Source organism: Lynx rufus, unplaced genomic scaffold (assembly GCF_022079265.1).
Source record: "Lynx rufus isolate CCGP_SWC_20201006 ecotype Redwood Valley unplaced genomic scaffold, mLynRuf1.p SCAF_2, whole genome shotgun sequence".
Classification (NCBI taxonomy): Eukaryota; Metazoa; Chordata; class Mammalia; order Carnivora; family Felidae; genus Lynx; species Lynx rufus.
The window spans coordinates 15,511,265-15,655,443 of NW_025814834.1; the positions used below are offsets into that span (position 1 = coordinate 15,511,265).

Here is a 144,179-nt window from a genome sequence, read left to right on the forward strand (position 1 = left end):
AAGCAGGCTCCAGGCTCCAAGCTGTCAGCACAGAGCCCGACGCGGGGCTCGAACTCACAAACCGTGAGATCATGACCTGAGCCGAAGTCGGTCTCTCAACTGACTGAGCCACCCAGGCGCCCCAAAGATTCTTTTTAGTATCAAGGAGTCAGAGGAGGGTGTGTGAGCTTGTGCGCCTACCACTTCCTGCTAATCACATCTACGGCCGCCGTGACACTCCCCAACATCTGCACTACGACAGCAACAGAGAATTCTATAGCCTGCCATTTATTTTTGTCACCTCTTTTCAACTCCGGTCCAATGAACCCTGAAAGGTCTAGCAGGAAAAAAAAAAAAAATCCAAGGGAGCACAACCCTAGCTTTTGAAACATGTAACAAGAAGTCATAAGCAAACCAAAAATGATTTTATTTTAAAAAGAATAAATTTACATACACTACATGAGCAAGACATCTGAAACCTTCCAAAATAGAAACCCGGAGCATATGGCCCCGAAACACCACATGCTTTGATTACACTCAAGAAGCCCAAGTTGCCGACGCGGACTAGAAAATCCCATGTTACCAGTGCGACCATCAGGCCTGTTGTAGAGTGATTTCGGCCACGGCCATTCACGGGTTTTGAGTTCAGGGTCCCTTCTGTGTTTCCTTCTGCATAATGCCGTGGGGCAGGTCTGAGCAAAATCAGCATGGAGTGACAGCTGTTTAGGATGACGGTACAGGTTGGAGGTCCCGGCCCGGAATGGTAGTGGGCTGGGGGCAGGCTGAGGACGGTTAGAAAGAAGACATGTTCTGCTTGCCTCCCAGAGGTGCCAGGAGTCCTGAGGACTCTGGCGTCACCGTTTCCAAAGGCAGGGTTGGCCCGACCACAGGTCCTAAGCCTATGTTGGATACATCACGATGAGCTTGACTTTTAAATTCTTAATCCCCAAATCGCCTGAAGGAGAGGTGCTCTGGGCCACCGCTGAGGCGATTCCAGCAGGGGGCAGTCTTTCCCCAGAGAGAAAATCCAAATGTCTCCAAGGAGCCATAGGGCCTGCTCTTTGAAGGGGCACGCGTGGGGTGTGTGAGACAGCCGCCTGGGAGGGTGTCAGATGAGTGACGAAGGCCAGCAAGAGGAGGAAGCAGGTAGTGACTTTTCCAATCCGTTTCTGCTGGATTCCAGGCCACAGAGCAGAAGAGCTCAAAAACTAAAATTGGCTTCACCAATATACATACTTTTTAAGAAAATTTTTTATTAAATGTCTTTATTTTTGAGAGACAGAGAGAGACAGACCATGAGCAGGGGAGGGGCAGAGAGAGAGGGAGACAGAATCTGAAGCGGGCTCCAGGCTCCGAGCTGTCAGCACAGAGCCCGACGTGGGGCTCGAACTCACAGCCCGTGAGATCATGACCTGAGCCGAAGTCGGACGCCCAACTGACTGAGCCACCCAGGCGCCCCAGCATACTTTTTATTCTCCAGCTGCAAAACAAGATACTTCAAAAAGTGACCAACCGTGACAAGCCCTTGGGTCATTATTTAATGGGCTACAGCCACCGTATTCATCCTCAATAATTGTGTAAATACAGCCTCAAATGCATTAATACGGCGGATTGCTGTCCTATTGTTGGGACTTAAAAGGACAGCATTAAAAATTACACGTACACACTTGAGTGAAGTGTCAGCACCCACTGCCGCGACAACCATTATGGCCTCTCCTTTCAAAAGATACAAGTGCAAAGACCTGATCCTTTTGCTGACTGGCTCCAGAACAATCAACTAAAATCATTTGGCATAAGTATTATCCAGGGCTGCAGGGACTTGCCTCCTCCACTGCACTGGTGGGGCTGGCCCGTAAGCTGGGGCCCCCCTTTCCTTTCCCATTTCCCCCCCATCATGGTACCACGAATACTGGTCAGAGTTTGCTGTAAGAACAAACGGCAGGTCATTTCGAACCCCGCCTTCTAACTATGGAAAATGTCAGGAGAATTTCAAGGAGAAGCCAAACGTTTTCCTAAAAAAAAGTCCTTCTTAATAGACAGGAGCACTAAGCCAGACAGCAAAGGTCATCCCAACGGAAAGGCCAGGGGAGATGTTGGCAATCGGGACAAATGGGGCTTGAGGTTTTCGCACTGGGGGCAGAGGTTAAGAGCCTAACGTTCAAGGCAGGCTAACTGTCCCCCAAAGAACGTGTATGGAGATGGCATGTTGGGATCACAAGTCATTGATTTCAGTGGTTTGGGTACCATAGTGAGAAAGATACTTCCTTAGCTATGCATCTACGCTAACTTTTCAGGAAATTGTGGATGCTTGTTCCTTATTCTTTAAAATTTTTTTTTTAATGTTTATTTCCTTTTTGAGACAGAGAGAGACAGGGTGTGAGCTGGGGAAGGGGCAGGGAGGGAGGGAGACACAGAATCCGAGGCAGGCTCCAGGCTCCGAGCTGTGAGCACAGAGCCCAACACGGGGCTCGAACTCACCAACTGCGAGATCGTGACCTGAGCCAAAGTCGGATGCTTAACCGACTGAGCCACCAGGCACCCCTGCTTATTCCTACTTCTTAAGAACCGAAAAGAAGCCTGCAGAGAGAAGCTGCCGGTGTTTGCATAAGATCCCCGCCTAAGTCTAATGAGGACACGCACAGGCTTAAAGGGTATGTTGCGTTCGGTCATGTTGTTTTCCCAAGAAAGGCCGACCCTGTTCCTGCCTTAACTACCCTTAAAAACTGCCGAGAGACAAGAGGTGGGAAGATGGAGAGGGAGCCCCGATTCTACTTAGTAGGTGAGAAAATAGGTTTACGCCAAGTAGATGAGAAATGGAGGAGTGATGTCCCCGGAGGCCCAGTCCCCCCTTGTCAGGCCCCAGGAGGGATTAAGTTCATCTGTTCTAGTGATCCACTTTCACAGGCAGCTGACAGGGCCTCCCCAGTTGGTAAGGAAGCCAAAAAAAAACCCACCTACAGATGGGCAGAGTGCTGGTCCCAAGTCCCTGGGAAGCAGGAGAGAGCGGGACACTCTGAGAAGCCCAGATGAAGTGAGGTGGGATCCAGGTTTCCTGGATCCGAAGAGTGTAGAAATGCTACCTGGAATTCTGCAAAACGCATGGATGAGGAGGAGCGATGCTGTTTGAATACGTGCACCCACAGAGAGCGGGACTCAGGAGGAACACAGGCTCTCACCCACCATCTCCCAGCGTTGCCCCCACCTCTTTATCGCTCCACAGGGAGGTCCGCAGCGCCCTTGCCACCCAAGCGGGCCCAGTCTACCGTGATCACAACAGCAAAGTCACCCTGTCCCAGGAATGCGGTCCTACACGGTGACACCCCTTCTCTGGGCCGACCAAGTTTGGACCCGAGACTCAGTGATGGGCAAGGTCATAACTGAAGAGAGACGCCTGACCTCCAGCCTCTCCGATCACGCCTGTCTCTTTCGGATCTCCCAAGCCAGGCCACGATTCCTGCCAGCCTACGACTAGGTCCAGGGTCCCTGGGGTGGGGGGACCCTTAAAGAACGGACCATGGGTTTAGCCTGGCTTCACCTGCAGCAGCGATATTTATCTCAGACATCAGCAAAAGAAACATGGGACTCGGGATTTTTTTTTTTTTTTTTTTTTAAGAAAAACGTATGCTCGAAACTTGCCCACCCAACTACTCTCCTGTTTTGGCTCTCCTGCCCAGTGGGCTACTTCCCAACCATTTGAGGTTCAGAGCAATCCCAAAAACCTGTGCAGCATTGGCACAAAGGTTGTGGCGCAGATGCCCACAGATGTGTAGGTGACGAACTTGTAAGGCACTTCGATCTCTAGTCTCCGCCTGGCCTCCTTGTTCCTGGTGACCACCCTGAACCACGAGTACAGCACTTGCAGCGAGAGATTCTGTACGAGCTGGCGGACCAGAAGGATCAGCACGATTCCCACGACGAATTTGGTCAGACCCAAAACTACCATGTCGGTGGTGAGCGGCGGGATGTTCTGAATGACAGGGAGGGACTCGGCGGGCGCGGACACGAGCTGGAAGAAGTGGTTGATCCAGAACCCTAAGGTCACGCCCGCCCCCGCGGCCAGGATGGTTGTGGTGTCCGCTCGGGTTGGGCTGTAGCAGTCGGACACGGGGTAGTTGTAACACAGGAAGAACGGCACCACGATGACACAGACGGGGAAGAGGGGGCTGGCCGAGTCCAGGCGATCGATAAGGGTCCAGGCGGGGTAGGTGAGGACAATGAGGACCGCGGTGACCAGGATGCCACCCAGCACATCCTGTGGGGAGGAGAGAAAAGAAGGGTGTAAGCCAGCGAGTGCTTCCCTGTGGACAGGTGTCCCTCGAGTCCAATCGGGTCCCTTTGACGCCCAAAGGACAATTTGCACATTGCTTTCCCTTACACTGCTGTAAAAAATGGCAAGTTGTACAAATCTGACCACAGGAAAAACCACGGCGCTATTCACGTTACGTATTTCCCAGTTTTTCTGTCCTTTGGAAAAGATGCTACGTGTTTTCTTAACGAACAGCCCGGACCACTTTTTTCCTAGATCTTCTATTATTTGCATTTAATATTCTATCACAAGTATTGCCTTAAACCTCACGGGGGGGGGGGGCGTCCTCCTTTCCTGACAGCCTGGGGCTGGGGCTGCGGCTGGAGGAGGAAGTTAGGTGCTGGGGAGGCCCCTGCACACAGCAAGCTGCCCTTTGTCACCTCTAAGGTACATTTACGGCGGGTGGTTTGAGAAGAGACTTTGCACGTGCTCCGTCTTCTGAGACGGAATTTCCAACAGCGTGCAGACAACCTCAGCCAGTGGACGTTCCATGCTGCTCTTAACCAATCCTTCCTTTTGGGACATACTAGACTATGGTCTTCTTTCTTTCTTCTGTTCCTCTCTTTCCCCTTCCTTATTATTATTTTTTCCCCCTCTCTCAGTCCCTCCTTTCCTTCCCTCCTTAAATGCTTATTTAAAATACTTTAAGGGGCGCCTGGGTGGCTCAGTCGATTATGTGTCCAACTTCAGCTCAGGTCACGATCTTGCCTCCTGTGAGTTCGACTCTGCTCATGCCTCTCTCTCTCTCTCTTTCTCTCAAAAGTGAAATAAAAACATAAAAAAAAAATGTTAAATACTTTAACCCCTCAATGTCACCCATTGTCTCCTTCCCTTCGCGTTCTCATTGTGAAATTCACCAGAAGGCGAAGTCTTACTGGAATTAACAGAAGCACACATCAACTCAGAGAGTGAAGAACTTGCCGAGGTTTTGCGACAACGTTTCACAAGGATTTTTTTTTTTTTTTGAAGTTTACAGTTGAAAACTCAAAATTTTTCCCCGAGGCATCGGAAAATCTGGAAGGCACCTGAAAGTACTACAGAGGCATTACCGGAAATCTGAAAGCTGCTGAAAAGCAGAAGAACTAAAGATCCTTGTTTCCATCACCTAGAGTCAACCCTGTCTACGTACGGGGCGTGTGGCCTGCCGCTGTCTAGGATTCATTTTGACTTCGAGTTCTTGGGAAGAGACGTTCTTTCTTCTTCTGAAGGCGGTACCCTGTGTTTATTCAGCGGCTCGTTAATGTTCAGCTTTTCTGAATGTTACCCTGTATCACGCTGGCTCTTCTGCGACCCCCAAGAAGTCTCTTTTCTCCACATCCTCCTCCTTCCGCATCCGAGACACGGGCATTTCCAGACTCCGTCTTCCAGCCTGATGTGTCTCCTCCCTCGGGGAGTATAACACACCGGCTTCCCCCCTCCAGCCTCTCCGTGGGGATCTCAGATCTGGGGTTTCAGGGGTCTCTCTCCAACGTGAGTCCTGCTTCTCTTGGCCCAATGCTGGACATTTTCACCCAGATGGACAGCCCCGCACACCAACTGGGCTAAAATAGAAACGACCAACAAGCAAAAAGAGACAGGAGCAAAGGAAATGAGTTTACAGAAAAAGAAATAGCACCTCTTAAACACACAAAAACATACCTGAACCTATGAGTACGTGGAAATTAAACTGGGCGGAGAAGAAATTAAAACTTATGTTCACCTAAAAGTCACTACCTGAATGTTTACAGCGGTTCTATTTATAACCCCCCCCCCCCCAAACTGCAAACAACCTCAAAGCCATTCACTGGGTGAACGCGTGCTACACTCATTGGCCAGGATGCTTCCGCGCGATAAAAAGCAACACACTCCTGATGCGTGCAACAGCTTGGAAGCAAATCTCCAGGGAATTCGGATTGGGAAAAGCCGCTCTCCAAGGGTCACATACCGCATGGTTCTATTTATGTGACATTCTCTAAAAGATACAACCCTAGTGACAGAGAACAGATCAGCGGCTGCCAGGGTTGAGGGGTGGGGGGAGGGTGTTTTGGGGGATAAAGAAACCGTTCCGTTTCGCGTGCATGGCCAACCCCAATCTGTACAGGTGTTAAAATCCGTAGAGCCACATACCCAAAACAAAGGCAACTTTACTGTTACTGCAAATCACATTTCAAGCCAAAAATTAAAAGGTGGTGGGTTTTTTTTTTCCCCGTTGCTTTCACTAAATAACACAGTGGGGCGTCTGTGGCTGTGTGGAAAGCAGCGTCTGGACTCCTACAGGTTCCCGGCTTGTCCCTCCCTCCTCCCCCCACCCCCACCCAACCCGTGCTGGGAATGCTCCCCTCACCTACCAGCTGTAACAAAACCCAGAAGTTCGAAAACATTCTGCTGAGGAAGCAGTAGAAAGGAAAGGGGACTCCTGTCCGTGCGACTGTAGGAGCGCAAAATGGCACAACCCTTGTGGGGGAAGAAAGTTTGAATTTCACCTCTCTGGCCCGCAGTCTCATTCTGGGACTTGGCCATAGGGATCCACCTGCCTCTAGCTGCAAAGAGGTGTGTATTTTCAAGTTGTCCAGTGTGGTAGTGTTGGCGGTAACAGGAGGCTGGAAAAATGCCAAGTTCCACCTATAGGGACCGGTTAGATTGAACCACGGTCGAGCCACACAATGGAATACTCTGTCTCTACTAAATGCGTGAGGAGGTTCTGACATGGAACTTTTTTTTTTTTTAAGTTTGTTTGTTTGTTTGTTTATTTAGAGAGAGAGAGAGAGCATGAGCTTGAGCCGGGGCGGGGTGGAGAGAAGGGGAGAGAAAAAGAATCCCAATCAGGCTCCGCACCGTCAGCACAGAGCCCGATGTGGGGCTCGAACTCACGAACCTTGAGATCACAACCTGAGCCGAAATCTAGAGGCAGACGCTTGACTGGCTGAGCCACCCAGGAGCCCCTCTGACACGGAATTTTTTTTTTTAATTTTTTTTTTCCAACATTTTTTATTTATTTTTGGGACACAGAGAGACAGAGCATGAACGGGGGAGGGGCAGAGAGAGAGGGAGACACAGAATCGGAAACAGGCTCCAGGCTCCGAGCCATCAGCCCAGAGCCCGACGCGGGGCTCGAACTCACGGACTGCGAGATCGTGACCTGGCTGAAGTCGGACGCTTAACCGACTGCGCCACCCAGGAACCCCTCTGACGCGGAATTTTCAAAAGCACAGGGCAGGCCAGTGTGCCTAACATGCTGCCATTTTCATTTTTAAAAAGATGGGAGAATATACAGCTAAGTTCTTCCCGGAATACGCAAACAGGTCCACTTAAATGGCGGGGGACACGGTGGGCAAGGAGACAGGACACCCTCGTGTGCCTTCTGAATTTTATTATCATGTAAACGTGCTGCCTCCTTAAAAAAATTCAAGTGAAATAATTCAGCGTCTCCTCTTCCAAACAGGATCTGCCTTTCAATTCCCACATGGAGTGGGGATCCCAGGTGAGCCCAGCTGTGTCCTCCAGGGGGATTTGGGCGTACGTGGAAAACGGTGGCGGGGCGGTGGGGGGGGGGGGATGGCCTGCTAAGATGTCACCTTAGGACTGAGAGCATCTCATCTGCGAGTCTTAAAGGAACACACAGTTCTGAGGGAAGGAGGAGACCCAGGTCCAATGAACTCAAACACCCCAAACAAGCCTTTACTCTCAGTGGGGAGAGAAGATTCTACCACTCAAATGATGTCCCGGCCAGCCCCACCAAAGTCCCATCCGCGTTCTGAAGGAGTCGGAGAGAGTGAAGAGAGTCATTTTGCCTCAGTGTATAAAACGCAGAGCTGAAGAAGGCTGTTTTGAGGTCCCTCTGGCGGAGGGCGCTCCAATGGGAAGAACCCATTCCTCCTCCTCGTACCTGTTGGCCACAGTGCCCTTGGTGAGACCACCTGGCAGGACGAAGGCAGAGGGCCCGCCTCATTCACTATGGCCCTTGGATCCATCTTGGGTGTAGGCCTGTGGAGCCTGGAGGGGCAGCTGAAGAGACGCTGGTGACAGGCGGACCAGCAGGGGAGGGGCCTGGTGGGGCAGGACTCTGCAGCCACAGCATCTCCTAGACGAGCTACGGGGCAGTGACCGCCGGTACCCGCGAGCTGCTGAGCCTGGAAGGCAAGGAGGCAGGACCAACCTGCTGACCTAGGCGGGAGCAAGGGACACCATACTGTCTGACCCCAAGGAGGCGCTAGGGGGGCTCAGGCTGGTTGGAGAGCCCCGGGGAGACTCCCTCTGAAACCCCAGAAATATTTTGTGGGGGTATTTCTGTTCGGGGTGGGGACAAACGCAGGTGTGCAGGGCGTCGGAGGTTTGGAGTGATCTTGTGGGTGTTCGGGGAGATTCGCCCCAGTCTCCCTGGCCCCAGAAGCTCAGGGTCCTGCTGGCCACACTGAGCGCTCCCTCCCCTCGCTGCCCATAAGCTCCCATTGCCGTGTTCCGCGGAGTCCTCCCCCTGGCACAAATCCCTGCTCCGGCTGTCACCACCCCGAGGTCAAACCTTCACGTCACCTCCTGCCTCCCACTCTCCCGACCGCCTTCCTGATGGCTGTTTCTTTTTTTTTTTTAAATTTTTTTTAAACGTTTATTTATTTTTGAGACAGAGAGAGACAGAGCATGAACAGGGGAGGGGCAGAGAGAGAGGGAGACACAGAATCGGAAGCAGGCTCCAGGCTCCGAGCCGTCAGCCCAGAGCCCGACGCAGGGCTCGAACTCACGGACCGCGAGATCGTGACCTGAGCCGAAGTCGGCCGCTTAACCGACTGAGCCACCCAGGCGCCCCCTGATGGCTGTTTCAATAGCAAATGTTCTCCAATGTTCTTGTGGAACATGAACACTTTGGAATCCCTGAGGAAGACTATTACAATACAGACGTCAGGAGCACCCGGGTGGCTCAGTTGGTCGAGGGCCAGACTTCAGCTCCGGGCACGATCTCATGGTTCGTGAGTTCGAGCCCCGGATTGGGCACTGCACTGAAAGTATGGAGCCTGCTTCGGAGCCTCTGTTTCCCTCTCCCTCTGCTCCTTCCCCCGCCACCCCCCCCCCCCAGAAATAAACAAACATTAAAAAAACCTTTTTAATGCAGATTTTATCAAATGCAGGGGATGCAAGTGTGGCCCAGGAGCCTGCATTTAACACCCAACACAATGCTGAGGCAAAAACTTGGAGAAATACTAGCCTCCAGACTGAGCGTCAGAGTCCACGTGCCATGGGTTTGATCGGTCTACCATTCTCGGGGGTTCCCTCACTGCTTTCCCATTTGAACTCTCCATTACGGTCAGAGGGGGCTGCTCGCTTTCGCCAAACACGCCCAGTGCAATCTATTTTCTCTAGCTTTTTGCATTCCCTTTACCTATAGCACACTTGAACCACATCTCTGCAGACCATGTCAGTTCATCTAAGGCTCGGCTCAAAAGCCACTTCCTTTCCCAAATATCTTCGTGTATCACCACCGTTGGAAATAACCCTCCCTGAATTGAATGTGAAGGCCCTTGCTTCAAATCACTCCCAAAGCCCTTCCTTCATATTGCCTCTGCTGCGGCCATATGTCTGCACACTCTTCCCCTGAGTTGATTAAGAGACGCTGATCAGCAAGGTTCTCTTAGGTCTCCAGGCTTCTAGCATAGAGCCTGGCCTGTAGCACATGCGGGCCCTTCTCTTCTCCTGAATGTCCAAAATCGTTAATACCCACTGTTGCAACACATAAAAGAAAACGTGCCCGCCTGCCTGCCTTCTGTCTTTTTCTGTAACTGCAGTTACCAAATTCCCAGACATCTGGTTGGAATATTCTTCACAAATGAATTCTGTTCGTCTCCAATGCTTCAGGAAGAGTGGACTCTCTTGGTTCACAGCCCTAGCGTTTGAGGCAACGGTAATCTCAGCCAACGTGGCTGCTGGCATAGAGGTTTCTCCCTGCTAGCCAACACAGTTGGATTTTCTGCCATAAAAGGTGATGTTGTAATAACGACGGTTTGTTATTTTTATAAGGAAAATACTTGAACCATCGCTTATGAGCTTTCTAATTCGGGGCTCTAAATCTCTAGTAATAAAATTATCCTAAACAGCTTCTAAAAATAAGGACTGTAACGCTTGAAAATTCAGGAACAACTTTTTGTGTTAATTTTTTCGAGCTACTCAGTTCGCAGAAACTATAGAAACTGACAAAAATCTCCATTTCAGAATTGGATCTGCTGTTTTGATTCTGGAAAATTCTAAACGAGCAGGTGATTTCTTTGGAACCTCTGCTGTTTGGCACAGCACGTGGGGCTAGAGAGAAAACAGTTCCCAGGTCTCTGGAAAGGCGAAGACGGGCTGTGGGCAGGGGTCAGTGCCGAGGGCACAAGGGCAGAGGTGGGGAGCCAGGAGCCAGCTCTGGGACAAAGCTGTCCTGAGCAGGTGGATCTGACAGGCAGGGTAGAGAGAAGAGAGGGAAGGGCACAGGTGACTTACAGGGAGATGTGACTGGCACGGGAGATCAGGAAAAGAGCTGGTGACAAAGCATGGGAGGGAAGGACACAAGGGCAAAAATGGCAGAATAGACATTCCTTACTTTGCAAAAAAAAAAAAAAAAAAATCCCCACAAAACGTCTTTCCATAGAACATATATAATTAGACTAGAAACTGCACAACAAATACACAACTCACTGCCTTGCCCCAATTATTCCACTCCTAGGAAGTTATTCTAAAAAAAAATCCAAAGAAAATAATAAAGCCGTTCACAAAGATCCACGTATAGGAATGATTCTCATTGGATCGATTCAATTCACAACCAATCAAGTCAAGTAAGTAACACATGCCCCACTATAGAACAATCTGAAAATACAAATAAGCAAAAGTAGCACAAGGACTGGGGCATACATTGTAACAATAAAGAATCGGGAAAGATGCAAATCAAGCATACTATATTAAGGTAAAAACATGTACTGCTTTCTTATTTAATAACGTAGCATGAACATTTTGCATTTGAGAAGATACATTTAGGAGCCTTATTTTTTATGGTTTCAAAGCACCCATAAGTGAGATAAGATCAAGCAGGATACAAACTTTCCATAAAGGATGCCCTAGATTTATATAAATATACACTTGCATGGATGGATAAAATGTCAGAAGGAATCAACTAAAATGTTAAAAGTAGTTTTTTTTTTCCTATTTGCATATCACAGATGATGATTATCTTCTCCACGCTTTGTGGTATTTTGTAAATTTTCTCGTCAACACCTATCATTTTAATATAGTGAAAAAGTAATCCAGGTGAAGAAATCAGGATGTTAAAATCAGAACGTGTCAACACAGCTGAAAAGAAATACTTAACTGATGCTTGTAAATTTTCACATCACACCCAAAAAATGGAACCCCCCACGCATCTATAGGACGCTCAACGTATCGTTCCCCCACGACGTAAGTAACATTTAAAATAAAGGCACATAAGCTCCATGGCCAGGATTGTTTGAATCCGAGCACATTGTTTGAAAATATAATAAATCTTTAATTCAATTTACCGTCCTGGGTTTAAGCAAAACCTTTCAAATTACTTGGGGGAAAAAAAATTACAGGGGACTACCATTTTCCAAAGTTACAATGCAGAAAGATGATTTTTGTCCCTATTCTCATTTTCACTTACAAAACTTAGTATTTAGATAAAAGCTTGAGCTTTATTGTGTCTCATTACAGAAAACGATGATAAAGACAGGCAATCTGGAATGTTCAGGAAAGAATGCTAACCATGCTAGCCCAAGCATCGGGGCGAACTTCAGTGAGTGCTTATAGAAAACACATAAAAATCGTGTTTTTATTCTTAGCCAAACGGAAACACGCCTCCTGGTGAACATCTCTAGATATTTCAGCCACGGGCCCCAACCCTGAGAACTGCCAGCGTTTGTGAATTCGGACCCTACGTGTCATTCCCATATGCAGCTCACTGGGCCAAATTCACATTCTATCTCCAAACATCTTCGCTGAAGAATGCTATTGAGCAGACCAACACAACACAAGGTTAGCTAACTAGAAAGAAGTGGGGAGAACAAACCCATTCATTCAATTGTTAGGAAAGAATGCATTCAGATCTTGGAACCATTTATGCCGAGGGGTCTAGGATTCTGGCATCTTCCCCTCCGCCAGGTCCCCCGCAGAGAATGTGAAGGGCCCTCTCTGCCCTTGGCCGCCTTCACAGAGCAAGCTGAAGCCAGGCGCAGAGTAAAAGCCAAGACCTATTTCTTTGTACGTGCAGTGAATGCTCTCAATGCGAGCAGACCCTGACATGAAAAACAAACTAGAAAAAAAAAAAAAAATCCCAAGCTCCTACAAATCTTCTAGCAAATAACTTTCAGTGACAGATCAAGGCTTCCTAGTTAACGCCCTCGGAATACTCGCTTGTTGCCCCGCTAGCCCACAGTTAATTCAATTTCTGAGAATAATGTCGATGAGATTCAGTAAAAGCCAAATGGAAAGAGGGAGGCAACACTGTTCATGAATATGAATATGATTACAGCGAGAAACCTGCATGTTATGTGATTAGCATACGTATAGGGGAGAAAGAGTGAATGTGTAAGTTGAAAAAATATCAATTTCCTATTGAAACCCACCACTGTTCACAGGGACCAAGCAAAAGCAGATTTACCTTGCCACACGGTGTGAGCAGAAGCAGTAGAATCTCCTGAAATTCACGGCTCTTTGAATGGGGGGGAGGGGAAACTCCGTCACTGATGCCCCTCCCTGCCGTGTCATGGCTGTTGTCTGCACCACCTGATACCCAAGCACAAATCTAGGACTAAGGATCATGAGGCATGGAAATCTATGGCCATAAAGAGAAAGCCTGGAAAAAGACGTTTTAAGTTTTTCTCCGTTCGTTTTAAAAGTTTATTTATTTGAGAAAGAGAGAGAGGGCACGTAAGTGGGGTGAGGGCAGAGAGAGAGGGAATCCCAAGCAGGCTCCTGTCAGCACAGAGCCCAAGGACAGGGCTTGAACTCACGGATCGTGAGATCGAGACCTGAGCCGAAATCAAGAGTCAGATGCTCCACCCACTGAGCCACCCGGGGGGGGGGGGGGGGGCCCAAGGAAGACTTTTTGAATACTCACTAAGCTCAGGAGTAACTGATGAGGGAGAAGAAAGTATGCCAGCTTTCGCCTTCTGCAATTTAAAAATAAATGCTCACTTTCCAAGTGAGCACATCTAAACCTCCATTAGAAATTATGTTGACATTTTTAACAGAAAATGGTTTTCTGTAAGTGTGTTAAGAAAAATTACATAAAACTTGGACATGAGGCAAAAAAAAAAATAACCTTTTTTGAGAGAGAGAGAGAGAGAGAGCGCACAAGAGAGCGAGGGGGCAGAGAGAGAGGGAGAATCCCACAGGAGGCAGAGAGAGAGAGAAGTGGGGCTTACCCGGGGCTCATGTTTTTTTTTTTTTTAACCTGAAGCAGGGCTCGTGTTCACCCAAAGCGGGACTTGAACTCAAGAACTGTGAGATCATGACCTGAGCCGAAGTCAGATGCTTAACGACTGAGCCACCCAGGCTGCCAAAAATAAACTCACCTCAATGTCATATGGGGGAAAAGGCCATCTAAGGATTATAGAAGAACAGTGCTCCGTTCACTACTGATTAGAGGTCTCAGACTTCACGGAGCAACAGGCGAGTTGACAGATTTTCATTTGGCAGAGATGCAAAAGATTTCCGTCCAGCGGAAATGATAACCCCAAAGGTTACAGTTTGTTACACTGTAGGATAGTAACCAGTTTTGTACATAACCCAGCAGTCTCCAAGTAATGCTTATTAAATTGTAAGTACTTAGTTCCTTATACCTTGCTGGCTCCATCATTAATTAATCAGTTGAATAAAATCTTTGACTCAGTTTATATGTGGGCAACAGTTATGATTTTCCCATTTAAAAATTATCGTCTAGCAAGTAATTATTTCAATGGTTATTCCTGTGACTAATTATCTTGGATGATTGAATATGTACATTCCATATAACAACAAACAACAATGGTTTTCTTGTTTTACGTTGTATATTCACTGCTTCGCTAAACAAGCGAACAGGGCAAGTGTTAATTTTTTTTTTAATTTTTTTTTAACGTTTATTTATTTTTGAGACAGAGAGAGACAGAGCATGAACAGGGGAGGGGCAGAGAGAGAGGGAGACACAGAATCTGAAACAGGCTCCAGGCTCTGAGTGGTCAGCACAGAGCCCGACGCGGGGCTCAAACTCACAGATCTCACGTGAGATCTCACGTGAGATCATGACCTGAGCCGAAGTCAGATGCTTAACCCACCGAGCCACCCAGGCGCCCCAAGGTGTTAATGTTTCTTAATGTGATGACGCTATAAGATACTACTGCATGCTTTTTACAATATCAGTATTAACTAGAAATATATTTAGGTATAAGTGTCTAAACTTTAGTCCATATACAGCATGAGTTAGGAAATAATCATCTGCTTGTCTTGGCTTCACAGAATCAAACAAGTCCAAACAGTAGACCTTTGTGAAACAGAATTTCCCCACCCATAATTCGCATTAATATGAACAGCTCTAACTATGATAAATCACAAGGCTAGGCGGGTCAACAGGATTATGACATTAGATCAAACAAGCTTCGAGACAGGTTATAACATCATCTTTGACAACTGCTAGGCAGCTTGTAAGAATGAAACTATAGGGAAAGACCATCTGCTTCAAGACACAAAAGGCACTGTCAAACATTTAAGCGATTTTTCTCCAATCTGGGTGGGCAGAGGGGCCTCTGAACAAGAAGAGAACAGAAGAAAGTCATGTTCAATGCAATAGAATTGAACAGGCCCATGCAGGTCGAAATTTAATTGGCGTTGTCCCCATATTTGCTGGGATATTGTGTGTAGGGTGTTTCGGTGTTTTCAAATCATATCTTGCATTAGAACCTGCTGGGAAGCTTCCTAAAAGTCAGGTTCTGATTCAGTGGGTCCAGGTGGGGCTGGAGAGTCTGCATTTCTTTCTTTCTTTCCTTCCTTCCTTTCCTTTTCTTTCTTTTCTTTTTCTTTCTTTCTTTCTTTCTTTCTTTCTTTCTTTCTTTCTTTCTTTCTTTTTTTTTTTAATTTTTTTTTTCAACGTTTATTTATTTTTGGGACAGAGAGAGACAGAGCATGAACAGGGGAGGGGCAGAGAGAGAGGGAGACACAGAATCGGAAACAGGCTCCAGGCTCCGAGCCATCAGCCCAGAGCCCGACGCGGGGCTTGAACTCCCGGACCGCGAGATCGTGACCTGGCTGAAGTCGGACGCTTAACCGACTGCGCCACCCAGGCGCCCCTCTTTCTTTCTTTCTTTCTTTCTTTCTTTCTTTCTTTCTTTCTTTCTTTCTTTCTTTCTATCGCTTTCTTTTTCTTTCTCTTTCTCTCTCTCTCTCTCTCTCTCTCTAGTTTATTTGAGAGAGACAGAGAGAACGAACAAGCAGGGGGAGGGGCAGAGAGAGAGGAGGGGCAGAGAGAGGGGGACAGAGGATCCAGAGCGCGCTCTGTGCTGACAGCAGCGAGCCTGATGCAGGGCTTGAACTCATGAACCATGAGATGATGACCTGAGTCAAAATCAAGAGTCAGGTGCCTAACTGACTGAGCCACCCAGGCACCCCGAGAGTCTGCGTTTCTAACAAGCTCCCAGGTGATGCTGAGACTGCTGGTCCGGGGACTACAATATGAATGCCCAATACCATCTCACCCTGCTAAAAATCCCTGAGGCCAGCATGCGCTTTTCATGGTGAATGTAGCAGGTCAGAGCTTCTGGAGTGCTTTTTTGAAATATGCAGAAGAGTACGATTTCGGAATCAAAGGAGTACCACACAAAGGTGAGACTATAGCTTTTGAAAGTCCTAAGGTGACAGTCTGATGTAGAAACTCTTGTGTGTAGAACCAGATACAAGAGAAAGATCTGAAGATTCTTTGTTGACCTAGTGCTCACATTTAGAGGAAAAGGAAATCTGTGCCAGTCCTTTGTCACTGACCTTAGGAAATGTTGGCCTGAACCCTTGAGTCCTGGCTCCCTGTGCGAAACAGAACTTCTGGAGGGCACGGTCTGTGGCCCTTGCATCCCAGTAGGAACTGGAGATTACGAGAGACTTGAAAAATATCGGTCTTGCTTTTGCAGACCGTCCTAGTGATGTCAAATACAGTCATGTGGTGTCCTTGATGAGGCTGGACAATCTCAATTACAGGATTATCACTTCCTTTCCACTAAGTGTATGCCAAGTGAGAAGGCGAAACTATGTAGCTTTATTAAATGGAGAAGTGAGATCCAAGATACAATGAGGCATAAGATTGTGGTACACGGGTGATCCTTTGCACAAGCGTGGCGAGAGCTCAGAGGTATGGCGTGGAAACCAAATTGTGCCATCAATCAATGCGTATGAAACAATTTTGTGGAGGCTTCGGGTCTTTTTAAAAAAGAATCAAATAAATTGCAGCACTTACAGGAAGCCTTGTGTGCATTTATGAATATGATACATGAGGGGCACCCAGGTGGCTCTGTCGGTTAAACATTTGACTTCAACTCAGGTCATGATCCCACAGTTCACGGGTTCAAGTCGCGCATCGGGCTCTGTGCTAACAGCTCAGAGCCTGGAGCCTGCTTCGGATTCTGTGTCTCCCTCTCTCTTTGCCCTTCTCCAGCTTGCACTCTCTCAAAAATGAATAAACGTTAAAACAAAAAAAAGAAATATGATACATGAAGTATTCACTTCCTTTCTGAATTGAGCATGTTTTAAGGAACATTCCCACGGACATACATAAATACAGACCTCAAAAGCACTTTGAGATTAAAATTAAATTCTGGACCTTATGTTGACTTTCAGAGCATAGGATTCAAGGCAGCCCCTTTACTCCTGTGCATCTGTCTGCTGTGGCCCTGTTCACGTTCATGTCCCAGAAGGACATACTTTGTTAATAAGACTAGTTCTCAGGCAGTTTGACGGCTTCAATGGATAAAGAGTCCCTTTGCCCTTTGCGGCCAGTGAAATAAATGCTATTCTTCTCTAAGGGCAACCTGAGCCAGCACAGCTCTAAACTCTTCGAGGTGAGTTTCATCTTCTGAAACAGCACCACAGAGAAGGGATGGATGGATATGAATTCTGTTGAGAACTCAGTTCCCTTTTTCAGTCAGATTTGGGAGGTAGGATTATAGCAACTAAGGGGAATTTTTCTAGTCAATGGTTTGCCAATTTAATTGAGCCCCAAACAATAAAAGGACGCAGGAAGTAAGCCCTTTGAAACTCATGTATTGGTTTTATTGCCAAAATTAAGTGTTGTTTCTTTAAAAAAAAAAGGGGGGGGGCAGACAGTGCAAGAAAGAAACACTAAGACATGCAAATTCCCAAAGAAGAGTTAACATTCATGACAATAAAGTCTAAAATCTTCCTTCTAGGAAATCCTCAATCCTCATGTAAATAATAATAGAGCTCAAATATTTATTAATTCATCCATCATGATTCAGCAGCCATCATGTGCTTTTATTTTCAACTGACTATTACATACCAAGCAATATATGAGGATAGAGGAAGAGTAAGATACAGTCTCTGTCCATTAAACAGAAATAGCTTTATTGTTTTTCTCAAAAACAAGTCAGGTTCATTATTAAAAATGCATTGCAGAGGACTCTATCCATAACCACCCCCTGACACGCACAATTTCATAACTAATGGCACCATAGACTATAAGCTGTTCTGTAACCTGCATTTTTCATCGACAATATGCCATCCAGATCTTTTCATGATTACAGAACTGCATTACTTTAATGGCTATAGAACATTCCACTCTATGGAAATACTATACTTAACCAGATCTGATTGATGAACATTTAGCATGTTCTTGTTGTGTGCTATTAAATGCATTAATAAACATCCTGGAGGGTTAGGACAGAGTGGTAATTAAAAGCACGATTTTGAAGTTGGACTGCCTGGTTTTCAATCTCAGTCCAATCTCTTATCAACTACAGGGCCTTGGTCAGGTTATTTGACCTCTGTATGCTTCCTCTGTAAGCCTGGGAAAACAATAGCACCCCCCCACCTCGTAGGGTTGCTATGAGATAGTTAATATATGCAAAGCACTTAGAATGGTGCTTAGCACTTAGAAAGATCATAAGAGCTTTATAAATGTTTTCTATTATTATCACTATTTTCACTTTTACACGTGTGCAATTATACGCTTTAGAGTAAACTAAAATTGGGATAGAAGCCCAGAATACTAAGAATGTGCACTTTAGACAGCCATATATTCTGCAAAATGCCTTCCAAAAGCCTATACCAATGGATTATCCATATCTTAAAAAATAGTCATCCTGGCTTGACAAATATGAAATCTGGAAACTCACTGTTATCTGATCAAGCTGGTTACACTGACTTAGTACACACTGTGGGCAGGTAGAAATGGCAAAAATCCAGGTCAGGGATACTGAAGGAAAGGACACAAAGAATTCTATACCTAGCAAAAATATCCTCCAAAACCAAAAGTGAAATAAAGCCATTCTCCCCACCCTCCACCTCCCGCCGCCAAAAAAAAAAAAAAACAAAACCCAAAACCAAGAGAATTCATTGCCAGCATAACCATGCTAAAAGAAACACTGAATAGACTAATTTAGGCAGAAAGAATTGAGATGCCAGATGGAAGAATAGAACTGCAGGAAGGAATGAAGAACGGAAAGGATAAACATGTGGATAAGCCTAAATGTATGTTAATTATAAAACAATAAAAATAAGTTCTTGTGGGCTTTAAATATATGTAGAATTGAATTTCATTTAATGACTCACTATTCCCAGGGAATGGTAAAGGTACTAATTTGCATTTGACTCACAAATCAAGGCTGCATGTTATAATCTCTTGGGTAAACACTAAATGATCTGTAAAGGCTTTTTTTTTATTAAACAGTTTTTCTTTAATGTTTATTTTGAGAAAAAGAAAGAACATGAGCAGGGGATGGGGCAGAGGGAGAGGAAGACACAGAATCTGAAGAGGGCTCCAGGCTCCGAGCTGTCAGCACAGAGCCTCAAGTAGGGCTCGAACTCACGAACCACGAAATCACCACCTAAGCTGAAGTCGGAAGTTTAACCGACTGAGCCACCCAGGTGTCCCATGACTCTTTTTTTTTAAACTTTAAAAAATATTTATTTATTTTTGAGAGAGAGAGAGAGAGAGAGAGAGAGAAAGAACGAGCAGGGGAGGGGCAGAGACAGAGGGAGACACAGAATCTGAAGCAGGTTCCAGGCTCTGAGCTGTCAGCACAGAGCCCGACGTGGGGAAATCATGACCTGAGCTGAAGTCGGACCTTTAACCGACTGAGCCACCCAGGCACCCCGGAAAGACTTTCTAACAAGCTAATAGAGGATCAAAAATAGGAGAGTTAAAATACTTGAACACTGGAGGACTTTTACCACCTGACTTCAAGACTTATTACAAAGCTAAAGTAAATAAGGGGGTGGGATTAGCATCAAGACAAATAGGCAAGAGAGTGGAGAGTATATACATAGAGGGTATCACAGTGACTTGATTTATGACCAAGTTGATGCTTCAGTGAATGGAAAAAGGATAATCCCTATAAACAGTGCTGAGCATATTTGGGATCCCTACAGAACAAAGATGAATCCAAATCAATTCCAAGCAGACTGTAGATCTAAATTAGAAAAGCCAAATACTAAATCTTCTCAAACATAAGAGAGTATCTTCATGACCTTACGGTAGGCAAAAATATCTTAGGCAGGACACAGAAAATTACAAACATAAGTGTGATAATTGGACTAGGTTAACATTAAGAACCTCTCTTTCCCTAAAGATACCAATAGAGTAAAAAGGCAAGCCATCAGATGGGAAAAGAAATTTGCCATACTGTACAGATATCTGACCAGTTAGTCACCAATAGAGGCAAGCAACCCAGTAAAAACAACAACAACGACAACAAAGGTCAAAAGAAAAACAGGCACTCCACTAAAGAGGATATATAAATGGCCAATAAACATATGAAAAGGGGCTGAATGTGATTATTCATCAGAGAAATCAAAATGAAAGCACAATGGACTACTGTTAGATACCCATGGGCATAACTACAATGAAAATGGTTGACATCAGGTGGGTGGGCAGAGATGCAGAGAACTGGAAATCTCATATACCACCAGTAGGGGGTGGAAATTGGTATAATTCTTCAGGAGACACAACAGTATATCGTAAAGCTGAACACTCCTTATGACCTAGCAATTTTACTTGTGCATTCACACCCAATGTTAAAATGTACGTATTTGCTCTAAAAGCCACGTAAAAGGGAGTTCAGAGTAGCATCATTTACAATAACCTCCAACTGGAAACAATCCAAAATATCCATCCTTGATAGGAGGGATAGAGTGTGATATGGGCATACGTTCTAATACTCTACGTCAGTAAACATGAACGGACGAATATATATATATATATATATATATATATATATATATATATATATATATATATATATAAAGGGGCCAAAGAATCTCTTTTAAAAATATGTAAATACATGGGACGGTCTGATTCCTTCTCCAAAAGTTGATCAGAAAGATTTTGAAGCCAGTGCATTTTCTGTTAAGAGAGGCGTACAATTATAAGCTTATAGAAAAACATCGCCCTTCAGTGAAATCGTAACACGCTGTCTACTCCAAAAAGCAAGAACCTAATGAAAGAAAGAAACCTCCGGACACTGGGCTTCCATGGAAGGTTCAATCCAATCTCTTATTCTTATGTTACTAGTAACTGGAACTCACCTAAAACACAGATGCAACCCAGTAGTGCTGGATCTCGAAGCTGTGCTCTGTCCCTGGACGTGGCTGTTCTTATTCACGTAAGCAAAAGTGAATGCACTGTCAATACAATTCTAGACTTCGAGCATTTGCCCGAGTTCCCTCTCCCACAGTCGGAGAGATAAGGGCACTCTGGGGACGTTCTCACTGAGGTAGGCTACCTGCTTCCCTCTGGCCACCTTGCCCATCTGACACCACCGAGAGGGACCATCTCTGTAGCTGCTGGCCTCGTCCACTTGGGCTCGGCTGCTCGGCCATTAGCCTCAAATAGTTCCCTGGCCTTCCTCCCCAGGCAGGCTAATTGCCACTTAATGGTCACATTCCCTCAGGTCTGACCACACACCAGACTAGAACAGTTTCGTAGGCCAACCAATTTCTACCGCCGCAGGAAGGATACAAGCGGCTTCTGGTCGGAGGCGAACTGGCCCAGTACCAGTCCGTGTCTGCTTCAGTCCTTTAAATTTGGGGGTCCTGCCCTGCAGGGACCGCTGGCCTCTGGGTGATGCTAGCGCTTTGACCAACTTCTGCCTTTGCCTAGCTTCTGCGGGCTGCATTCGAGGCTCAGTCCGGCTCCCCTCCTGGACCCAGAGCACTCCTGTGGGCCCCCTCAACTCACACTTGCAGAACGGATGGAAAACCGGGCCCCAACTGTGGCTTTTTGGACAGGGTGGAGAAAGGAAATAAAAAATTAATTTGCCTGTGTTGATGGCTAGGAATACCTACCACAAGCATTTCTTACTGGAAATGCCCTAATTTTAGTTTGATTAATACAAAAACATAACAGTGTCTTCAGTTTCCCATTATATCACCCTAACAAATGGCTGTGTGGGCTTCTATAGTGGTTAACTAATAACGATTTAGTCTTTACAAAACCCACAACAACTTTAAAAACAAGAGAGGATGAATGCTTTACCATGAGTGCTTATTACTTTTGAAACCAGAAACAATTCTCTATTTTCATAAAAGGGTAAAAGCAAGTCTCTTCAAGGTAAAGAAAACAACAATATGCATAATAACGTAGTGCTCCAAAACACAACCAAATTCCCTTTTTATCTCAGTAACGAACTTATCCTACAACAGAAAGTAAGGCTTGGTTGGGTATAATTTATATTATAATTAGCTTTCTTTTCCATATTAAGAAAGGCAGTTTGAAGTACATTTTTTTTTAAAGTAGTTTCAAAGAACTTGAAGAAAAAAAAAACCACCAAAAATGCTCTAGTCCAAAGCCAGGATACAGTTTTGTATGCGCTGCAGATAATTTAATATTTGAGAAGCCTTTTCAACCTTCTCCAACTGCAACCAAAACTAAAGCAATACTTAGAGGAACGAAACAAATGAGTAAGCAAATAAAACCCAATATCTATATAATTATCCACACATCAAACAATTCAGGGACAATAAATTCAATTCAGCTCATTCAAGTTCAAAATAACGGAACAACCATTCACGAATCACAACAACAACAAAACTTGTGGCTAATTTTACCGTTAATGTATTGGGGATGATCCCCTTATCAGTCAAAAGACTTAAAATCAATTCTGTACAAGTTGATTCATTTCAGGCATTGAAAACGGAGTATGATCGACCTTCTTGATTCGCTGTCATCCTCCTTTCCCCACATAAACAAGCGTAATGCCCGGTTTTGAGTCCTTGAAAGCTCAGGAAGATGCAATGGTGTCAGTGTAGAAAGGGTACCCCTGGGTACCTCTTCTGAGGACAGATCCATTTCATTTTGGAGAAGTGCCCCTCCTACAGGCCAACCCTAAACCTAACCCTGACCATCACCGTCTATCACAGCCCCTGCTCACACAATCCGGCTCCCCACCCAGCTGGACCAACCACCATCGCCTGGCACCCTCCAACAACATTTAACGCAGCAATGGGCTCATTGTCCGGGCCAGGCCATTAGACGCTTTCCGGAAATTCTCCCCACTGCAATCCTTTCAGGAATAAAACGAAGAATTTAAGCCCAGAGCTCCTTGGGTCTAGCCTCAGAGAGAAGACAGCCCAAGAATATGACCCCACCATGTGAAGAGATGTGCAGAGAAGCTAAGGGAAGCATAGGGAGACTTCCGACAAAGATCTAGACCTCGGGTCCCATCCTCCCAAGGGCTACCTGTACCTCTACCCTTCCTACCGTGTGGTTATAAAAGCCAAAACATTTTCAAGGATGCCTGGGTGGCTCAGGTGGTTAATTGTCTGTCTCTTGGTTTTGGTTCAGGCCATGATCTCACCGTCGTGAGATTGAGCCCTGCATCAGGCTCTGCACGGGCAATGGAGCCTGCTTGGGATTCTCTCTCTCCTTCTCTCTCTCTTCCCCTTCCCTGCTCACACTCTCTCCCTCTCTCCCCCTTGCTCTCTCTCTCTCCCAAAATAAATAAATAAAAGGAAACAACAACGACTTTTCCTTTAAGCTTAAGTGAGTTTGAGTTAGTGTCTATTCTTTGCCCTCAAGGAGTCCTGACTCACGCACATGGTAACCACTTGGGTTTGGGCATTCTCAGGAGTGAGAACTTTCTGGCCCCTGTTTTCAGGGCACTGCCTTTGTTAGCCCACAGGGGTGGCTTCTGGGGTCTTGTTTCTACTCTGGGTCCCATTCCCCTCACTGAGGCTCACTGGCCCAAGGGTAGCACCCAGGGCAATCAAGGTTTCATCTCTGGAAATTAAGATTTCTGACATGAGAGAGAGGTTGTGGGGCTCTTTGAACAGTGGCACTCTAGTGGGAGAGGAAGGCGCTCTCAGACGCCCTGGTTCTATCCTTCTGGAGGCTTAGCTGCTCAACCCTGAGTTCCATGAGCTGTCCCAGTCCTTCCAACGCATTCTGCCCTCTCTTCCTTTATTTCCCTCCGCAGCTGGCTACAATTGGTTTACTCTTCAAACCAAGAGAACGTGAGATCACACACACACACACACACACACACACACACACACACACACACACACACGTTTCCGTAAATCGTTGGTTAGGACACCTTTCCCTATGGGAAATGTAAGACTTCAATAAAAATCAGCTGGAGCAATGATGAACTTTTTACCTTGACCAAGCCGAGAGGTGGTGCGGCCCCAGCAGTGGTACATCAGCAGCTCAAGGATGTCATCAAGGCCACCGTGTTCTACCTCCGTGTTTTGCCACGAACAGTACTGACTTCTCTCCGAGGTCGATTCCCCCAGAGCTCACAGATGGCCGCAGCTTACAGCTGCGGCCACCTGTGGCATTATCCCCATCCAGCAGGAGATGGAGACACTTCCCCGTGCACGGGACTGCACAATCAGATACGGAAATAAGATTCTAGCAGTGGTGTGAGTCAGAATTAATTCAGCTCGGTGACCACCCGAGGAGCGTGGGAAGGCAGGAGCCAGGGCGGTGCCCAACTTTCTCACTGAGACATCTTGGCAGATGAGACACCCATCTCTGAGGTGGGACCAGAGCTGGTTTGGCAGGATGGTGACACCACGCGTAGGTTCACTCAGGCCTGCCCAGGAGTCAGCCGGAGCCTGTCCCCGAAGCCTTGACATCAGAGAGCAAACCACTCACCCCCTGACACGCAGTGGTCTCTTCAGGGGCGAGATAAGTACATTTCCGCTCTGCTTGAATTGCTTCCTCTTCGTGCGCAGACAGCCATTTGCATCAAGCCATCAGCTACCTGCCTGACTTACGAGCCGGGCACGTCCCGGTCGTGGGCGATGAGAGCAGTTCACGACGTGGACGTGGCGGGTGCTTGCACAGGCTCTCTCTCCACCTGCCTTCCACCTTCCAGCTCCTTCCGTGCTCACAGCCAGTTCTGCAGGACAGTTAGTCTAATCAATGGCTCTCAACCCTGGCTGCGCATTAAAATCAACTGAGGAGCTTTGAAAAAATACCAATGCTTAGGATCTGTGTGTGTGTGTGTGTGTGTGTGTGTGTGTTGTCTCCATTCTTTAGGTATTGTGGATAACGCCGCTGCTATGCATGTGGGTGTCCAAATACCCCCCGGGGGAGATTTTAAAAAAGCTTTCCCCGGGATGTGACTATGCAGTCACTGAGAACCATTAGTGCGAGGCAGTCCCCGGTGGCTGCAAGGGGTCCAGGAGGGAGGCCCGGCCCAGCTGCTCCACGCGAAGTACAGTACTTGTCACACCAAGGCGTCAGCAGCTCGCACATCTGTCACCATCAACACGCAGAGACTCGGGAGGGTGAGGTAGGGTTTGTTTCCGTGTGTATCTCGCAGATCTGGCTCCCAGCCCGGCACCTGCAGTAAACTATTCAGCTGCTGCTGAGTGACAAAGACTTGCCAATCCGTAATTTAACTCGATCCTGCTATTAAAAGGAACTGTTCCCTCCTGCTACTAGGAATTACGTACCGTCACACCCTGGCCTGGGCCTGCGTCCGGCTCTAAGATCTTTATGAAATAAAATTCCACGTGTGGGAGAAACCCCGGGGCGGGGGGGGGGGGGTGGCAATGGCGCCACGGGGTGGGGGTGAGGGTGGGGAAGAAGTTTCTACAGCTTTGCTCCAGTTTCTTCTGGGACGGATGCCCCAAAGAGAGCAGCTGGGCCCGTTCCTTGCAGCTGAATGAGAGGCTTAAACATCCTCCCTGCAAATAGCTGCTGCCCCATCCCCATAACCCACTTTAAAAAGCAAAGACAGGCACCAAGCTGTGTCTTTCTTGAGGTGGGTTTTCTGTGCCCTTTACTCATGTCTGCGGCTCCACATTCTCGTGCTGATGCTGGTTTGCATTTCAACCTGAATTCTCGCGATCCCTTTTTATGAAAGCCTGCGGAAATTAAAAAGTAGCCCCAGATGAAAGGAATGCCAAACACCCGCGAGAGCGCTGGCTGGTTCCACATTGAAGTCCACGGCCGTACTTGGAGGGACCCTCCTCCTAATGCGAAGCAGCGGTGTGGCGAATTGAGAATGCTCCCCTCTCCCGTCCCCTGTCGGCTCAGAGGCCAGATACGCTGTGTGTGTGACGGGACGGGGACCGCAAGGACGAGTCTCGGGAGGGAGATGAAGCGCCTGGTCCCCTAACTGCTCCTCTAGCGTCTTCAAGGTCTGGTCGGGCCAGAATGAGGATGGGGCGGAAGTGCCGGGTCGTGCAAATTCAGGGTCAGAGCTGGCCTTTATTTAAAATATGGATATCCTGGGGGCGCCTGGGTGGCTCAGTCGGTTAAGCATCCGACTTCGGCTCAGATCATGATCTCACGGTTCGTGGGTTCGAGCCCTGCATCGGGCTCTGTGCTGATGGCTCGTGGAGCCTGGAGCCTGCTTCCGATTCTGCGTCTCCCTCTCTCTCAAAATAAATAAATAAACTTTAAAAGAAAAATGTGGACATTTTGCTTATCATGGACATTTTTTGCATTAATTTTGCTTTTTTTCTAAGTGTTCCATTAAAATCATTTATCTCGGTCGGGGACTTGTCTGGCGCTCCCTCCATGTGGCACCTGGCCTGCCTCCCCCGAGGCCCAGCCCTGACTCCAGTGGCTTTCGGCTCTTCCTTGCTTTTCTGAGTTAGCCTGTGCTTTAAGAGGGTCTCTCACCACATCCCGTGCGGCCATAAGCCCCCTTTCTCTGGGTTTACGTCCTCCCAGCCTCTGCCTCTGCTCATTCTCACAAGCTCTCTCAATCCATCTGTTCACCTCTGCTGCTTCTGCCCCCCTACCCCCCACCCCCGCTCCCCGCCACCCTTCTTGCGATGGCCAACACCAGACACCAGGAGGACAGGCAGGAGGGTGGCCTTTCCCTCAGAGCCATTTTCTGCTAACACAATTTTTGAGCGTCACACGGAGAGTAACACAATTAGCAAGGGCCCATTCCGTTCTAGAGAAATCTTTCTTGTGCCAATTACGATGATAAATAGTGCCCTGTGGTTAGCCATGGCCAACCTCGTGCTCTGGGACTCCAAGGCAGCTGGCTGGCACACCCGGAAACAGAGCTCTGAGGTCATTGTAACCGCGCGAACCGCCGCAGCCCTAGAAACATACGCAATTCGGTAAAAGGGTAGGCGAACCTTTAAATGCAGATGCGTCTCTCTGTGTCACCACAACCGCCAGCCCAGAGCAGTCTGGAAAGGAAGCAAGGCCTATACTTCTGGGCTCTTTTGACCCGACGGGACCCTTTCCCTGGAGAGGGCAGCTGAGATCCTTACAATCCAGGCCCGTCTCTGTAAGGACCTAAAGTGGGAAGCCGTATCCACATGCTCCCATCCTTGACCCTGGGCGTTGCTCCTGCATCACGGGTAAACCAGCATGAAAAGAAATGAGCTGAGTCTCTGTTGTCATTCTAGCCAATCTTTCGAGTCAGGAGAGCCTAGCCCAGCTCAGCCTCCTCGATATTATCTTTCTTTTTTAATTTTTCTATTAAAATTTTTTTTTAATGTTTTTACTTTTGAGAGAGAGAGACAGAATGAAGAGTCGGGGAGGTGCAGAGAGAGAGGGAGACACAGAATCCGAAGCAGGCTCCAGGCTCCGAGCTGCCAGCACAGAGTTTGACACGGGGCTCGAACTCACAAACCGAGAGATCGTGACCTGACCCAAAGTCGATGCTTAATCGACTGAGCCATCCAGGCGCCCCTCCCTGGATATTATCTTAGTGATTCATTATTATTATTACGCAAGAGTCACAACATCATAATTACTTACCTCACTGGCCTGATGGGAAATACAAGCACGTATGCAAATAGCTGTAGAAGTATGCAGCGTAAAAAACACACCGACACGCTGGCCGCGGTGTTATTTGGACAGTCACCCCAAGACCTGCCCACAGGGACTTACCAGGACCGTGTGCATCCCAGTGTAGACTCTGCTGAGACACACCAAGGTGGAAAACACCACAGCCATCAGCAACCCCAGAACAAAGGGATACTGTCGGGGGCGAGAAGAGAAAACAAGGCGATTAGACCATGCTCACGTAGTTTGACGCTGTGGGAGGAAAGCATCCTGACTTAATAGCCACTGGAGTCAATCTCCATTTCCCTAGACCAGCAGTCTGATGGTCTAAAACCATTTGAAAAGTGGGAAAATGGAGCAAAGGAAAGGGGAGGGCGCCCAGGACCATAGCGCTAGGAGGAAGTTTCACAACATATAAACTATAAACATACCAACGAGACTTCGTTAGAACTCGGCCTTAAGCCAGTTTTAGTGCAGTAAATCGTTTTTTTATTTCGACCTATTCTTCTCCATAGAGTAACATGTATGGAGTCTACAGTGCTGAGCAAGGGGCAAGGTGGATGGGCCGTACTACCACCTGGAATTCCAACCAGCTCCGTCCCCACGGAGTGCTGTGTGGTCAAGTTTGGCAACAGCTGGCTCCCTAAGGAAGCCCAGGGGCAATGGGCCCAAGCGAAGAATGGGCACCTTTACATACGGATGTTAAGGCAAAAATCCAGACTTCGCTAAATCTCAACATTCGCTGGCGGGTAACATGAGCGGAAGAATCCGGCTCATGCGGAGTCATATAAGGAATATGCAGATATTCTGCTCATAAACAGAGACATAGAGATAAAATCCATGTGCTTCAAGCACTGACACCTGTGGGGTTTCACGGTGAGAAGGGTAAAGACGACAGAGAGCTGTCGATATTACGTGAGGCTCTGTACAGTCACCTGCTCCGTCAATCGTCACACAACTCTGCGAAGTGGGCTCTATCATTAGGTCCATTCCACAAATGAAGACAGCCTTAAACTTGATAACCCTTACATTGCTATTGAACTTTGGCACAAAGATGCCTTCCCATTAATCATCCCATTTGATCCTCACAATAGGAGCTGGGCTCAGACAGGCAGACTGTGCCCAAGGTCACACAGCCGGTAAAGGGTAAGAGTCAGAACCGGAAGCCACAATTTCCATCTCCAAGCCCAACACATTCTTTTTTGTTCTTTTTTAAATGTTTGTTTATTTTTGAGAGAGAGAGAGTGCTATCAGGGGAGAGGCAGAGAGAGAGGGAGACAGAGAATCCGAAGCAGGCTTTATGCTATCAGCGCAAAGCCTGATGGAGGGCTCGAACTCATGAACCATAAGATCATGACCTAAGCCGAAGTCAGATGCTTAACCAGCTGGGCCACCCAGGTGTCCCCCCAACACATTCTTTCTGATTTAAGAAGTGAATACAATCACACATGGTCGTACGTCTTTTCTTAACATTTATCATTAACCGGGTCTCAGATTTTAAGAAAAAGTGTTAAAAAGTAATGAGTTAATGCATTCAGAAGTTAGAGTTTGGGCATTAGCCTGAACACATATAAAGAAACCAGATTTAGAAATGTTACAGCAAAGACCCCAAATAGCTACACATATTTATCATTAAAAATTGACTAGGAAGGGGCACCTGGGTGGCTCAGGTCATGATCTCAACGGTTCGTGAGTTCGAGCCCCACATCGGGCTCTGTGCTGACAGCTCGGAGCCTGGAACCTGCTTCACAGTCTGTGTCTCCCTCTCTCTCTGCCCCTCTCCCACCTGTGCTCTGTCCCTCTCTCTCTCTCAAAAATAAACAAACATTAAAGGAATTTTTTAACTAAAAAAAAAAAAATTGAGTAGGAAAGAAGTCTGCAACAACTCAGGCTGAAAACTGCTACATCATGGGAGCTGAAAAGCATTTTTAAAGAAGGACCAAGTGGCCTTGAAACGAGTATATAAATGGTTCTTGTTGCTGTTTTCTTGCAGTCCGCTGCTAGTTGAGGCTTTTTTCCTGTGCAATGTCAGCACGCTCACAGGCCTCTCTGGATGATGAGGACCAGCCCTGGGTCCACCGTGTCCTGCTGGGGCAGGTGCCCTGCGTATGATGCAGCTCAGAAGTCTGCGTTAAGTCAATTCAGACAGGCAGTACTGGAGAACTGACACACTTTTGACCCTGGCGTGACGTCTAAGTTACAGCAGAGGATTATACCTGGATGGATATATTCCTGGGACCTGTCCCTTTCCCATCCGGGAAACTGAGGTCTGACTCCAGGTGACCAGGTAGAAGACTCCAGAGGCAGAGAGCCAGGATCCAGCGCTAATCCTGTCCTTGTCCAACTACATCAGGCTGACCCCCCCTGGTTCTGCACAACGTAGAACACAGAACGGGCTTCGAGGGTGCAGGGACAAGGCGAAACGACACTGTCGTTTACATACATGACTGCTAGGTTTAACGAAATCTAAATTTTCCAGAGAGTAAAAGGGAAAAATTATTGAATTCAACGCAAACGTGGAGCCAAACTCCTCAGGCAGGCAAAGCAAAACTTGACCGCGGTACTGACGTAACTTTCGGAAGGTCTGACTGTAATCGGCATCTAAGCAGGTATTAATGAAGTGACATTCTTCCGTTTTCAACAGTTATTAATCTCTTGTCATTTAGAGAGGAATCTAGAAAACACGGAGCCATTATTTCTAGTGGTTGAGCCCCAACCAGGGGCAGAGGCATCCTTGGGAGCCAACGGGGGGGGGGGGGGGCACAGACTCTTTCCTGCCCTGGGCCCCGGGGAGTCTAGCAAGAGGATTTATCGGGTGGAGTCATCTCAGCCCTGGAGGACCATGTACGAGGATCATAAGCTCCTCACGTCTGCCGCAAACAGAAGATGAGAAAACCGATCACGTACTGTCTGGTCGGGAGCTCCGGGTGACGGTGCTCTGGAGGGCAGATGCCACACCCTGGATCCTGGGGCAGTCCATGTCATGCTCGTTGGGGGGGGAGGGGGTGTTATTACCGGGGGGTGTGCCTTTCACTCTGAGGCACAGCCTGACTTGGATGCTAACCCTTATGTCCCTTTCTCTACGAAGAAACTGTCACTGATGGCTCAATACATTTCAGTCCCCCCGAGTCTCGATTTCATAAACCTCAAAGCCCCTCGGAAAAGACAACCCTGAAGCAAAACCTCTCTTTGCCACCTCACGGCATGGGTGGCGGCCTCACCTGGTATCTGTCCATCGTAGAGATGAGGAGGGTGAAGGAAATGGTGGTGGCCGCCATGGCGTGGGTAGATGGCATTCCATACTCAGCAATCACTCTCTTCTCCAGTTTCACGACGGGAGGGGAGAAGGGGCGGGGCCACTTCAGGATGTCCTTGGCCATCTGGCCAATATACATCACCAACTGCAAAACCAAAGGACGGGGGTGAGTCTAACCGAGTAAGTGAAATCCCTCGGTTGTGTGAATTTATTTGGGGGATCCCGGTCTGTTGGTGGAAATCCCCTTCCTCTCTGACCCAGCTACCTCCTGGGAAAGTCTTGTAGGATGCGTCTTAGTCCATAAAAAGAGAAACAGGCCGTCTGAACTCCAGAAGACCACTGCGCCCCTAAGATAGGACATTAACACATACCTTAATTTGAATGATATACTCAAAAAGCATTTCCATAGTTCCTATGTGTGCCAGGTACTGTTCTAAGAGCTTTACAAATGTTAATTCACTTAATCCAATGACACCTACAGAACGCAGGTAGAGAACAAGATTCGAATCCAAGGAGTTTTGCTTCAAAATCTGTGCCTTATGTCACCATGATAATACCTCAAAACCGGGATAGTTCTCAAATCAGACAGTCTTTGTTCTCAAGTTTTAACCAGAAACGTGACCGTTCTGGGGCACCTGGGTGGCTCAGTTGGTTGAGCATCCAACTTCAGCTCGGGTCACGATCTTGCGTTCGTGGGCTTGAGACCCATATCGGGCTCTGTGCTGACAGCTCAGAGCCTGGAGCCTGGTTCAGATTCTGTGTCTCCCTCTCTCTCTGCCCCTCCTCCATGTGCGCTCTGTCTCTCTTTCTCTCTCTCTCAAAAATAAACATTAAAAAAGAAAAGAAAAGAAAAGTGATTGTTACAGAGCTTCTGCTTAAGAATTTTGGAGGGGGGGGGCACCTGGGTGGCTCAGTCGGTTAAGCGTCCAACTTCAGCTCAGGTCATGATCTCACGGTCTGTGAGTTCGAGCCCCCATGTCAGGCTCTGTGCTGACAGCTCAGAGCCTGGAACTTGCTTCTGATTCTGTGTCTCCCTCGCTCTCTGTCCCTCCCCCGCTTGTGCTCACTCACTCTCTCTCTCTCTCTCTCAAAAATAAATAAAAATTTTTTCGAATGTTACTCTATTTTTGAATCTTACACTGTTACTCTAAATGCACGTAGGCAACACACTGGATATAATTTAATTTCTTTCAGTAATCAGGAGCATCAGTAAGATACATGGCAGGAGCGTTTCCAACCCTCAGATACAGACAACTCAACCTAGAGTTTTCTCAAGTGACTGCTCACGATGACATTAATGAAGAAACGGCTCCGCTCCCTTCTTTCTCGTAAAGCACAAGATAGAAACCAGAATTCGACTTCCGTTACCCTTCAGGGACGAACAGGAAGGACTATCAACCACAGACTTCCTTTGGCAGAGAGCTCTCGAGGACACTTTCAGGATCAGGCACAAAGCCGGGAGAGCAGCCCCTCCACTCAAGCCTGCATTTGCCATGCGAAGTGTGGCCTGAAGACGGGCCATGTGTGCCCCACCCTGGGCCCCGGTCTCAAATGCAGCATCTCAGGCCCCAGCCCGGACCTACAGAACGAGAGCCCGGCTTTCACAAGACTCTCAGGTGGCTCGCGTGCACATGAGAATTGGAGAAGCCCCACGTGACACTGTATTCTCGCACGGGTCCCTTTGTCCCGGGCTTTAATCATAAACCTCCTCATCTTACCACGACCGTATTGATTTTACTAGGCCTCTGTTCAGCTCGTGATGGGTGGAGTCACCTTGCTTTGGGACGAGACCGGCCATGAATGCTTTAGGGCCTGGCCACATTCTGGTGCTTTCTTTTAGCTCGCTTAATTCTGAGCATTATTCCAGCGTACTCACGTCCCCCAGAAGGCACTGCTTATGTTTCGTGCCCCACTGCCATTTTGCTCTGGGTTAAGAAACCAAGAACCACTGTGTGCACAGCAGGCCAAATCCACAGGCTTTAAAGCCTCAGTGACAATCACTGAATTCCATAGCTGTGATTTCTAATCGGACTTTGAAATTCAACCTCTTTACCGTCCCCTTATTACCAGGAACTACTGTCCTGGAAACCGGCTCACTCTTTTATGTTTCCGCCTCCCTCCTGTGAACCTGTAAAAACCGCATCAGACTGACGATTATGTGTGGGGACGGAAAACTTGCAGCCATCACCGACGACCAGGAATGTCTCAGAAGCCGCTTGAGATCCATTTCTCAACACTGGCCCTTCCCCACTCACCAACAAAAACGAAATATTGCAGGCATGGTAATTCTAGTTTGCCTAAGAGTACTTAAAATCCGCAGACAGGAACCCTTGAAATCATTAAGTGAAGACAGCCAGGGGGCCTGCAGACAAATTTTTAAATTTCCTTGGAGTTTACAAGTCCCTCTGACTCCACTTCTATTTTGCCTGCTACGTTTGAAGGATGTTTTTAAGAATTAGGACAGTTGTTCATTTCATTTAAAAAAATATTACCGCCGCATATTGTTTCTGACCCATAAATTTCAAATACCAATTACTGTAATGACAGCTCTCCTTAAACAGAAAATAGAGCTCTATTTTTCAAGTCCGAGGGAAGGAATACCTCCTGTGGGCCGGGGAGTCCTGTCTCTGCCCTCGCATTCATTACAGGGAAGCTACAATGAGCCGAGCCCTGTATGAGGTCCCCGTGACACAAGCAGAAGGTCTCATCGTAATGCCAACACGCTTTGAAAAAAATTATCCAACGAATCCTATGGATACGTATATATGTAGAGACAGAATGAAGAAGCCAGAACAAAAACAAAGAAAAAAGAAGTACATACTGTATGATCTTGTTTTTATAAAATTCTTGAAATGTTAACTTTATAGCACAGAAAGCAGACCAATGGTTGCCAGGAAGGCGGTAAAGAAATTACAAATGGGATAGGCACCTAGGCCAAAATTCTCCAACCTGTACATTTTAAGTACGTAGAAAGTTTGCGAACACACTAATTATAGAATTGGACATTTTCAATGGGTGGATTGTACAGTGTGTGAATTATACCTCAATAAAGCTGTTAAAGACGTGTTTATTGTAGGTCAATCACATCTCAACAAGTGGTTGCCTTAGCTTGGGTTGCCATAGCAACTAAACATAGGCTGGTGGCTTATAAACAGGGGAAACTTGTTTCTTATATTCTAGAGGATGGACAGTCCAAGATCAAGATGCCAGCAGATCTGGTATCTGATGGGGACCTGCTTCCTGGCTCACAGACAGCCATCTTGTCGCTGGGTCCTCACATGACGGAAGGAGTGAGGGAGCCCTCTGGGGTGCCTTTTACATGGGCACTCAGCCTATTCATGAAGGTCCACCCTCATGACCAAAGCACTTCCCAAAGGCCCTACCTCCTAATACCATCCCATTGAGTACGAGGTTTCAACACGTTAACATTTCAAAAGTTCTTCTCAAGTATGAGGAGATGTGCCGGTGGGTCTGGCCATGAGACACTGTACGGAAGGGCATCTGGATGTTCAGCTTACCAGTACGTTCGGGGAAGAGACATAGCCAGATCTGATCTGTCCTCTGGTGTCCTGGGCAGAGTGGGGGCAAAGACATCAAGACTAAAGGGAAGGAGGCCAGGTAAGAGAATATTGCAAAATCCAGGTGAGAGATAAAGGTGGGATCAAGGTCAGCAAAAGTGGGGCAGCAGACAGAATTTTTAAATGCTTTGGGGCGCCTGGGTGGCTCAGTCGGTTAAACGTCCGACTTTGGCTCCTGTCACGATCTCACGGTTTGTGAGTTCGAGCCCCGCGTCAGGCTCTGTGCTGACAGCTCCGAGCCTGGAGCCTCCTTTGGATTCTGTGTCTCCCTCCCTCTCTCTCCTCCTCCCCCACTCTCACTCGGTGTGTGTGTGTGTGTGTGTGTGTCTCTCTCTCTCTCAAAAATAAACATTAAATTTAAAATAAAAAGTAGTATTAAAAAAACTTTTTAAGACAAAAGAATTTCAAACAGGTTTATAAATGTAAGAATGGCAAGTAGAAATTATTTAAATAAGAGATCACCCTAGGAAATCATTCTTTGTGTCCAATAGGATTCTTGAGGGCTCTGCCAGACATCCTTGTAGGTGAACACCTATCTGTAATCCTCTGAAGGGAGAGCCTAATTCTCTGCTAGAAGGAACCACCAAATATTTTCTTGCGAGGTTTGAACACACACTGAAGTTTCTGAGAACAGAACTACCAAGGAAACTGAGGGAAGACTGAAATTTCGGTTGATTTGAAACTTTATCTAGAATTGCTAACCATGTGGGGCAGTTGGGTCACCAATGGAAAGGCTGCTTGATGCGTGAGAGGCTCGCACACCGCATGCCTGTGTCCACACCACCATAGTTGACACACTCACAGTGACACTGTTTATAGGTGCAAGGATCCTACTATTACCCTATGTGGACATGCCCTCGCATTTACTTATTTTATTTATTTTTTATTTTTTATTTTTATAAATTTTTTTAAATGTTTATTTATTTTTGAGACAGAGAGAGACACAGCATGAACGGGGGAGGGTCAGAGAGAGAGGAAGACACAGAATCCGAAGCAGGCTCCAGGCTCTGAGCTGTCAGCACAGAGCCCGACGCGGGGCTCGAACTCACGGACCGCGAGATCATGACCTGAGCCGAAGTCGGACGCTTAACCGACTGAGCCACCCAGGCGCCCCTATTTTTTATTTTTAAAGCTTATTTATTTTGAGAGAGAGAAAAAGCACAAGTGGGAGAGGAGCAGAGAGAGGAGAGAGAGAGAATCCCAAGCAGGGTCCGCAGGGTCAGCGTGGAGCCCCATGCGGAGCTCGAACATATGAACCGTGGGATCATGACCTGAGCTGAAGTCGGACAGTTAACCAACTGAGCCACCCAGGTGCCCCAGCATTTGCTTATTTTAAAAGTCACCTTATTACAAGGCAGAGTTTTAGAAATTATGTAAGTAGGTCATATCATCTATGAATAATATGCTTTGAAAGAAAGCAAAGCGGGCACTATAAAACATTTAGAATATAAAAGGAGGTGCTACCATGCTAAGTTTAGGAAGCCAGGCACAAAAGACCACATATTGCCTGGTTCCATTTATATGAACTGTCCATAACAGGCAGATCCATAAAGTCGGACAATAGATTAGTGATTGCCTAGGGCTTGGAGGCCAGATGTCTACAATCGAGGTGTCAGGGGACTACAGGGTTCTAGGGTAGAGCCCTTTTTTGCCTCTTCCCGTTTCTGGTGGCTGGAGGCCCTCCTAGGCTTGTGGCCACGTCCCTGCAATCTCTGCCCCTGTGGTCACTTGCCTCTTCCCCTTCCCTCTGTCTCCTGCCCTTCTGCCCCTCTCAACTCTCCCTCTGCTTTCTTCTTATGAGGGTACTGGCCACTGGATTGAAGGCCCACTCAGACATCCAGGAGGATCTCCTCATCTCAAGATCCTTAACTGAATTCATCTGCCATCCTTCTTTTTCTAAGAAAGATAGTGTTCACAGGTCCCGCGTATTAGGATGTAGATGTGTCTTTTTGACGATGCCCATCTGATCCACTCTATTCAGCAAATAGTGAGTGCAAGTGAATGACCACGCATTGCGCTGGTTTCAGGATGACCACGGAGAACAACGCAGATAAGATCTTTGTCCTCATGGAGCATATGAATGGAAACATTAGCAAAAAGTGTGCTTAGCTTCTTTGCATTTTACTGGTTCAATAAAACAACATCATCATGCTAACAACAACAACAAAAAAAGGTGCGCTGGATCTTATAGAATCAAAAAGTCTAAAATATTAAAAACATTACTGTAGATATGAGCATCACATGTCATTAGGGAATTACGAAATAAAACAATGAGATATCATTACATATCTATCAGAATGGCCCAAATCTATTTTTTTAAATATGAAATTTATTGTCAAACTGGTTTTCATACAACACCCTGTGCTCATTCCAACAGGTGCCCTCCTCAATGCCCATTACCCACCCTCCTCCCCACCATCAACCCTCAGTTTGTTCTCAGTTTTTAAGAGTCTCTTATGCTTTGGCTCTCTCCCTCTCTGACTTCTTTTTTTTTTCCTTCCCCTCCCCCATGGGTTTCTGTTAAGTTTCTCAGGATCCACATAAGAGTGAAACCATATGGTATCTGTCTTTCTCTGTAGGACTTATTTCACTTAGCATAACACTCTCCAGTTCCATCCACGTTGCTACAAAGGGCCATATTTCGTTCTTTCTCATTGCCACGTAGTACTCTATTGTGTATATAAACCACAATTTCTTTATCCATTCATCAGTGGATGGACATTTAGGCTCTTTCCACAATTTGGCTATTGTTGACAGTGTTGCTATGAACATTGGGGTACAAGTGCCCCTCTGCATCAGTACTCCTGTATCCCTTGGGTCAATTCCTAGCAGTGCTATTGCTGGGTCATAGGGTAGATCTATTTTTAACTTTTTGAGGAACCTCCGCACTGTTTTCCAGAGCGGCTGCACCAGTTTGCATTCCCACCAACAGTGCAAGGGGGTTCCCGTTCTTCCACATCCTCTCCAGCATCTATAGTCTCCCGGTTTGTTCATTTTAGCCACTCTGACTGGCGTGAGGTGATATCTGAGTGCGGTTTTGATTTGTATTTCCCTGATGAGGAGCGACGTTGAGCATCTTTTCATGTGCCTGTTGGCCAGAATGGCCCAAATCTAAAACGCTGACACCACTAAATGCTGGTGAGGATGTGGGGCAACAGGAACTCTCATTCATCACTGATGACAACGCCAGATGGCGCAGCCACTTTGGGAGTCAGTTTGGTGGTTTCTGACAAAACGGAACATTCTCTGACCCTAAGATTCAGCACTCGTGCTCCTTGGTATTTAACCCAAATGAGTTGGGTGCATTGAACCCGTACACAAGTGTTTGTAGCAGCTTTATTCCTAAGTGCCCAAACTCAGATGTGACCAAGATGTCCTTCAGCAGGTGAACGGGTAAATGAACTGTGGTACATCCAGACAAAGGCGTGTTGCTCAGCGCTAAGAGAAGGGAGCTTTCAAGCCATGAGAAGACGTGGAAGAACCTTAAATCCCTACTACTAAGTGAAAAAAAAATCTGAAAAGGTAACATGCTAGATGCTTCCATCTATAGAATATTCTGGAAAAGGTAAAACTGTGAAGAAGTAAAAAATCAAAGGTTGCCAGACATTGGAGGGGAGGAAGGATAGGTGGAACACTGGAAAACTACTGCGTATGATACCATAATGGTGGATACGTGTCATTACACATTTGTCCAAACCCATTGAATGTACGACACCAAGAGTGAACTGTAAACTGTGGACTTTGGGTGATTATCATGTGTCAGTTAGGGTCATCAGTTTTCATGAATGTACTGCTCTAGTGTGGGATGTTCATAATGGGGAGGCTGTGCTTGGTTGATGGCAAGGGAATATATGGGAAGTCTCCATACTTTTCCTTCGGTTTTGCTACGAGCCTAAAACCGCTCTAAAAAAATAAAGTCTATTAAAAAGAGTACTATGGCAGAAGAGAACCATTTCTCCATTTAGTTTGCAGTTAAAGAGTATAATGATTAACTTGACGTGGCTTGCCCTAAATGGAGGGTTTCACTCTGTATTGTTGAAGGGCCCTCCTACCTAAAGGGACCAAATTAAGTTCCATCATCCATCACATTCCTTTGGACTGAGGCCCCAAAGGCCTATGTGTAAAGGAAAAATCCATGAGAGGAGGCAAGGCAGGAAGCAATTATAGATCATTAACGCTTTAGCAAACTGTCTGGGTCCCTTGCACGGTGCTGGGGCCCTGTAGCATTTTGTGATGAGGAATTAGCCTATTTGCTAACTTCTGCCCTGATTACAAGATAAAGGAAATATACAGGTGGGGGAAAAAAATCCAGTTCTCTGGATAGTCTACTGTCGATCCCAAGAAGACGAAAGGCTTTTCTAGTAAATCAATTCTGTCAACACAAAACATGTCTTACCAGCATGGAAGGACTACTAAGTTGGGGTCTGTTCTTAACATCTGGGCCCATCAGGCGCAGTCACAGAAAACAGTGCGTGTTCTCTTAGTGCGGTAGCCCTGTCTAGCTATTACAATCCCAACGGACACCTTCACTGTGTCTTAACACATCTCAGATTAACAATACTTTACTCTTCACGTTAGTATAAACGAAACCTGGATAGTTTTGAAAATAGAGGATCCTTGAAAGAACATTATTACTACTGCAGCAGCTACTCGTTCTTTTTTAGACACTGAGATCGCCTGGTGCCCCCCCCCATTTGTCCTCCCCCCTCCAACCCAAAGCATCCCCATTCTCATGGCGTAAAGGCTCCACTATTGTTATAATAAAAGCTAAGTCCTCTGACACAGGGAGCAACAAGAGTCTGTTTTCAAATTACACCCCCAACCCCCCAACCCCCCATCCTCCATCCACACACATATTTTGATAAATGTTAACGTCTGTCTTCCAGCTATCCTCTACCATGGGGGAATGACACTAACAAAAGTATGTCCCTCGGGTCTCAAAACGGAAACATGTTGAGTCCTTGGGATTTATAGCCTACCCATGGGTTTATTTTTTAAAAAGTCAGGAATTAGTTATATCATTCCTTAACTGCTGGAGATTCGAACACTAAGATGTAATCCAAAGACCATAGCTGCTCCACCAGTACATACCCATCTTGTTTCTTAGTCCAACCAAAGGAAGCGCGTTCCCCTTCTCCTCAGGTTACTGATGTGATGATTTGGATAAAGACAGACCAGATACCCAACCGTTCTACTCCTATCGTGTACCCACGAGAACTGAAAACATAGGTCCTCGCAGAAACTTGCACGTGAATGGTCTTAGGGTCATCCTTCACAATAGCCAAGAAGTTTAAACAACCCAAACATCCATCCACTGCTGAATGGATAAACAAAATGTAGATCAGTACGATAGAATATTATTTGTCCATAAAAAAATAATGAGATACAGATACAGACTGTATACATGGATGAACCCCGAAAACAGTATGCTGCGTAGCCAGATAAGGACAAATATTGTATGATTCCATTTATATGAAATGTGCAGAACAGGCAAATCCATAGAGACAGAGAGTAGATCAGTGGTTGTCTGGGGCTGGAGGGGACGGGAATGGGGATAGGAGGTTTCTTACGGGCTGAATTTATTATTTTTTTTTAATTTTTTTTTTCAACGTTTATTTATTTTTGGGACAGAGAGAGACAGAGCATGAACGGGGGAGGGGCAGAGAGAGAGGGAGACACAGAATCGGAAACAGGCTCCAGGCTCCGAGCCATCAGCCCAGAGCCCGACGCGGGGCTCGAACTCACGGACCGCGAGATCGTGACCTGGCTGAAGTCGGACGCTTAACCGACTGCGCCACCCAGGCGCCCCATCTTACGGGCTGAATTTAGATGGTGGTAATGGAGCACAACTTCATGAATACATGAAAAACCATTGAATCACACTCTTCAAAAAGGCGACTATTAAGATATGTGACTGTCATCACAGTTTAAAGAGAGAGAGAGAGAGACACTGGACATCGAAATACGTCCCCAAACACCTCTTCCTTGTGTCCCTGAAGTCCTTTGTTGCAAAGTGTTATTGACAACACCTTCCAGTATTGATTCCAGATAAGCAGCTATGGGGGCTACAAATAGTCTTTGCTTCAGGAGCTCCGCCCAGCTCTGCCCCAATCCGGTTCTGCAGGGCACTGAGTGGGGGACCGCCCATGGCACAGAGAAAGCTGCTGAAAATCCACCTACTCCAAACCGGGACCAGGGGACTCATGCTAGAGCAATTTTTAGCTGTGGAGACTGTTCAGATCAACACTTTTACAAAGAGATGGGGCTGTGTTCTTGTTTACTTGGTACACGGTCCTCTCTTCTCCCTGGAAGACAGGGCTCTGTGGCATCAGGGAGTGAATTAAAAGCAGTCCTTTGTTATGGTTACTTCAGAACATTCTAGAGGCCACTGCCTAACAGCCAGTGTGAAAAGTTGTTTTCAGTTGGTGAATGTTTTCTCATGCTTATGGCATTACTTTATTTTCTTTACTTTTTAAAATTCTGAGCCCATTCCAGTGTGTGTCGTGTACTTGTGTGTGTTTGTGTGGGTGGGGTGGTGGTGAGTCACTCAGAGAAGCAACTGTAATTTCAAACTAATAAGATTTCATTCCATGCCTGAAGCACCAAAACAAAGAAATTACAGAGCAAACACCATAAATCACAGAAGACTGTCAGAAAACTGGTCTTTGCATATTCAAAGTCCCGTAGAAATGCAGATATAATAGCTAAAGCACAAACGACAGGTGAGAAAAATAAAATAAGTTACAACATTTGCCGTTCTAATGCTCCATTTTTGCAAGCTCAGAGCTGTTTCTGACCTTTCTGAAGGCAAACACTAAGGGTACAGAGATTAGTAATTCAGTCACAGATGTATGAACATCTTTGGGAAAGTCACTCCAAACCAACTAAGCCTCCTTTTCGTTATTAGAAAGGAGTTGGGTAAAATGATAACCTAATATTCGTGTAGGGAATTCTTTGGAGTATATTTTCATAGACATTATTTAATGTTCGTATCATTCTGATTTTACGGATGAGGAAACTGAGGTTTAGAGAAGGTGAGTATCTCGCTAAAGATAACACCATCAGTGCAGCGGAACTGGACTTGAATTTTGTTTTCTGATTGCAAATCCTATGGTCTTTCCACCATGCTCCAACAGCTAGCATCTGACGAATAATATGTTCAGTCTCTTTCCTTAAGGAACCCAAAGTCCATGATCCTAACCCATTACATCCATGTAGCACTCAATAGAGGTCATTTGACTGCCCTTCAGACTGAGGGATTAAGATGTCACAGCTGCTGAGAAAATTTCCAAATGCTTATCTGTACCATTTCACCAATGAACTGTGCAGCAGAAGGCTGAGACCAGTGTCCTTTACTCGCCACTGGACAGATGTCACATCCAAAATGGTACCCACTGCGGGAATGGGTGTCTTCAATACTAATAATTACAGAGCATGTACAAAAGTTAAAATCATGCATAAGCCTACCCTCCTTCAACCAATCAACCAACCATGAAAATCTGGAAACAACTCTCAATAGCCATGACAGACCACCAGTTAAAATAAATTATGCAACAGTTCAAAAAGCCTTATGAAATATACTGTTAAATTAAAAAAAAAAGCCACAGGCTGCAAGAATATATATCGACCCCATTTGTATTTTTAAAAAATGTATTTACATATAAATGCATGTAGGCACATGGGAAATCGTGGATGACAGAATCACTAGGGGGTAGAACTGAGGTCTGGGGTGGCCACTGTGTGTACTGTTTGAGTGTTTCACACAAAAACAAACAACAAGGGGTGCCTGGGTGGCTGAGTTGGTTGAGCATCCAACGCTTGATTTTGGCTCAGGTCATGATCCTAGAGTCATGAGATCAAGCCTCGCATCGGGGCTCCGTGCTGAGTATGGAGTCTGCTTGAGATTCTCTCTCTCTCCGTCCCCACTCTGCCCCTCTCCCCTGTTCTGGTTCCCTCTCTAAACAACGACAACAACAATTTGCTTCAGAGAAGAGTGTAACCATTGCAAAGAACGTTCCTTTTCATGACCCTTCTCTCTCACATTTTTAAGTGTTTTCATTGTTAGTCCTGCTGACCACAGGAAAATAAATGGTAAAATAATACTGAAAGATCAAAACCATTATTTTTATAGACCCCCCAAAAGCAAAAAGGCAGTAGATGTTAGTCACTCACTAAGTTCAACTTGCTTATCTGATTCAAGCCACAGATTGTTCCCATCTCCAAGTATGTGCTAAAAAGCTGTGTAACGCAGCCAGCCAGGCTAGGCTACAGCAAAAAAAAAAAAAAAAAAAAAAAAAAAGTCTCAGAATTTAAGCTGGAAGGAAAGTCCATCTCTAGTCTTGGCTGACTATTAACCTAAGACTCTTCTGTTTTTGCCTGCATAGAAAACAGTAAAATCTGCAACGGGACTTTTTCACGGGTTAGAAACCCAACACATTCAGGAAAATCACCCCCAAGCAATCTGAGCCAAGAGCCCAAGAGCTGATTCTTTGCCAATGAGCTTCACCAATCAGCCAAGCATCATCCTTGGTCTTTATGGGGCAACAACAGCCTACATGACTGGCTTTTTAGTACTTTCAAGATTAGCATGGCTTTAACCAGAACATGTCTGGACCTCTGCAGGGACCCTTTCTGTGGCCCTCGTACCCAGCTGGGCTTGGGGTCCCCTTCATGCTCCCAGATCAGTCTGCCCAGCTCTCGTTAACACTTTGCAAACTACGGTCACTCACAAACCTCTGTCTGGATTCTTCCATACCCATGGATGACCCATGCGATTATCTCTTTAATACTGGTCTTCAAGTGGGCTTTCTCCCTTCTAGTGAAACATTTGTGAAATCATGACCTGATTCGTGGCTAGATTTTACAACCTAATTAAAACCAAGTTGTACATATTTAAAAAATAGAAACTCACCCCACCTACTAAGCACTCTGGAAATCAGGTATACAATTAAGCGGCTATCGATCTCCACTCATTTTCATACGATTACCTCTAATCTGGGCTATATGCTTGTTTTATCCCCTGGCTGCAGCAAAAAGCCTGGGTCCTAAATGAATGCATACATGCGGTATGATGCAAACAGGCAGTAAGCATGCACATATCCCTCACTATCCAAATTCTTGTGTTCTGAAATCGGAAGCTGAAGACATTTAGGTAAATGTTTGGGTGAATTTCTTGCCATTAAACCTCATGTCACCTGCCATCTGGAACTCAGGAACCAAACAGATTGGAACAATCATAACCGCTGTTGTTCAACCTTGCTACCTGGACGTGGCCTCAAATGTATTACTTTTTCATGTTCACAACTCATGCCGCTCTCTCGGTTCCCCCTCAATAGAAGTGAGCTCACCTTTTTATGGGGCACCAGCCACATCCTCCTCATGTTGGTAAAAGTTGGTAAAAGCTAAGGGGATACGCCTGTATTAGGGGTCTAGTCACCAGCCTGCTTCCAAAGTGGACACTGGGATTCCTTCCTTGACCTGGATAACACAGACTACATGTTAAGAAGTGATTCTACCCTTAGTGTGTTCAGGGAACCATCAAGGCTGAGAATGGAAAGCTGATAGCCAATGGAAATTCCATCCCCACTTTCTGGAAGCAAGATCACACCAACAGCAGATGGGGTGATGTGCTCAATACCTCACAGAGCCCACTGATATCTTCACCATCTTAGACAAGGCCGGTGCTCACTTGAAAGGTAAAGACAAAGGATTATCATCTTGACCCCTTGTGCCGATGTCACAATGCTCAGAAAGGGAGAGAGCTGTGGCAATGACAACTCCTTTAAGATTGTCAGCAATGCCATCTACAGACTGAGGGGTTGGCCCTCCTGGCTGAGGTTCTCCATGATGACCTTGGCAATGTGGAGGAACCTAAGACCATGGTCCATGCCATCACTGTTCACAGATCATGATGGTTCCATGGTGGTCACGGATGAGAATGGCAAGCTGTGGTGTAATGTCCATGGCCCTTTTTCCTGAATCTCTAGTCCTGCCAAGGCTGCGTGCAAGGTCATCCCTGAGCTGAATGAGCAGCTCACTAGCCTGGCCTCGGGAGTGGTACCATTTCTAATATTAGCTTCCAAAATGAGCTGTCATTTTCCCCAGGGCTCTCGTCTTTAGCAACGGAAGCTAGAGCTTTTCAGCATAGTGCATTAATAATAAGCTGCTGCTGGCTTTACCTAAATCCTCGCTTGCTTAGATCTACGTCGGCTTGGGAGCCATTTAGATGTTAAAAATCAACATTGCTAACAGCAGCCTATATATGGTGCCTATGATAAAGCAAATAAGGGATATGCTGTGGCCGTAATTCAGGAGAACAGTAGTTTCTACCTTCAAAGGACACTGGCAAATCACTCTCTTATTTTTTTCCATAAATATAAGAAGGGGACACCAGTAGGTTATATTTAGTGACCAGGTTTTGATCTTTCAATTTTCCCAAGATGTTTTTGTGTACCTACCCTAATTCCTGGTGATTTTTTTCAAAACTTAATTCACTTCACCTAGGCCAATTTCTGTGTTTCATCCGTGTTTTACAAACGTTCCCACAATTCGATCACTCATGTTCTAGGAGTGGGCCCAGCAAATGGGAAAACTTAGGAGAGTGACACAATGAATATCTGCCCAGACCCTTCTTAAAACCCTGGTCATTGGCCACCTAGGTAACTTGTGTTTCACCATAAAGCATCTGTCTTAAAAACCGTTGGTCATCAAAACAAATGTTCTTACGTGTCCCCTTTCAGCTCCACCAAACCCCAAACAATTACTAGAACAAAAACAGCCACGTAGACGAATGTACTTGTGTTTCTGTGATGTGTGTCAATTTCCTGAAGGAAAAATATTCAATTGGAAAAAGCAATTAAAATGGGATTTGATTGGGATTAAAATGGGATTCAGGCTCAGCAGATCTGGAAATCTCTCTAGCTCCGGAGAGTGTAGCCTTGAACTACTCTAAGAGAATGTGATCACACTGCCCTTGCCTGTCCTTCTACGTATCTGTGGAGGAGGAAGTCTCTGGAGGCGGTGAGGTCGGGGAGGCCATCACGCTGACCTGACAGACCCTGAGCCTGATTTTAGGCTAAGGGTCTTTCAGGACACCACAGGCTCTCCTCCCACAGTTGATCGGAATTCGGTCATTTTATGTTGGCTTCCTGTAAAGAGATGGCTCTTGCAGGTTCAGGAGGGTGGGTCACCCAAGGAGTCTGTCAGTCCACATTCTTACACAACTCAGAAAAGATCAGAATGGTGGTCGCTCAAGGGAAACACAAAAGATTTTCTTTCTGGAAGGATTAAAGACTCCAAGGAGTCAAGCCACACAACCTCATCCATCCAAATTCTGAGTACAGTCAACCGCATCTCAGTGGCTTGCCTTTCACAGGACCAGTTGACCGCACCGCACAGAAAGAAATATGGCTTCTGGTGTAGGCACATGTAATGCCACTGTAACTCCAAGGGATTACAACCATCTTTAATCAGGAAAGCGGTCTTAAGGGAGGATTTGTGCTAATGGTCCTTGTTGGAGGGAATACAAGGGTTAGGGGCCTTCTGCTTGCCTGGATTTGGTTCCCGTCGCGTATGTCCAAATCTTCCCCTTTCTCTTACTTGGCAAGAAATTTAACACTGAGCTAACTGGTGATAGGAACGGTGGACGGTAGTCCCAGACCTTCAGGCCTGGCTGTTCTCTGTAGTGCGGGCCACATTGCCTCATGCTCAGACGACTGCGCATTCATGGGAGAAGCACTGTTTCATCACGAGGTGCTTTCTTGTGCTACGGTCCCTGAGCAAACAAAATTACAGTTAAAAGGCTGGGAAGGAAATGGAGGGCTAAGGAAATGCATAAGAATAAAAATTCAATATGCAAGCTAACAAAATTATGGAAGCCATAATCATAGGATGTAAGGAAGAAAATTCACTTACGACAATGCAGATGACGTCAGTTTTTGGTGAGGGTGCCCTGGCTACGTATCTATCTACTCAATGTATCGGGGGAGTAGCCAAACATCTATTTCCAATTTTCAGTTTGACATCCCTGGCCATGCTATCAACACTGGCCAAGGGCGATTTCATACTCATTTTTGAACAACTATCAACATGACAGCCAGCTCCGTGTGCCAAGTCAGTTTGGGGTCTACAGACCCAAGCATCCAATCTCCATAATACCCTCAATCGGCTAGGTGTTTTTCAATACCCTTATATACTCCTCACCTCCCCACACCTTTCTGGTTATACTTCTCTTCCCTCCAAACTGAAAAGAGGCATTCTCATGAAAATTAGGACCCACACGGTCATTTTTCTACTGCTCCCCTCCCCCACCATCATCAGCCCTGGGAACAGCAACTACACATCCATTTGTAAATGTAATGGGCCCTGGTCTAAGATTTAACCTCTCTCCCGGGAAATGTCTAAACGTTGGACAGTCTCTTCTGTGCAGGAGAGAGTACCCAAGCTCTGACGTTCAGGTAGAGGCTCTCATACCAAAGGCGTGAAACCAGTCAGCCAGACTGGTTCAGTTCCACCTGCTGGTGATACCTTTCTGCCAACCAAAGGGTTCAGACATACTCTGAGCCAGCCCAGCGTGAGACCTTAACATTCTAAGTTCTAACCTGGGGCACCAGAATTCCTGATCCTTCAGCCTCTCTGCCAAGAGACTTCTGGTTCTAGTAAGCTCTATGGAAGGGCTTGCTTGGCTTAAATATAATGACACCAACTTTTAGAGCTCAACCAAAAAACCCCCAAAAAACCTGCAACTCACCACTTCCCGAAACGAACATATTCTAAAAACTAAGATGATACTGCATTTGACAAGGGGGTGTAGACATGTAAATATTCTCTAGCCCATCATCTCTGAAAAGCAAGTTTCCTCTTCATTTTGGCTACAGTGACGTCTTTCTTCTGAAAACACGGTCTGCTTTTCGTCTGGTGCCCCATCTCTGCTGTTTTCCTCTACATCTCTGGCAGGAGGGTTTCACTGCAAGGTTTCTCCCAGGCGGAGAAGAATGGGCTCTCCTCCCCTGGAGTTAGAGGACTCTCCTGAAGGGCCGGTCTTTGAGTAGGAAGGGCCAGGAATCCCAGAGGGTCCCCTGCCTGACGCCTGCTCTCTGCAGGAGGCAAAGGAAGGAGTCTGGAGGAATACAGGCGACATGGAGAGACGAGAGCAGGGCGCCACTGATTGTCCAGTTGGCCAGTGAGTGATTAACTCTATTAGGAGGGGCTGTTGATCACGCAGTCAGCAGCCCCCAAATGGGCCTGTGACCGGGGCTATAACCTCCCCGTGACCCTTTGTAATGAGAGAGGCTTGACTTGAGCCTTGCCGGTGTCTGCTTTCTGGGCCAACAGGCACATCCCTGAACCCTTTTCTCTTACTGCCACATGCAAGAAGGCGGAGGCCCGTACGGTGGTGAGCAAAGCCTATCTTTGTACAAAACTACCATTCAACAAAATGTCTTACGGATTTGAATCGCAGCACAAGTTTTGTTTCAAAGATGGAAAAGGCCAATTCGAAGGTGGCTTCACGCTCTTAAAAATCTGAGGGCCTTGCCTGATGGGCCATTCAGGCTGCTTGGGAACACCGGTTTCCAAAGGAATACAGAAATCAATCAGAAAGACCGCTAAGGTTGCAACATTCTAGATTTGCCATGAACCCATCTACACGTGAGTTGCAAGTGACCATCAAGTCCGCCCTGTGCCCAAATGCCACCTTCTGAGAAAGGCCTTCCCTGACCTCCTTCCCTAACACAGTTACCTCCCCACACACCTTTCCTTTTTCTCCGTAGAATTTCACGCTGCCTGCATTTAGACTATGTATTTCTGTTTTATTGGCCCTATCCTCACCTGGAATGGATGCCCTACCCTGTTTGCGACCCAGAGTCTGGAACAGTGCCTGGTGTAGTTTGCAATCTTTGCCCTCGCCACCCGTGTCAGCCTAAAAGTCTCTGCCAGCTTCTCCCTCCGCCTCCTCAGTCTTCAAGGCTTAACTTTTTTTTTTTTAAATTTTTTTTTTTCAACGTTTATTTATTTTTGGGACAGAGAGAGAGACAGAGCATGAACGGGGGAGGGCCAGAGAGAGAGGGAGACACAGAATGGGAAACAGGCTCCAGGCTCTGAGCCATCAGCCCAGAGCCTGACGCGGGGCTCGAACTCACGGACCGCGAGATCGTGACCTGGCTGAAGTCGGACGCTTAACCGACTGCGCCACCCAGGCGCCCCCAAGGCTTAACTTAAATGAAACAGCCCAAAGCACTCTTTCTTGACCACCTTCTTTCAAGTAGGTCTCTGCTTTCACCGTGGCCCAAACGATACCAACAGTCTTCAATTACTGCATCGTTTTACTTAATACTGTCTGTTTTGCCTACTCCTGAATCCCAGGAAAGCAGGCTGGGGTCAGTCTTGTTCATTGCTTATTCCCCAGCACTTAGCATATAAGTATCATCAGATGTTGGTTAAATGAATGACTAAATTTTAAGCTGTTGCTCAGCAATGACAAGGTAAGAAAGGAGATCTGACACTCTCGTTAGAAAGCAAATAAAAATCTGGTTTCAGGTTCAAATATTTATCAGTTCAGAAACAAACGGAATTGTTACTTTCACACCGAAAAAACCTTGATGGACTCTCGACGAAATTGGTGCCCTGACTTTCCATCAGGGACACTGAGGAGCCATTGCAGATGGGGGGAAATTCCATTTTAAAAAGATCTCTAGGGTGCTATCTTAGTACTTTGTGGATTTTTCTAGCGTATCCGGAGCACCCTGAACAGTTAATTACTTCTTCACAGGACTGTCCCCTGTAGGGGGGCCAGCCCTTAAATCATCTTTGTAGAAACAGCCTTTATTCATTTTACCCAAAGATTTGAGTGGCTCTGAGGCGGTACCTTCAAGGGCCAATAAGGAACCATCTGGTAGGGAATGAAGATACAAGGTCTAGGCTGTCGTTTTTGTTTTTAGATAATGCCAGTGTTGAGTCTCAGAGGAGGCAGGGGAGGTGGCATCATGACAGGCAGCGGCAATAAGAGGAAAAAAGAAGAAAGCGGAGCACGATACGCCTCAAATGCATAGCCAGGGGTGGGAGTGTGGGTCGTCAGGAGTTCTGTGATTCCAGAGAATGGACAGGAGGAAGGGCTAAGGGTCGAGACTGAGGCAGAAATCCAGTTGTAAAAGACCTTACGGGTAGTTTTACGGTGCTTGGATGTTAGCATGCTTTAAAGAGTAGTGTGCTATCCTACTGCATGAGATAGGTCACCCAAACACTGTGGGCAGGACGCATTTGGGGGTCCTAAGAATAGCTGTAAGGAGATTAATTAGAAGGTTAATGTGACAGTGCCAGATAAAGATGACGAAGGCTGGAACTGAGGGAATGCTGCCAGAGATGTGGGAAACAGGAAGTTACAAGTGCAGGGTATAGAATAAAAATCTCTACTGGATGAATAAATGGATAATCCGTGGCTCCCAGGAGAATGGCTGTGCCCACTGCTTTAGAAAATGTATCAAAGTCTCAGGGACACCTGGGTGGCTCAGGGGGGTTAAGTGTCCAACTTCGGCTCAAGTTATGATCTCACAGTTCGTGGGTTGGAGCCCCGCATCCAGCTCTGTGCCGACAGCTCCGAGCCCGCTTGGATCCTCTGTGTGTGTCTCTCTCTGCCCCTCCCCCACTCACACGCTGTCTCTTTCTCTCAAAAACACACACTGAAAGAAACAGAAAATGTATCAATCTGAGAAGTGAAAACCTAGTGGACATGAACTGTTTTAAGATGCTTGTGTTTATTTTTGTAGCTTTTCTGTTTCACAGCTCCCTATGTTAAGGGAGATCATTTAGATGTTTTGATTTAGAAGTTCTGCTTTTTAGGGGCACCTAAGTGGCTCAGTCGGTTAAGTGTCCAACTCTTGGTTTTGGCTCAGGTCATGATCTCACGTTCGTGAGTTCGAGCCCCGCCGCGCTGGCATGCTGAGAGTACAGAGCCTGCCTGGCCTTCTGTCTCTCGCCCTCTCTCTTTCCCTCTCTCACAAAGGTAAATAAATATTAAAAAAAAAAAAAAGTCCTGCTTTTTGGATCTAGCAACCTCGTAAAAAAATAAGAGTCAATAAGTCACTTACATAGGTAAATAATTTAGGGTTTATAGCTTGTATCAGTACTCTAGGAGGTAAGTGAGAATCTTATGTAACATACTAGGTAATGTCTTCTTCAATACTATGTAACTTCTAGGATCAATTACTGGAATGAACAAAAGATTGTATGACTGGGGCACCTGGGTGGCTCAGTCAGTTAAGCGTCCAACTTCAGCTCAGGTCACGATCTCACAACCAGTAAGTTCGAGCCCCGCGTCAGGCTCTGTGCCGACAGCTCAGAGCCTGGAGCCTGCTTCAGATTCTGTGTCTCCCTCTCTCTCTGCCCCTCTGCCACTCACACTCTCTCTCTCTCTCAAAAAAATGGATAAGCATGAAAAAAAATTAAAAAGAAATTGTATGACTGATTACTACCGAGCTGATCATGCATCTGGTAAGATCAAGGTCCCTGAATTAACCAGTATATAAAGTAAAACACACAGTTGATGTCGTTAATCAATGGCCTACATGTCCTAATAGAATGAATAGTTTTTCCATATATTATTTTAAAGTGATACAGCACTTTTTAAAATCCATGTTCTTTGTGAACTATTTATTCAATTAGAAACAGTAATAAGACAAGGTAATAGGCTATCTGTGCCCCCCCCCCATCCCCCTGAGAAGGAGGTACTAAACAGAAGGTTCTCAACGGTTCTCGTGAATGCTGGGAAAGCCAGCTCTAAAATATATAAAAGGGGAGAATATACACAAATAGCATAATATTTGGTTGTGGAAGATGCTTTTGTAGCTACATTTATATAGAGAGTTGATCCTTGAGCAGCGTGGAGGTTGGGGCCCAGTGGAAAATGTGCAACTTAAAAAAAAAATTTTTTTTTTAAGTAAACTCTTAACTCACGTGGGGCTCAAACTCGCGACCCTGAGATCAAGAGTCACATGCTTTACTGATGGAGCCAGCAAGGTGTCCCTCATGGGTAACTTTGAACTGCCCCTAAACTTAACTACTAAGAGCCCACTGTTGACTACAACCCTTACCGATAACATAAACAGTCAAGTAACACATATTTGGTACGTTATGTGTATTATATAATGTATCCTTACCTTTAAGTTGAGCTAGAGAAAAGATAACACTACGAAAATCCTAAGAGAAAATACATTTACAGTGTTGTGCTGTATTTATCAAAAAAAAAAAAAATCCACAAATAAGTGAACGTGCATGGTTCAAACCCATGTTGTTCAAGAGTCAACTGTCTCTATTATAACCTCATCAGTTATATCTAATGCTTGTGATTTGACGCTATAAAAATAAAGTCAGGGACCCACTTCGTGTTCCAGCAGCAGTCTTTAGATCTCTACCTGGTTTCCTCATCTAGTCCCAAGTGTAGGCTAAATACTAACCCTTAAACAAAATGACTCCCCCTCCTCATTTTTTGTTGTTGTTGTTCTTGTTATTTATTTGTTGTCTTGGTTAAAAGAAAAATTCAAATGCCTTCCTTGGAAGGTCTTCTGCGATACAGAAGATTGTATGTTTCATAAGGGGGAGTAAACACAAACTAAAGTTTGCCACAAAATGATATTTGAAAGGGAATGATAGGGTAGTCACATAAAGGTATTCTAGGGTGGAATTCTCTATTGTCTCTATCAAACAAATCCCAAATCTGGATATAGGAAAGGATAGGCTTTATTTGAAAGAATTATTTGCAAGAGGGGAAAGGCCTCTAGCAATAGGGTAACCCCTCTGATTCAGAGTTCTGCAAGTGTTCTAAAACTAGCCAGAGAAGGGCTTTTCTGTAATAGGGAGGAATGAAAATGTTCCCTGGGTATGGGGAGGTGGAGAGGACAGTGGATCAGAGATGTTGACCCTGAGCTCAGTTTATTCTCAGGAGGGCCCTTTGGGGGGGGGGGTTGTTTGGGGTAAATATGGGTCAAAGCTCAAGGGCCTGGGATGGAGAGAAGTTTCAAGCTTGGTCAAGCCAGGTATTGTGCAGATTGGCCAGGGGAGACAGAGTTCAAAGAATCTACAAGACAAAAATGGGAATTGGAAGGTTGAGTCTGGCCATACTCTTGGCTTAGAAGTCAAAGAAAGGGAATAAGAACTTGGGCACTTTATCTAACCAGGTTTTGATTTGTAGGAGAAAGTGCTTTGGTGAAAGTACCACGAGATCAGCTCTGACATTGCCAAAATGCTTCAAGGCCCTCAAACCACCATCTTAGGTTAAGGGCAAGCCGAAGAATAGGCGAACTCAGAATTCGGGTCACTGTGCAAACAGGTGCAAACTTTCCTTTAAAAGAAAAAAAAAATGGCCCAGTCTTTACCAAACATTTAAATGTCTGTAAATCTAAAGCCTGCTTACGTTTATCCAGTATACGTTATAGTGACTCATTATATGACTGTTCTTCTTGGAACTTTCCTAAAGGGCTGCATTTGCCCATCCACAAATATTCTACGTCGACCACCTACAGCCTAACCCGCCAGGCACATTCCAAAGACTCTCCCTCTCCTCCCTAGAGGCCCTTTATTTTAGGCTGGACACAGTATGACGGCCTAAGCAAGCAGCCGGATTGAGAAGGATTAGTAACGTCACATCCTTAGTTTGTCATAGCAAATACAGGTATTAAATATCTTACCAAAATGATGTTAGATTAAGATAGGAATACATTTTCCGGGGTGGGGGAAAAGGAATTCTATCCGGATGTGCTATGCCACCTGTGGAGTTGCAGGCTTCTTTATTTTTCATATTATTTTTAGAAACCATGAAGGACTCATGGAACTTATGTGTGGAACCTAACATGCTTCTGACATATTTTATTTTTTATGTTTATTTTTAATTTTTATCTATTTCTTTTAGAGAGCGCGCGCGAGCAGAGGAGGAGCAGAGGGAAAGAGAACCTTAAGCAGGGTCCACACCCACCCCCATCTGCCATCATGTTTTAGACACAGAAATGTTTCCGTGTCTGCTTACGTCCAGCTGTTTTCATGGCAGCTGTGAAATGCTGGCCATGAGACCAATTACACTGGAGAACCGTCTATCTCATGGTTCTTCAGAGGCGTGCACATTTTCATCATCTTTTACTTTCTTCCCCCCAGGCTCTGCAGGGGCGCACCTCGGAGTAGTTTATGAACGAGGTGTTGGTAGCAATAACTAACGCATTGTGTTTAAGGTTACAAGATCCCCAAACCAAAAACTACAGGTAGAGACTTCGGCCTGATATGTCTACAAGAACACAAGATTCAGATGCTTTCAGAGAGGCCTTCAAAACATTACCATTCTCGTCTTCCACTTCGTATCAACGTCTGGTGTTTAAATGCACATGACCTCAGTGTCTCGCGTCGCCAAGGCTGGGAAATGTCCAAAGTGTCACCCAAAGAGTATTTGCCATTGGGTTTTGATTTGGGTATCCGTTCACCTTGGCTTTTCCAGGATAATCTCAATCACCAAGATTTCTGTGCCGTTTTCCAAGGATATTTTCTGAACGAGGATCCGTCTCGTGAATGGCTCTTCATATTTTAACCTTAAAGGTGACACCCTAAAAAGGCTCTAGGTGGTTTTACACTCTTTTATAGATTTTCCTCAAACTATTCTTTATGAAGGTATAAAATTATACAAAATATCCATAGGAGAGCTAGATAACAGATTAGCACACCTTAAACACCCTTTGAGGTTACTGAGATGGTTTTAAATAAAGACAAGCACCTGGTTTTCCGAAACTCAGACTTTTGACAGTTTTATTTAGTCCATTCAGTGTTAAACATACCCTTTTAATTGTCCCCAGGGAAAATAGTCAAACATTCTTTGTAGATTAGTATTTTTTTTTTTTAAGCATAAAATCCAGTCTTCTACGTTGCTTTCTACAGTACAAATTTAGGTTTTCATTTCTGAATCCAGCCCCCACTAGGCAAGAGCCTCAAAGAACATTTAGCTTCTTTGGAATGCTTACCCAAGTGAATGAGCCCCATCTTTTTTTTTTTTTTTTAATGAATTCTAATTAAACATCCACACTGTGATCCTTGTTGGCTAGAGAAAAATGGAGACTTTCCGTCTGTCCCCTTGTGTCCATTCTTTCTAGCTAAATGTTTTCCCCAATTATGTAGACAAACACTGAAAATTGCTCAACCTTGATTTATTTCAGGAAGCCGTCATTTAAGAAGCCCTGATGGGGGCGTGGTCAGGCTGGGCTGGGCTCACTTCCCACCGGCAACCCAGATACCGGTGTGTAATCAATTGTAGTGTTCGTATTAAACGCAGAGTTTCATTTTCTCCTTTGACTGAACCTTCTGTTATGGCCTCATAAAAGAAATCAGCTCCCTTATTTCCCTCATTTAGCTTTTATTTGTGTAGCAGTGTTCGTTTAAAAAGAAGCGAGTTTACTGCTTCTCATAACTTGTTAATTTCCAAGTTAGTTTTTGGAAAAACCTCCAGGATGTCATTTCCCAGCCTCTAAAGTCAAACTGCTATGTATTTGAAAAACATTTTCAAGTTGAACAAAACATTTTTCCCTTCTGATTTCAGTGCCTGTGAATGCCAGAAGAAATTTAATTTTGAAAGAAACAAAAAACGAACATCTTTTTCTAGTTAAATCTGAGCATATGCAGTACAATGAATTTATATGTGTACACACACACACACACACACACACACACACACACACACACGGAAGCTCAGAGGAAGACTCGTGGGCTTGATGTTTGCCATTGCACTTGGGCCCGAACTAGGAGGAGTGCTGAATCCTCAGTGCTTCCATCTGCCCCCCTGGCTTGAATTTGCAAGGCCAAATGATTCCTAGCAACTCAGACTTGGGAAGGGTCCGACTATCTCCTTAAGGACACTTTTCACAGGGAACCACTGTTGCTCTTTAGGGTGGACACCAAGAAAAAGTGACATGAGCCAACCCAGTCAAGGTATGGGGCGGGGGGCGGGGGGGGCGGGGGGTTGGGTCATTCCAGGGAAATTTTATAGGGCCAGATGCATTGTTGAAGTCAGAACATATGATTAAAGACTGCATATCCTCAAAGACATCACCATCAATATTTGTATAGTTGTAAAACTCTTAAAATAAGACGGGCCCTATGGTCAATTGGTTCAACTCCATATTTCATAGATGGTCAAACTGAGAACCCAAAAGAAATGTCATTTGGGTAGTTATTAGTAAGCTCGGACTATGATTGGTTGCACATCTCTGAGTCCATTCTGGCCTTGCCATGCCCCCTAGGAAGGCTTCCACTCCTACCACTGAAACATACACTGTGTTAAATAGAGAGGGAACAAAGTAGACTTGAATTAAAATTCAAGTCTCCTAACTCTTTAGGTTCCCTTCCCCCCTTTTTTTTAAATGTTTATTTTTGAGAGAGAGAGAGAGAGAGAGAGACAGAGCCTGAGCAAGGGAAGGGCAGAGAGAGAGGGAGACACAGAATCAGAAGCAGGCTCCGGGCTCTGAGCTGTGAGCACAGAGCCCGATGTGGGTCTCGAACCCACAAACTGCAATATCATGACCTGAGCCAAAGTTGGATGCTTAACCAACTGAGTGACCGACGCGCCCCAAACACTTTGGTTCTTCGATTCTTTGATTCAGTTATTCCTTTTAGGCTAAAAGTTTCATGAGTCATCTTGACCCTACTTCCCTCTTTTTCTTACGCATTCACGCATGAACTTGGGAGTCCTGTTTAATCTCCTACCACACCATTTATCACAAGGCAGCATAAAAACAATACATGGTGATCCAATGTTGTGTAGACAGGCCAGGAAATAGATGGAAAAGGCGAACTACCCTCAAATCAATAAATGAGGTAGAATTTAGGGAACTTTTTCTTATTTTCTTGGTTTTTGTATTAATGTGGTTCACTACTTACCAAGTGAAAAATAAAATTAATCGAGCACATTTAAGATGCAAAAAAGCAGGAGTGCATTGAACGTAATTCATGAACGGTGGTTCATGGCCAGGATTCTGGGATCAGACAGTCCTAGGTTGAAATCCTGTGTTTCCTATTGCCTTCGTCAGCTTGGCTGACCTTCTCAAGCTGCTTCCTTGCCCTTGAGATGAGAATAATAATAGCGCCTATACTTCACTCAGTGATGTTTGTAAAGTCCACTGCTTCCTGTCTAGGAGTCAGGACTCCATAAATGATGGCTATGGCTGCACTTACAGTTATCATGGTCTTGAAAGCTGGCACAGAGGCCACGCTCACCTGAAGAATCCTCAGGCTGTGCCCGCGTAGCCACACGTGGCCTTGCACTTTTGAATTCTAGGATGTTGTTTGCTCTTAAGCAGTCACACTGTGGCTCCTTGAAAGTGGTGTATTCACTGGCCTCACAGAGGAAGTAAGAGCACGTGAGCTGGACCCAGCCCGGCAAGGGCAGTGCTGGAGCTGGGGCTCAGACACCAGCAGGTGGACTGGACACGGGGGCTGGTACCCCGGGAGTCGGTCGAGCCAGCAAGCCTCAGTTTCCCAGATTAACCCTTAGATGACCGAGGCCCAACTCCAAGCAGGCCTAGTGCCTCCCGGCTACCGTGCGTGCCCAGTGAGGCCACCAGAGCAAAAGGCTTGACTAGTGTTGGTGGCAGCGGGGCCTCTGACTAAAGAGGCCTCCCCTGATGTCTGCCCTGGGGAGAAGAGGCCACAAAAGGCTTCTCTGGGGAAGCCACCCCTCCCCCACCCCTGTGCTGCCCTGGTAAAAGGACAGGGAGGAGGACAGATGACAGCCATTTGGTTAGTAAGACTGGGTTTGTCTAGTTCTCAAGCTTCCAGAAAATTCCAGAGGCCTAAATAAAGGACCTCTCGAGCTGTGAACTGGCAGAGCACTTAACTGCTCAAGGCCTTTCCTTCTCCATTCGCAGCTCAGGGGACACTTCCGGATCCTCAAAAGCTACAAGAGACCTACTGAGGAAGTCAGGTTCTTCGTCCTCCTGTGGCAGGGCCGGGTGGGCCGGGATGCAGGGCGGAGGTAGGCTCCCAGTGACCAGAAGCCTGGGAAGCAAAGGCCCAGAGACTAGAAAAATGCCTTCCCGGGGAGGTTCCATCTCCTCAGGCAAGGACAGTCCCCTTCAGGTCAAATCCCCACCTCCTAATGACACAAAGGCCTACTCTTTTCCTCGCTCGCTCGTCCTTTTCTACTAGGCTGCTTTGCCAAATAGAAGGAGGTGGAGTGGAGCACGGGCCTAGGCATGGCAGGGTTAGCAGGCGGCCATCTTCAGGCATCCAGCCCTGAGACAAAGGTACCAAAGCCCTTCTCCACCGTCCCAGGCTCCTGCCCCCCGGGCACGTGTAACAAGTCTGGGGCACACAGCTTGACGAGTGAGGGTTACTCACAGGGACCACAGCACAGAGAAGTGAGGGACAAATGTTTGGGAAATCCATGAGGTAGCTGTTGTGCATAGAGGGCTCTTGCACAACAAGAATGAGAATTGGAATGAGACAACTCATTCCAATGAGTTGGAATGAAACATTCCAACTTCACAGGCCACGCACATTTCTGAGGAATTAGTTGGCGGGGGGGGGGGGGGGTGGGGGGTGGGGGTAAAGTGCAGCCATTTTAAGCTAGATGAGAAGGACCCATGGGCGCTGGGCGACAGAATCAGGTGTGATCACTCCCTATGCTACTCGCTGGTTGCTGTCCCCTGTGATAAGTCCCTTAACGCTTGGGCCTCACTTTTGCCCCCTGTGAAATGGGGTTCTCGAATGTAAAGCATTTGGCATGGAAGGGAGGCTTAGTAAAGCAGACCCATTCAAGCATGCAGCTTTGCAAATGGAATCGATTGGTAGGAAAAAAATACTAGACTTGTGAAGATATTATTTGAAAATTTTATCTAAAAGACCCCCTCTCTCCCCCACCCCCATGGTCTATTGATTACCTCATTGTCTTTTGTTTTACAAGTGAATGGGAGGGAATCTGGGACAAAGTCCAGTCCAGAAGGGTGGTTTGTAAAGACCCACAGGGACTGAGCGCCCCAGCCCCTCCCAACCCCCCCACTGCCCTCCCCCTGTCTGTCCGATGGCTGCGGACAGTGGGGGACAGTGGGCCACCACAGCCGCCATCCCCCACAGTGGATTCAGAGAAACTGAATGCCTTACCCTCCTCCCTGCCTGGCTGCTGCTTGTTTCCTGGTCTGGATAGGACTTCACAAATGTTACCTGTTTTTTGTTTTTTTTTTTACCATGAGACTTAAAAGGCTACCATAAACCCAAAGGCAGAAGACAAGGACTGACTGCACCCCAAACTCTATGAAATCTTTAACATTTTGCATCATTTTAGAAGCTCCATAAAGGTGTCCCCCCTGCAGGCCCCTGGGCTTTCAAACAACTTCGTAGCTCGCAAAGCTGTAAACCAATTGCACAACCATGAGGAGTTAAGTGATGCATTTAGAAGCCATACTTGGGAGTGGCGGCTGCTCTTTGGGAGGATACAATTCTGCTCAAGCAAAACCAAAGCAAACCTGGGGCGCCTGGGTGGCTCAGTCGGTCAAGCATCTGAATTGGTTTCGGCTCAGTTCGTGATCTCAAGGGTTGGGGGTTTGAGCCCTGAGTCAGGCTCCAGGGCGGAAGCCTGTTTGGGATTCTCTCTCTCTCCCTTCCCCTCCCCTGCTCATTTTCTCTCTCTCTCTCTCTCTCTCTCTCAATAAACTTAAACAAAGACACAAACAAAAACAAACCAAACCCAAACCCAGCACTGCTGCCTTTAGGGAGGGCTGGGAGCAGGGACAGTACTGGGGGTGGGGTGGCCGGACAGATAGGGTCGTGGGCACATTTTCCAGTCATCATCATACAAGGGAAGGGGAGGACCATCTTTCAGGTAATGGTGGTGACACATGGGAGAGGCTGAAGTCTATCCTTTCGACCCTAGGAGTCCAGTTTAAGGCTTTTTTTTTTTTTTTTTTTTTGAGCCCAGACTAAAACCAAAATATATCCTTCTTGTCTTTCAAAACGAAACCAGTACAGTTTGCATAACAACCCCCTAGAGACATTTACTTAATATTTAACTAAGACTCAATTACAAGATTCTACTTCAGAGAATCGGGGGCACAAACTCCGCCGCCTAATTCCACTTCATTCAGTGCAAGTGAGCGAGGGTTACAATCTGGCCAGTGTTGGATACTTTTCAAGACTCATTAATCTCGGGCAAGAACCAATTTAAGGAGCAGGGCAGTCTTTTGAAGTGAATCGTGGTAGTAGTTTAAACAGAGGATTAGGAGCTAATCACATTTAAAGTCATCTTGTGGCACTAAAATTGACCCCAGACTAGGGGGGTAAATTACAGGGACTGGGAAGGCTTTTCCCTTCTCCTTCTGACTCCCCTGTGGGACAGCCAGACAGCCGCCTGCCCACATCCAGAGACAGCACCCCATTCTGACAGGTAGCTTATCACGAAGTTTGCCTCTTAGCCAATTTACGGGTCAGTTTTATAAAATAATACTCTAGATTCTACAGCCATTGGACACTGTCTAGGTCACAGGCACAGTTTAAGTGTAAATTTGGGGTCTGCTGTGTACTGTAGATATCAGCTAGTTAGATTTCAACAATCAGAATGTAAGCCAGGGGTAATCCATCATTTTAAACTTGAACTCCCCAACGTGAGTTCATCGGACTTGGGAGAGTAGGAACAGAAGGGCCTGGCAATTATAGTCACCAGGCAATTAAGCATTTTCCTTTAAAGTGTTTCTTCAGTCACGTTGAACACAAATGGCAGGCAATCTATCAATTATTTAGCAGTGGATTGGATATGGATTTCAGTTGTACTGTCTAATATTGAGGGGATTCACCACACAAGGCGAAATTAGTAAAGGCACATTAGCATTCAGTCTGCAAAAGAGAGGGCGTGCCTTTTGTGTGTGTGTGTGTGTGTTTTAATGTAATCTGGCCCAACTTTGGTTCCTTTCTTTCTGACTCCATGCCACAGACGAACCTCTTCTAAGTGTCATACAGGGAACATACAAAGAAGACTCGTGACCACATTTCAAGCCTCTAGGGATCTTCTAGCCGAGTCCTTTCTTGTTAGAGCTGGGATGCTACAGGCCAGAATCATGAGGTGCCTTGAGCAGGTATCACTGCTTGGATGACACCCAAGCCTTGATGTTCCAACCTGGCCCATGGCTCTGTGCCCCAATTAACCGTCTATCCCCAGCCCAAAAAACAAAAGCCATGAATTATTAGAAGAGGGATTAACTGTGCCTGACAACACTCAGAAGCAACAACCAGAAAAGCTGTAAGAACGGTTTGGATATGATAACAAAAACTTTAAAATAATCACACTTTGGGATGCTGGGGCAGCTCAACTGGTTAAGCATCCGACCCTTGATTTCAGCTCAGGTCATGATCTCACAGTTCCTGGGATCGAGCCCCACGTTGGGCTCTGCTCTGACAGCAGGGAGCCTGCTTGGGATTCTCTCTCTGCCCCTCTCCCCACTTGCGCATGTGCTCTTTCTACCTAAATAACTAAATTAAAAAAAAAAATCACGGTTAGGTAAGAATCTTTCAGATGCGATCTTTTGACGTTAGGCAGAAAAGGCAAATGTTTACCGGTGAGAAAAAAAAACACAAGGAAGAACTCAAGACAAATTTTCACTTTATTGGATTCAGGCAGCATAGCCAGGTTTTCTAGGGACTGGTTGCCCAAAGAGTAAGCTGTTTATGGCCAGAGAAACCATAGGCCAGAAAGATTAGGTGCCTGAAAATCGGAATCTCAAGTTCAAATACCTGAAAGGGGCCACAGGGTGGTCACGAAGGGTAAGACAAGAGGGAGTGCTAAAGTCTGTGCCCCAACTGCACACCCAGCACAAAAGCACGGAAATTCAATTTTAAAGGACTTTCTTAAGTCACTGTTAACGATACCATAGAGTTCAACATCATTTCTCAAAGTCCCAAACTTCTAAAAATCTTATAAAGACACACTGCCTCTGATTCATGGAAAATCAATGGTTCAGTATCATTTTATAACTGGTGGGAAAAAAAAATCAAAAAAATCAAAGCCCACTTAAAAAATACTCAAGAGGCACCCTAAGAAGTCACAGAAGAGTTCATACAAATGGCCGACGGAAATTTGAAAAATGCTTTTATCTTCACTAAAAATATATGAAAACTAAATGAGAGGCCATTTTTCATCGGTGAAAAAGTGAGAACACACAAAGTTTATGAGGAAGAGTCAAAATGGGTACTCACACAGGTGTTAGGGGGTACTGATACAAAACAATATTTCTAGGAAAATAATTTAGCCACAGGCATCCCTAAGCTTAATGATTCTATGTGTCAGGAAAAGATTTGCTCCCTTAGGAATAAGCTGATTATTTCCTAGTGGATGTAATTTCATTTCATTTTGGTTTGGTCACGACAAAGTTCAAAGGCCAATCTGTGGCTCAACTTTGAAGCAACAGGCTACATTGAACTTCAGACGAGGCCTTAATCTCCTATTCTATTTGTATTTCCCCCTAACTTTGCTTTTCCCATTTTTTTCTTGCAGCTCATTCTGAATTGCCATGAAATAGCTGTGAAAAGAGATATATAAGTAAGTAAAATATCCTAAGAACGAGAAAAAAAAAAAGCTTTCCAAGGATCAACTGTGGTAACAATATTTGCAATGCTATTCACTAAATGGAGAAAAACTTGCTTTTGCAAAGAAGTGAAATTTTGCCTCCTGTTACAAAGCCGACCACCATGCCGTATCACGGCTTCCAACCTTTTTAAGATGCAGCAATACTATTTTTTTTTAATGTTTACTTATTTTTGAGAGACAGAGAGACAGAGCATGAGTGGGGGGGGGGGGCGCAGAGAGAGGGAGACACAGACTCCGAAGCAGGCTCCAGGCTCCGAGCCGTCAGCACAGAGCCCGACGCGGGGCTCGAACTCATGAACTGTGAGATCATGACCTGAGCCGAAGTCAGACACCTAACAGACTGAGCCGCCCAGGCGCCCCTGTAATACTATTGTAAAGTTTTTATTTTTTGATGGGCCTGCCCCACACCAAAAGGGAAGTCAAGAGACAGAATGATCACTCTGGATGGTGACTCTTTGCAAAGCACGATCTAGCACATCTTAGCTAATCCATTCACAGGCTTCTCTGTTCAGTGAAATCCAACGCCAGGTCAAAAACCCTGAGAAGTGACTAGAAGAGGGAAAGGATGACGGGATTGACATTTTTTCGGCTAACTGCAAAGGCTTGTCTACATTTTCTGGGATAAAAGATCTTTCGCTTGTCAACAAAGTTATATCAAAGACACTTAAATAGAATATAGTTAGTAAATGCCATATGGGCACACTTGAAGCACAATCCTAGCAAATGTGCAATCGAAGGTAACTTTGGGCAAGGCGTTTTCATGCTTAAGGCCTCAGCTTTAACATTTCTTAAAAAAAAAAAAAAAAAAAAAAAAAAAAAAAGGAGCGTGTTCTAAGAAGCGACAGCAGTGTCTGCCTCCAGCACAGGAGGCGGCCCTGGGAGCCTGGATCAAACCCACTTAACCCCACGCGATCCTGGGTGAGCAATTTAACCTCTCTAGACATCAGTTCCAGATCTGTAAAATGGGCTGGCAGTAACCACGTCTCAGGATCGCCGGCAGGATTGAATGAGATAAAAATATGTAAAGCAATATCCCAGTGAGTGGCCACATACGCTGAGGGTTCAGCATAGGCTCGGGCTAATTGTTATCGGAAGTATTATTATCCCAGCCTATAAAATGATGCAACTGATACTAACCCACTGTTGTGAAATCAAATAAGATAATAAACACGGATGCCAATAAAAGCAATAAAAGATGTACAATGTGTGTGTGTGGGGGGGGCACAGTTATAATTGTGACAAGGAAGCACGTCATCTAACCACACATCCTGCTAGGCTACCTCTGACAGTATGAGTCACTCCCACTATAACAAATGATTTTTAAATGCAATAAAACCTGTTGAGACTTCATCCAATGACAACTGTCGACCGAGTGGAAAAATCTGACAACAGGTTTGGCCCTCCTGAACGCAGCTGCCTTCCAAAGGATTTGGGGCGAGATCAGATGTTTAAAGCTAGGAGGCTCCAAGCTCCGCCCCTAGGTAATTAACTTCACTTCCTCCAGGCTCCCTGAGACCCGGCCCCTGATTTAGGATATCCCTATGCGGGAGAGGCCCCCTCGGTGGAAGCTCATTATCCAGGAGCACCTCACTGTGCTCCACCCTTCCCTCCCTCCCAACCCCCCCCCCCCCACCCCGTGGGGATTCCCCTTCCCTTCCGGCCTTCCCCACTGGAGCCAAAACCATCTCATTATTATCTCTGCAGCCAGCACAGAGCTCCCCCTACCACCTTGCAATCTCTCTCAATCTGCGTTTCTCTCAGGGCTTCTGTCTGTTTCTCTCTCTGTGTCTTTCTCGGTCTCTCTCTCTGTCTCTGGGCCTCTCTGTCTCTTGGTCTCTCTCTGGACCTCTTCTCCTCTCTGGGTCTCTCTCTGGGCCTCTCTCCCCCTCCTCTCCTCCCTCTCCACCCCCTTTCCCTCCTCCCCTGCCCCCAGTTTCTGCCCTTCCCCTTCCATCTCTCTGTCTCCATCTATCTCTCCTGGGATGGGCTCCACTGTCCGCACCAGGAGCTAGGACCTCGCACGCTGCCTTGAGGACCCAGCTGACCACCCAGATATGGAACCCCGAGCACGGGTGCCTTGCATGTGACCATGCACCCATTTCTAAAAGCAAGTGACAGGTCGCCAAAGCCCAGGACAACCTGCTCCTCAAAGGAGCAAAGATTTTATCAGCTCTCTGTCCAACAAAAGGCTGGTAATTCTATCTCACACAGGAAATCCTTTGAGCACTTGGCCATGAGGTCTCCACCGTGAAAAATAACCAAGACGACAATCAGAGAGTCCCCTAACTACCATCAGGTGTCAAGATCCTCCCGGCCCCTCAGGAAAAGTGGTCTACCCTCAGTGGGGGACGCAGCTGGCCCGGAGTACAATCAGTCCAGTACACTTGAAAAATTATTAGAAGTGATTTTGCATCATTTGCTTCACTCAACCACTATGAATGTTGGAACACTGATAATCATATCCAGAAAATAAATGCACCATGCACCTTTCGTGCATTTCGGGAATGCTCCCTGCCCCCATCGGCTCTCCCCGCCTCCCAGTTGCCCCAGGGTCGCACTGCTCTGCAGGTAGGGAAGGGAGAGGCAGAAAGAGAGATGCACAGTTCCGCTAACGTTCCCCTTTTGCAAGATGCATATATGCTTTTGCAGATTCTCAGATCAGATTCTCATAGAGGAGCTAGATTTCAGACTCAGCTGGTTGGGAGACAGGGATGGGGAAAGGAACCAGTGGCTGGTGTTTTCGAGTGTAAGGGAGGGAAAAAAAAAAGTCAGGAGGAATTTGGGGCCAAATAATCGTAACCATAGCCCTGGAGACCTCAGTGGTTCCTTAGGCTAGAGGCTTCAAACCAAGCCCCGTACGCGTGGACATCAAGGATTCTTTGTTCAGCGGACATACATTGTTTTAAAGATGTAAGCCTACATTTAAGAAAATGGGAGGCTTCCCATGAAAAACAAATCTGGCAACTCCAGCCCCTTTTGCCTCATGGCAGCCACAGGTGGCCCTACGGGCGGCCGCTGCCCCGTGTCCCTCGTGGCCGCACGGTGACCCTCCCAGACACCCACACCACCCACACCACCCTCCCCACTCTCCCCATTCGGGGTATCACTGTTTCACTTCCCTTTCCCTGCCTTAAAGGATATGTGAGATTATGGCTTCTGACCGAGGCCATTCTCACTTGGTCTACAGAGGAGAAAAATAAAGCCCAGCGTGGTGCAGTCACTTGCTTAAGATCACACAGCTTCTCGGAGCAGAGCCACACAAGAACCCAGACTCCGTTCACAGAGCCAACTGCTTCTGAACCTCTGTTTTCAGTGCAGAACCTTGAGTTGGGGGAAACAGCTGCCGTGCTGGTGACCTTGCCCTGATCCTCCCTCCAGTGAAACCACCTGACCTTCCAACCGATCGATCATTAAGACTCCTTCCCCTTCACGAACTAGTCGCTAAGCATCACCATGTTCAAGTAGTGACTCACAGAGTCCGCCCACATGTCAGGCCCCTAGTTCTGGGCACTAGATGGTCTCCTGAGACCCCTTGCAATTATTAGTTAACAGCTTCTAGTTTCCAGTTTTGGGCCAAATTGTACTAAAATTGGCCTCTTGGGAGGTTGCATTTCCTGCCCCTACAAGGGCTCCCAGAAATGTCCTTTCTTCTCTGCACATCACATCATCTCTCTCTTCCCGTTTTATTCGCCCAAACGGGGGTGTATGACAACGTACATGAACCATGGGTTTGCTTGCTGTTTGCAAACAAAACAAGTTGTGTTCATAGCTTTTTAATTTGTCCTGTTACTTTTCCAAAGTAAACCACCTGAAAATTCAACTCTAAGCGATTTTTTTTTTTTTTAAAGAACATATACACAATGTCCTTGAATGCCAAAGCAGGTCACGGTTGTGGGAGTAGCAGTGGTTAGAAGGTAATAAGGATACTTACAACCCATATGATGACCAGTCTTCTGGATAAATAAGGATCAATATTCCAGTGAGTGAACGGAAGAAAGGTGATGTAGAACACCTCTTGACCCAAAGCGGCTGAGAATCTGAATAGGTAATAGTAGAAATAATTCTTCACAATGTACTTCTGTACAGAAGCCTAGAAGACAAAAGTGAGAAGGCTCTGAGTTCATCCAACAGGTCACCGCAAGGCCAGTTTTAAAAACCTCTAGGGATGTCTGGGTGGCTCAGTCGGTTGAGCGTCCGACTTCGGCTCAGGTCACGGTCTCCTGGTGCGTGGGTTCGAGCCCCGCGTCGGGCTCTGGGCTGACGGCTCAGAGCCTGGAGCCTGCTTCCGATTCTGTGTCTCCCTCTCTCTCTGCCCCTCCCCCGTTCATGCTCGGTCTCTCTCTCTCTCAAAAATAAATAAACGTTAAAAAAAAATAAAAAATAAATAAATAAAAACCTCTAAAACTCCCCAGGAATTCAACTGCCAAGGTGCTTCCACTATGAATTGTATGTATTTTGCTCGGCAATTGTAGGTAATCGCTCAGCAATTACAGTATCACTGCTATCAGGGTTCATTGTTGAACATCTATCAGCCCCGATTTGTCCACACAAACACAGATGTTAGTTCTTCATAAAATTAAGTAACATCCAAGACAGGCTATCAGGAGAGGGCGAACGAAAGAGCCGAAAACGTTGCTTCCTGTGCACGTACAGAAGGTGAACTCTGTACGGAGTTCGGTATATTAGGATATGCTCTGGGGCTAGGACTGTGGGGGCTGGAATAACGTCCCCAACGATTTCCACACCCCAAGGGATCTGTGAATTTGCTGCTTTACACGGCAAAAAAGGACCTTGCAGGTATAAGTAATGATGTTGAGATGGAGAGATTATCTGGTTGGGCTCAGTGTGGTCACAAGGATCCTTACGAAATAGGAGGGGGGAGGCAGGAAGTCAAGGGGAGTGTCATCTGAAGATGGGGCGAGGGACCACGAGTCAGCGCAGGGCACCTTCTGGAAGCTGGAGAAATAAGGGAGCAGATTCTCCCCTTGAGCTTCCAGAAGCAATGTAGCCCCCGTGACGCCTTGATTTCGTCCGAATAAGAAGCATTTTGGACTTCCGACCTCCACAGCTGTAAGAGAATAACTTTATTTTCAGCCACTAAGCTTGGGGTAACTTGTGGCAGCAGCCGTGGATAACTAATACAGAGACTTTGGAAAAACCACTTGCCAGTGTGTCTTTTTAGTTTACCTTTAATTTTTCTTATTTTTAAAAGTTTATTCATTTATTATTTCAGAGAGGGAGAGTGAGCGAGAGAGCGAGCGCACAAGCAAGGGAGGGGCAGAGAGAAGAGGTTAAAGGCAGAATTGGAAGCAGGCTCCAGGCTCTGAGCTGTCAGCACTGAGCCCAAGGTGGGGCTCGAACTCACCACCGGGACATTGTGACCTGAGCCAAAGTCGGACGCTTAACCAGGTGCCCCAGGTTATCTTTAAAATGGAACTAGGACAGTCAACGCAGTACGGGGAGGGTTTAAGAAACACATCAAGTGCACGCAGGGGCTGCTAAAATGCAATTCTATTTTCTGTCACCCTTTCCCTTCCTCTTATCCCTGCAATAGGCAGGTGGAAAAAAAAAAAAGGACTTAAGGGTAGGTTAAAATAGGAATAGGCAGACAACCTATTTTAAAATATGACGAATGTCCTTAAATTAATATCAGTAACAAGTTAACAAAAACGTTGTCACCCTGTTAAATACCCCCCCCAAAAAATCAGTTTTAATGCTATTTATAGTTGGCATAGCCTTTATATAAATAAAATCAAAGCAAAATGCCAACACTGAGAAAGGGGGAGAAGGTGGCCCCTTTCTTTGGCTTTGCTTTGTTTTACACAAAGTCCAGGGTCCTCAAGTCCTGGGAGAATTCGGAGAATAAGCGGCACACGTTTATTCAAAAGAAATGTGCCCACGACACACCCAGAACCTGTGCTGAGTGCCAAGAATATTTAGAAGAGCCAGGCACGGTACCTGGCTTCAAGGAGCTCCTGTGGGGGGCGCCAAAGAGTACTGTTCGGGGGAGTGAATTTGTCAAGGACCAAACTGTGTTTGAGGCCTTGCAAAAAGCCAAGATTACTTTTATACTTTAGGAATAACAATAATAATAAAAAGATGACCTTGGAAATTGTGAGAATATTAACTGGACTTGACAATGTTGGCTGCCTGCCAAGTACACACTCCTCTCCTAAAAGGTTCCTGATTTAATCCCAGCACCTCTACGTCCCCTGGAGGCACAAGACCCAGGGGGAAGTTGACACCTGCTCTCAGCTCCAGTCATGGGAAGTTCAAGCATTCAGCCTCAAGCCAAAAATTACCCTGCAGTGGCCCCGGAGAAAGTCACCGGTCAGGGGCAAGCACAGGTTGTAAGCTCAAAATTCATCTCTCTCGAGGGACAGGCTTTACTCCTAAATGTAAATTCAAGTCAGAGTGGAAATAGATCCGTCCTAAGTAGGAAAGACGACAATGCTCAAAACGAATTAAATGAGGAAGAGCATAGTTTCACCTCTCTGCCGAGATATTATGGCTGGATTTGCAGGACAAGGACCAATAAAATAGTGACAAATGACAAAACTTCTCTCGGATGCGAGGATTAATCTCTGCAGCTTCTGTTTTATAAACATCCATCCTGCAGGCCCGCCCTTGAGGCAAAGCCTGTGAAAAGCCCCTTTGTCCATAAAGATTAGTTATTTTAACCCACCAGCTACCAGTATACCCAGCAAGGAGTCCTGCTGGAGGCTTTACAGGGAGAAATTTCCCAAACTCTGAAAAGGGTCAAACTCCTCCCTCGTGTCACTGCACAGTACTCAAATGTTATAGGACATTAGAAACACGCGGCGACAACCATTTCCCTACCCTAGAGGTTTACCTGAGACCAAGTTCAAGATCTTAATCCTAGTAAATAATTGAAAGACTGTCAGGGAGGATAGCAAACCACTTTTTAGTGCTGCAGATTACTAATTAATACCTTCAGACTTGCTTTTTACAAGCTCTTGGGGATTCTCTTTTTTTGGAGGAGAGCTAGATATTCTCTAACTCTTCTCAGGGACAGAAGAAGCAAAAGTGAAACTAAAAATATCCGCGTATATATAGGACGCCCAAAGGATTTTTTAGATAACATCTCTGAATATGTAATTAAGTAGCATGAGAGCCAATATCTTCGTCCAAATTCTCGGTAATTATAGGTACCTAAATAAAACAATCGGGTGCTTGTCTTTTCAGAACAAGAATCTACGTTTCCCTTGCAGGAGATCTCAGAGCAGATGACTTCAGTATCTCTTTGGAAATAACAAGAATGCCAGTGTTGGTCCCATTGGGAACAATTAGAGGGAGAAGAAACGGGGGTTAGAAATAGAAATGGTATAGAGCCAGGGGCAGAGAGAGGAGTAAAAGCTGGGAGATAGGCAACCAGGTCCCAGAACCCTGCTTCTATATTTCTGTAGAACCAGCCACACATGGGCGCTGACAGGCCAGGCTGTGGGCAGTGTCTCTGGGGCGTGAACCGAGGCAGCGGGGATTAGCAGCTAAGTTTTTTAGGCAAAAGATCATAAAGGCATTGAACACTTAGGCGGGTGGAGAACCACTTTGAGAAATAAAATACTTCTCAGGGTGCCTATCTGTCGCAAAGCCAGATGAAGAAGTTTCTAGCGAACAGGAACGGTGAGATGGAAATGACCACACACCCGTTATTACTAACTGCAAAAATGTCATGGAGAGTCTCCTCTGTGTGTTTTATTTGTGGCCTTATTCTCCTGAAAGTTCAAGCAGATACACGACTTCCGGACTCAGCGCCGCCCCGGGAACACCTGAACGGTGTTTTGTTTTCCAAACACGCACGGAGGAGCCCTGAACGCCAAGGAAATACAGCCAGGTCAGCACCACTGAATAGAGTCAGGGGTGACCCAGCGGGCGGAGGAGCGAACACTGAACAGACTTGGCAGAGGGCCCGGCTTTTGAGCTTTCAAAGGAGGAGGGATACAAGGAATAGCTTTTAGCCAAACAATAAGTGACCTTGGGGAAGTCAGTGCACCTTTCTGCACCTCAGGGGCCTCCGCTGAAAAGGATGGAGTCTGATTATTTCAGCTGCTTTTTAATATATACACACACACACACACAAAATAGATGGGGAAAGTTATCCCAGCGCCTATTATATAAAATAAGAAAGTCTGTACTAACTGGTTGAAAGTGAGGGGAAGTCTAGGGAACCCCTATTTTCAGGCCAGCCCACCCTGAAGCCCCAAGCCTCTTTCTGGAATGCCTCCTTGAAATAGGTCAGAGTCAGTTTGAAAACCACGGACCTTAATTTCGGTCAGACCTCGAGTAGCTTTCTGTAATTAACCTTGGGCCTCGAGTACCGGGGCTAGATAGGTATTCCAACCTCGAGGTCTCGAAAGGATTTGATAAACTCTGCACCAATGTCCTTGCAAGGTCGTTTTCCTTATCTCTGTTGGCTTTTTTCAGACCTGAGCTGTAAATGTGTTTTCCAAAGGTCAAGTTTGAGACAGAGCCCACAGGAATTCGCCTCTGGGGCGATGGTGTTCGGCTGTGCACTTTAAATGGAAGCAATAGGAAACTCACCGTCTAGGGCTAAGGGGGATCAAATCTACGTGGGGGATGGCACGGCCTTCCTTAAAAATAAGTTTAAGGGGCGCCTGGGTGGCTCAGTCGGTTGAGCGTCTGGCTTTGGCTAAGGTCATGATCTCTCAGTTTGTGAGTTCGAGCCCCTGTCTGTGCTGACAGCTCAGAGCCTGGAGCCTGTTTCAGATTCTGTGTCTCCCTCTCTCTCTCTGCCCCTCCCCCACTCATGCTCTGTCTCTCTCTCTCTCTCAAAAATGAATAAACGTTAAAAAAAAAAAAGTAAGTTTAAGACCCAGGGGCGCCTGCGTGGCTCAGTCTGTTAAGCATCTGACTTCAGCCCAGGTCATGATCTCACAGCTCGTGAGTTTGAGCCCCGCGTTGGGGTGCCGACAGCTCAGAGCCTGGAGCCTACTTCGGATTCTGTGTCTCCCTCTCTCTCTACCCCTCCCTAGCTCATGCTTGCACTCTCTCGGTCAAAAAATAAATACACCTAGGGGCACCTGGGTGGCTCAGTCGATTAAGCGTCCGACTTCAGCTCAGCTCGTGATCTTGCGGTTTGTGAGTTTGAGCCCCACGTCAGGCTCTGTGCTGACAGCTCAGAGCCTGGAACCTGCTTCGGATTCGGTGTCTCCCTCTCTCTCTGTTCCTCCCTCACTCATGCTCTGTCTCTCTCTCCCCTTCAAAAATAAAAACATTAAATAAATGTAAAAAAAAAAAAGTTTAAGACCCAAAGCTCTTTTATAATACACTCCCTTCACTCCCTTCAGCACTCCCTTCACCATGGCCTTGCTTTAGAGAAGTTTTACAGACTGAGGAGGCAGAAGCCACTGAACGCAGAGCAGATGGCCTGTGACAACAGGCCAGGGAGAGGGAAAGGCCCAATGTCCGGGGGTCACGAACACGGGCTCCGGAGGCAAAGGTCTCCCAGCGAATCCCAGCTGCTCCCCCACACGCTACCTGAATAGTCTCACACCAATGACGCGATCTCCCAGGGCCTCAGTTTCCCCTTCTGCAAATGGGAATAATAACGGTATTTACCACTCAGCGACGCCGGCAAGATTAAATAAATCAGTAGCGCTGACGGAGCGTGCAAAGCAGTCCTTGCAGAGCCGGGCGGGAAAACAAAAGAGCTGCTAGCCACGGACGAGGATGTAGCCACCAAGATTTCTCAGAAACGCATGCAGGTCACCTGGGGCACCTTGTTAAAGTGCAGCTTTTGAAGGATCACCTGGGGAGGGGGGGGAATGCTGTGCGGGCCACCGATCTCCCAGGTGATCCGTATGTTGCCAAGTTGTCAAGCCTCGGACCACACTTTGAGTAGAAAGGTCAGCCCCCTGAAGAGCTTTTAAAGCCAAAAGTCAAGGGGGGCGCCTGGGTGGCTCAGTCGGTTGAGCGTCCGACTTCGGCTCAGGTCACAGATCGAGCCCCGTGTCGGGCTCTAAACTGTCAGCGCAGAGCCCTCTGAGGATCCTCAGTCCCCCCCTCCCCACCTCTGTCCCTCCCCTGCTCAAGCTCTCGCTGTCAAGGATAAATAAACATTAAAATAAAAAAGTCAAGCTCTCAGAGTTAATCCTCCCTGTTGGAGGAAGTCTCAATGGGAGTTTAGGAGCATAGGATAGCGTGATCAAAGCAACAGGTCAAAATGCTGGTGGCAAAGCAGAAGGGGACAGTTAGCAAAGTCCATGGACGACCCTCCAGTAGGGTCTGAACACAGGATCTGAGCCCAGACAGGCACCTCGATGGCAGGAAGGACTAAAGGGAAGACAGGTGTAAGAGACGCCCCACCGAAGTAGCAGCAGGATCAAATAACCACCTGATAATGCGGAAAGAAGGCAGCCATCTTGGGCTCCTTGCCTTTATCGAGAAAGGTTTGCGTAAATTCCTGGATGACAAACCTTATTTCCCTAAAGGGAATGTTTGTGCCACTGTTAGCACCCTGCAGAATCCCGGCTGGAAAACAAGGTTCTCTGACCTCCGTAGGCAGGGGCGTCTGTCCTTATGTTCTCTGTTAATAGGGAGGCAGCAGTTTGCTTTATTTTTTTAAGGTTTTTATTTTTATTGATTTTGAGAGAGAGAAAGAGGGATAGGAACAGAGAGAGAGAGAGGAGAGAGAATCCCAAGCAGCTCCGCACTGTCAGCGCAGAGCCTGACACGGGGCTTGAACTCACAAACCATGAGATCTTGACCCGAGCTGAGATCAAGAGTCCGACCCCCAACCGACTGAGCCACCTGGGCGCCCCAGCTTTCTTTTCTTTCTTTTCTTCCTTTTTTTCTTTCTTTCTTTCTTTTCTTTCTTTCTTTCTTTTCTTTCTTTCTTTCTTTTCTTTCTTCTTTCTTTCTCTCTCTTTCTCTTTCTCTCTTTCTCTCTCTCTCTCTCTCTTTCTCTCTTTCTTTCTTTCTTTAGAACTTAAGGAAAGGTAAAAACTAAGAAGAAAGTATGCCATATCCCGTTAAGACTGATGGTTTGGGAGGAAGTTCTGATTTTTTTTTTAAGCCCAACTGGGGAAATTCTCTGTCACCTCGAGTTACGTCTCCATTCGCGTGCGCGTGTTCAACCTGCACGCTCACCCTCACCCATTTCTGAGGGTTGCCACATTGGGCACAAGCTTGGCCACGATCCTTTTTCGAGACAGGCGATACCTTTTTGTGCTTGGGATTGTGGGAGAAGAGGGCTATCAGCCTATGGTGTCCAGATCATTAGCCATTTATGGAGACCAGGCCTCCCCAGAAAAGTACCTTCTGTGGTTGGGACACATGTCCCAAAAGGCAACAGATGCAGGATGAAAACTCTACCTTGTATCTATTCAGCCAGAATTTCTAATCTAGAGTCCAGAGATTGAGAAGGGCAAATTCACAGAACTTGGTGTCTCTTCTTTTTTTTTTTTTTTAATTTTTTATTGTTTATTATTTTTGAGAGAGAGAGAGACAGAGAGCAAGCAGGGAAGGGGCAGAGAGAGAGGGAGACACAGAACCAGAAGCAGGCTCCAGGCTCTGAGCTCTCAGGACAGAGCCCGACGCGGGGCTCGAACTCACAGACCGTGAGATCATGACCTGAGCTGTAGTCAGCCGCTCAACCGCCACCCAGGCGCCCCGGTGACTCTTCTTTCAATAGAATCTGTAATTTGCAAGGTTTTGGTCCTGCTACTTCTCTCTGAAAGACTAGGCTTTGGTGGACGTGCCATCGCACACTGCAGGAATATTTATAAAATAAACACTCCCTCAAGCTACTTATTTTATTTTTTCTAATGTTTATTTATTTTTGAGAGACAGAGACAGAGCACCAGCATGGGAGGGGCAGAGAGAGAGGGAGACACAGAATCCGAAGCAGGTTCCAGGCTCCGAGCTGTCGGCACAGAGCCCAACGCGGGGCTCGAACTCACAAGCCACGAGATCGTGAGCTGAGCTGAGATCATGACCTGAGCTGAAGTTGGACGCTCAACCGACTGAGCCACCCAGGCCCCCCAGGCTATTATAAGACACCATCATGTTCATCCACCAAGTGCAAACCAAGCAATGCCCAACCTTTAAAAAGAAAATTGAAGGGGCACCGGGCTAGGGCAGGTGGTGGAGCATTCAACTTTTGATCTCAAAGTTGTAAGTTTGAGCCCCATGCTGGGTAGAGAGAGGACTTAAAAATAAAATCAAGGGAAATTGAAAATGGCAAATCTTTTCTAAACAGAGGTCATGTCTGTGTCGATCATTGGTTCATTGTTTGCACTGCAGTGATGGAAGGTTAACAATAAGTAAGATTATTTCAGTTAGCAATATGATAAAATCAAAGCCAGATAACGTAACACAAAGTGGGCATGTGTGTGTTGGGGGTTGCTCTTCACGGAACACCCCTTTGAGCTGGACCCCGCCTTGGGAGGCGAGCCGGTTCCTTTAGGGTCTGAGGGTTAGAGACCTCTTAGGGCACCTGGGTGGCTCAGTCTGTTGAGCGGCTGCCTTCGGCTCAGGTCACGATCTCGCGGTCCGTGAGTTCGAGCCCCGCGTCGGGCTCTGTCCTGAGAGCTCAGAGCCTGGAGCCTGCTTCAGATCCTGTGTCTCCCTCTCTGTCTGCCCCTCCCCTGCTCATGCTCTGTTTCTCTTTCTCTCAAAAATAAATAAACATTTTTTAAAAAGAGAGAGAGAGAGACCTCTTAGTAAAAAACCCCAAAGCGCACTGGAACATGACGGTTTGGGATTTAGGGAGGCACCGACAGTCCCTGAAACAGTTTCAGATAAGAGCCTAATGTGATCTACTCCAACAAGACTAGAACTAATCGAGAAAATACCATTAATCAGCAGTGCTGAACTTAAACTGGGGTGGAGTCACGCTGCTCCCACAGTCAGGTAGCCACATGATTTCCTAGAGTCACATCTCTTTGCTAATAGGCTCCCAGTCCTTTTAATTAATTGCCCTTATTATTACTATTTTCAAGGAATCAAGACTTTCCAACCTATAAAGACAATTACATGACAATTACTCAGGAAGCCTGAGAAGGACTGGCCGTGTCCCTTGAAGGGGAAACAGAAGAAACGAGAATGAGCAAGGGTTTCTTCTCTCGTCCTGACATCCAGATAGAATGACAAGTTGGGTGATCTCACCGATGGCTAGTGGGTGTTCGGTGATTAAAATTTCAGGATGGTGACACCGAAAGTCAATAAAATGGAAATAAAATGGAAGGACAACTTCTCTGAAAGAGCTCGAAAGGAGACTGTGTGTGAGCCGTAATCATCTGCTCAGCTGGCATGTGTCAGGGTCCCCCAGTCTGTGTCCCAGAATAAGAGCAGCTCGAGAGGACTGAACACAAGGTGGCCCTTGTTCGCAGCGGGGGGTTTAGCGGGGTTTGAGCTTTGTTTTTGGTGCTTTTTGTTTTTGTTTTCTTCTCCTGCCAACCCATCACCTTTCAGCTCATCCTCTGCACATCTGATATCTTGTGTTTCTTTTCCTCAAGAGCTGGCTCTCAGATTGGGCACCGGCACAAAGGATGGACCAGTAGGTGTCAAAGATGGTGAGACTGTGACAGTGACCCACGGCGGCAACCGTGCTCCCATCTGAATCTAGAAACGAGTCCTCCAACTCGACAGAACACGGTCTCATCATTGCTTTCAGAACCCGGTGCCTGACACACACAATTATTTGCTTACGAAGCAAATCTAGGAATGAGAAAGAGAGAGAGAGAGAGAGAGAGAGAGAGAGAGTAGGACAGCCCTTTGCAGAGACTAAAGATGGGGCCTCTGCTGGGAGAATTTCCTCCCCAGGCAATAAGAACAGGGCAGGAGTCAACACAAAGAACAGGAATAACCATTCCCATTTTTAACGGGGGGTGGGGAGGCATGGGACAACCAGCCGCCCTTTAAATTCTCAAAATGTGTTAAGAACTTAACTGTTTTTCAAAAACATTTTGGATCTGCTAAAACCTGAAACACATTGTACGAAACATTCTTCCCCCTAATTGTTAAGCCCTTGCGTATTCAGGGGGATTTTTGGTGCAGATGTTTCTGATTCGTTTATATTAACTTATCAAAATGACATTTGGAAGAGCTATATGTTCAAGAAGGAGTCTCATAAGCTTGGAGTTCATTAGTTTTAACCCAGGAATTTCACCCACCCCTCCCGCCCCAACGCACACACTCCGCATCCAGAACTTGGAAGGGCCGATTCCGTTCTGTTTTAAAAGCGTGGCGGGAACTTACCCAATTCCTAATTCCCTTCAGAAGGCATTTTCTACAGCATTAAGAGGCACCACCGGAATGTTAGAAAGTTCTCTGGGCACATACAAGGTTTTCTTCTTGGTGAGCATTCACGTACACAGATTTAAAAACAAACATTTAAGTGCTACAAAAATGAAATGGAAGTCGGACAGCTTTGCGCCCGAAGTCAAGGGGATTTTTATCCAGAGGCTTTCCTGCTTCGTTCTTGTTCCTCTGGGCAAAAGAGACACAGAATTTTTAACTTGGAGTTTGTTGTTGTTGTTGTAATATGAAATTTATTGTCAAATTGGTTTCCATACAGGACCCAAAACTTGGAGTTTTCTTTGCCGAAGGCGGGCGTGTTAGTGGGTGTGTGTGGACACGGACGGAGAGGGAGAAAAGCAAATAAACCTTCTCCGTGCTCCCTGTGCCTGTTTCTTGAATCCAGCCTTCTACTTCTCTGAGCTCTCCGGGAATCCAAGACGGTAAACATAGTACTTTGGAACCGTGTTTCTTTCTCGATCCACCCCCACTCTGGGGCACTGTCACTAACCGGCCGGCAGTGGGCATCGAAGGGCATCAGACGGGAGAGATCCGGGAAGGACAGGTGGATGGACGGACGGAAGGGAGGGGCTGTTTCCCAAGACCCTCACTCCCTCTGCAATCCCCTTAAACCTCGTCCGCATGAAAAAAGCTGGGGAGGTTCCACCAATTTCCATCATGTTCTCAAACTGCAGTTCCCTCCGCAAGGCTCTCTCTGAGCAAGTTTAAAGCCACTCATCACAAAAATAGATGTAGGAAAAGCTTTGAAATAGTGTGTATACACATGAAAGGGCACTAAGAAGGAAACCATGCTGGGTCAGAACAATGGTCCTCCCCACCCAGCCTGTCCCTGGCACACTCTGGTTTCTTTGTGCCTTGTGAATGCCGTTTTTTGTTTTGTTCTGTTTTTTTTTTTCTTTTAATGTTTATTTATTTTTGAGAGAGAGAGAGAGACAGAGCGACAGCAGGGTAGGGGCAGAGAGAGAGGGAGACAGAGAATCCAAAGCAGGCTCCAGGCTCTGAGCTGTCAGCACAGAGTCTGATGTGGGACCCGAACCCACGAACTGTGAGATCACCACCTGAGCTGAAATCAAGACTCAGGTGCTTAAGAGACTGAGCCACCCAGGTGCCCTGAACTTTCTCATTTGTGAAGCGAATATGTGTATCTTCACCCACACAGGGGGTATAACACCAGCTCCCTTGCAAAGATGCGTGGAAGAGGAAATGAAGTCACGTATGTAAACCACGTTGTGCCACATCAGACACTGGGTATGTGGCTCAATAAATAGTAGTTGTATTTGCATTGTTTTTATTAATAGTATAAATAATAAGAAAACATCAGAAGTAGCCACTTATAGGGGAACACGAAGAGGGAAAGGAGTCAGAGGATTTGAAAAACAAAGACATCATAGAGGAGGCAAGGAGGCTGGGGAACCGTGACAGAAGGCAAAGGGCAGGGGGGCATTCAGCCGAAGGGACAGTGAGTGCGGAGCCACGGAGGCAGCAAGCCGGTGTCCCGGACTTGGGCCACGTCCTGTAAGCTAGAGTGTAAGGTATTTACAAGGAGGTCTGCTGGTGGCCACGTCCTGTAAGCTAGAGTGTAAGGTATTTACAAGGAGGTCTGCTGGTGGCAGGGCCGGAAGGGGACCGGAGGCAGACAGAGGAGTACTGAGAACCGTGGGTGATGGGGGGGGGGCACTGAGTGTGAGCCAGGAATGACCTGGTCAGAGATGTGCTCTAAATGGCCACCGTGCTCGCAGTCTCTCCTTTCTCAGTGAGCTCCCACGTCTTTCAGATGCAGAGCGTCCAAGGGCTGGGCACAGACAGGCTACCACAGGTGCCCCCAACCGCTTCCCACACTGTGCTCACGGAGGGTGTGACAGCCAGTCGGCCCCTGCCGCCCACAGTCCCTCAAACCAACGCGAGCCTCTCTCCGCTCCCATTTCGCCCCTGAGATAAAAGCTGGGCGACTCCGAGAGTCTCCACCGGCCACGCTGGAAGACAAAGAAAGCTTCCTTTCTGTTTTTGGCCTTGGCCGAGTCATGTGGGATCTGATGATACAGGTATTTAGCAAGAAACCACAGAAACAAAAACAAGTTGATGAAACCCAGAGAAGGCGAGTTCTTCCGCGGACGGTGACTGAACGCCACAGGGCCACGCGACGACCCACCCTGAACAAACCCGTAGGCTCCAGGTGTCAGCTCAGCTCTGTCACCGGCTGCCACATGCTTCATTCAGATGCCACACAGGGGACCACAGTTCCTAGACCTAAGGACACAGAATTCACTGGAAATACCAACGTGCGGAAAATGTGGTTCTCATTTCTTTTCACAAAACGCGATTTCCAGAAAGTGCCGTGTGACTAGAACCGATGACCCTGATGCGTCAGAGATGGTCAGAGAAACGTGGGGTTTGCAGCCTCGATGAGCAAGGGAACCAGACCAAGTTCGACAGGCCGCGGCATTCTGCTGCTGAGAGGGACAAGGGTGAATCAGGGAGGGCGCAGATGGGCAGGCAGAGGAGAGAAAAAGAAAAGGGTTGGGGGTCCTCCCACCCCAATTTCAGAAGGGTGGACGGAGGCCCATGTATGCAAAGCCCTGTCCACTGGCTCGCGCACACGCGCCCAGGCTCCCTTCCTGCAGCTCTCCAGGCCGCGACGGCGACCCTCCCCGCTAAGACAGTCCTCGACACACTGAGATGGAGGCTGCTCTGGTGCAAATCATGACTTCAGGGTCACGTGTGTCCTTGCTCGCCGCCCACGCCGGCGGCATGGGGTCCACTTGTTTGAAATTCAGAATTTCAGGTCTCATCCCAGACCTGCAGGATCACTGGGAATTTTAAGCCGCTCTCCTAGGTGATTTGCATGCATATGAAAAGTTGAGAATATTGATGTTTGAGAAGCGCTAATCTATATTAGCAAATCTATATAGACAATCTATAGTTTGTCTATACTGAGAAGACAAACACCGTGTGTGAACGTACTGAAACCATACAGTTCTCCCCAGGCCTGCGCAGCACGCAAGGGGAAACAACTGGAAAGGTACGAAATCATTCCAGGAAGCACAGGCAAGTGCGTTGCAACGGAGAGTAGACTGGGGGTCGCCGAGGGTCGGCACCGCGGGGAGAGACCGCTAATGGGGACGGATTTCTTTTTAGGACGATGGAAATGCTTGCAAACTGATCGCGGTGGTGGCCGCCTAACTCTGGGAGTGGACTAAAAACCAAAGAAAGCGGCGAACTGCACGGTATGTGAATTACACCTCAACAGAGCTTCAAAGTAGACATAAAAGCACTGGAGAAGCTTGGAAATCCCAAACTGAAAACTTCCGATTTCTGTAACAGAGACCACGTGGGGAACCGGATCTTGAAGGGGAGCTCAGCTAAGAGGCGGTCCCAGTTGGCTGAGGTTGAAGGCGTCGGTTAGGGAGGGGAGTTTCTTTGAACGCAGAGGCATTGAAATGGTCCACTGGCTCTTACAGGATTCAGTGCTGCCCTTAGAGCCAGGCTACCAGGACCTATGCCCTGGACTCTGTGATTCGCGCCCCACACTGACCATCCTTGAACCACGTCCTTTCTCACAGAACAAGGGAAGGTGTTCAGTCTTCTAGATTGTTCTCCAGGCTCTTGGGATCCCAGCATTCTTTGCTCAAATGACTAAGCCTGCATACACAGGGCTTGCACCTTCTCTCCCCCCAAGTCTGTCCTCCCTAGTCTGGACAGGAACACCAGTGTGCACTCCCCAGACCCGAGGGCTAGCCACCGGTGGGGGACATAGACAGAGCCCAGGCGCACGGCCAGTCCATCATGCAGTCCTGGCTGAGTGGGTGACAGGCTGGCTCCCTGTCTTTGCAACGTTCCAGTGTGGAACTCTGGAAGCCTGAGAATTCTAAACACGAACCCGGCTTACCAGGTCACGGGAAGATACAGATGTCAAAGTAGGAGGTCACAACGTGTCATACTCAATGCTCCGTCAGCTAAATGAACGACTTTAAAATATGTTGACCTATGGGATCTCTGTGTGCCGCTGTGCGCTTGTCCTAAAACCCTGCAGGTTTAGAGGTCGATCATTTTTTCTTCTTCTAAGTTTATCGAGCAGTGAGTATTTCTGATCTCCCCAGCATGTCAGATTTTATAGGTAAACGTTAATTATTCATTAAAGGCCATCTTATCTTTTCATTACTTCATACATAATAAATACCAAGGATTTATTTTTGCTCCAAAACAGTACAGGAAGCTTTAGGATAAGAATCATCTTAAATGTGTTTGTTTTCATGTTTGCCTCGTATTTGCAAAACAAAAGGTGATTAAAACAAAAGGGGGTTGTGTTTGGGGGGAACTCCCAGGAATTAAAAAGCAATGAGAAAAGGCACTCCTGAGCTACTTTTCTTCTTCTAAAAGATGGAAAAGGACATCGTTGGGGAAGAAAAGCAAGCCGCTGGAAACTGGTTTTTTTTTTTTTTTTTTTTTTTTTTTTTGAATAACAGAAACAGCTTAACTAGAACTTTGGGGGGAAAGAAGAAACTTAATGAGTTTAAGCATGAGAGCTTGCAGAGTCTCTCCTGGCTGTCCAATTCTTCGTAACTGATGGTTTGGTAACAGAATTCTAGAAGGGGGCGATTTTGTTCTTGGCACACACAACCCAACATCTGAGCAGGAGAAGTAACCTCACTTTTGCGCCCTCCAAACTATTCTGGTTCTGGAATTACTTTTTTTCCTGCTGAGCTGTGAAGCCAAGGCCAAGCTCACAACCTTCCTCTGCCCTCCCGTGAGGGTACAGATGTCACCCATGCCTGATGCCAAGCAAACTGCCTCCCACTCAGATGTATTTGCAGAACAGGCTCCCCTATCCCTTCTGCCTCCCCCCGCTCCCCACCCCATCATCTGGATTCCTTGTGGGAACTCTGTAGCTCTTTCTTTGTAGTGAGGATTAAATTTAAATACAACAATTTGTATAGCACATGTTTCGAAATTTCAATCATTTTGGAAACCGGGGAGCTAGGGGACATGGGAAAGATGATCTCAGATAAGAATGAATTTGTAAGCTGCCATACGGCTGCTCTATCCAATATGGTAGCCATATGTGGCCATTTACATTTAAATTTAATTAGATTAAAAAATCCAGTTAGTTGTACTAGTCACATTTCCAGCGCTCAACAGCCCCATGTGACTAATGGCTACCAATTTGGACAGCACAGAAAGTTCCAATGCATGTGCTGAATGGGAAGAGAGTTTTCATGTTTTCTTCTACAGTTCCAGTCAAGCCTGCTTTAACTCTGTTGTTGCTACTATGATTTCTTATACGGTCACATTTTTGCAACTTAACGCAATTTATTCTTAAATTCTAAAAGTAGAGCGTGGTGATACATTATCTACATAGCTGCACAGATACTTCACAGCTTGGCTAATGTACTAAAAACCACGGAGTTAGACATTCTAAAAGGCTGAATTGGGTGGTGTGTGAGTTATTCTCGGTTTAAAAAGGCCCAACTGGTCAAGTATCAAGTGATAATTTCATAAATCCTCCTCAAGTATCGTAGAGCAGCCAAAATGACCTTATTCAAATGTAAAGCAGAGGAGGGTCTGGGTGGCTCAGTAGGCTAAGCGTCCAACTTCAGCTGAGGTCATGATCTCATGGTTGGTGAGTTTGACCCCCCATCGGGCTCAGTGCTGACAGCTCCGGAGCCTGGAGCCTGCTTCAGATTCTGTGTCTCCCTCTCTCTCTGCCCCTCCCCCACTTGTACTCTTTCTCTCTCAAAAATAAACATTTAAAAAAATGTAAAGCAGAGAGAACCAATTCATTTCTAAAAACAAACAAAACAAACAGTGGCTCCACCCTCCAACGAACGACTCTCCCTTGCACTTGGGAGTCCAAATGCATGTTCAAGGCTGGAGGTCTGACCACTGCACATCTTTCCTTTCTCTCTAGGGGCCCACCTCCTTTTTTATGCTCCAACCCCTCTGGCCTTCTTTTATTTGTTTTAAATTTATTTATTAATTTACATCCAAGTTAGTTAGCATATAGTGCAACAATGATTCCAGGGGCAGATTCCTTAATGTCCCCTCCCACAGCCCCTCCAGCAACCCTCTGTTTGTTCTCTAAATTGAAGAGTCTCTTATGTTTTGTCCCCCTCCCTGTTTTCATATTCTTCTTGCTTCCCTTCCCTTATGTTCATCTGTTTACTATCTTAAATTCCTCGTATGAGTGAAGTCGTATGATACTTGTCTTTCTCTGACTGACTAATTTCCCTTAGCATAATGCCCTCCCGTTCCATACTCGTAGTTGCAAATGGCAAGATTTCATTCTTTTTGGTTGCCGAGTAATACTCCATTGTGTGTGTATCACATGTGTACCACATCTTCTTTATCCATTCATCTGTCGACGGACATTGGGGCTCTTTCCATACTTTGGCTATTGTCGATAGCGCTGCTATAAACATTGGGGTGCATGTGCCCCTTCAAAACAGCACACCTGTACCCTTAGGGTAAATACCCAGTAGTGCAATTGCTGGGTTGTGGGGTAGTTCTATTTTTAGTTTTTTGAGGAACCTCCATACTGTTCTCCAGAGTGGCTGCACCAATTTGCCTTCCCACCAGCAGTGCAGAAGAGATCCTCTTTCTCCACATCCTCGCCAACATCTGTCGTTGCCTGAGTTGTTAATGTTAGCCATTCTGACAGGTGTGAGGTGGTATCTCATTGTGTTTTTGATTCGTATTTCCCTGATGATGAGCGAGGTTGAGCATTTTTTCATGTATCTATTCACCATCTGGAGGTCTTCTTTGGAAAATTGTCTATTCATGTCTTTTGCCCATTTCTTCACTGGATTCTTTGTTTTTTGGATGTTGAGTTTGGTAAGTTCTTTATAGATTTTGGATACTAACACTTTATCTGATATGTCGTTTGCAAATATCTTTTCCCATCCCATCGATTACCTTTTAGTTTTGCTGAATGTTTCCTTCACTATGCAGACGCTTTTTATTTTGATGAGGTTCCAATAGTTCATTTTTGCTTTTGTTTCCCTTACCTCTGGAGACGTGTTGAGTACGAGATTTCTGTGGCCAAGGTCAAAGAGGTTTTTGCCTGCTTTCTCCTCGAGGATTTTGATGGCTTCCTGTCTTACATTGAGGTTTTTCATCAATTTTGAGTTTATTTTTGTGTCTGGTGTAAGAAAGGTTCGTTTTTCTTCATGTTGCTGTCTAGTTTTCCCAGCACCACTTGCTGAAGAGACTGTCTTTATTCTATTGGATATTCTTTCCTGCTTTGTCGAAGATTAGTTGGCCATACGTTCGTGGGTCCATTTCTGGGTTTTCTATTCTGTTCCATTGACCTGAGTGTCTGTTTTTGTGCCAGTACCATAGTGTCTTGATGATTACAGCTTTGTAATACATTTTACAGTCTGGGATTGTGATGCCTCCAGCTTCGATTTTCTTTTTCAAGATTGCTTTGGCTATTCGGGGTCTCTTCTGGTTCCATACAAATCGTAAGACTGTTTGCTCTAGCTCTGTGAAGAATGCTGGTGTTATTTTGATAGGGATTGCATTGAATATGAAGATTGCTTTGGGTCGTGTTGACATTTTAACAATGTTTGTTCTTCCTATCCAGGAGCATGGAATATTTTTCCTTTTTCTTTGTGTCTTCTTCAATTTCTTTGATAAGCTTTCTATAGTTTCCAGTGTATAGATTTTTCACCTCTTTGGTTATGTGTATTGCTAGGTATTTTATGGTTTTTGGTGCAACTGTAAATGGGATCGATTCCTTGATTTCTCTTTCTGTTGCTTCATTTTTGGTGTGTAGGAATGCAACTGATTTCTGTGCATCGATTTTACATCCTGTGACTTTGCTGAACTCATGGATCAGTTCTAGCAGTTTTTTGGTGGAATCTCTTGGGTTTTCCATGTAGAGTATCATGCCATCTGCAAAGGGTGAAAGTTCGACCTTCTCCTGGCCGATGTGAATGTCTTTTATTCCTTTCTGCTGTCTGATGGCTGAGGCGAGGACCTTCCAATACTATGTTGAACAACAGTCCCTCTGGCCTTCTTTTAATACTTGTTCCTTAAGCATGTTCCCCGCCTCACTGGCTGGCTCCTCCTTCTCAATTCTGAGATGCCGGCCCCTCAAAGCCTCCCCTTGGAGACGCCTTTTCTGGCCACCCTCTCAGTGGCTCCCACTGCACAACCCTATTCTGTTCTCTTCATGGTTCTCTTCGTGGCTCCCACCTGGGAGTTTCTCACTCTTTTACCTGTTTGTCTACACTAGGCAGCAAGCTCGCTGAAGGCAGTGAGCCTGACCAACGCCTTCCTGTGGAATCCCCAGCATCCGGCACAGTGGCTGCCGTTCTGCTCCCACATAGCAAGCATCCGATAAACACTTGTTGAACGAACAGAGCAACAAAGGGTGAGCCTGCTGTCAGCATGCAGTTTGGATAGAAGGGGTCTTAGCACGATCTAGAAGTCCTTTTTTTTAAGTTTATTTATCTATTTTGAGAAGGAGAGAGAGAAGAGAGAGCGTAAGTGGGGAAGGGGCAGAGAGAGAGAGAGAGAGAGAGAGAGAGAGAGAGAGAGAATCCCAAGCAGGCTCCACGCTGTCAGCACAGAGTCTGATTTGGAACTCACACTTATGAACCACGAGATCGTGACCTGAGCGGAAACCAAGATTTGGACGACTGAGCTGCCCAGGTGCCCCTAGAAGTTCTTAATGGTCACCCAGGGAGTCAGTCTGATCTATCAGATCAGGAGTGGGGCCCAAACTGGTTTATTTTTTTTTTTTTTTTAAAGCTCCACTGTTTGGTCCAACTGCCTTATTTTCAGAAGAGCTAACCGAGGCTCAGACTCGGCCGAGTTTCTAGCTAATCAAGCAAAAAAGCCTAGGAATCGGGTCCAAGAAGCACAACTATCCAGGGACAAATCCACATGTATTTTGGGTCCCCCTTAGCTATGAAACCTCTGTGGTTCATGGTTAGGAGAAATCTAATTTGCATCAAGGTGAGGACCTTGCATCACAGGCCACTTCAAAGTTTATCACAAAGTAGAGTCACATTAGCCCTGAACTCCTTCCTTTCTCTCCGAGGTTCTCCGGGATCAAGGCTTCCACCGTGGCAGAGAGCCGTAGCCAAGTTCACCTTGGCTGCCTTCCTCCAGAGTCTGACGCCCAGAGAAGGATATAAAACGCGGAACCGTGTACCTTCAGACTATTGGTAGGTTTAAGAGAAAAGTCTCCGATTTACATTGGCAAAAAAAAAAAAAAAAAAAAAAGACACAAAGTAGAAGAGGTCTCATTCCTGGAGGTCCCAAAGGGACCTTTACAGAAGAAAGTGACGTGATAGAATCAAAATGTTCACAAAAATGCCTGCACTGTCTTGGAAATTTACCAGATGGCCTCCGGCAGCCTAATCAAAAGAGGCAGTTCGGCCCCCTGGCTGAACACTTGGGTTTCGATCCTCACTCTGCCATCCACTAGCTGTGTGGCCCTGGCTCCCTGACGAAAACGTCAACCTTCCAGAGCTGTGAAAATTAAATGCATCAATGCGCATGAAGTATTTAGAACAGCGCCTGGCATATAGAAAGTGCTGAGTGAACGGAAGCTGTTGACCGTGGTCATGACCCATCACCCCACCAGGCACCCAACAACCACTGCTAGGCAATACGTTCCCATGTACCCTGCTACCACACTCACTGATTATGGGGATACGTTTTTTTTTTAAGTTTATTTTTGAGACAGAGAGACAACACAAGTGGGGGAGGAGTAGAGAGAGAGAAGGGGACACAGAATCCGAAGCAGGCTCCAGCCTCTGAGCTGTCAGCATAGAGCCCGACACGGGGCTCGAACTTCTGAACAGCGAGATCATGACTTGAGCCAAAGTCCCGCACTCAACCAACCGAGCCACCCAGGTGCCCCCACGAAGACTCAGTTTTAAATCAACGTATCACTGTTCTTTTCCTTCTCTTCCTTCCTTTCATTCACTTAAGACGTTGGATATCTATCTTCTTTTAGTTTTCGTGCCTTTGTCATGTTATCAGTCTGAAACCTGAAGCTCAGAGCTGCTAAGAGACTACAGTCAACGGGAAACCATGGCAAGCCCTGAATTCTTTCCCCTCAGATAAGAGAAGGGGCATTTGTATCGGGGTGGCTGTGGTTCCCAGAACAGCTCAGGGCTGAGCACTTCAGCCCCTCAGACATCTGTTCCACACTTTCCAAGCCGGCCACGGATAATGCAGAGGATTTGGGCTCTTGGCACATCAAAATAATTTTTTATACACGTATTAGACTAGATAAAGAGGCAGCTGGAGAATGCCATACATCACAGGTGCCTTCTAAATATTAATATGACTGTCAAAGTATTTGCCATCAATGGGGCGAGAAACAGATTATACTTTTTTTTTTTTTCAGATCACACGAAGAAAATACACTAGTCATTTTATAGAGCACTTTTCTCCCTTCAAAACATCCCCCAGATGATTGATTTCACTGGTACTCTGAAAAATTGCTTCTGGAAAGTTTAGAGCGGAGTTGTGTTTTTTTTAAGTCTCTGACTCCAGCTTTTCCTCCCTCTCTTCTCTCTAGTATGGTTTCTATTCATTTTCTGTTTCTTACTCGGAGTGAAGAAACGGCGGGGGTGGGAGGGAGAATTCCATTTAATTATGAGAACAAGAAAGTGTTATCCATTTGGTCAGAATACAGTTTTTTATGCTATGAAGGAGATACACAAAGAGGTTGATATTTATAACTCAGGACAGGATAAACCTTCAATGGTTAAAAAAAAAAAAGAGGGAGTCTGTTACCCTATTTACCCAGAGGGCTGGTTTGAGTTTGAGTTTCAGGACACACAGGAAGGCAGGAGACAGAAAAGCAGGGTGTTCTCATGTCTCTCTTTCTACTCTCACATGACCAAGGCTCCACACACATGCTCCCCACCTCCAGGAGTCCAGCTAGGATTTCAGGGGAGACATGGTGTCGGAGGAGGGTCCCTCCTGGGTCCCGTGACGAGGTCTGCCAGCCGCTCTCCCACCAGTACACCTTTTAAGGCAACCGCCCCATCAGTAAGCAAGATGATCTCCGCCAGAATCGTTGTGGAATCTGGGATCTTGACCACAGCTGAGCTCTTTCTGCTTTGGAGAGGCAATCTCTCTGCCTGCCTGTGGATAACAATCGTTCTATCCTCAGCGATGTCCCTTTAGTCTTAAACCGATTGTATGTGGGGCGCCTGGGTGGCTCAGTGGGTTCAGCCTCTGACTTTGGCTCAGGTCATGATCTCACAGTTTGGGAGTTCGAGCCTCGCATCGGGGTGAGCCCGAGTCCTGCTTGGGGCTCCTTGCTGCCAGTGTGGAGCCTGCATGGGATTCTCTCTCTCTCTCTCTCTCTCTCTCTCTCCTTCTCTCTGCCTCTCATTCATTTGCACGCGCAATCTCTCAAAAATAAATAAACTTAAAAAAATAATACACTGTGTTTGTAGAAAATGGCAGCCTATAACTATGTGGAAGATGGGAAGAGAGGAGAAGGATGGCCTCTGAGAAGTTTCCACAAATGCCTTTATGACGGATAAGAGAGCTTCCACAGTGTCAGAGCCATTAGTCTGGGGAAGGGCGGGCTTAATGGGACTTGGACGCTGACCACGTGACTGCCGATGTCGTCCTTGTCCACCAGGCATGGTTCGCTAGGAAATAACGTGGGGCTCTGGAGCAGTTGGTGAATGTTCTCCTAGTCTCAGGGGAGGCTGAGATTCTTGACTGACAACATTTGATAAGTTTTGAGCTACAAGACGGCAGTTCGTAGGGTCCTAAGCCATGACTACGGAGGTTCTCACTTGGAGGCGGGATCCTGCTGCCTTGAGCCCCTGTTTGAAGTTGGAGACGTGCTCATTTTCCTCCTCTTTGCCAACAGGGCCTGGCATCGAAGGGGCCACAGAAGAGCGCCCCGCGCTCTGAATTACGGCCGAGGGATCCACTCACTTTAGCCTACACATAACTGGCTTTTGCAACATTCGTTGCCAGAATGTTCAGACTCCCTAGATTCTGTCCTTCTTTTAAGGATTGAAGGCCAGCGACAGTGCCCACGGGCCTTGTGGGGAGAATCCGTGATCCTCCTACGGGGCTGTCCTATGTTCTCCGCGTCCAGCCAAGCGCTCAACTGGACCATCTCTGCTTCTCACCTGGCCTGGGTGGGCTTGTCGGTGCAAGGATCACTAACCCAGTTCGTGCTCATGTGTCCTCACCCGTAATGGCTCCTTGGTGTCCTCACCAAGATGGTTCCTTCCCTTCTCTGCCGACCAGCCTCCGCCTCCCTAGCCTTTCCGAGAAGGGTCACTTGGTCACGAGCACCACGTGGGTAGAAAGGGAGACACGAGACAGAGGGTGTGGCTGGAAGACCCCACCTGCAGGAATCACACACGCAAGGACGTGCTGCACAATCTCCACAGACGGGAATTCTACAACCCTGCTCTCTCATCCAGCCCTGATGTTCGGCAACCTTCGCCGTCAGGAAATTCCGCCATAAATAACCCAAATCCTTCACGCAGCTTAAAGCCATTGCCTCCTACTCTCTACTCACTGGAGATGGGGAACAGCTGGCCACCGTCCTCTGTCCCAAGTTCTTTGTCAACTGGATGACTGGATTCTGGCTCTAGAGCACTGTCATAATTAGGGGTCTGACCAGTTCCATATTGTGCCGTCTGCAAAAGCATGTCGAATGGGAAGATAAAATTTTGAGCATGCTGTGCTTTAGAAATGTGCCATCAGGAGAACACGATCCCTCCCCGGGCCACCAGGCTGTCTGCAGTTTATACATTTGTGAATGCGAGGCGTCTGCACAGGAAAAAAAAAAAGAAATGAGGTCTTCCCGAGACTGGCTCTGCATTGTGAGCAGAACGTCGAAGGACGCCAGGAGCCTCTAAAAGCCAGCAAAGGTAACAATGCACACTTATTAAGTGCTTACTAAGCACTTGCCGTGTTCCCATCACCTGGACTGTCTTCGGACGCTCTTCCTAGGCAGGGACTCGATTCAGCCGCGCCGAGGAGGCTAACTTGCCCAGGTTTATGCACCTGTCAGTACTTGTTCAAACCCAAGCATTGGCGGGGGGGGGTTCACAGATTGGGATCTCTGAGCCGTGTCTTCATCCTGCGCCCAAACCTGGTCCCGGTGGGTCCGGGCAGCTCACGGCGTGCAATACAGCGGTTTCGACCACCGTGCTGGGCCGCCGGCGGCCGAGAAGTCACGGCAAAAAGCAGGTTCCCAAGTACGTGCCCTGGGACCCGATCTGGATCGGAGGCCAGGCGCTGCCGAGTACCGCCGTGGACACCGGCCTGCCTGCCTCAGTGTCCTCAGCAGTAAGGCAGTGACAGCAGCCGGCTTGCTGCGGGTGCCGGAGGCACACCGCGCCCCTTTGGCGGCCGCGTGTGTCCTCGTGGTGCTATTGCCACCCGACAGCAGCTGCTTCTCCGGTTGCTGTCCTGCCACGTTCGCTGGTCTGCAAACCCAACAGCGCACGGGCTTCTGCGCGCCCGATTCACCCCTGGCTCCCCAGCGCCCAGCCCGGCACAGGGAAAGCCCTCGGTAATGTTTGGAGAAGGAGAGGTTCTCGTTAGGAGGAGGAGGAGGTAAGAGCACCGGTATACCGCGTAATAAAGGGGCGGGGGAAATAAATACATAAAGGTACTGTTCTTCCCACTTGTCACAGTTTGCTCCGTCAAACTGAATAATCTGCCATTCAACTTTGTCCCGTGTGCCTGACTTATCCACCGTGGTTCCTTCTATGGGCACGCGATGGCCCTTCCGTTCCTCTCCTCCACCGTGCAGCCTGGGCCTGGCTCCCCGGGTTCCCTGCTGCCCCCAGCGATACCTCCGAAATGTCCCGGGAACTCAGCTTTTCAAAGCATAGCAATCAGAGACATCGTGAACTGCTTACTAGATGCCGCCCCACGGCCCCCTCTGGCTTGTTAGCAGAGCCCAAACTCAGGTCGAGCCTCGGGCAATGGGGCAAGTCAATCTGGACAATTGTACGGCCTCCTTTCTCTAACTTACTTGCAGTTGGGGGGCGGCCGTGTCACCCCACCCACTGCAGCCAGTGAGAAGTAAGGAGGTAGGGAGGAGCTTCCGGATAAGCTTCGGTTTTCTTTGTAAAAAGGACAGAGACAGCTGTCATTACTCCCACCTCCTTCCTAACTTGAACATGGCTATGATGCCAGGAGCAACGGCAGCCATCTTCACATCATGAGACAACAAGCCAACAAACTAAGGATGGAGAAGCAAAAAGCAGCAGTGTGAGTCCTCGACGATATTGTGAAGCGGCTGAACAAACGTCAGCATTCCCCAGCCCGAGACTTGTTACATGAGAAAAATCAAAATTTCAAGCCAACTCTTAATAGGGCTTACTGTTACCCATAGCAAAAAAACAAAAACAAAACAAAACCAAAAACAACAACAAAAAAACCTTAACGGATCAACTGTGCCCTTCTTTATAATTGTAATTCTTCCTCTTTCCATATTTTCTCATTTCTGTCAATAACTCCAAATTCTTCAGGCTCAGAATGCTGAGCTATCTTTGGATACAAGAGGCCAAGAAGGTATCTATCTCTAAGTCCTGCGAATCCATTCAAAATGTCTCCGTCAAATCGATAAGGACGCGCACACAGGCACCCATTGTAGAGTTTACACTATCAGGAAAAATGGAAATGATTTTAATTGACTGGCAAAAAACAATGGATAGAAAATGGGATATTATGTAGTCATTAAAATACTGTAAATAAATATTTGTCGATGTGGGACAAAGCTCTAGGTAGGTCAACTGGAAACTCAGGTTGGAAAACAGTATTTTTATTAAAGATGCCTATAATACATGCACAGGAAAAGTGTCTAGAAAGTTATACCCCAAAATAGTGACAGGGAGTATCTATGGGTGACCTGGGTGCTGAGACTGACCATTTCATTTCAAACTTTTGGTTATTTATAGCTCCTATAGTAAATACATACTGCTCATGTAATTAAAAAAAAAAAAAAAGTTCTGTCATTTGGTTTTGGTGCCTCTGATTCATCCCACTGTCTCCCTTCTCCCATCAATACCAGAATCGAGGGAAAACACTTCGGTCACTGACGCTGGCCATTCCCCCACCTCCTGTCTCTCACCATTTCAACCCCTACTGTACTGTGTCCCCAAATTAACCGTCTCATCATCTGCATTCTTCATCCCGTTGCCCTGTTTAAAGTGAACAAGGATCAGGGCACCTGAGCGGCTCAGTTGGTTGAGTGTCTCACTCTTGATTTCATCTCAGACTCTTGGTTTTGGCTCAGGTCATGATCTCGTGATTCGTGGGTTCGAGCCCTGCATCGGGCTCTGTGCTGACAGCACGGAGCCTACCTGGGATTCTCTCTCTCTCTCTGCCCCCTCCCCGACTTGCACTTGCTTGCTCTCTCACTCTCTCTCCCGCCTACCTCTATCTCAAAATAAAAGTTAAAAAAAAAAAAAAACCACAGAAGCCACAAATTCTAGAAAGGTCTCACTACCTCTAGAAAGGTAAAACCACATGGGAACAAAGCACGTATGTGGCCAACATTTGGACTGCCAAGGCCCTGCTTTGTGGTTAAGAGGGAGCCACCACCCTAGGCAAGGTTACCTCCTGGCTGCGACAGTTAGTTACCACCTTCACCCCACATGGGACGACCATTACCATACCCATGTGGGGACCTGGAGGTGTGGCCTTATTCTCAAAACTCTGCACACAATGGAAAAGCGTATACATAAAGGGCCCTTTTTCCCAGTCACTGCATAGTTAATGCTCTCCTGGGTCGGAGGGCAGGGGTCTTGGCACCTACATGCTCAAAGCATTATCGTCTTACGCATACAATGTCTTTTCCCATTTTTGAATTCTCTTCACTTACAATACTCTAGTCTTAAGCATGAAATCTACACGTCATCTACAATAATAAAACAGAATCTCCACGAATATTTTTCCACATGACATCACATTCCTTGTTTCCTAAAATCGGAGAACGTCAGCTGTCTGAACTGGATATTTGGTAAGTTTCACCTCCTCTGAATGGGTCCATCAGAAATCTTAGAAGCAACTTCTTCCAAAATGTTCACTTAGAGTTTTCTTACGGGGAAGGAGGAAGGATCCGAGGAAGGAGGGTCTTGTTCAACTGAACCTTGATGATCTCTCAGAATCTGTCCTTTCTCCCCACTATGTTATGTTCATCTGTTTACCTGTCTCCCTGATGGACTGACAGGCCTTCAACAGCGTGGTAAGCAGGGCAGATTCATTGCTGAGCACTCAGAGTGTAATTCAGGAGCCGGCATACTGTTAGGTGCTTCGTATATTTGGCTGACCATTGGTAATATTATCTCAGAGCAAAAAACATTCTATAATACACGTTCCATAACTCAGTAAGCTCAGACGAGGGGAAGCAGGACTTGGGCAAGCATTTTTATGGCAAGTGACTGGATACTCCGAACTATCAGAAGGAAGGAATACAAACCTGAATATACTTCAATACAATTTCAAACGTACTTGGCCCCAGTTTTAGGGTGGAAGCCGTTCTGAAATGCTACAGGAAGATCTGCACGACCCGGATGGTCCAACACTCCTCCTGCCCCACCGCTCATGCCCCACCATAAAGAGGTGAAATTTATTCCAGGAAAGACCTGTTGGAAAAAATCTGCAGTAGGGGCATTAGGACTCGTAGGAGCTGAAGCAAGGGTGGTGGGCGGACAGCAGAGACGGTGGGGTAGACGGCGTTTGAGGGCTCACTTCATGCCAGACACAATACGGCGCTCATTGGCACCCCCAGTGATCTTACTCACATCTCAGAACCCTGGGAGGTTTAGACGATCATTTCCCCCATTTCACAGATGAGAAAAGCAAGGCGGGAGAGCTCATGTGATATGCCCAAGGTGATGTGGTTGGGAAGTTTAAGAAGAAAAGCACCACTCCTTCCCTCCCTCTAGGCTGGCCCCTCGTAAATCCTTTCCTTCGGTAATAAGCTGAAATTAAAGAAAAGAAAAGATTCACAGAGGAAAGCCGGGGATACCTGGGCTTCAGGACGCGATACCTTCGACTTCGCAACGCAGTCACCATTCGCATGATATACTGTCAATTTTAATATTGTGACTATTTTGGGGGGAGAAGGCACTGACAATGTCATTTTCTTTTGAAGTGTGGGTGTTTTCTAAAGGTCACCGCGCGCAAATGTGCCGATTCCTTCTGAGGCGTTCCTTGGTGTAATACTGTGATTGAATATTTGGTTACTCTGAGTTCAGGTTTGATCACTCAAGCCCCACTCTGACTGACCTTGCTGTGCCTGTGGGTGGAGTCTTTGCAGTACTGAGCCCCATAAAACAGTCCTGCTCTGGGGGAAGCTAAGGGCCCCGAGCCAACCCTTTCCAATGTTACCTTATTATATTATAGTGGATCCATAAACTGCTACACACTTCAGAGTTCAAATAGAAGTTCAGGAACACATTGCAAAAAAAAAAAAAAAAACACTTTTTATCTAAAAAAGAAAAAAAATTTTTAATGTATATTTTATCTTTGACAGAGAGAGAGACAGACAGAGCATGAGCGGGGGAGGGGCAGAGAGAGAGGGAGACACAGAATCCGAAACAGGCTCCAGGCTCCGAGCTGTCAGCACTCAGCCCGACGTGGGGCTCGAACTCACGGACCGCGAGATCATGACCTGAGCCGAAGTCTGACGCTCAACCGACTGAGCCGACTGAGCCACCCAGGCGCCCCAAGAAACCACTTTTTAAAAAGACATTCTGGATATTCAGCCAAGAGAAACTTGTTCTTCACATTCAAGGATATTTATGTAATTAGGCAAATTTTACGATACATACGCAATATTCACAGACCCATGAAGATGGCCCGCACAGTTATGTTGTCCAATGCTTATGGGACACATCACCCAAGAAAGCCAAGAAGGGTGGGAGAAGGGGCTGGAGGAAGATACTTCTAAAATACACTACTTCAGGGACGCCTGGGTGGCTCGGTTGGTTGAGCGTCTGACTCTTGATTTCAGCTCAGATCATGATCCCAGGGCCGTGGGATCGAGCCCCGCTTCAGGCTCTGTGTTGAGGATGGAGCCTGCTTAAGATTCTCTCTGCCTCTCTCTCTCTCTCTCTCTCCTTCTGCCCCTCTCCCTTGCTCATGCTCTCTCTCCCTAAAATTAAAAAAATAAGGGACGCCTGGGTGGCTCAGTTGGTTGAGCATCCAACTTCGGCTCAGGTCATGATCTCACAGTCTGTGAGTTCGAGCCCTGCGTCGGGCTCTGTGCTGATAGCTCAGAGCCTGGAGCCTGCTTCGGATTCTGTGTGTCCCTCTCTCTCTGCCCCTCCCCTGCTCAGGCTCTGTCTCTCTCTCTCTCTCTGTCAAAAAGTAAATAAACATTTTAAAAAAATGTTTTTTTAAATAAAAACAATAAAAATAAAATTAAAATTAAAAAAAATAATAATAATAGGGGCGCCTGGGTGGCTCAGTCAGCTAAGCAGCCAACTTTGGCCCAGGTCATGATCTCGCGGTCCGTGAGTTCGAGCCCCGCGTCGGGCTCTGTGCTGACGGCTCAGAGCCTGGAGCCTGTTTCAGATTCTGTGTCTCCCTCTCTCTGGCCCTCCCCCGTTCATGCTTTGTCTCTCTCTGTCTCAAAAATAAATAAACGTTAAAAAAAGTTTAAAAAAATAATATAATAAAGTATATTACTCCAAAAATTCTACTAAGTAATATTTTTGTCATGTCTGCTATAAGCAGTCAACATTGCTATTGATTGTATCATGACACAGATTGAGTAAATTCCATAAATGGAATGTGGATTCAACAAAGAAAATCTTTTTTAACTCACCTTCTATAAGATTAAAGGAGCTTTTAAAAAACCCGCATGTGATCCTTTCACTAAATACAGAAAAAATAGCCAATATAATTAAGCCAAAATTCATGAGTACATCTCTTGGAAAACAAGCTTTAAAAGGGAGGGAAAACAAGCTTTAAAAGGGAGGGAAAACAAGGTTTAAAAGGGAGGGAAATGTAAAAACCATTCCTTTACAATCGAGGACACGGAAAGAAAGCGGGCTATCCCTCCTTCTACTCCATATAATACTGGAGGCCCTATCTATACAGTGAGGTAGAAAAAAAGAAATAAATGAAAGGTAAAGGAATTGAAAAGGAAAACAAAAATCTTCTTTTTGACTGTTTTTCATAGCAAACACAAAGAAATGAGAGCCAATTTGTTAGAATTAATAAAAGTTTGGTAAGATTGCCAAATCAATACACAAAATTCAATTACATTCCAACAGTCCAGCAGAAAACCAATTTCAAAATATTGTTTTAATAATAACAAAAACATAAGGTGTCAAGAAATCAATCTAGCAAAAGCGGTGCAAGATTTTATGGAGAAAACTATAAAACTCTCCTGGAAGATATTTAAAAAGAGTTAAATAAACGGCAAGTCCTAACATGTTCGGGGATAAGAAGATTCTGTATCATAAAGATGTTAATTACCTCCAAATTAACCCATAGACTTAATACAACTCTAATTGACATTGCGTGAAAATAAATCATATGCAAACATTATTTTACATTTCTTTAGGGAAGTAAGAAATATTCATGTTTTTAAAAGAAAATATCCTGGGGCGCCTGGGTGGCTCAGTCGGTTAAGCGTCCGACTTCAGCTCAGGTCACGATCTCGCGGTCCGCAGGTTCGAGCCCCGCGTCGGGCTCTGGGCTGATGGCTCAGAGCCTGGAGCCTGTTTCAGATTCTGTGTCTCCCTCTCTCTGCCCCTCCCCCGTTCATGCTCTGTCTCTCTCTGTCTCAAAAATAAATAAACGTTAAAAAAAAATTTTTTTATAAAAGAAAATATCCATTTGGTCTTTGAAATTAGTAATTATGCTTTATCTTAAAATAAAAATGGACCAATTCTTATATTATTCAAATAAGAACCACACCAAACAATAGACAAAGGTGGCTGTGATGCCCCTACGCAGAATCCTACTTCAGGGTACCTTTACTTTAAACACTGTCATCACATTAGGCTGAACTGAGTTCCAACACAAAGCATGCACAGATACTGCCTGAAGGTGACCCAAGAACTAAAACCCAGTCACAACTGTTTGGATCTACAACAATAAAAAGAAATCTTCCTTGGATGTAAGCGATGAATCATGGGAATCTACCCCCAAAACCAAGAGCACAGAATTATATTAAAAATGATTTTTACAATAGCATCAAAAACATCAAATACCTAGGGGGGAAAATCTAGCATCATAAGTGTAAGACTGTAATCAAAACTCAAAAATATTATTTTAAAAAAAGAAAATATCTAAATAAAGGAAGGGGTCTACCGTGGGGGAGGGGGGTTGGGGAAGAGATCTTTCAAAACAACCTTTAAAGAAACAGCAAACACTACTTGCCAAAAATCGACCGAAGGGTTGGGTGATAACACCCAACATCTTTTTTTCTTAAGACTTTCCTGAACTCTGTAATAATACAGTTTTGGCCAAGTAGAGGAGAGATCTTTTTGAGACCAAACTCTTCTCGGTGCGTTTAAGGAATTCTCATGGGTGTAGAAAAGCATTATGTGTTTTAAGTTCTAGGCATTTCATGCGGTAGTTTGGGCCGAGCAGGAAAAGGTGTGCTGCAATTTCACGCGGGGCCTTTCTGCAAAGGCACGGAGGGGGCAGCCATTTTGTTTCATTTAAGAGAGTTTTGGTATACTTCCAATGGTTTAATAACTATCCCCTCAAGGTAGGAACACAAGCAACCCTGCTGATATTTGGTTGCAAAGATGTCCATGGTAATTAAAAAAAAAGTTTTATGTGGAACAATGTTAGTAATCTTAGTAACTAATATTCCTCAAAAGTATAAGACATCCTCAGGGGAAATTTTTTTCAGTCAAATGAAAATGGCTTAATGGTCTCTAAACATAAAACCACTACCCTTTTATTGTAAAAATAAAAAAAAAATGCAGAAAATAAAAGTGTGAAAAAAAATAGAAGCACAAATAAAGAAATATTTAAAGATATTCAGAAAGAACCACTGGCAGCATTTGGCTCATCATTCCAGATCCCCGAAGAATATATATTCAATGCATGCTTGTGTAGTTTTTGAAATTTGGATTATATTATGGATATTGTTCATTTTTTAAATTGCTGTTTTTTGGTGAGTACTTCCATGTCCGCAAGTATATGGAATTTTAATTACTTTCAAGATCTCCTTTGGATGTCATGATTAAGTTTTTCCCTTTGTAGAATATAGTTGAAGAAACCTTTTACAATGAGATATTTCATAAACGCTTTCTGGTGACGAAAACCACCAGTGGGAGAAGGGCATCCGTCTACCAAACAGATGCAGTGGGTTTGCCATTCGGGGGAACTGCTATCGTTGACGTTGAAACCGGAAAAGGCCGCCATTCAACTCTGGGTTTGTGCCTCCATTCAGCTTCCCTGGCCATAACTTCGGCCATTGTCATTGGCAGTCCAGTTGAAAGAAAGGGGAAGCTACTTTACTTTTAACGTGTAGGGAATTCTCTTTTACAGTTTTTAATTTAAAATTAGCTGTTCTCAGGGCACCTGGGTGGCTCAGGCAGTGAGGCGTCCGACTTCGGCTCAGGTCATGATCTCATGGTTCGTGGGTTCGAGCCCCGTGTCGGGCTCTGTGCTGACAGCTCGGAGCCTGGAGCCTGCTTCGGATTCTGTGTCTCCCTCTCTCTCTGTGCCTCCCTTGCTGGCCCTCTGTCTCTGTCTCTCAAAAATGAATAAATGTTCTTTTTTTTTTTTTTTAATTTAAAATTAGCTGTTCTCAGAGCACCTGGGCGGCTCAGTCAGTTGAGCGCCTGACTCTTGATTGCGGCTCAGGAAGAAAGACTGAAGAACTTCCGGATTGGACTGGTTGGACTAAAGAGACATATCAGCTAAGTGCAGTTTATGCTTCTGCATTAGATCGTTGGATAGCCAATTACATTAGGAGAGCAATTCGTGAAAACTGAACAGCTCCACGGCTTGCATACCGTTACCCTGATAACTGCGCTGTGGTTACGCATGATGCTGACGTTAGGAAAACAGCGGTCAAGGGCGCATAGGGATGTTTCTGTACTATTTTTGCAAATTTTCAAAAATCTGAAATTACATCAAACTAAAACGTTAAGAGTAAAAGATATTTAAAATAATACTTGATGCTTCATAAAAACCCAAATGTCCATAAATGGTCTGTAACGAGGATCCATTGTCATATGTTTGTGCAACGGATGCTCTGTGGCATAAAAAATGTAACCACCACTGGTACACATCCTGTATGATTCCATTTATGTGACGTTCGAGAGCAGATGAAACTAAGTCCTGGTTGATGGAGGCAAAAGAGTGGTTCCCTGGGAGAGGGTGTTACTGCTCGGTGGGAGCCTGAGGGAGCCTTCTGACTTTCTGGAATTGTTCTCTACCCTCCTCTGGGCAGTAGTCACAGGGAGGGAGACACATAGTCAGACGCATCAAGTCGCACATTTACGATCCGTGTACTTACTATCCCAAGCTTATAATAAAGAACAAGGAAAACAAAAACAAAAGGAAGGTAATACTAAATGCTGACCATGGGCTAGCTGTCTTGGATTGCTGTTTGGAGCGATCATTGAGATACATTTTCCAGAAGGCCATTTGGCAGTAAGTGTGACAACTGAATTCAGCTTCTTCTGTGGTTCTCAGGAAATAATTCGCTATTTAGACTCCAGGTGAAGTACAAAGACAAACGCTGAAACAATCCAGACATGTACGTCAGGAGTTTTTTTGACCACTGGAAAAAAATTTAAATTCCTATCACCTATTGAATTATAACACAAGTCTGAAAAATCGCATAATTGAAGTATGTTCAGTAATGTGGGGAAATGTTCATGATGGTAGTAAAAAAAGCTAATTCCAAAATCGTATGCGTATGCATATCCATAACTTACACATTCTATATTTGCACAGAAATAAAAGGAAGCAAAACTCTAAGACATTAACATTTTTTTCCCCAGGTTGCAAAATTCGTGCAGGATTTTTGTTTTCTTCTTTTTACTTTTTGGTATCTTCCGCTATTGCTAACATAAACGCGAATTGCTTTAAGAGTTGACAATTATAAAGATCAATTTCAAGATATTTGATATCTTCCTAGCCGAAAATCATCAAAAGATCAAAATTCAGAAAGAAGGGGGGGAAAAAAAACAACCCAACTTCTAACAGAGCCTCTTTTCACTTGTCACGTTTTTAACAAAATCTCTGATGTCTATTTCACGGCCACCTTTTAAGTCACCTTGTAAGAGAGGGTGATTTTTTTTTTTTTTTTAACTGCCAAGAAATGTGTTCTCCACCAATGAGGTCCTGGACCCTCTGTTCCCAACGTTCTACCCCAGGCGGACTTCTATTCACCATAACCCGGTCTTCCTCTCAGCCACAGGAGTCCTTGCTTTGGGGGCTGTTTCCCATACAATTCTATGGCAACGAAGATTTTTGCCACGTGGAAAAAATCAAAACATACCTGAAGATTACAGAGAGTGCATTTATTTCTCCTGCCGACACGACCACCAAAATAAGTGGCATTAACAAAAGCAAGAATGAATCTGACGGGTAGTTTTGTTGTATTAAACGAATGAGTGTAAAAATGCCAGTGAGCGTCTGGGGACTTTGGGGCAATACTCAAAATGGTTCAAGGAAACCGTTACTCCCTTTTCCGCCCCCTCTCAAGATCTCAGGTGGTTATTTCCTTCCCCTTCCATCCACCCTGCCCTGTGCGTGAGGAGTTGTTTTCTTCGATTCTTAAAACACTTTGCTGAGGAGTCCATACCGAGTTCGAAGCAGGAGTGAGAAGAAAATGTGCCTCATAGTCGTCACTGGATTTTTCCGTATCTCATTTTCTTCCTGTGTGGAACGTATCCCACCAGGCGAGGAGAATAATAAAGACCAGCGGAGGCCCCCGATTTTAGCATTTTTCTAGATTCCTAACACAGAAAGCAGCACTCTACATGTGTTGCCAGGAAACTGTGACAGTATTTTCTCCCAAGAAAATTCTGTGCCAAATAAAATGCAAAAGTGCCTTTGCTCAAGACGGAATTCTTATCAGGACAGCAGAGGGTTTAATAATTGACAAAAAACTGGAACAACGGAAGTGAAAGTGCTTTTGTTAAAAAACTTAAACATGTTGACGTCTTCATTATAAGTCAAGAAAGTTAGAATTAGACAGGGCCTGCTGTCAACAGCTTTCCAAAACATAGTAATGTAATCACAGTTTTTTAAGCTGACAAGTATTTTTACCATAAGCAACGTCATGCAATACCTAAACTCCCCTCGCGGTGTCCAAACGAAGAAAGTAGACCAATTAAAAAGTTGTTCATTAATCAAAACCCTTTATCAGTTTCCTGGATAAAAAGGAAGGACACCTAGCACTGAAAAAACAAAACAAAACAAAACAAAACAAAACAAAACAACCCATTATGCTAAAAGAAGACACAGCCAGGTAGTCAGGGATAAAACGAACCCGGTTGTCACAGGAGAGAGCAGGCTACCTCGTTTCTGCCGAGAAAGAGGTTGAGTGTAGCACACCCTTCCCCGCGTGCTTCGTTCGACAGGAAGTACGAAAGCACCTGCCATGTGCCAGGCCCATGTGAGGCCCTGGGGGTGCATAGGAGAAAGAGGGATCTGCCCCTTGCCACCCCCCCCACGCCCAACTGCACAAAAAGGATAAAACTAATGATCTAATCGCAGTTATGGGCAAGTTGGCAAAGCAGTAGGGACCAGCACATTCTGCTCGCAAGGGAAGACCCACGCCGGCCCCCTCCAGCGAGAGGAGTTTGTTACGTGATTCCTCAGGAAGGAAGGAAAGGCTTCCGGCAGCCACACAGCCAGTCTCTGTCCCTGAGCCCCCCCCCCCCCCGCCCCGAGCCCTTCCATCCTGAAGGTCAACAGTCCCTCCAGCACCTGCCCTCAGAAGTGGCGCCCGTCACACTCAAGCCTCAGCTTCCTGCTTCACTTGGAGTTTTCTCTTCTGCTTCCACACTTGCGGTGGGCTTTCTGCCCTCCTTGCGACCCTGGGCTTCTGCTTTTCCACTGCTTTCTCTGTCTCGAGCCTTCTGCCAATGGCCTCCTCTTTTTCTCTGAAGTCCAGGACCACTCCACCGTTTCTGTCCCTGTCTCTGGGTCTTGCATTCAGACTCCCCCAGGGAGCAATGAGATTGGCCCCATCAGTCACTCTCCAGGGTGCAGTGTCCCAACTCGGTGAGGTTCTCGCACCAGATCGTGTCATCAGATGCTGACCAGCCTATAGAAAGCTGCCATTGATTGGAGGGCTGCTCCCCAATCCAATCAGTTTGTGGCCATAATGATGGGGTTCCAGGATTAAAACTGTGGTATGAAAATTAGTAAAAGGAAACCTCCTTTGGAAAGAAACCCAGCGGCCAGCAGGGGGAGCCCTCACACCCCACCACTCCTCAGCCAATCGCAGACGCAACAGGAAGAGAAAGAAGTCTACCCCAGCCACAGGAAGGAAGGTTTTCTCCTTGCCCAGCAACAGCCCAGCCAGTGAGAGGCTGTCACAACTCAGCCAATGAAAAGCCATTATCCGACAAACTCCCCATTTATTCCAATGGACGTTTTGTTTGTAACAGCCCTCCCAACTTCCCCCTTCCCTCTACAAAAGAGCGTTCCTCTCCTCTGTTCCCAGGACTTGCCTTGGTTTTGCTGTGGTTTGCTTGTCCCGAATTGCAATTCTTTGCTAATCCTGAATAAACCCATTTTTGTTGCAAAATGACTGACGGTTTTATTTTTAAGGTTCCCAACAGCAACCTAGGTCTTAAGAAACCATTAGTGGTCTCTTTCCTCCCGAGGAGGTTGTGGGTGAAGGTGATACTCGAGTTTCATGAAGAACCCCACACAGATACCAAGGCTTGATTTCATGTTAGTGCCATGTCCCCCGTTACCATTTTTTTTTTTTACTTAAAAAAATTTTTTTTAATGTGTATTTTTGAGAGAAAGAGTGAGAGAGACGGAGTGTGAATGGGAGAAGGGCAGAAAGAGAGAGAGACACAGAGTCCGAAGCAGGCTCCAGGCTCTGAGTTGTCTGGCAGGGGCTCGAACTCACAAACCGCGAGATCGTGACCTGAGCTGAAGTCAGACACTTAACCGACTGAGCCACCCAGGTGCCCCGCTGTTCCCCATTTTTTAAATGCTTCAGCACCAGGCCCCCTCAATAACCCCCACAGACATCACCATTCAATCCCCCACTCCTTCCCGTTAGGCACAGCGACACCCCAAGAGCCTGTCTTATCACCAGGTCCCAGTCCCCAGTTCTGATTGGGCACATGGCATGAAATCGATTTCCCATCCCCCTCGTCTACAGGATGAAGACCACATTCTGCAGGAAGCCACACTCAGGCTTCAGCCCGAAACTCTGGCTCTGGCCCCAGACGCCAGCTCGGAACACCATACCAATGTCTTCATGCAACCTGGGCTCGACGTTCTCCCTCTGTCTTTCCGGGTCCGCTCTCCGCCTCTCTCCAGCGAGGCTGACCTATGTCGACTGCATCAGGCAGCCTCCCGATCTCCCCGGCTTCTGACTGCATTTGGTCCAAGGGAGACACTGGCAACATACGAGAGGGCACATGGAGAGCGAGTTGGTAACAGATCTCCCCCACTCCTCCTGCCAGCCTGTGGCTGTGTTTCTCTACTAACGGTCTTGGCTCCTGTCCGGAGTCTCTCTGGCAGCTAAGCTCTCACCGGGTCTGAGCTTACCAGGACCTTGTCTTCTCCCCTTGCTTTTTGAGGCTGAAGTCATTTGCTCCGAGATGCTGTCCTCCCCTGTCGGTTTTTTCCCACACTACCTACACCTTTTGTAAATGATCCCGTCTTTGGACTCCCTTCAATTGCCTTCCCTGTTTTTGAAAAAATTTAAATAGACTTTAGTTTTTAGAGCAGTTTTCAATTTGCAGAAGGTTTCACTGATGCATTAAAAAAATTTTTTTTAATGTTTATTTATTTTTGAGAAAGAGAGAGAGAGAGTGCGAGTGAGGGAGGGGCAGAGAGAGACGGAAACACAGAATCCAAAGCAGGCTCCAGGCTCTGAGCTGTCAGCACAGACCCCACTGTGGGGCTCGGACCCACAAACCGCAAGATCATGACCTGAGGTGAAGTGGACGCTTAACCAACGAAGCCACCCAGGAGCCCCAGATGCCTTTTTATTAACTAAATTCCATACTCTATCCAGACTGCCTTAGTTTTTACCTAACATCCTTTGTCTCTATTCCAGGGTTCCATCCAGGATACCACAATTACATTTAGTTTTCATGTGTTCTCCTGGCTAAGACATTGGTCGCGCTTTCCTTGTTATCTACGACCTTGGCGATTTCGAAGAGTGCAGGCCAGCGATTTTGCAGAATGCCCCTCAGCTAGGGTTTGCCTGGTGTCTTTCCCATGATTACACGGAAAAAAGAACACATATGTGAAGTGCCACTTCCGACATGTATCAAGAGTGTATCATTTACCTACGTGCATCAAAACCACATTCGGTCAACAGGACTTGACCGCTGTTGATGTTAACACTGATTACTGGCCCACGTGGTGTCTGTCAGGTTTCCACACTGGAAAATTACTCCTTTCCCCCCTTCTTTTTCCCCCGTTGTACCCTGTGCAACTCACACTTAAGGGAAGTTACGTTTTTCCTCCTTGAAGGTGAAGTTGGACTTGTGGTGGGTTGTTTTTTTTTTTTTTAAGGTCAAATATACGTAACATAAAATTTGCCATTTTAACCATTTTTAAGGGTTTCTTTTTTTTTTTTTTTTACGTTTATTTATTTTTGAGACAGAGAGAGAGACAGAGCATGAATGGGGGAGGGGCAGAGAGAGAGGGAGACACAGAATCCGAAACAGGCTCCAGGCTCTGAGCGGTCAGCACAGAGCCCCGACATGGGGCTCGAACTCACGGACCGTGAGATCGTGAGATCGTGACCTGAGCCGAAGTCGGACGCTTAACCGACCGAGCCACCCAGGCGCCCCTGGGGTTTCAATCACCCTTTAATCTCTTGCCTGCTGGCAACCCAGGCTGAACGTGTTGCTCTTCGCCAAGAATGACAACGTGTCTGAGTGTTTTATCATTTGAGATTTCCAGGTGAAGAAAAGAAATTCTCACCTTTTCAGCTGTTTGATTCCTACTGCACTTTTAGTCCCTATCAAGACTTCATGGGCCTCCCCAGGGATGGTGAGCCACTCCTGCTAGGGTCTGCCTGGCCACATATGTATCCTATTATGTTATTATCAGCCTATTATTATTATTATTATCAACTCGTACCCAATTATTATTAGCCTACATATTCTATTCTGGTATTTTTTTTTGCATCACACCGTTTTCTTTGTGGCTTTCCCAGGGCAGGAACTAGATCTCATTTATCTTTGTATCTTTAAGGCTGAGGACCACCCCAGAGACACAGTAGCTGCTCAAGAAATAAAGGAAGAAAAGATGGGATAGAAGCAGAAGGTGGCCTATTTTCTCCAAAGATTAAAGAGGGTGTTTATACCTGACAGTGGTGAGGGGGTGAGAAAATCCACACTCACCGTTACATATCTTAGAACACCTGTTCTGTGAGACAAGCTGGTGTTGAAAGGCATTATATGTGTATTTCCCCCCGGCAGTTCCACATGCAGAAATTTGAATTAAGGAAATAATCAAAGACTGAACTCAGTCTTGGCAGTGATGTTTTTTTGGTTTCTTTCGTTTTTGGATTTGACACCAAAAACAAAAGCAACCAAAGCAAAAATAAACAAGTGGCACTACATCAAATTAAAAAGCTTCTGCACAGGGGCGCCTGGGTGGCTCGTGGGTTAAGCGTCTAACTCTTGGTTTCAGCTCAGGTCATGATCTCACAGTTTGTGAGATCGAGCCCTGCACTGGGCCCCATGCTCCAGTGTGGAGCCTGCTTGGGATTCTCTCTCTTCCCCTACCCTGCTCTCCCTCCCCTGCCCTCAAATATATAAACTAAAAAAACAAAATAAAATAAAAAAAAAAAACTTCTGCATAGCAAAGGAAACCATTAACAAAATGAAAAGGCAACCTATCAAATGGGAGAAAACACTTGCAAATCACGTATCTGAGAAGGGGAATTAATATCCAAAATATACAGAGACCTCATACAACTCAATAACGATTGTTTTTCAAATACTGGGCAGAAGATCTGAAACATCTTCCTCTACAGTCCTCTGCTGTAGCAGCTGAGCTATCGAAGGGCACTGAAAAGACACTTTTCTAAAGAAGACATCCAGATGGCCAACGGACACATGAAAAGCTGCTCAGCGCTACTCGTCATCAGGGAAATGCAAACCAAAATCACTAGGAGATACCACCTCATACCTGTTACAAAGGCCATTATCAAAAAGACAAGAAATGACAAGTGTTGGAAGGGATGTGGAGCAAAGGGAACCCTTGAGCACTGCTGGTAGGAATGTAAACTGGGGCAGCCACTACAGAAGCAACACGGGTGTTCCTCAAAAAATTAAAAATAGGGGCGCCTGGCTGGCTCAGTCAGTAGAGCATACAACTCTTGATCTCAGGGTTAGGAGTTCGAGCCCTTCACTGGGTGTAGAGACTCTTAAAAATAAAATCTTTAAAAACAATTAAAAACACAAATACAACATGATCTAGCAGTTCTATTTCTAAGTATTTATCTGAGGAAAAAAAAACACACTAACTCCAGGGGCACCCGGACTCAGTCAGTTAAGCATCCGACTTTGGCTCAGGTCATGATCTCACGGTCTGTGAGTTCGAGCCCCGCGTCAGGCTCTGTGCTGACAGCTCAGAGCTGGGAGCCTGCTGCGGCTTCTGTGTCTCCCTCTCTCTCTGCTCATCCCCTGCTGCACACTGTCTCTCTTTCTCAAAAATAAATGAACATTAAAGAAATTAAAAAAAAAAACACTGACTCCAAAAGATTTCAGCGTTATTTATAACAGCTGAGATTTGGAAATAATTTGAGTGTCCGTTGATGGATGAATGGATAAAGAAAATGTGCCCCCCCACACACACACTAAAATATTTGGCCATAAAAGAGAAGGAAATCTTGGGGCGCCTGGGTGGCGCAGTCGGTTAAACGTCCGACTTCAGCCAGGTCACGATCTCGCGGTCCGTGAGTTCGAGCCCCGCGTCAGGCTCTGGGCTGATGGCTCAGAGCCTGGAGCCTGCTTCCGATTCTGTGTCTCCCTCTCTCTCTGCCCCTCCCCCGTTCATGCTCGGTCTCTCTCTCTGTCCCAAAAATAAATAAACGTTGGAAAAAAAAAATTAAAAAAAAAAAAGAGAAGGAAATCTTGCCATTTTGGAGAATATGGATGGAATTTGAGGGCATTATCTTAGTAAAATAAGTCAGAGAAAAACAAACACCATATGATCTCATTTACATATGAAATATGAAACAAACAAAAAACTTGAATTTATAGAAAAGAGAACAGATTGGTGGTTGCCAGAGGCAGTGGGGGTAGGGTGGGTGAAATGGGCGAAGGTGGTCACAAAATACAAACTTGAAGTCGCAAAATAAATAAATCATGGGGATGTAATGGCATGGTGACTATAGTTAATAATGTATATCTGAAAGTTGCTAAGAGAGTAGATCTTAAAAGTTCTCATCACAAGAAGAAACACTGCAATTACGCGTGATGATGGATATTAACTAGACCTACTGTGATCATTTCACAATATTTACAAATATTGAATCATTCTGTTGCGCACCTGTAACTAATAGAACATTATGTGTCAATGACATCTCAATTTAAAAAGACAATCAAACAGGGGCACTGGGGCATCTCAATTGGTTGAGCATCTGACTCTTAATTTTGGCTCAGGTCATGTTCCCAGGGTCTTGGGATCAAGACCTATCTCTCTCTCTCTCTCTCCTCTCCCATTGCCCTTCTCCCTCCTTTGCTCTCTAAAAATAAAAACATAAAATTAAATAAAAAAGACAATCAAGGTATGTGGAAAGGTACTTGTACAAAGATGTTATTTTTAATGCAAAAACCAGACACAGCCTAAAAGCCCAGCAACAGGCTAACTAAATTATACTTTGACCATGCTATGGAGTAACACAGAGCTACAAAAAATGAAGTTGAACATTTACTGAATGATTATCTTTGGGCAGTGGTATAATGGGCTTGGATTTAACTTCTTGGTATTTTTCCAAGTTTCTCATCTGAACCATATCTGTAACTAGGAAAAAATGGTCGAAGGTTCCTTTTCAAAGGGGCTTTTACCATTTCAAACTGGAACATCAAAGATCATCAAAAGGGGAAGTTGGACCTGTTGGCCAGTTGAGTTTTAACCCAGCCAAAAGGTGGCAGCAACTTCGACCACTGCCTCCAGCATCACTATCTGGGTCCTGAGCACATTAAGGGTGGTCGGCCCCAGGAGAAGAGAAGTTGGAGCCTCCCATCTCTGTTTGCCAGTTTCTTCAGCCTCCACCTCTGACCTGGCCCCCGGACATGGGCTTTTTTTGCTTGTTTTTAAAGCTCCTCTAATTGGCGCTAATGGCCAGCCACAGGTGGAAACCCACGGTTCTGTTCCATTGTGCCCATTTGCAGATGCGGCCCAGGGAAGTTCCCTGAGTCACAGAGGCGGAGCCAGATCTAGGCGTCCTGATTCCCAAGATGGTTCTTTGCACGTTCGCAAGCCAGTAAAATCAAGGGTGGGTTTTCGTGGATTGACGCACCTGGAGGGCCCCAAAGGTTCCAAGAAGGAAATAGGAGTACAAAGACTTCCGTAAACAACGTATCTTCGATCCCTGCCTCAACCCAACTGTAAGACGATGTCTGCGCAAATAGTTATCAAAAAGTATTTATTGAGCACGGTACAATTTGGAAAGACCACTCCGGTCTAACAGGGTGACGGGGAACGGCACTGCACAGTCTATCTGAAGGCAACTGAGTTGAGTAAGCAGCGATGATAAAAAAAAAAAAAAAAAAATCAAAATACCGTTATATCCACGCTAGCTTTATCACAGGAAGAAAAAAACACCAAAAACCCAAAACCAAAAAAACACCACAATTGTAACCAGGCGTTTGCCCTTCTACTTGGTCCCAGGATCCCTGCCTCTTGATCTTGGCTACTACCAAGGAGGTTCTCTTACAGTTACCCTTGCACACTGAGAGCAACGCGTTCTCTTTCCACCCAGCCCCAACACCTCACACCTGCTCAACGAGACAGATAAAATGAAACCCTGGAGTTTTTCCCCGGAAGGTGCACGGTGGAGAGAAGTTTAGACTCGGGAGTCAAAAGGTCTCACTGTGTGGACACCTGGGAAGTCCTCCATAAAGCATTTAACCTTCTAGGAGTCGGAACCTGCCTGTGAAAGTCATGACTACCAGGAAATCTCTGAGGTCCACTCTGACTTAGTCAATGACAGCTTTGTGCAAACCCGGCCCAGCCCCGGTTTGTAAAAGATGCAGTTAATCTTTAACTAACCAGTGCTATGGTGTTACAGGAGAATTTGTAAAGGAGGCCCTTAATCATTTCCACATTTGTCCTGTTTTAAGAGTTAAAATAAATTCAGCAAATGTGGGAGGTGAGAAAAATTCGATTTGTTGCATTCTAAAGTCACCCGAATGAAAACACTTCTCTACTGTTTGAAGGACCTAAATCAGCGTCCAAGAGCTGCCTGCCTTCTAGGCTTGCTGGGGAAAAAACTGATTTTCAATATTTAGTCTTCAACTAAAAAATCTTTCATATCTTATCTTGAATTTTTAGCTCTCTCTTCCTTTTTCATCATCTATAGTGAGTGCAGTCGTGTTTGGGATGGGAAGGGGACAACCCCTACCATTCTGTTCGCCGAAGCAAGAAGAGAGGTCTTTGCAAGAAATCTGCTTATCTTGCTTTTAAAAGGCAGGTTTAATTTTGCAGCCTGCACTCACGTATTCACAAAATTCACTGATCTCCCATGTGAAGAAAATAATGAGCACACCAGGCAAGTTTCCTGCATTCTGAGAGCTTATCACGCGCTGGAGACTGGCAATAATCAGCCACACAAAGGCATGTTTGCACAATGTGATACATGCTATAATGAAGAATCACAGGAAACAAAGAGAGCCTATAAGAGGGGGAGTGAGACTGGAAGGTGAGCAAAGGTGTCTCTTGAACTGACCTTTGAAGCTGAGGGATGAGTGGGACTGTTTGGAGAAAGGACAGGCAGCTGAGGCAGACCACGGGCTGGGTCGAGGCCAAAAGTCCCGGGGGTGGGGGGAGGGGGGAGAGCTGCTGGAGAGAAGTTTCCCAACCACCCCCTTAAGGTCCTATTAATTGCCCAGGGCAGGTGTCAATCATTTTCCTTTGGAAACTCTCCCTGGATTTGCAAAATACTAATCTTCCCAAGTCACCTAAAACAGACTCACCTTTAAAAATGTTCATTAACTTCTCAAATGCTCAAATGTATCAAATGCTCTTGTGAGGTATTTTTCCCCTCAACACAATGACCTCTTATCATGAACTTTTAGCTTCCTCTTAGTATTTCATGATCTATAGTAAGTGAAGTCATGTGTTGGACGGGAAGGGGGACACCCCTACTATGTGGCTGAGTGCCCCGGCTTTCTAAGCCGGTAGAAGACAATTCTCTGTAAGAAATCTGCTTGTTGCACTTAAAAAAAATTTTTTTAACGTTTATTCATTCTTTGAGAGACAGAACAGAGCTTGAGCAGGGGAGGGGCAGAGAGAGAGAGAGAGAGAGAGAGAGAGAGAGAGAGAGAGAGAAAGAATCTGAAGCAGGCTCTAGGCTCTGAGCTGTCAGCGCAGAGCCTGACGCGGGGCTCGAACTCATGAACTGTGAGATCGTGACCTGAGCTGAAATTGGACCCTCAACCAACAGAGCCACCCAGGCGCCCTGCTCATCCGAGTGCTTTTAAAGCACAACGGGATCCTTGTCCAGAATTTAGTTTCCTCACCAAAGGTAATGTTTCAAACAGTTTGAAAAGCACTAGTGGGAAAATGCACACCTCTTCAGCTTCCTGAATTCGAGAAACAGGGGAAGCGTGTGGGGAGAGAGCAACAAAAAGCAGTCTGTGCACCCACCTGTGTGTGTAAATGGCGTGCGTGCGTGTGTGTGTGCATAGAAAAAGCTGTGCCACATTTCCAGTACGTGACGGTTCTTCTCTCCTGACTCTGTCCCGTTTTTAAGACAAGGCAAAAGGAACGGTGGGTGGGTCTCAAATTTATCTAAAAGTTACTAGATGTTGGGGCGCCTGGGTGGCTCAGTCAGTTAAATGTCTGACTCTTGGTTTCAGCTCAGGTCATGATCTCACGGTGTCGTGAGTTCTAGCCCTGCATTGGGCTCTGTACTGGCAGCACAGAGCCTACCTGGGATTCTTTCTCTCTCCCTCTGCTCCCCCTCCCACTCTGTCTCTGTCTCTCTCAAAATAAATAAGCTTAAAAAAATTTAAAAGTTACTAGATGTCATGTGGGACCGAGAAGAAACAATTAAAAAGAAAAAGAAAATTATAGAGGGTTTTTCTAGAATGGAATACACCCCCACCCTCTCCAATAAGTTTTGTAATTCGATGCTCACAATATCCCATCCCACATCGAAGCCAGGTTTTTCTTCAGTTACTAGATCTAGAAATCTACTCATAAATAAATGCCACCTTCCGGTCACCAAACCGGCTCCCCGCCCCCAAAAGTAGTTGCATTGCTTCTTTCCTTGGCACACCTTGTACCTCGCCCAGGGAAAGGGCAGCTTCTGTGGGTGCCCAGGGCAGGTCACCGCAGCAGAGAGCCCCCCCACCGCCCCCGCATTTGCAGCTTCTCCCGCCCCGGAGTCTCGGTGCACTGCGCTGGCTCCCCGAAGCCGAAGCCGCAGTGGGTTGTATAACCACACTCTCCGAAAGCCTGGAGGGGAGCGCGGGGAGCCTTTTTTTCTTGACAGCATCTGTCAAAAGTCCCTGGTGCCAGTTAATAAGAGACCCACTCGGCAAGGCAGGGGTGGCGTCTCGGACCCCCTGTTGGTAGGGGGGTGGGGGTTGTGGACCTCTCCAGGAGCGGTATTGAAACCTGAACTTCTGTCCTTCTCGAGCTGGAAATGCAGGGCAGTGAAGGGCACACGGAGCCCCTTGGGTGTGGACCAGGGAAGGGGGGATGGGAGGAAACTCATGAATCCCTGGGGTGGGGGCTAGGGGGTTCGCAGAATTTCTCTCCGGAGAAGCCTCTCGTGAAAATGTCAAGGACATCTCCCCTCCTCTTTCCAATTACGTAACTCTTACACATTTGGGAGGATATTCGCGAACACACATTCCACTTACGAAGGCAGAAAGTCTTTAGACTGCATCTAAAGCTCCTGGTGCATCTGATGTCGGAACAGACCTGGCTGCGACCTGGCCGCGTTAGAGGTGGCATCCTGGTGACCGGAGCCCCCCCCTCCCCCCCCCCCCCATACCCGGCGCCGGGAGCCGGGTCGTCGCCCGGCATGGCGCTCGCGGGTCCCCGCGTCGCGGAGTCTGCAGGCCCAGCACGTCCGCAGGCTGCCCCCTCCCCCACCGCGGAGAACACCTGGCAGCGGTTACCTGCGGGGCCGAGACTCTCCGCAGCCCGTTGGCCGGCCCCCCGCCGCCCTTGCCGTTGGCGTCAGACAGATGCCCGAGCCCCAGCGCCCGCGCCGCGTCCTCCGCGGGGTCCGCGCCGTTTTCCGGGGGGCCTTCCTCCGGCGCCGGGAAGAGCCCGCAGCGGCGCTGGAAGCGAGCGACGAGCTGGGAATCCTGCAGGCTCCGCAGCAGCTCGGCCATGGTGAGCCCGGGGCCGCGCGCGCCGCCGCCGCCGCCACGCCGATGCCCTCGGCTCGCACCGTCCCCGCCGCTCTTGCTCCAGCCGGGCCGGGCACTCCGGGCGGAGGGCGGGCGGGGCCCGGGGCGCCGGCCAACAGGTGCGCCGCTCGGGTCCTAGCGCCGCCCCGCGCGCGGGCGCCCAGGTGGCTGCCTCCACCTTGCGCGGGGCGCGTCCCGCCCTCCTTTCCCTCCCGGCGGGCTCGGACGGGCTCGGGCAGTCCCCGGCGTCCCCGGCCCGGTCGCTACTGGGCGGAGGCGCGCAGGTGTCTCAACCGCACCCCTCTTCGCGCCCCCGCACCCCCAATCCCTTCGGGCCGGTGCAGACGTGCCACCTAATGGGAGCGGCCGAGCACAGTGCGGACCTGAGCGGGTCCTTCCTGCCATGCGCGGGCTGATCCCGTAGTGACCCCACTTTCACTATTGAGCCCAAGGTGAGGTCGGACTTCCTTCCAGCTCCCTCACCCAGCCGTCTACTCCTGCCTTTCTTGGCCTGCTTCGCGCAAGAATGGGCCCCCTCAGGAAGGTGCCCAAGTTCTTCCCAAACTGATGCAACGTCTCCCCGAAGCCCGACCTCCTCGACCTTGCTCAAGAACGGAGGGAGTTGAAAGCACACCCTGAATCATCCTCGAGTCCTTGCCCCTGCTCTTGCGATTTGGCAGTCGGTTCATGAACACCTTCAGAGGGGTGTGGAGGAAACGCTGTTCTTTCTCGGTTTTCTGCATCGAGAAAGATGCTGCTGCCTCTCCCTTCTACTTTTTTCTGCTCTGCCTCTACTTACTTTAGGCAAGGGCGCTGGAGAGACGGAAGGAGATCTTTCGTGACCTTTAGACCCTGAGGGATCAAGGTGTAGGGCTGGGAGGAGGATTTGACATCTCGCTGCAGCTGAAGCCAGGCCTGCTTTAAGGATCCCAGCAGGAGAGAAGCAAAGGAAATGTCCTGCAGGTGGCCTTGGTTTGTCTTCCTCTTGCTAGAATCTCCTAGAAGCTCAGAGATTCACCACCCCCCTCCCCGCCCCCCGCGGCCCGGGCCTCTGCACTTCCTCACATGGAGTGAGGTCAATTAGGCCCAGCAGCTCAGTCTGCAACAAAAGTACAATCCTAGTCCTGCGTTCCGTTTACAGCCTCAGGCCCCGTGCCCCCTGGTAGCCATGCAAAGGCTTCTGAGTATTTAGTTGCACAAATGACTATGAACAAACACCTGCCGCTTTCCCATTCCTCCAGTTGTCCTTTTAGATCAGGAAGCCTTTGGGACGTAGCGTCCAAGGATGATTTGGTCTCCCTCATGCCTTGGTTTCTGCTCTCCTTCCCCAGCCTGATGGAGAGCAAGATCAAGGTGGCAGAGAAAGCAGTGAAATTTGGGAGATACTTAACTTACAGAAGGCGCACAGGGCTGCTGTCACAAGCAGGTGGAGACGTCCGGTCCCGGAAGCAGAAGGCCCCTCTCCCCAACGTTGCTGTCGTTTACAGCCACTGGGCCCAAAGCCTATAGTTTAGTTTTAAAGGCTAAAGTTGGAGTCGTCCGTGACCTGTTGTTTATATGTGTTTAAAGGAACAGGTTTTCCCATGAAGACACTGGAGTGATGTATCTCTGCAATTTAATGCTTCAGTTTTCCTTTCCTCTCACGTAGAAAAAAGAAGCCAGGCGAGCACAACCCCTGTAACATAAAGCCAAAGAATTGTACGTTCACACAGTCTACTTTACCTCCTTGGAGGGCCATGTGCTGGCTCTGGCTTCCAGTGACTTGTGATGTCACCGTGTGCCTCAGTCTTCTCCTGTGATAGAAGAATAACCCGCGCCTCCTGTCTTACAAGGCTATTGTGAAAAAGCTTTAGAAGGCGACCGGGTGACCTAGCATTGCATGTGCCAGAAACATTCAATTTAGGCAGGAATCTTCAGGAGGATTGGGCCCCGGACGTCTCGAGTGACACTGAAAAGCTGGTGACCTCTGGCAGGGATTCGTATGCTTCCTCAGATCCTGTCTTCTAAGCACAGGCTGATGTCCTGACAATAAATTTCCCAACCAATCTAACAAAAATCACCGTCTTCGAGAAGCGAAGTGGTAAACTGAAGGACTGTGCCAACATAACATCTAGTGGAGAACTTACAGGGTAGCCTGAAGTCATGCGTATAAATAAATAAATTGGATGCAGGAAAAATAACCTGTAGCTTTTTGGACAGTTTAGCACTAGTCATGCCTGGGGGAAAAATTTTTGCTGTTTCTCCCCGCCCCACCCCTGGCCCGGGGCAGAAGTCAAGGTATTTGTACTTTGCTTCGTTGTGTATATAATAATTGCCAAGTGACATATTGTAAAGGAACGACGATGGATGTATTCATTAGAGCGAAGGTTACACTGCTGTCAAAAAGAGACCCCAGGGGCGCCTGGGTGGCGCAGTCGGTTAAGCGTCCGACTTCAGCCAGGTCACGATCTCGCGGTCCGTGAGTTCGAGCCCCGCGTCGGGCTCTGGGCTGATGGCTCAGAGCCTGGAGCCTGTTTCCAATTCTGTGTCTCCCTCTCTCTCTGCCCCTCCCCCGTTCATGCTCTATCTCTCTCTGTCCCAAAAATAAATAAACGTTGAAAAAAAAAAAAAAAGAGACCCCAAAATCCAGTGGCTTAAAGAGCACAGCTATTTGATTTCCCTTTCATGTAACAGTTCCCAGGTGAGAGGTCTGGGTGTGGGAAGTTCTGCTTCATGATGCTACACAGTAACTCAGGTTCTTTTCATCTTATTGCTTCACTACCCCGTGGGACCAAGCCGAAGGTCACTGTCCTCCTCTGCATGATTGCACCTGGGCTATGGGCACGTCTGAAATCCAGTGAATGTCCTAAACAGTCTATGTTGCATCAGTAAGAACATCGGTACATGGCCCAAGACAGGCTTGGAAATGTCATCTTTAGAGGGCAGCTTATGTCCCGCTTAGACTAGATTTCTGTGAAAGAAGAGAGGACAGATTTTTTTGGTGGATGGAAATCGAACCAATGTTGATTTAAATGTTTTGCAATATAAATCTATGTTATAATTTAACCCATGACCTGCTCGATTTTATCTAGGCAGTCTGTCTTTGATTTGACACATTCTAAATACTCATGGGCAGATAACAATTTTTTTTAAAAAAGAAAGCACTAAAAATAAGTAAATTCGAAGGGAAAACTGTCATATCTTTATTGAATCAAAACGAGTGGGGTGCCCGGGTGGCTCAGTTGGTTAAGTGTCCGACTACAGCTCAGGTCGTGATCTCTTGGTCTGTGAGTTCGAGCCCCGCATCGGGCTCTGTGCTGACAGCACAGAGCCTGGAGCCTGTTTCAGATTCTGTGTCTCCCTCTCTCTGCCCCTTCCCTGCTGTCTCTCTCTCTCTCTAAAACATAATAAACATTAAAAAAAATTAAAAAAAAAATTAGAAGAACATGGTGTTAAAATGCCTTTTAAATGAAAAACTTTCGTAATGATTGCATTATTGCATTTTAAATTCTTTTAGAGTTCTCTCTCTACAGAGCAGGTCACTTCCAAATGGCAACTAGACCATTCAGTTTTCAACTTGGCAGTATTTCTTAGATCAAGACAGGTGGCCAGGGTTGGGATTGTTATATTGGTCATCCACAGCTGCATAACAAATTGTCCCACAAATAGTGGCTTAAAACAACATTTATTATCATGAAGTTTCTGTGGGTCAGGAATCCAAGGAACATCTTAACTGGGTCCTCTGGCTCTGGGTTTCTCACAAGGTTGCAGTCACCTCAAGGCTCAGCTGAAGGTAGATCAGCTTCCAAAATCACTGAAGTGGTGGCTGGTAGATTTCCATTCTTTGTGGGCTATTGGCCAGGGGCCACCCTCTCTTCCTTGCCATACGGGTCTCTCCATGGGACAGCTCACAGCCCACCCACCAGCTCCCTTCCTTCCTTCTGAGAGAATCAGAGAAGACAAAGTAGCCATCTTTTATAATCAGATATTGGAGGTCGTACACCGATATTCTATCATATTCTACTTATTAGAAGCAAGTCACTAGGTCCAGCCCACATTCAAGGAGAGAGGGGATAAGACAAAAGTGTGAATGGTAGGGTGTAGGGATTACCAGGACCTCCATTTTGGAAGCTTCCCACTATAGGTTCTTCACATCTATGTTAATTTTCTAACTTCCTACCTGCCATATCAGTCTTTATCATCCCTAACAAATATGATACATAGCCTTGGCCTCAAACAGCGTCCATCTGTTGCAGAAATAAGATACACGTACACAAAAAAATGTGCAATAATAGGAAACTGGTGTAGTGAAAAACATAGGCTATCCGAAGACCGATTACTAGTGAAAAACTACATATACCACAGTTGTAATTCTCAAATCTGGGATTAGAATTACCTCACAAATGTGCCAAAGTTACAGATGCCTTAAAACAACTGAAAGCAGAGGGGTGCCTGGGTGGCTCAGTGAGTTAAGCATCTGACTCTGGATTTCAGCTCAGGTCATGATCTCATAGTTTGTGAGTTCGAGCCTCACAATGGGGGGAGGAACTCTCTCTCTCTCTCTCTCCCATTCTCTGCCCCAGCCCTGCTCGCTCTCTCTGTAAGTAAGTAAACAAACAAAAACAATAAAAAAAAAAAAAAAGACAACTGAGGAGCACCTATGTGGCTCAGTCACTTAAGCATCTGACACCTGCTTGGGTCATGATCTCACAGTTTGTGGGTTTGAGCCCCGTGTTGGGCTCTGTGCTGACAGCTCAGAGCCTGGAACCTGCTTTGGATTCTGTGTCTCCCTCTCTCTGCCCCTCCCCCACTTATGCTCTGTCTCTGTCTCTCTCTCAGAAATAAACAAATGGTAAAAAAAATTTTTTTAAAGACAATTGAAAGCAAAAATTATTAAGTTAGAGAACAGAAAAACAATGAAACTGATAAATCCAAAAATTGAATCTTTGGAAAAAAATCAACAAAATTGAAACACCATTAGCATAACAAAGAAAGAATAAAAGGAAAAAAACATGAAAGCTCAAAATTAGAAATGCTAAGGAAAAATAATCATTAAAAGCAGAGGAAATTTGGAAAGTCCTTAGAAGGTACTTCACATGGCCCAATGCAAACAAATCTGAAAATGTAGGCGAAATAGACAATTTTTTGATGTTTTTATTTATCTATTTTGACAGAGAGAGACAGAACATGAGTGCGGGAGGGGCAAAGAGAAAGGGAGACACAGAATCCAAAGCAGGCCCCAGGCTCTGAGCTGTCAGCACAGAACCCAATGCAGGGCTCAAACTCACGAATCTTGAGATCATGACCTGAGCCGAAGTCGGACACTTAACCGACTGAGCCACCCAGGCGCCCCTGAAACAGACAATTTTTTTTAAATTTTTTTTAACATTTATTTATTTTTGAGACAGAGAGAGACACAGCATGAACGGGAGAGGGGCAGAGAGAGAGGGAGACACAGAGTCGGAAGCAGGCTCCAGGCTCTGAGCCATCAGCCCAGAACCCGACGCGGGGCTCGAACCCGCGGACCGCGAGATCGTGACCTGAGCTGAAGTCGGACACTTAACCGACTGAGCCACCCAGGCGCCCCCAGACAATTTTTTCAGAAAGAAACAACTCACTAAAAATTGATCCCGGTAAACAATGTCTAACAGAGCAATCATCACAGAACTAGATAAAGGGGTTCAAATTCTCCCCCATAAAAAGCACTTTACCCTAGATAACTTCACAGGGAAATTCTACCTCCACCTTTCAAGAATGGACAATCTCAATACTACTTATTCCAGAAGAGAGAATTTTTCAATATTCCTTTTATAAAGCCATTATGATATCGACCTCAAAACTGAAAGAGCGTTAAAAGGAAAACAACAGAATATTCTCACTTGCGAATAGGGTTCAAAACCTTAAGATATCAACAGCTAAACTCTAGCAGTCCATTTAAAATAGGATGTATTGCGGCTAAGTGCAATTTGTTCCAGTTGTAACATTAACAGGTATAATTAAATAACAACAACAACGAAAATCCATCAGTATTGTCCATCCTATTAATAGCGCTAAGGAGAAAAGTCATAGGATTTCTTACGTGGGTTGAATTGTGTCTCCCCCAAAAGCTATGTTGAAGTCCTAACACCCGTACCTCAGAATGTGACCTTATTTGGGAAACAGAGTCACTGCAGGTGTAGTTAGTTAAGGTGAGGTCCTACTGGAGTAGGTGGGTCCTGATCCATCGGACTCGTGTGCTTCTAAGAAGACCGCTGCGTGAAGACAGACACACAGGGAGACCGCCATTGCTGATGAAAGCAGAAACTTGGGGCTACACGGCTGGAAGGAAGACGGAAGATCACTGACAACCCACCAGAAACTAGTGAGAGGCAAGGAAGGCCTCCCCAAAGGGGTTTCAGAAGGGGCGTGGTCCTGCTGACACCCAGATCTCAGGCATCCAGCCTCCACAACCGTGAATTAACAAAGCCTACTCCTTCAAGCCACCCAGTTTGGGGCACTCTGTCCCAGCAGCCCTGAGAAACCAATATAGGCTCGTTTCGACACATGCAGAAAAGTCATGTGACAAAATTCAGCACTCATTCTTGTCATAACCCCTCAGTCACACAGAAATGGCTGCCGTGTCCGGGGTCAGTGAGCCCTTGGTGTTGGTTGGAGGGGAGAGTCCCCGGATTGTGTGGTGGAGTTACACGGGAGAGAGAAATTGTGTCTGTACGCAGGGGGCCCTGAATGGCAGATTATAAAGCTGGTGGTGTATGTTTGAGGTAATGAGAAGCCACTGAAAAGCAAATGAGGAACCTGAGGAAAGCAGTGTTTCCAGACAATGACCTGGGAGGCTGGCTATTGGATGAATGGTACGTGGAGTCAGGGGACAGCAGCTAGGGATGTGGAGATTCATTTCAGCGCCATTTCGATAATTCCGATTTTAAAAAAGTGTTTATTTTTTGAGAGAGCACAGCAGGGAAGGGGCAGAGAGAGAGAGAGAGAGAGAGAGAGGGACAGAGGATCCGAAGCAGGCTCTGTGCTGATAGCAGTGAGCCCAACGTGGGGCTCGAACTCACGACCCGTGAGATCATGACCTGAGCCCAAGTCATGACTGAGCCATCCAGGCGCCCCAATAATACTCTTTTTCAAGTGGAATTTTACTTAATTGCATAGACAAGCAAATGTGAATCTACTGTTTGGGTTTTTTTTTTTATATATACAAATGGTAACATTCTTTACATAATGTTCTCTGTCTTGCTTTTCTTACTTATGATATAATTGGAGATTGTTCCGTATCATTGGAAGAGACACTACAATTTATCTTACCAGTCATCTACTGCAGAACATTTGGGGTGTTTCCAAACAATGCTAATCCTGATTTGAATGTTATGTTCAGGCAGCTCTGGTCCAGGGTTCAAGGTGTCAGGCAGCTGATTCTGGTCCTAGAGTACCTTTGGAAGCCACAGGACTACCTTGGAGAGAGGTAAAGAGACCAAACCCAGTCTGGAAAACCCATCCAACCCAAGGTGAACTGGGGAAGGGTCGGGGGGGGGGGGGGGGGGAGGTGTTCTCAGAGCAGTAGAAAATCCTCTCAGTAAAGGAGGTTTTCCTCCATGGTCCTTGGCTTGTGGGAGTGTCACTCCAGTCTCTTCTTCCTCTGTTGTCCCATGGGGCTCTCCCTGTGTGACATTATGTCCATTTACTAATATCAGGTCCTGTTCTAGGCTCGGGGTCACAGAAGTTCAAAAACACCCCAGTACCCTTGGATCATGGAACTTATATTTTAAGGGGGACACAGCTAATAACTATCAAGTAAATACATAGTTTTAGGGTAAGGAACACGGTGCCGGGAGGGGGGAGACATATTTAGGAAGGGATATTTGTGTAGAGTGAAGGAAAGGAAGGAGCGTGCCCTACCCAGATCAGGAGAAAGAGCATTCCAGACAGAGGAAACGGTGGCTGGAAAGGCCTTGAGGCAGGCCCAAGTTCAGCCAGTTGGAGGCACCACCAGAGGCCAGCAAGGTGGGAGAGGCTCGAGGGCAGGGACTGACTGGGGAGGGGTGAGCAGAGGCTGGATCCCGTAGGGCCGTGTAGGCTGTGATAAGGAGTAACACTCCCGCTTTACAGATGAGAAAACGGAGGCTCAGAAAGAGGAAACGTGTCCAAAGCCCCCAACTGTAAGTGGCAGGAGGATTCGGTGCAGGTCTGTGTGACTCCAAAATTTCTATTACTACATTACGTTCTAGTCCCAGGGTTTGTCTTTTACTCTTTGTGTCTGTATTGGAAAGTATCCCCCGCATGAACTAAGCGCTCCATAAATCCTCCTTCAATGACTACTGACCTAGACTAAGAGTAAAATCTCGCCATTTTTAGAGCTCTTAGAATTTACAACGCATTTTCAAAATTGTTGCATGTAAATTCTACGACCTTGAGAGGCAAGTGGTTTTTACCTCCATTTTACGTGATTTTCCCCCAAATTACAAAATGTATTGGATACTTTTTGCAGGATCTGCCATCGGACGCGGCTCTTCTGGGGGGAATTCCCTTCCCCTCCATAGGCTGGCTCCCCTGCGGGAAGGAAGAGAAACAGGAGAGGAGGTTGGCGGTCATGTTGGAGCCCTAGGTCCCCTCCCCTGCTTCCCCATCCCCTCCCTTCCCCCCCCCCCCAAACCAAGCCAGAGTGAGCTGGCCTTGGGCTGGACACTTGACCTAATTTGAGCTCCCCAAATGCTTCCTCTTTGGCAATTGCCAGACCCCAGTCGCATCTGCTGAACGAAAGAGAAGAAAATTTAGAAACCAGAGCCTACACCGCGTGAGGAAGAAATGTAGCAGATGTGCAGGGAGCAGGCGAGGGGAGCAGACCACCCCCAAGTCGGTTCTATGGTGCCTGCGTCAGTCTTTGGGAGGCTCTTCCCACGCTACCCTCGAACCCCTGGTCTCAAGTTCCCCATTTCTATTACTTGTGGCCCAAAGAGGCCTAACTTAGATATCCAGGAATTGGCAGAACATGGAAACTGAGGCTCTAGAACTCAGACTTGGGCAGTTTCCCACCTTTCTGTCACCCTCAGGGCACCGCCCAGCCCCCCTTCCCCCCGCCCAGTTCTTGCTGCCATGGAAACCACCAGTTCCCACCCCACCTCCCTAAACCCCCACCTGCCCCAGCCCCATGGAGTGTTGGAGAGCCCTGCACAGTCGGGGCTTCCCAAGAGATTCTGGAACTCAGTGAATCTATTGATAGTATTTCACCTCATGATGAATCAAATTGCTTCCTGGGCTCTGCTGAAAATCTCGTCACTTTATACGGGTAACACATTCTGAGACCCAAGCGATCTCTTGGCACACAACCCTTTTAGAATTTGCAAACTACTATATATGAATTGCATTGCTGGCAGGTTGTTTTTTAATGCATATTTATATCTTTTCATGTATACTATGTAAAGTACCTGAGGAGTAACAAACAGCCTTAGCAGACTGGCAACATATCATTTGTTGGTAAATTGATCAAAGCCCTAGGCTCCACGGACTAACCAGCTCGCGGAAATTTTGAAATGTAAAAGCATAAAACTCCTCTTGCATTGTTCAGGGTGCTACTCGTTGCTTCTAACTAATGAAAACCAGTTTATTTCTGTTGGGACACTTTCAATAAATCATCAAACGTAAATTCTCTTAGGGAGAAAAAAAAACAAACCCTCTCAGGCTGGGAGAGATTTCAGCTTAAAACCTTGCTTTAAAAGAAAACAGTTACAGGTGATGTTCTGCAAACGGGGCAGAAAGAGGGCAGGCAATAAGAAGAAAGGCTGGGATCTTGGATTCCCCCCCCGCCCCCCCTCCCCCCCAGCAAACATTTGAGGAGGGGTTCAGTGTGCCTACTCTCATAAGCATGAATATTGGTAAAGAGTTTGATTTCAGCCAGGATTTCTTGGTTTGAATCCAGTTGAATCAAATCACATGACACAAAATACTTTTCTTCCAATAAATTTTGATGGATTTTGAGTACTTTATGAGGAACACTGTGCAGTCTAGCATGCGATATCTACCTAGAGAACCCGAAGGAAGGGAGAGATCTCTCACGCCCACCAATTTTAAGTCAGCCTTCCCTCTGGCTTATGCTTTGAGAAAACATCAAAACATGCAATAAAGAAAAGTGAACAGTTTCTTCCCATTCCATCAGGCTTGTGCTGGCTGGGTCGAGCTCGTATGCTCAGTGCTCCAATTGAAAACAAACAAAAATATGTCCTTGACTCTTTACAAGTGGTGTATTAGGGATGATCATTTTTATTCCTAAAGAACATTTCCAATGAATATCACTCCTTGTTGAGCCACTTCCAATAATCAGTTTCCTGGGCATTTGTAGAATGGATTCCAAACACAAATTCAGCAAACCTAACACTTTCTGAAATGGTGTTTATTACATAGCCCTGGGTAGAACTGTAGCACTTGGTTATTGCAATTTTAAGTCCTCTAAATAAACTTCCAAATCGAAGGGAAGCAGTTTTAGTTACACTTCATGCATATATTCATGAGTCATCTACAAGCTAAAAGTTGGGTGGAAAACTGCACAGATATCACCTCCAACACACAGCGTCTAGTAAACAAAGCAAGCCCCAGAATAATATGGAACAGGACGTATAGCATTTTGCTATGGGTAAGCTACTAAAATACACAAAATGCACGTGTGTGTGTGTGCATGTGCTTGTGTGTGCAGATGCAAAAAAAAAAAAAAAAGAGAGAGAGACGAAGATCCAGGATAAAAAACACCCGTTTGCTAATGTAGCTGCCTCCCGGCATAGAATAGGAAGAACCTGACTTTGGGTTTTTACTATATGCACCTAGGATTTGTTGGGAGTTTTTTCACAGGCATGTATTTCTCTTGTAATTTGCAAAGGTTTATTTTTCTTTTAAAACCCTTCTCACTGGTCAGGCTTGGCTAGTGAGAGAAGCCAGTTCCTGAAAAAAATGCTTATGAAAAAGAGATCATTGTAATTATACCAAGAGGTGACAGTCATAGAAATGTGGCTAGAAGCCACCAGATATTACAAGCACTTCTTCAACATTAAAACAACATTTTTTAATGCGTATTTATTTTTGAGACAGAGAGAGACAGAGCATGAGCGGGGGAGGGGCAGAGAGCGGGAGACACAGAATCGGAAGCAGGCTCCAGGCTCCGAGCTATCAGCACAGAGCCTGACGCGGGGCTCGAACTCACGGACTGTAATATGATCCTTTAAACGGAAGCACCTATGGTCTAACAGTGTGCAGATGACCAATCTGTAACTGGCCCGAGGACACAGGACCAGCACCCACTCTTTACGAGAGCCCTGACCACCAGGCCTGCCGATACAGGCTCTCAGAATCAGGGCTACAGCACGGCTTCGGCAGAGAGGCTCCATGAGCAAGTCCGAAAACAAAAGTTAGAGCCAACTGACACACGGGAACCAACATCAAGAGGTTTCAGAATCTGGCCCACACCGGGATCTTAAAAGCAGACTCCATTGCCAACCTTTAAACAATTGCAAACCTAAAAGAATCGGGTGATTTTGTGTACGATATGCATTTCTAGCCTCACTTTAATAACTGGCAACTGATACCACAGGGCCAAGATTCATTGTGGCAACACTCACCTGAGCTGAATATCCACTGCCCTCTCTAGACGGGGCACCATTCTGGGGTTTTCTACAGTTCTCCCCACTCTGTATTATTTTCCATCCTTTCCTTCATTTCTCATTTCATTGCTGGCTTGGTCCTTGAAGGACTTGTGTTTACGGTCACTGCATTTATTTATTTATTTATTTATTTATTTATTTACTTATTTGTTGTTTATTTATTTATATAATTTATTGTCCAACTGGCTAACATACAGGGTATACAGTGTGCTCTTGGTTTTTGGTATAGATTCCCGTGGTTCATCGCTTACATACAACACCCAGGGCTCATCCCAACACGTGCCTTCCTCAGTGTACTGCATTTAAAACAAGGAAGGCCAGGGGCACCTGGGTGGCTCAGTCTGTTAGGTGTCTGACTCTTGGTTTCAGCTCAGGTCATGATTTCATGGTTCGTGGGTTCGAGCCCCGCATCGGGCTCTGTGCTGACGGTTCCTTACCTTAAGGAATCTGGAATGCAGTAGAGAAGACAGGACAGGCATCAGTGTCATTAAATCTAGTAATAAATTTGGCCCTCAAACCTTCTTGTCTTCCTTAAGCATAACTAGCAATCAGTAGCTGATCCTGCATCTGAAATTCCTTGAAACGGTTAAATTTCATCCATCTGAACGTTTGTGGAACTTCTATTAAGGGTATGTTTACACATTGGCAATTAAAATTTTTTTTTAACATTTATTCTTGAGAGACAGAGACAGAGCGTGAGTGCGAGCAGGGGAGGGGCAGAGAGAGAGAGAGACACAGACCTGAAGCAGGCTCTAGGCTCTGAGCTGCTAGCACAGAGCCCGATGCAGGGCTCGAACCCATGGACTGTGAGATCACGACCTGAGCTGCAGTCGGATGCTCAAGTGACGGAGCCACCCGGGCACTCCATGGGAGGAGGGAGAGGATCCCAAGCAGTCTCTGTGCTCTCAGCACAGGGTCTGACTCAAGGCTCGATCCACAAACTGTGAGATCATGACCTGAGCCGAAATCAAGAGCCAGATGCTTAACCAACTCGGCCACCCAGGCGCCCCTACACAAGCGAGCTTTTAATTCATAAGAGACAGGAAGTTGTCCCCTTTTTTGAGTGGGTGCAAAGTCTTCTCCCTCGCCAGGGTTAAATGATCTTTTTCTCGACTTGGTTTACCTTCGCTTTGGTCGTTGGTTCTGGGAGAACAGCCTAACAGAATCTGTGCCAGTGTCAGTGACCTGTGAATAGTAAACATCACCCATGTCTCACGGACTTCCAGGAAGACGTGCCAGCGCCACAGAGCCCACGGGCAGGAGTGCCCGCATCACCTGCTAGGGCCCTCGCAGCTAAAAGCGTGAGCTCTTGCTGGCCTTTGCTGTGTGGGAGGAAGGAGCCCAATTTTTTGGTAGTTGAAGGTAATATAATTTTACCTTGTGGATCCACGTCTTTTCTCTGATTTCTTAAGATAATACTTCAAAGCTCTCCCTTTTATCACAGGGCTGGAGGCCTAAAAACATTTCTCAAACTCGCTCTTACTGGCGTAGTTGTGGTTTGGAGCCCTCACAGGGAAGATGGTAGTGAGATCGTTGTAGCAGAAGCCATTTTGCTCCTGGAGCACCGGCAGCCTAGAGTGGAAGGTTCCGCAGGATGACAGACGTGAGGTTTGGCCAGCAGCTTCCGGGTGCCTTGCTGTGAATCACCCGCCTCCTGTGACTCACCACACCATCCTGTGATTCTTTATTTCCTGATCACCTAAATGCCAGTGGCAGATTCCTCATTACAGCTGGAGTCCCAGCAACACCAACGGTATCCTATAGTTCCGGTCTGAGTCTAAAGGCCTAAGAACCAGGGAAGCCCGCCGTGTAAGCTGGCCCCTACAAACATTATCTCTAATCATTACAGCAACTGAAAAGTTTGGAGAAGTTACTATGACTCTGACGGATGAGAACACCGAGATTTGGAAAGGTTAAGTCATTTGCTATAAAATATAACTTTAATCCATTATTAACTGGCATTATCAATTCACCAGTGGCCTAACCGTTGAAGAACAATGGTTCTTTTTGCTTTAGGGTAAAGCGAGTTTCTTTTCCATTAAGAAGCTGTTGGGGGGAAGTCCCATTTAATCCCCTTTCTCAGCAGCCACCTACAAAATCACTGGGACAGCCAACACGGTAAATAACTTTCAGTACAGGGTAAGGAAGGCAGGATTGGACTGGTCCATTCTGAAGGGATGTCAGGCTGACAACTAGAGATCCGGGAAGACAGAAGGCACAGCACAGAGCAAAGCCGAAACAGAATAGTGTGGGTGGAAGTCAGGGAGTAATGTGAAGGGTAAAAGTTGGGTCAGTGGTTGAGGGAAGAGATAACAAAATGGCCCCATCATGATCTGCAAGGGGCCAGTAACAGGCCGTGTGTGGATGAAATTACAGGAACCATTTCATTCTAGACAATGATCCAAATAGTCTTATGAAAATAAATTTAATTATGAAGTCAGACTGATAAAATTTTACTAAATGTTAACTTATAAAAATTATGTAGTTATTCAGTGTTAGCACAGTCATTAAACTACATGTGTTTGTCTTAAAAACATGAAAGCAAAACCAGTTGTCATCTTACGAACTAGGATAGGTCTCCTTGTAGTGATTACAGATTTTATTTTATTGAAAAAATTTTAAAATGTTTTTATTTAAACAGTTAAAACATTTAAACATCTATTTAAAATTTTTTAAATGTTTTATTTTTGAGAAAGAGAGATTGCAAGCGGGGGAGGGCAGAGAGAGAGGGAGACACAGAATCCGAAGCAGGCTCCAGGCTCTGAGCTGTCAGCACAGAGCTGATGCGGGGCTCGAACTCACAAACTGCGAGATCATGACCCTAGCTGAAGTCGGATGCTCAACCAACTGAGCCACCCAGGTGCCCCGATTTTTTATTTTTAAAAGTTTTTTTTAAGTTTATTTATTTATTTTGAGAGGGAGAGAGAGAGAGAGAGAGAGCGCGCGCACAAGCGGGGAAGAGGCAGAGAGACAGGGAGAGAACCTCAAGCAGGCTCAGCACTGTCAGCGTAGGGCCCGATGCTGGGCTCAAACTCATGAACCGTGAGATCATGACCTGAGCCAAAACCAAGAGTGAGATGTTTAACCGACTGAACCACCCAGATGCCCCTAAATATTTAAGGAAGAATTCCATTATGTTTAGAAGCCAGTATCCCTGGATGTTTGTCACATAAATGGGGTATTTTTATTTTAACACAAGTAGTTATATGCTTGGTTCACAGGACACCATTAAAATGGATTAGAATCTTTTTTTTTTTTCCAGATGATTTGGATCTGAATATCTTCATTTCAAAATATAAACAAAGAAGAAAAACTTCACTGCAGCAACTTTAATTAGGTTGACAAATATATTAGTAAATCATCTACTTCAGGCCCGTTATTTGGTAAAACTTGTGTTGCTTTAGGAGAGGGTGGCACCTCTAAAAATGATCAGCAGGAAGAAAACCGTGTCTGATGACCAGAGCAGGGCATATATGGCAGCTGGTCAACGAATGGGTCCTATAACCGGCAAAGAGATCGGCTTCTGCAGATAAAGGAAAAAGCACAGTCATGTTGCTAAAAATACACGTCAGTGTTTGGCTCTTAGATATCAAATGGCTGACCCAGTACCAAATGCATGAAGCTAAGAACACCTTGCAAAGTCACTGCAGCGAGGTGCCCAGAATAGGTAAATCGATAAGACACAGACAGTAGATCGGTGGTTGCCTAGGACTGGAGGAGGAGAGAAGTCGTGGGTGATGACTGCTAATGGGGTTTCTTTGGGGGATGATGAAACGTTCCAAAATTAGGTTCGCAGTGATGGTTGCAGGATTCTGTGAATACATTATAAGCCAATGAATTGTATGCTCTAAGTGGGTGAACTTTCTGGTATATAAATTATATCCCAAGAGAAGTGTGTTTAAAAAAAAAAACATCCTTTAAAAAAGAGAATCACAAAGACACCAGCCCACAGCCCTGATATTTAGCTGCTGAACCAGTGTGAGCAACAGCGTACCTACACACAGCTTATTGGGCAAAAAAAAATCCTGGCTTTTAATAACCACTGTTAGTCAGGTTTTCTGTGTCTTGCAGTCAAAAGCATTCCTAATTGACACACCTTAAGTTTTCATTCCATCAATATTTATTTAATGCGTTCTATACGGCAGGTATTGTGCTAAATAGTAGAGAAAAATTCACTGCACATCCATGACGTGCCAGGAGATTTATATACTTTAAAAAATTTTTTTAATGTTTACTTACTTTTGAGAGAGAGACAAGGAGTGAGCAGAGGAGGGGCAGAGAGAGGGAGACCCAGAATCTGAAGCAGGCTCAGGTTCTGAGCTGTTAGCACAGAGCCCGACGTGGGGCTCGAACTCACAAACCGCGAGATCATGACCTGAGCCAAATTTGGATGCTTACCCGACTGAGCCACCAGGTGGCCCATAGGGGATTTATATACTTTGTATCATCAGTGCCTCATGGCAGTCCTGGAAAGAATGGCCCGTCCCTTCCAGGCACACGGTCTAGGGAATTGTTTTGCCCCAGCAGTAGGCCACCCACCTCAAAACTCTTCAACAGTACTGCTTAGAAATGCAAATTCCCTTGGGGCGCCTGGGTGGCGCAGTCGGTTAAGCATCCGACTTCAGCCAGGTCACTCCGACTTCAGCCAGGTCACGATCTCGCGGTCCGTGAGTTCGAGCCCCGCGTCGGGCTCTGGGCTGATGGCTCAGAGCCTGGAGCCTGTTTCCGATTCTGTGTCTCCCTCTCTCTCTGCCCCTCCCCCGTTCATGCTCTGTCTCTCTCTGTCCCAAAAATAAATAAACGTTGAAAAAAAAAAATGTAAAAAAAAAAAAAAGAAATGCAAATTCCCAGATTCCCCCTGGATTTGCTGAATCAGATCCACAAGGGATAAACCATTGGCTGATACTCTACAAAGGTGGCCCATAAAACATACTTGTACTTTTAGGAAGCATTCAGCATAAATATGAAATCACTGAAATAAACTAATTTGAACCGAACTTCTGATTGCAGAGGAAAAACATCACAGATCTTGGGGTAGAAAAGATAGGGAGTTAAAAAAAATACATGTAAGGCCCAGTCCCTGCCCTTAAGAAGGTGTGGTATGCAGAGTTCTAAGATAACCCCCAGGATTCCTAGCCCTTGACATACACACACTGTCTCCAAAATATCCAATCAAATGCTAACCTAGATACTGCTCTGAAGGGATCTGCAGATGTCATTCAGGTTGCAAATCAGTTGACCTTAAGATAGGGTGGGCCTGACTTAACCATATGAACCCTTTAAATCAGGGTCTAGAGAGACAGAGGAAGTCAGAGATTTGAAGCATGAGAGGGATTTGCCATGTGAGAAGTTGTCCATGGCTGGCTTAAAGATGACAGGCGCAAGAAATGCGGGTGGCCTCTGGGAGCTGAAAGCAGCTTGCGACCTGGCTTATGACCAACAAGGAAATGGGGACCTCAGTCCCACAACTGCAGGAACTGAAGTTTTCTAGAACCATGTGAGCTGGAATGAAATGTGGCCCAGCTGACATCTTGATTTCTACCTTGTCAAACCCTCAGCAGAAAACCCAGCTCAGCCATGCCCAGAATCCTGACCCACAGGAACTGTGAGATAATAAATTAATGTTGTTTCAGACTGCTAAGTTTGTGGTCATTTTTATGCAGCAACAGAAAACTAATATAGAAGTGAATTTGGGTAAGACACATTAAAGTCACCAACTAATGGAATACTGAGAATGAGAGAGTGGGAAGAGCCGGAAATGGCTTCCCTACATTGAAGTACTTATATGTCCTTTAATGATATACATTTAAGGGTGGTGTCAGTAAGGAGAGCTTTTGGTTGTAGGTAATGGAATATTCAACTACTGCTATTGACCACGGAGAGCACAAGCAGAGCTGGTGTGGCATAAGTCCTTTCTATCTTTCCAAGTTCCCGCCATTTTTAATTTGTTGGCTCTTTGTTCTCAAGTGCCAATGATGATAAGATGATTCTGGGCACCTCATGTTTTCTAGTCAGGAAAAGGATGGGCAAAGGGTTTTTCCAACTGAGTCTGATCTTTCCTATTGAGAAAGCAAAATGTTTTCTGAAAGCCTACTTAGAAAACTCATTTACATCTGGATTACATGGCCAACTGTTGAGCGATACTGGCAAAGGGGACTGAGCTTACCCGCACTCATTGGTTTAGACCAATCACAATTCATCCCCTTGCCTTGGGGTAGAGATACCTGTCACCACCTCAACAAAGCAAGGTTTTCTTCATAAGAAGGGCTGAGATAAGAATGGATATTGAGTAGGCAACAGATAGTGTTTCCCACAGTTGGAAAGGGCATTTCATCATCAATTCAACAAAATCACACCAGCATAATTCACTAGATGGATTTACTGAGTATCTATTAGGGTAAGGCCCAAGGTTTACAAAGATGGTGTGTGTGTGTGTGTACGTGTGCATGCGCACAGACACGTGGGCGTGTGGGTGTGTAGATGTGTATGTTGGGGAGGGAGGAGGACACGGGCATGTAAACAATAATTATAGCGAGAACTGCTTTAATTGCAAAATGGAAGTCTACTTCTGTACTGACCATAATGTACTCCTTACCATAGATACATCAGGTGAATCACAAAAACAGCGATAACAGGACCCAAGAAAGCATATATTGATTTGTGTTTTTAAAAAGAGAAAATGTTTTCGCTGGTAGAAAATATATTTAGAGCAAACTTCTAAGAACTATCGAACTAAGGTATGAATCAATACCTTGAGCAAAATCTGGGCAAGGGAAGTGGCCCTCATTTAAAATACACAAGTGATGAACACATAGATGTGCAATACTTTCCCGGCGAAGTGTTGCAATCTGTCTCTTTCATGGGAACTGTAACGCTGGGTTTTAATATAATTTACACAAGATTCCCAGGTGCGCCACCCATTTTAATGTACTTTGGATACATACATATGTTTTCCAAATATTTAGCCTTTGGTTCACCGACTTCATTCTTATGAAATGTCTTTATGGAAACAATAATTGTTTCCAAACCATAATTTGATGATATGGAAGATGACGTTTGAGCTCACTCGTCTTAGAGAAATTCATTCAGTCATTAATTGTTCTGACATAAGCTTCACTTTAATCATGATAACTGGTTCACACTAGCATAATGCACCAGATGTATTTGCTCTGACTTTCTAAGCCCCTACTATTACTAAAGATGTACTTTAAGAGCAATGCCGGTACGCTTTTCTACACCGTAGTACTCTTTAAAGAATTCTGTAAAAAATGAAATTTTTTTTTTTTAATTTTTAAAAATGTTTATTGGGGCGCCTGGGTGGCGCAGTCGGTTAAGCATCCGACTTCAGCCAGGTCACGATCTCGCGGTCCGGGAGTTCGAGCCCCGCGTCGGGCTCTGGGCTGACGGCTCGGAGCCTGGAGCCTGCTTCTGATTCTGTGTCTCCCTCTCTCTCTGCCCCTCCCCCGCTCATGCTCTGTCTCTCTCTGTCTTAAAAATAAATAAACGTTAAAAAAATGTTTATTTGTTTTAGAGAGACAGAGCGTGAACAGGGGAGGGGCAGAGGGGGGGGGGTGGACACAGAATCCGCAGCAGGCTCCAGGCTCTGAGCTGTCAGCACAGCACCCGATGCAGGGCTCGAACTCACAAACTGGGAGATCGTGATCTAAGCCACCCAGGCCTTCCTGAAACTCTTTATTAAAACAGCTGCACATACGCATTGGGTGGTGCTGTCTATCTAGGTCTTTCTGATTTTCCACCCGAGCTATCCGCTAACCGCCCCATTTTGCCGTCTCTCCCCTGTGCTCAGCACTGCCTTGCTCTCTAAGACAAATCCGGGCTCAGAAGAGAGGAATCGGCATCAACGTCGATTCACTTTTGCTGTTGGTTCACACAGCCCCTGGAGAGACGGTTTTCGCATGAACGCACTTCTTGCCTCTGGTGGCCCCATCCGCCAGCGGCTGGTCCCCAGTCCTCCGGCAGCCTATCCCAGCCTGCCACTTCTGGACTCACCAGATGCAGATGCACCCGAGCACTTGAACTTTCTTTTTTTTTTTTGTAAAAGTAACAGCTCGCTTTTTAGAGCTAAGGGTTTTGTTCCTCAGTGATTCACGCATAGAAAAACAATCCCATCATTTCTATAACCAGTCCACGACTGCTGGACACTTGGAGCTGTTCCCAGCGTTCTCTCTCAGAAACAGGGACGCAGGGAGCGTTCCACCATAGTCGTGGTGGAGAGCTTCTATGAAGTGAATTTGCTGGGCCAAAGGGTTGTGCGTGTTTCGTTTGGAAAGATATTCCAAAATTGTCCTGAGGAGAGATGTCACCAATTCCAAGGCCCTCTAAGAGGCTATGAAACGCACTTCCTATTCAGTCGCTGATATTAACCAGTATCAATCGTTTAAATATCTATTTGGTAGGTGAAAAGGTCATTTCATTACTTTAATTGCTTCTTTATAATTAGAAGGGTTTACTGCCCTCATGTATCTCCTTTGCTGTGAACTGCCTGATCAATTTTCCCTTGCTCGTTTTTCTATTTTTTCCAAATATTTTGTTCTTGTTTGCTTATGGATTCTTTGTACTCTTTGTCCATAGTACTTATGGCAATTTCCCCGTTTTCATTTATCTTTTTACTTTGTTGATGCTAGTTTTGCCATGCAGAACTTAAAAGTTGTGTACAGTCGTGTTTAGCAATTTTTGGCCGTCCTGGAGTTAGTTTGGGTTTTGTAACATGCTTTAAAGGGTCTTCTATACGCCCATATTATTTTTAAAAAATCCCCCCACATCTCCTTCCAGCATTGTCATTATTTCAGTTTTTAAGTTTAACATGGATTGGTCTGGAATTTATTTTAGTATAGGGAATGAGGTAGGGATTGAGCTCTCCCAATCCAATTTAGATTTACCTCCCATCATTGTCTATTTCTTGTTATGTGTCGAGAGTGGGATGGTTCCTACGCATTAACTACTAAGGGCAGAAGCTGAGATGCCCTGGATTCAGCTGAATGTATTACATTAGCCATCTCTTCCCCTTTCTGTCTCTATTCCCTTCCCCTCTTCCCTCCTTCTGTTCCTCCTCCCTCTCCCTCTCTGTCCCCTTCCCTTCCCAACCCCCTTCCTCCTCTTCCTCTTCTCATTAGTCACTGTTTGTAAGTGAGAACTGATTTTGCCTTCATACTGCGAATCAATGATTCTCAAACTGCAGTGGGATTGGAGGAAGCCTGTCACCCTAGAGATCCGGGTGGGGCATGACCATATGTAGATTAAAAACAAAGAGCTCTGACCCCCTGATATCATTTGTCTCAATCAGAAACAAAGCAGGGATAGCAACTTTATGTTTATGAAAAGGTGGATGGCTTTTGGGAGAACTATCGCATTCTAAACTACCTACATCACAGTATCTGCATGCTTAATCTGGTTTCAGTGGTATTCATGTGGTCTGAGTGTCTCTGCCTCTTCAGTCCTCTTCCCTTGCCTTCATCCTGGAGCTCCCTTTTGCTATCAGCTTCTTTCCTTCTGCCTTTGAGGTATCAAAGTTCTCCATTCTCTTGAGAAAGCGACATGAAACAAAAGTACGCTGCTGCCTCTCTTGGTATTTTCCAATTTCTTCCATTGTCCAAGTTCCTGACTCAATGTCCCTTTACTGCTGCCTCATTGACTCAACCCGCTCTCTCTTTACCCTACACTCTGACTTCAGTATCCACTGCCATATAAAAAGTGTTTTCTTTTCTTGAACATTCTCCTTTACCTCTTTCTTGTTTCTGATCCCTGCCCCCTCTCCCCCCCACCCCCCCACCCCCGCTTTTTTAAAGATTCTGGCGGGGGGCAGGGGGGTTGCTATCTTATACCCAAGTGGTTCGCAACAGAGAGGAGAAAGAGGAGGTGGGATTTTGCCCCCAGGGGACTTATGGCAATGCCTGGAGATATTTTTGGCTATTACAACTGGGGGAGAGGGGTGCTCCTGACCTTGACCAATTAAAGGCCATGGATGCTTCTAAACATCCTATAGTACAGACGATGGCCCCTGCAACAGAGAACCCTATAGCCCAGAATGTCAATATCGCCAAGGTTGGGGAATCCTGCCATAACCAGCGGTATAGTGTCTCGAGGGGCACTGGAAGATGCGAGGAGCAATGCCATCCCTTTGGTGGTAACGATGACTGAATGGCTGGAGCTGTCATGAGGAGCTGTGTGCAAAGAGCACACTTGTTTCTGGAAAGGGGCAGTCCCGTTGTACCTCTACTTGCCCTGTTTCCTTTATTGGTTTTCCCCTCTTGCCAATTTGTGTTAGTCAAGGCCTCACTTTCTCTTTCTACTTCTGAGAGCTCATCGCAGCTCTTGACTGGGTGGTCCAGCTCTAACCACCCAGCAATGCCTGTGGTGAGATAGGGCTTCCATGGATGACAGCACCATTTTGGAAGTCAAGACAAAAGCTTGGAGTTATCGTTCAGTGCCTTAAAGATGTCATTTTATTGTGTTCTGGCCTCCACTGTTTCTGGTGATATCATCTATTATTTTTATCGTGTCTACTGAATGTAATGTGTCTTTTTCACTGCCTGCCTTGAAGATTTGCCTTCATTTTTGGTTTAATTATGCTGTGCATACACATGGATTTCTTTGTATTTATCCTGCTTTGAGTTTAGGATCTGTGAATTCATATCACTCATCGTTTGGAGTGCTTTTGACATCTTTTCACACATTCCCTCCCCCCCCCCTTCTATCTGCCCCCTATTCCTGGGAATCAAATTTCATGTATGTTAAACTGAATGATATTGTCAGATAGATCTTGAGATGCTCTGTTCTGTCCTCCCCTGCCAGTTCTTCTGTGTTTTAGTTTGTGATTCAAATACTCATCTCTTCCAGAAACATCTTCACAGGGACATCCAGATATAATGTTTTACCAGCTATCCGGGCATTCCTTAGCCCAGTCAAGTTGATGCATAAATTAAACCATCACATCACTATGCGTTAGACCCCGTACAGTGCCTCCAAAATCGTCAACTCTGATATCGGATGCTGCCTCTGGAAACTCTGTCTGGTTGTCCCAACTGCCTCCCATTGCCAGAATGGACTCTGCATACTATTCATTTATTCATGTAACAAATATCTCTTGAACATCTACGATATGCCCCTTCTAGGAGCTGTAGAAACAAACCCCAATACGTAACCAAGACTCCTGCCTTTGTAAAGCACATATTCTAGCTGGGTAAACAACTTGTCCAATTTGCCTCAATTTTCCCAGTTTTAGCACTGAGTCCCACCTCCCAGGAAACCCTTCAGCTCAATAGATACCTGGAGGAAGAACATCCTAGGCAACGAGAATAGTAATGACCTTGAGGTGAGTGAGGCTCTGTTATTAGAGGAATAATAAAGACCACAGTGTGGCTCTGGTGGACCGAGAGAGAGTTGGGCGAGTTAACAGTATCTCCAAGCTTCTGTTTCTTCACTAGTGATCTGGGAAAAATAGACAACCTTTTGCAGTTCTTCTCCGAGAAGGGTCAAAGCGGCTTTATATTCAATCACACAGAAGACTCTTTGAAGAGATTTAAGCATATGACTCAGGGACCCCCCCTTGACCATCTCACCAGAAGCCAGGAATAGATGTGGGATTATTCGGGACAGACTTGTGGAGAACCTCTTGTCTGATGGAGTAAATCTCCATGACAAATGAAAGAGACCCACAATTTGTTGGAGAATTGTTACACTGTCACAAACACGGCCAACTTGGATGGTGAGGCACAGAGAGAGGACAAGATGAAAGCAGGCTAACACACTTCTCCAATTCCACAGTCAGGAAACTAGCTGATAAAACTTCGAAGCTACAAATATGGGTTACCTTTCATGAGAAAGAAAGGGTGACTCTGAATGCAGAACAGGGAGCCCAAAGGGCAGGATTTTATTTTTCAGAACACTCAGGGGAAATGTCCGAGTTGTAACAGCGTTTTAAAAAAATGAAAACAAGATACAAATACAACTTTGAAGGCAGAGAAAACTTTCAGCTTTAACTAGAATAGATATACTTACATTTTATGCCACACAACCTACAAACACAGGTTCTCCGTTTCGATAATAGGATAATAAAATATACTTTGCCTTATTAAAAAAAAAATTCTTCTCTCCATAGTTTAATGTGTAAGATCTGCTTGCCAGAGTATAAAAATCTGTCTAGTTAATATTCTTTTGTCTTTATTTCATGGACAAAATATTTATTTATTCATTAATTAAAAGAGCATGGTTTCAGGTTTCAATAGAGTATTGGTCTCCTGTCATCTTTAGTTTAACCAGATAGGATATGAACCTTGCTTGTAGGAATGAATACTTCCTGAAACTCTATGAAGCTGACCTTAGGACCGAGTGAACTAACAAGAAGTCTTATCTTTGTTCGGTTATGACCTTAGGCTGAACGATTTTAAAGTAGCTTTAAAATAACTACTGAAGAATGTTCTGCAGGAGCATTAACCTCAAAGTCTATCAAAGAGAAGCAAGCAAGAAAACTCTGATTTTAAATATAACTTTTGGCAGCTGGGTCTTAGTTCAGTTGGCTTTCTTCTAGTCATTCCTGTGGGCCTCAAAGGCCAACCTGCATAAAAGATACTAAGTTAATTTGAAGTGATTCATGTTTATAATGCAAATGGATGTAAAGAAACTTAATTGTCTAAGACTGGTAGTAACTAGTAGATTGCTTCTCATCAGAGGAAAAAGAAAACCAACACCCTTGCAAAGAAACTTTTGGAATACCCTTCTTAACTCCTCTACAACAGGAAAGTAGCCAAGTGCAGATAAACTTTGAAAAACCTGAAACACTGCACTGCTCCAACTCACAGAATTACCAGCCAAAGGGAAGAGGCTTAGGCCTTATGCTCTACAGAATATATTAACGAGGGAGAGAATTACAAAGCAAATAAAATAAAGAAATCCAAATATGCTTTCCAAGGACTAAAATAGAACCTCTCCAAAAGATGGGAAGGGCTTCGCCATCTCCTGGAAAGGCAGCGGTCCGTGGCCTTGCCGGCTTTGTGGGGTTGAGGAAATAACTCTAGTTTATTTTAATGTACCGTGTAATCTGGCTCATTTCCCATATTGTTCTGTGATCTTAACTGTGCAATTCAAAGGAAACGTTGGGCGAGTGTTTCAAATGTCATCTTGATACAGCCTTTTTCTCGTTTCCAAGCCCACTTCAGTGATCTGCTTTCCTTTTTTCCCCTTTCTTATTGCTCTCATAGAGTTGAGCCAACGATAATAAAAGAAGTAGAAACGGACGATGGTGTAAGAAACAAGTCGCCACAGTATACACAGAGCAGGGGTGGGTAAGAGTTGGAAGGCCGATTTCTGGCCCTTGCAGACATGCTTTCCAGTACGCTGACCGGAGCGGCGTTTCACTTAGATTATTTCTCGCTGGTAAATGCTTCCCCTTCATTTACTTCTGCTTTTATTCTGTTGCTCCCTAGAGTGCCCAGACATGCTGTACTCCTTCTGTGCTTGGTGGGGTCCTCCCTGTCTCCCTCCCTCTCCCAGCTCCCGCAGTGGCTTCTACTGCGAAGTCTCTGGTATGAAGTTTTTGTCGGCACAATTCTGGCTCTAACAGAAGGTCATGTTCAACGAGGGAATTCCGAGTTGTGTTTGTGTACAGCAGAGCTCTGCTTAGAAACACGCGAAGTTGACATAATGCCTGCCAGCTGCACGGTGCCCTGTTGGGGTCCAGAAAGCCTTGGCAGGAGCACCCCCCAAAAGTGACTTCTAGGAACGGAGTCTCCCAACAGCCTGTGACCTCGGCCAGGAAGGGCTGACGTGGTTTCTAAAGCCCTCTACTGGGCTTTCCTGTCCATTTTAGACATAAAGGGATACCCTCAGATGCAAAAATGTCCTACCTCAGACAAAGGAAATGGGGTTTCTATGATACAAAGATAATAACTGTGCCGAGACCCCCCCAAAATCTTTGCGTGACTCCTTGACACAATGAAGTCGAAGCCTTTTCCACATCGGTGATTTGTCTGTCACTGTAATCAGATGCCTTGAAGGCATATCTCACCTCACTTTCAGTGGTCTAGCAAATAACGTGCTTCTAAGCTCTAAACCAGGAAAGCGCTTTTCTTTGAAAGAAAAGAGCCTGTATCACAGGTCCTGTTTCTTCGTCAACATAAACTGCAGCCCCAAATCATTTCCCATATTCAATTACAAGAGCCAGGACTGGGTCCAGCTCTAATTGGCTCCAGGAACATGTCATTTTTTCATTTAAAAGATAATTTAATTCACCGCCATATGTTCGCTGGAGTCGTTCTCTGGTCTTGGCCCCCAGGACGCCTCTGTCCTCGCTGCCACGCGTGGTTCCAAGGAACTCTGAGACCTGCTCTTTGCTCTAGTCTACACAGTTTTCACTGCCTGATCTCCTTCTCTCAGCGGCATTTATCCTTCGGTGGGGCTTTTTTTTTCCTTCCCCTAGCATCTTCCTTTTTTTAAATCATGGACGTAGTCACGCTTGAATTGAAATTGTGAAGTCAGCTTCAAATGCTACATCACAGTATCAGAAGTCACCATTTCACGGTTCACAAAATAACAGTGTCTGTCAGTACTGCTTAAGAGATTCCAGAATCTTTTGACCCAGATGCAAACTCCATTGGCCTTGAAATAATTTTACTCATATCTGATGACTGAGGAGTCATATTAAGGTTTTGCTTCGAATTTTCCAGGTCAATGACTGTCATCGCTGACCTTCCTCCTTCAAGGGGTAGAATGTGGGGGTATCTAAGAGAATACTCACTGGAACCTCAGAAGATTCGGAATTACATTTTCTCGGGGGTGCCTGGATGGCTCAGTCGGTTCAGGGTCTGACTTCGGCTCAGGTCATGAAATCACTTTCGTGAGTTCGAGCCCCGCGTTGGGCTCTGTGCTGACAGCTCGGCACCTGGGGCCTGCTTCGGATTCTGTGTCTCCCTCTCTCTCTCTGCCCCTCCCCTGCTCACGCCCTGTCTCTCTCTGTCTCTCAAAAAGAAATAAAGATCAAAAAAAAAATTTTTTGATAATAAAAAAGAATTACATTTCCTGGAGAAATAAAGTGCCCCCATCCAATTTGTGCGTTCATGTAACTCACTTTTGTGCAGAAATAGGTTGACCCCCGGTTAATTTAAGCGTGGGATTCATCTTCCCCACCGTATCAGTCAACTACTATTTGTGTAATAAACTATCCCAAAACTTAATGGTTTAAAAAAAAAAACCCCACCATTCATTAATTCTCTTGAGTCTGTAGGATGGCTGGCTGCTTCTGCTGATCTGGGCTTCCTCATGTGTCTATGGCCAGCTGGCTGGTTGGCTTAGGGCTGGCTGGTCTAGGACGACCTCCACCCTCCAGGATGATGGTTTCCTTACATATTTGCTCGTGCTCCTGCAGCAGGCCAGCTTGGCCATGGTCTCTAGATGGTGGCCCGAGTGTGAGAAGGAGGTCTCAACTGTGCAAGAGAACAGCAGAAACACGCACATACTTCTCAAGCCTCTGCTTTGTCAAGTTAGGTCTTGCCCTTTTAGCCAAAGGAAGTCACAGGGCCAAGCCCAGAGACAGTGTGGGAGAGTACTGCCAAAGGTCACGGATACAGGAAGGCTACAGTTGGGGCTATCAAAGCAATCAACCGGTCAAACTTACCCAAATACGACTAGAGCACAACAGCTCATGAAGCAAAGAAGGGCCACTTTCTTGGGCTGCTGATGTGTGAGCATGCGGGGAGGGAGGCAACGGAAGCAGACTCCAAGGTTGCCAAATTAAAAACCTGGAAGTCTAAGTCCAAGTGAGTTGGTCAAACAAAAGATTAAGGACAAAATTGGGGTGTGCTTCTATAATGAATGGCTCAAAGAGACAGAAAAGCCTAGAATGGGGACAAGGAGTGTAATTAGCCATGAGACATTTTACCCTGCACACGGGCAGTGTTTTGGAAGAATCCTGATCCAAAACCTTTGTATATTTAAGAGCATAAGGGCATAAACTATATAAAATGGCCATTAAACCTATATTCCGGCCATTAAACCTATATTCCAACACCTATAAGCAACAGAAGTTCTGAAATGTCTTTTTTTTTTTAATGTTTATTTATTTTTGAGAGAGAGAGAAGGAGCAGGAGTGGGGGAGGGGACAGAGAGAGAGAAACGCAGACTCTGAAGTAGGCGCTAGTCTCGTAGCTATCAGCACAGAGTCCAAAACAGGGCTCGAACCCACGAGCAGCTAGATTATGACCTGCACCGAAGTTGGATGCCTAAACAATTGAACCACCCAAGCACCCTGAAGCTCTGAAATTTCATGCAAAGGAGTCTTGTTTTTGTTTTGCTCCGAAGAAATAGTTGCTACTATGCCATTTAAAATATATATTCAGACGCGCCTGGGTGGCTCAGTCGGTTAAGAGTCTGACTTCTGCTCAGGTCATGATTTCACGGCTCGTGAGTTTGCGCCCCAGGTCAGGCTCTGTGCTGACAGCTCTGAATCTGGAGGCTGCTTCGGATTTTGTGTCTTCCTCTCTCTCTGCCCCTCCCTTGCTCGTGCTCTGTTTCTCTCTCTCTCTCTCTCTCTCAAAAATAAATAAAAAATAACTTTTTCTTTTCAGTGAAATCCACAGTACAAACCATTCTGCAGGACATTTGACCAGGTTTCTTCAAGAAGTCAATGGCCCAGAACAAACAAATAGAAGTGGGGATAGACCACTCCAGATTAAGGGTCAAGACAGATCTAAGGTTACAAACAGCCAAATACAGCTATTGGACCTTGTTTAGATCTGGGTATGTACCATTTTCTTGACACGTACAATTTTTAAAAGATGTTTTTAGCAAGTGGGGAAGATTTTATCATGGCCAGGGTATTAGATAGCATTAGACATTACTGTTAGAGTTTTATTATGTGTGGCTGTATAATGTATGTGGTTAAGGAGGAAAATATTCCCTTCCTTTTTTTGAGATTTGCGCCATAGTATTGAGGGCTAAAATAACATGATGTCTGAAATGTGCATTAAAAACTTGAGAGAGAAGGAGAGACAGAGGAAAGATAAAGGCAATTAGTGTGGGAATTGATGATGGCTGCTGGAGAATGTGATGATTTTGTGGGTTTATGATACTCTCTACTTTTGTGCACTTTTTGGGTATGTGTATACTATAATATAAAATTCAGTATAATTTTAAAATATTACATAGAAAATAGTTTAAAAGGACACCAGATTCCCTCTGGTCTTTTAACATTATTACTACATGTACTAGTTTAAAGAAATAGGGTTAGGGTCAGCTATGTGTCCAATAAATTTTATTTTACTCCTGGGTGGGTTCTAGTCAATGACAAACAAATGGAGGGAGTTTGAGAAGAACCCCAAATATTGCATCATTTTAAGTACTGTTGTCTCCCACCAGAGGAGCTGGGAAAGTTTCCAAGAAGAGGCCCAGAACACTGTAGACGATCAATAAAAATGTTTTCTTTTTTCTACGCCTTCTCTTCCTTTACTTTAACTTTTCACATTCAGTTTCAGCTTCTGATTAAAACAAGGCCATAATTTAGTAACTCCTTTGCTTTGTGGGTGGTGTTGGGTGGAAATGCTCCTTTTACTGTGTAGTAAGTAACCACCTACTTCTTTAAATTGGGGACAAATGGAGTAGTTACCAATTTGGTCAACTTAGGTTATATACCAGCTCGATTCTGTCTGTACAGAAGGGTACCTCCATATCTCTGAAGTTAGGTAGAGCAAAGTAGGGGGCGCCTGGGTGGCTCAGTCGGTTGAGCGTCCGACTTCGGCTCAGGTCATGATCTCACGGTCTGTGAGTTCGAGCCCCGCGTTGGGCTCTGTGCTGATGGCTCAGAGCCTGGAGCCCGCTTCAGATTCTGTGTCTCCCTCTCTCTCTGCCCCTCCCCCACCCATGCTCTGTCTCTCTCCGTCTCAGAATTAAACATTAAAAAAAAAAGTTTAGGTAGAGCAAAGTAGAAATATATCCATCAGTGTTAAACTTTAGACCAATGGCCCTATATGGCTATAATTTGGTGAGACGATTTCCTCCCCACAACAAATGTGGGAGCTACTGTTGGGTGTTGGCCAATCTGAACATGCGGGAAGGACATCGTCACTTGTCACCATTAGTGTCCTATCAAACCTGGTGACCGAAGAGTGCCCTGATGCTAAAATCCAAGGGAGGGGCGCCTGGATGGTTCAGTTGGTTAAATGTCTGACTCTTTGATTTCGTCTCAGGTCATGATCTCAGGGTTCATGAGATCGAGCCCTGCATCAGGCTCTGTGCTGACAGCGTGGGACCTGCTTGGAATATTCTCTCTTTCTCTCTGTCTCTCTGTCTCTCTGCCCCTCCTCTGCTCAAGCACTTGTGCACACCCTCTCTTTCTCGCTCTTTCTCTCTCTCAAAAAAACAAACACCCTAAAATCTAAAGGAGATGTTAAAACCTGAGGGATGGCATGAGCAAGAATCTGTCTTCTTAATCCACACGTAATCGGGTCCGAAAGTTAGCCTCCTATTGACGTTATGGGCTTTCTGATACGATATGATGGACGTACATGGCATCGTCTATGAAGTTTTTCTGCCCAAACATTTCACCTGAATTTAATCAAGCCTCTGTATCTGCATTAAGTGCTCATGCTGCAGAACACATCACTCTGGATAGAACAATATCCGTTTATTATTTCATACACTTCTTTTTTTTTTAAGTTTATTTATTTATTTTGAGAGAGACAGAGACAGCGCAAGTGGGATGGGGGCAGAGAGAGAGAGAGAGAGAGAATCCCAAGCAGGCTCTCAACTGTCAGCACAGAGCCCGATGCGGGGCTCGAACTCACAAAACAGTGAGATCACGATCTGTGCCGAAACCGGGAGTCAGACACTTAACCGACTGAACCACCCAGGCAGCCCTCGTATTATTCTTTGAACCTGAGAGACGATTCTTCTGGGCTGAGCCAGCTGCGTGGTTGAGGGTGGCCTCCTGTTTGATGACATCCTGCTGGGCCAGAGGGGTGAAGACGTCATCACACGTTGCTCCTCAGCCAGCAGCCTGGCCCAGTCACAGGGCCCCCAAGGGCAGCAAAGACAGGTTAGCCCTGCCACACAAGCACATGTCCAGCCTCTGCTTGTGTCACACTTGCTAATGCCCCATTGGACAAAGCAAGTCACAGGGCTGGGCCTGGAGTCGAGGGGCCAAGAAATAGAGTCTACCGCTTAAGAGAGAAATGGCGGTTAGTTCTACAGTCTAACCACATCTAACTTCTCGTTTATATAAACACAGCCTGGAGAGGCACAAGTTAAATTATATCGTAAGGAAGTAATCAGTCAAATGTAAAATGTGAAATATTCCATAGATAACCTGCCAGTGTTTTCAAAAAGTCAGTGCTATGGGGTTGGGGGGGTGGGAGGCGGGGAGATGTGCTGGGTACAAGGCAGGGGGAGAAGTCTAGATTTTAAGAGACAAAAAAGACACGACAGTCAAATTCAAGTATGCGCCTTACTGTATCATTATCCAGGAAAATAAAACAGCCACAAAAAATTCTTTGGATAACTGGGGAAAATCAAACATGGATTAAATACACAGATTATTTTAAATTTTCTCCAATGGGACGATGGCATTAAGGTTACGTAAGATAACAATTTTATTCTCAAGAGATGCAAAGGATATATTTAGGAGTGAGACGTCACAATAATGTCTGCTTGAAATCCTCACTCCTAGCACCTCAGGAGTGACTTTTATTTTTAAATAAAATAGGCCCTTGGGGCACCTGGGTGGCTCAGTCCATTAAGCATTCCACTCTTGATCTCGGCTCAGTTCATGAGTTCAAGCCCCGCGTCAGGCTCTGCACTGACAGCATGGAACCTGCTTGGGATTCTCTCTCTCTCCCTCTCTCCCTCCTCTGCTCGCTTTCTCTCTCTCTCTCTCTCTCTAATAAGTAAACATTAAAAAAATAATAATAAAAATAGGGCCTTTAAAGAGGTGACTAAGTTAAAATGAGGGTAGGGTAGGTCTTAATGCAATCTGACTCATGTCCTTACCAGAAGAGATCAGGACACAGACACATCCAGAGGGAGGGCGACGTGAAGATGGCCATCTACAAGCCAAGGAAGGAGGCCTCCGGAGAAACCAACCCTGTCCACACCTTGGTCTTGAACTTCTAGCCTCCGGAATTGTGAAAAACAAAATCCCTGTGGTCTGAGTTGCCCAGGCTGTAGCACTTTGTTACACCAGCTCTGGTGACACTAACACACTCAACGAAATGCTGTTAATTGTTAAATCTAAGCGGGGGACGTACAGATCTTCATTGGGCTACTTTTTCCCACTTTCCCGCATGTTTGTAAATTTATGTATTAAAAAGTTGGAAGGACAAAACCTTCTAGGACATTGTCTTCAGTCAACTGGCTCTTAACAGAATGTTTTCAATCAATTATAATTGAATTCTGAAACACAGAGGTTTGGCTGCTA

The 144,179-nt window shown here is 46.0% G+C and overlaps 1 protein-coding gene across 1 annotated transcript; it reads right to left on the reverse strand.

Annotated features, from left to right (window-relative positions):
• Window positions 1-3,679: 3,679 nt before the first annotated feature.
• On the reverse strand, window positions 3,680-112,118 carry SGPP2 (sphingosine-1-phosphate phosphatase 2). Its single transcript, XM_047083032.1, has 5 exons — window positions 111,900-112,118; window positions 66,056-66,214; window positions 30,923-31,102; window positions 27,807-27,896; window positions 3,680-4,231 (listed from the first exon to the last, which is right to left on the reverse strand). The coding sequence occupies exons 1-5, from the start codon at window positions 112,116-112,118 to the stop codon at window positions 3,680-3,682; spliced, it is 1,200 nt and encodes a 399-aa protein (XP_046938988.1).
• Window positions 112,119-144,179: the final 32,061 nt, after the last annotated feature.

Coding starts and splice junctions, on each gene's coding strand:
- SGPP2 (XM_047083032.1), bottom strand. CDS start 112,118: ATGGCCGAGCTGCTGCGGAGCCTGCAGGATTCCCAGCTCGTCGCTCGC. Junction 66,215..111,899: donor GGAGAGTCTCGGCCCCGCAG/GTAACCGCTGCC, acceptor TTTGTCTTCTAG/GCTTCTGTACAGAAGTACAT. Junction 4,232..27,806: donor CTGGGATGCACACGGTCCTG/GTAAGTCCCTGT, acceptor TCCTCCCCACAG/GATGTGCTGGGTGGCATCCT.